At 37.1% G+C, this 144,179-nt stretch overlaps 1 protein-coding gene across 1 annotated transcript; it reads left to right on the top strand.

Annotated features, from left to right (window-relative positions):
- The first annotated feature begins 51,385 nt into the window (after window positions 1-51,385).
- LOC147604143 (uncharacterized) lies at window positions 51,386-132,826 on the top strand. Its single transcript, XM_086795297.1, has 3 exons — window positions 51,386-51,796; window positions 51,893-53,344; window positions 132,531-132,826. The coding sequence occupies exons 1-3, from the start codon at window positions 51,424-51,426 to the stop codon at window positions 132,824-132,826; spliced, it is 2,121 nt and encodes a 706-aa protein (XP_086651423.1). The 5' UTR covers window positions 51,386-51,423.
- Window positions 132,827-144,179: the final 11,353 nt, after the last annotated feature.

The raw sequence follows: 144,179 nt of genomic DNA, 5'->3' as shown, positions 1-144,179 counted from the left end.
TCAAGCCAACCAAGTACTTTCTAGGAAAAATATATATATGTTAAGCAAGTTGATACCCATACTTTAGAAGCTCAATCATCTAATTTTTTACCATACAATATCCAAAGAAAACTATATAAAGTCAAAGTAGTCTTAACACTTTTATGCTAAAAGATTCAAGTCTTCCTTTATATCAATAGATTGTTTGATTTCTTTATGATTGTTTTGCACAAGTATATGCATGCACACACAGGCAAGAAAATACATATACCAAACAAAACAATCGTGTACCAACCATACAATAACATGCCTTCAACAATCCAAACTTTTTTGGAGCAATGAAATCCCTATAAAAAATTATGCACTCAAAACAACAGTGACATAGTGCATGTGGGTACAAAAACGTCCACCAATCACATAGTGCATCCCTTGGGCTCGGGAGTGGTCAGGTGGATGAGTTCATGCCTGATTTATGCATTTTATGCATAACAATTATCTAGAGAGATCTTAGGATTTTAACAGTGGTATCAGAGCAATCTCTAGTTAATTGTTGTTATTTTTTCTTTCTTATTCTACTTTTTGGCATTTTTTAAAGTAAATTTTAATATTTACTAAATAAAAATATTATTTTATTGATTTTTGTTTATTATTTGCACGTGGATTGTTCAATATGGCGATTGGAATGCATGTTACTACTATTCAATGGACAAATCAACATTGCGGGGGACTCTTCCGTGAGTTTAATGCTATTTTTTCCTATTTTTTGTGGTTTAAAATAAGCATTAGTGGAAATTTTTACAAAACTACCACATATTTTACTATGGATATTTTTGGTAGAATGGATTCCCTAAATTTCTAGAATTTTTAAGAATGTTTTCCTAATTTTTTAGTAGAAAGTTGACATGGAAAAGTGGTAATATCATCTTCTCTCAAGTAGTGAATGACCTAAGTACATGCCTCAGACTTAACCCCACATACTCCCTTTTCCAAAGCATGAAGAAAAGTGCACCTTGATTCTTGCTGTGAACAGTCTGTTGATGTAAACATTTGATAAGAGGAGGGTTGACTGAATCCCTGAATGGATGAAGAACCACCAAAGAAGAATCGCTTGCTACACCTTCTACGTGAATGATGGGAAGGGAAAGAAGAGAAAAGAAGGTGGGATGAGGAGACTCTACAGTAATTTAGGATGGTTTGGACGAGGGAAATTGCATCCACAAATTTGAGTAAGGAAAAGGTGCTAATAAGAAAAAAAGAAGAAGTAACATGGAAGGAAATTGAACTGGTTGAGGAACCCTAGACACTGATGAGGGGAGTGGGTGAATACAAAAGGAGATCAAAAAGTTAAAGGCTGCATAAGAGCCTTATTCCAGGAAGGTCAAAACATGTTTGAGGGGGGGACGACTGCTAGCTAGTCAGGCTATTGAAATAGTATATCCAAGGAAAGCTACCACAAAGGAAGCCAAATGGTTGAACATGCCCAAGACTATTTCAGAATGCAATGAAGTTGAAACTGACTTGAAAGAAGAAGTAATGACCTAGCACCTAGGATGCAGCCAAGCTATCTGCATTTCCCTCTGTAAAAATCAAGATGCTAATTGGAACTTGGTTGAGAGGAAATCCCCGATTGTGAACTGATCCTACTCCATGGTCTATCAATAGACCCACTAGATGAGGACTCTCCTGGTCCACTCAAAGACTGTGATTGCTGACCTGCATTCTGTGCAACCACACTTCCACTCACATCAGCCCCAACAGCTTCTTTTTCAGCAGCATACCAGCTGCTCATCTCATAAAAAACAACATCCCTGCTTACCCTCAACTCACGTGTAGCAGGGTTATAACACCTGTATCCCTTTTGCTCAAGGGAATATCCAATAAACACACATTTTTCAGCTTTTGGATCCAGCTTAGTTCTCAGCTCATCTGGCACATGCACATATGCAATGCATCCAAAGACTCTCAGATGAGACAAATCTGGTTTTCTGCCAGTAAACCTCTCCTCTAGAGTTACATCATGTATGGCTGCAATTGGAGTCCTGTTCATGATGTATACTGCTGTAGAAACAGCCTCAGCCCAATAGCAATGCGGCATATTCTTCTCTTCCATCAATGCTTGCGCAATCTCAGCAATGTGCCTGTTTTTCTGCTCAGCAACTCCATTTTGCTGCAGAGTGTATCTGCATGTGAACTGTCTCCGAATACCATTCTTCTTCAAAAATTCAGAGAACTCATTGGAGAAGTACTCTCCCCCTCCATCTGACCTTAGGCACTTTACATATTTCCCTGTTTGCTTTTCAACCAAAACTCTGAAATTCTGAAAGTGAGTGAACACCTCACTCTTCTCCTTCATGAAATATAGCCACACTTTCCTTGTGTGGTCATCAATGAAAGTCACATAATACCTGCAGCCTCCCATAGATATGGTCTTCGTAGGACCCCATACATCTAAATGCACAACATCTAGTGCATTTTTGCTCACATATCTGTTACGTGGAAACACATGCTTTGTTTGCTTCCCAAATTGGCATGCTTCACATATTTTCTGCATACCTTCCACTTTAAATTTTGGCAGCCCTGTCACAATTCCTTTTGTCTACATAGACTTCAATCTCTGCACATTTACATGTCCAATCCTTTTATGCCAAATGTCTGTGTCTGCAACAATTCCTGAACCATTTGCAAACATCGCAGCACTCATTTCAGGCATGTCTACATTCAACGTAAACCTTCTGCCCACTCTGTTGCCTTTTGCAACCAACCTGCACTTATCTTTGAAATCTTCAACATAACACCCATCAGGGTTAAACCAAACCTGCAAACCCTGCTCAATCATCTGGCCAACTGAAACCAGATTCTTTGTTATGTTCGGTACATGAAGTACATCTGCAAGGTACTTCACTTTGCCATCCTGCATAGACAATGGCACATCTCCACAACGTGGGCAATTGGATGAGCAGTGTCATCCCCTGTTTCCACAAAACCTGGTCTTTCCGGGTTTTTCATCTCCTTGAACCACTCCCCATGACTCGTCATGTGGTTTGAAGCGCCTGAATCCACATACCATACATTATCTTTTTGTGCTGCATCAACATTTTCAGACATGGCATTCACAACATGCTGCATAACAAACAACCTTTCATTATCCTCATTATTTCTGCTTGAGGATGCATAGTTGTTTTGCTGCACTTTCCCATTTTGGATGTCAGCTTGCTTCTTATAACATTCTGACAGCACATGTCGAGGCTTACCACAATAATAGCATTCACGTACGTCATTATATTGCCTTTGCCAATTTCCACGGCCTCTTTGACTCCCCCTGCCTCTGAATTTGCCTCTTCCACCTGCGTGTTGTTGTTGTTGTTGATTCTGGGACTGTTGTTGTTGCTGTGCTGCTGTTGGCCATAATTCTGATTACCTGTTCGGCCACCTCCTTGACCGTGTCCACGGCCTCCTCTACCTCGTCCTCTTCCTGAACTCGTGTAGAAGGCCTGTTGCTCTGAACTGTTTTTGCTTTGTGAAGACTGTTGGTCTTCACCCAAGTTCTTCTCTTCGATAATCAGCATAGACACCAAATCTGTAAAGTTGGGAATGTTTTCCCGAGTCTGAATAGACGTCTTGAACGCCTTGTATTGTGGCCCGAGACCACGTAGACAGACTTCCACCTTGTCATCATCATCTATTGACACACCAATAGATGCAAGGGATTCCACAATACCCTTTTTCTTCAACGCATAGTCATTCACAGACATGCTCTTTTTCTCCACAGTATGAAGTTCATTCTTCAACTGTATCTTACTTGCCTTGGTATTTGTTTCATAGAGCTTTACCAAGGTGTCCCACGCCTCCTTGGGGGACTTGGCATCCTGAATGTGCCCAATCATGGTGTCCTGTATACTAATGGATAGCCAATACATAACCTTCCTGGCTCCTTGGTTCCAGTCTTTAAACTCTTTCACATCTGCAGCAGTCGGATTTATATCCGCTATCTCCGGTGCCTCTTCATGCTCACCTTCTATGTAGTCCCAATAGCCTTTTCCCATCAGGAAATTCGTCAACCTGAACCTCCAAGCATGGAAGTTATTCTTATCAAGCTTCTCAGCCACCACAATCTGAGTTATCTCATCATTTGACATCTTGCCAAACACACAACTTTACCAGAAACTGTACTCTGGTTTTTTTGCACAAACTACTGTATTTTCTGCACAGCGGTACTGTAGTACTCTCAAATGTCACAACCAGTGACTTCAATGCGCATACATACACCCAATGGCAACTGTAGACCTCTTTGCAGCACCCACAGTGTCTGCACAGTCAATCTGTCTTCCTGCAGTTCTTAAAACAGAGTTCTGAAGAGAATCGATGACTTACTCGCAGTGCTCGAAATCACCTGCTTTCTAAAAAACGGAGGTCTAGACGCGCCCGAAATGCGTTTTCGGCCCGAAAATTGTAGTCCGGTATAGTTGCCCTATAGCTTTACTCCCGCGAAGAAAGCTCCGCAATCAGAGACCGTTTGCCGGTACCTCCCGTAGAGCTCCCGACAAGGGTGTAGTCACCAACACAATAGGGAAGAGTAGTTGAAGCTCTTACCCTCGTATCGCTTCCTGTGGTTCTCTTGCTTGCAGCTCAGCCCTTAGCACGAACCAGGCTCTGATACCATGAAAAGATGTAGGGGGGAAGAGAGCTTGAGCTCTTGCAAGCACACACACACACTCACAAAACCCTAATAGAGAACACACAAGGTGAGAGGCTGAAAATCTTCTTCTTCTCTACTCAACACTCAACACACCATATACAAGATAAGAGTACACAATAATATGAAAGGTACTCAACCAAATACATACATGGGTTCTCTATAGTGTGAACCCGACTAAATGAGCTGGCGCTATAACTATGCCAGTCTCTAGAATGGCTGTCACACAGCCTGTCATCCCACTGGCCGCATATCACCCAAGATCTCACCAACCATGCCAGTGGTGTAAGTGTGGGGCCTATCCCCCAGGCGGGTCATCAGTGGCCACCGCCTCACTAGATGAGCTCGATATCTCAACAATTTTCACTCTAGGATTCTCTTTCTAGCCACTAAAACTCTCGAAACATCATAGGGGCCCCAAAAATATTTTTTATTACAATTCAAAATAATTATCTCAAAATAACTTTCAATCACATTTAATGTACTTTCATTGCGTTTCTGAAGTTCCCTCTAAATTCCATATCAACAGTCATTAAAAGACAATCTCGTTTAATACACTTTCATTGCATTTCTGTCCCATAAATTCTAAATCAACAGTCATTAAAAGACAAGGAAAACTTACGTTTTTTTTATTTTTTTACTTTTAAATGCATAAAAAATAAAAAGTTTAATTTAAATTTAAATTTTCAGATAGGCTAGCAATTTAAATTTTATATTTTATAGCAAACCCACCTAAAAACCGTTTTCTTCATTGATTACTATCACATCTCCTCTCTGTCTGACTCAACAACTAAACGATTCTCTCTCTCTCTCTCTCTCCCCTAAGCCCTTCTCTCATTGCAGTAGGTCTCTCTTTCAAGATTCTCTTTGGGATCCAAGCTATCTACCATCTTCCACCATTATGCTTACTATGGCACTCACAGAAATAACAAACACCTCAAATTCATCACCAGTGAGGAAGGTAGACTTGCATATTCGCATCTTGAATGAATATGCACCTATCAAAAAAGAACGTCTAAACGCACAGGAGAAGCAAGAAAGAAGATAGTAGGGTCATTGTAATGTGGATCTTTGGGTTGATGGGTATTTATATCCTAATGATCCTTCAAATTAAGTATATGTGATGCATGGAAGGTTCAATTTCTAAACTCACAAATTCATAGCTTGTAAGTCACTTTGAGTAGTGTGCAACAAGCTCTCGAAATTGCAAAGAATAATATTTTATAGCTACAGAGAGAGGGCAAAGAGAAGGAGGACCACATCCTAGAGTTATACGATACAATCTCACGTATGAAGAGCACACCCAGGGAGCCAGAGTGTGAAAGAGGATAATGAACAACATTCAGACACTTGCAATTGGTGGTGGTGCTCTCAAGCAAAGAATTCATGCAGCAAGGTTTGTTTTCTATTCATCTTTTTGGTTATAAGTTATTCTTATTAAAGTGTATGTATTGTTTGATTTTTTTTATTAACTGTTAATTCATTATATAGTATTGCTGCTACTATAAGTAATCTTTATTAGTTCATTACAGGACCTTTCTTTATTAATTGTTAATTCATTATATAGTATTGCTGCTACTATAAGTAATCTTTATTAGTTCATTAGAGGACCTTTCTTAAAGATGAGTGTGGTGATAATGGTCCTCAAGATATTGGAGATATGTTACGTGTAGCTGTGTGAGAAAATATGACATTCTTTCCATAGTTTGAGATCCATGCTTCAAGAAGGTACGACAAATTCTTGAAAATGAAATAATGAAAGATATAACTAACATTTTAGGCATTGAGGAAGTTCAGAATGAATGTGATGAAGTGGGCATAAGCACAAAAGGATACCAGGCTCTCCATCAATTACTGTAAGATACACTTCACAAACAAGGCATCACACAAAATATTTTTCCTGCCCCCCAAGAAGATTAAGATTAGCAAAGAGGACATGCAATGAAGAGTACCACTACGTCAATGATGTGCTAACCATTAGAGCTTGGGGGAAAAAGCGAGGCAACAATGGTAATATTGTGGTTCCTTACAACAAGTTTAACAATATATTTGTTGATCTACAACGTCTTCAGAAAGTTATGATCTTATTCTATGGATTACCTAATAATTGTAAGTAACTTTTATATAATTTTAGAAAAGTCCTATCAGTATCGAAAGTAGAAAACGGTACTAAAAGTGATGTGATACGATGTGATGTGGATCTGAATGAATGTAAATGAATGTGATGGGATGTTAATGGATGCTATGTGATTAGATGAGAAGTGAACGTGATAAGAGGTGAATGTGATGTGATAAGATGTGAATGTGATGTGAGGAGATATGCGTGGTGATGAGATGTGATGTGATGTAAATGGATGTGGATGTGAATGTGATGAGAAACACCATTAAGCTTTTATAAAGGGGGAGGCTTCTATTTATAGAAAAAAGTAAGCCTCTAACCAAGCAAACTGATTCTAGAATTTTCCAGATCAGTTTGGTTAATTTTTGACCATTTTTGGGTCAGTTTAGCTTGCTTTTTGGATCTAGTTGAAACACAAGAGAGGAGAGATGAAAATATCTCATTAGTTTTGAGTTTAAAACTCCTCCACACATGTGAAATAGGCGCCTCCTTCATGAGGGGAGATCCCCACACTGAGGTGTCAAAATTGCATCATTTCCTCTAAATATCTAACCAATAAACCTTGTACTCAGTCAACTCTTTATCTTGTGTGAGCATTTACTCATTTTTGGGGGTTTTTCTTTTATTCTTCAATGTATCTCCTCCCTACATTTGGATTAATCTTATTGGTAAAATTTTTGAAAATCTGGACTCTTAGGCTAAGGTCCTTTATACCTATTTTCAATTAATTCCAATTACACATTGGAAAGTTCTTTTTGAATTTCTGTTTCAGGGGAAACCATTTTAGACACTAGGAAGATTTTTATATCCAAAAATATCTCAATTTTGAATTACCTCCCTCTAGACATTTTCTCTCTCCAAGCCAAAATAGGGTAAAACATGATCTTTCTTTTATTTCAGAGAGGGGAATAATTATAAGATCAAAAGGGGAGGTTCTTATACCTGTACACCTCAAAAGCTGGAGGGAGGAATCTTACTCTGTGTGTGTGTGCATGTGTGTGTGTGTACATGCACACACACAAACACACACACGCACACGCACACGCACACACACACACGCACACACACACACACACACACAGACACACATGCACACGCACACACACACACACACATGTGTGTGTGTGTGTGTGTATGCATGTGTGTGTGTGTGTGATACAAAAGAGTACTAAAATTCATCATACTTTCTTTCAAGTTTTCTTCTTTGCTAGAACATTTAGCACACAAAATAAACTTTCCCTCTCATCATCTTCATCATTCTTCTTCTCTATCCACTTATCCTTTTTAGCATACATGGCTATCTTTCACACACACACACGCACACGCACACACACACATGCACACGCACACCTATATCACTATAAGTTTGTGTGTCTGGGTGGGTGTATGTGTGTGTGTGTGTGTGTGTGTGTGGGTGGGTGGGTGTGTTTGTGTGTGTGTGTGTAAAAGATAGCCATTTGAAGCTATAATAATATTCTAAAGCAACTCATGCACCCCTATGTGCACCAAATGGCTATCAAGAGGAAAGTGTTTTATTTGTAACATTTACTTCCTTTTTACTCTTCCCTTACATTCCAAAACTTAAGTTTTAAAAGTGATTTATTTCATTCAAAGTTCACATTTGTTTGGATGCATGCATGTATACATGTGTGTGTGTGTGTGTGTGTGTGTTGAAATGGAAAAAGATATATGAAACTTGGGCTACCCTACGACTCTTGGCCCACAACTGAGATTTGAACCCTAGACCCCTAGCCTAAGGAGCTCATGACCTATCCATGTGCATGTGAGGGATTTATTGATGCAGCTGTGGTGGCCATGCTTATTATATTTTCATTTGAAGCTATTAAAGCAACTTATGCACCCCTATGTGCACCAAATGGCTATCAAGAGGAAAGTGTTTTATTTGTAACATTTACTTCCTTTTTACTCTTCCCTTACATTCCAAAACTTAAGTTTTAAAAGTGATTTATTTAATTCAAAGTTCACATTTGTTTGGATGCATGCATGTATACATGTGTGTGTGTGTGTGTGTGTGTGTATGTGTGTGTGTTGAAATGGAAAAAGATATATGAAACTTGAGCTACCCTATGACTCTTGGCCCACAGCTGGGATTTGAACCCTAGACCCCTAGCCTAAGGAGCTCATGACCTATCCATGTGCATGTGAGGGATTTATTGATGCAGCTGTGGTGGCCATGCTTATTATATTTTTTAACTTGGCCCCATTCCCTCAGCTGGAGTTTACTTAGTGTGCCCGAGTTTAATGCTGCCAATATCAAATACTTGCGTTCTTCTAGCGATGTGTGTTCGTGTTCCGCACCATCAATTCCACATCTCTCACATCATAAATGCAATGTGGGGTATAGACATGAGGTACAGGGACTTTATGACAAGCTTCCAAATGTTCTTAAATGAAAGAATAGAACTTTTACATCTTGAAATTTAGTTTTTATTTATTTTATACACATTTTCTAGAGAGAGAAATTAGAAATTCGTGAATTTCTTACAAGGCCCTACAAATGACCTCCAAAATGTCCTAATGTAATTCTGATTACCTGTTTGGCCACCACCTTGGCCACGTCCATGAACCCTACCTCGTCCTCTACCTGCACTTGTATAGAAGGCCTGTTGCTTTGAACTATTTTGTTTTGTGAAGACTATTGATCTTCACCCAAGTTCTTCTCTTCAATGATCAACATTGACACCAAATCTGTGAATTTTGGAGTGTTCTCCTGAGTCTGAATAGACATCTTAAATGCCTTGTATTATGGCCTGAGACCACATAGACACACTTCCACCTTATCAAAATCATCATCATCAACAAAAACACCAATTGATGCAAGGGATTCCACAATACCCTTGATCTTCAAGGCATAATCATTCACAGACATATTCCTCTTCTCCACAATATGAAGCTCATTCTTCAACTGAATCTTTTGTGCCTTGGTGTGAGTTTCATACAGCATTACCAAGGTGTTCCATGCCTCCTTAGGTGACTTGGCATCCTATATATGCCCAATCATGGTGTCCTATATACTAATAGAAATCCAATACATGAGTTTCCTTGCTCCTTGATTCCAATCCTTGAACTCTTTTACATCTGCATAGTTGGATTAATCTCCAATATCTCCGGTGCCTCCTAATGTTCACCTTCAATGTAGCCCAATAACCTTTTCCCATAAGGAAATTTGTCAATCTAGACCTCCAAGCATGGAAGTTGTTCTTGTCAAGATTCTCTACAGCAATCTAGTTTATTCCATCATTTGATATCTTTTCTACAACATAAATTTACCAAAAACAGCACTCTTGTTTGACCTGCACAAATTGTTGTATTCTCTGTAGCGGTACTATACTGCACCCAAACTATCACAACCAGTGACCTCAATTTGCATACATACACCCAATGGCAACTTTGAGACCTCTTTGCAGTACACATAGTGTCTTCACAACTAATCGCCGTCCCTGCAGTTCCAAAAATAGAGTTTTGTAGAGAATCAAAACTTACTCGCCGTGCCCATGAACACCTGTGAATTGAAAAATAGAGGTCCAGACACGCCCGAAACGCGTTTTCGACCCAAAAAATATTTTCCAATAGACAACATAGTTGCTTTGTGCTCTACTCCCGCAAAGAAAGCTCCTCAAATGGAGTTTGTTTGTCGGTGCCTCTCCTCAAAAGCTCCCGACAAGGGTGTAGTAGCCAACACAAAGGGGGAAGTAGATGAGGCTCTTACCCTCTGAAAGATCCATGCCCCCTCCGCGCAACGAATTCGGGGGTGCTAGCAGTCCAAACCTGAAAAAACTTCCTATGCCCAAAAAGCACAAGCGATTCCTCCATGATATTTTTATTCTAAGGTAGTCAAGAGCCTTAGCTAAACAAATTGATCCGACCGAACCCGTAAGTCACATGGTCAGATCAAGGAAAAGACTTGCACTTGGATCATAGAGACCAACGCTTTTTTCCTCATCGAGAGACACAACCGTTGATTCTTTTCCATAGAACAAGGACTATCTGGGATTTACTTCATCGATCGTACCATATTAGAATTGAGTTTCATTTTAGGGATCCATCAATCCCATGGGTTAGCCAACCGCCCAACCATTGTAGTGATCGGATCCATTTAGGAATTTGGCTAGGTTTTGTCCTGGGTACTAGGGAAAAAGAGTTCCCAGGCCCCCTAGCCGGCGCTTCATGCAAACTTTAAGATAGTCACACCACTTACACACCCAATATGAAATTGCCTTTTTCTATAGATTCAGCTGTCTTTAAAACAATCTTTTAATGAAACCATAGTATCACTGATCATAGTCCTCCAAAATATCCGGTTGAATTCTAATTTCCAATCATTCCTTCATCGGTGTACCTATGGCATCATTGGCAAAACTAGAACGCTCACCACCTGTCCACTCAGGGGCCTTTTCAATAGTTCATAGCTCATAGTACCTACAAATATATTCACTTATAAAAATCTAGATAGATTCTCCGTTGAAGATGAGCAAGATCAACCAACAGATGCCATGGACTGATCCGTTGAGGACCAGCAAGGTCAATCAACCAGATCTATTCCCGAGTTCAAAAAACAACTCTAACATCTTATTCCATTTTCTTCCTTGATGCACGGGTGGGTATCTTTGGCGACCCAGAGCCCGAGCACTGTATGGTCAGCACCCTCTAGGATCCTTCACAGGTCACCTAGTGCTTCACTCATAGGCCGCTTCCTTGGTCCCTCATCCACCGTATGGAAGGTCACCATTTAAATCAAACCGAGGATGGTCAAGACCTCGGCCGACCTTGCTATGCGAGATGTCCTCCATTGACTCTCTGTCAGCTGTTACAACTTTATCACTTAGGTCTCCACGACCTCATTCACAAGATGGTCAAAATGCTTCCCCAGCATTCTTGACATAAAACAGTCATTTAAAAACAGGTCATAAATAAAGTTTCTAAACGAACTCTCATCTTTTCACATCGTTCCACATTATTTTTCGTTATTCCACATTCTTCTAAATCAGTTCACTTGCTCAATCCACATCCAATCATATGTAGTATTGCTATCGTCCTTCATCCATTCTCATCCAATCACATCATATTACGTCTCATCATATCTATCCACATCTATCCTCATCACATCTCATCCATTCTCATCTACCCATATCCACATCACATCATATTACATCCATTCACATCTCATCTCATCCATTCACATCTACCCCAATCCACATCACATCACATCCCATCCATTCACATCACATCACATCCATTCACATCACATCTCATCCATTCACATCTATCCCGATTCACATCACATCTCATCCATTCACATCTATCCCGATTCACATCACATCTCATCCACTCACATCACATCACATCACATCACATCCATTTCACATCACATCACATCCCGTTCACATCACATCACATCACATCCATTCACATCAATGTCGATTCACATCACATCATCTCACATCCATTTCACATTACATCACATTCATTCACATTATCTATGCCAATTCACATCACATCCATTCACATCTATTTACATCATATCACATTCACATCCACTTCACATCCCCATTCACATCTATGCCGATTCACATCACATCAATTCACATCTATTTACATCACGTCACATTCACATCCACTTCACATCACATCACATCCATTCACATCTATGCCGATTCACATCACATCACATCACATCCATTCACATCTATTTACATTACATCACATCCTTTCACATAACCTCACATCTCATTCTCATCTCATCATTCACATCCACATTCATTTACATCAAACTCTTACATATACACATCCACATCCATTTACTTTACATCTCATCCTTTCACATAACCTCACATCTCATTCTCATCTCATCATTCACATCCACATCCATTTACTTCACATGTCATCCACATGCATTTACTTTACATCTCATCCTTTCACATAACCTCACATCTCATTCTCATCTCATCATTCACATCATCCACATCCATTTACTTCACATCTCATCCACATGCATTTGCATTACATCTCATCCTTTCACATAACCTTACATCTCATTCTCATCTCATCATTCACATCCACATCCATTTACTTCACATCTCATCCACATTCATTTACATCACACCACATCCTATCACATCCCCTTCACATCTTATCACATCCTATCACATCCCATTCACATCTTATCACATCCATTTACATCCTATCACATCTCATTCCCATATAGTAGCTTTTCCTACTTCGATACCAATAATGGGACTTTTTCTAAATTTCTGCCAATTTCTTGGCCTAGATAAAGGTTCTTTTTCTCAACGGCTATTTTCATATTCTTTCTCGATTTCTCAAATGAATTATATTCAATATTCTTCTTTTGAATAAAAGAATTCATGGGATTTACAAAAATCAATTCTACCCATATTTCTCAATAATGCTCAAAATTCCACTTTTGATAAATATTCATAAATTGAATTATACTAAAAATTTCTCAATTTTCCATTTAATGTCTTGGATCTCAAATATCATGGGAATTCCTCTTTTTACATTTAATTGATTGAATTCTAAATGTCATGGAAATTCCTCTTTTATCATCAAATGAATTTATCTAAAATTTCGCTTTTCTTTAATAAAAATATCCATTAAATTCCAATTGTCATGGGAATTCCTCTTTTATCATTTAAAAATTTTCATGCATAAAATAAATTTATCTAAAATAAAATATCCATTAATTCCAATATGCTGAGAATTTTACTTTTCCCATTTAAATGATTGAATTCCAAATGTCATGGGAATTTCTCTTTTATCATTTAAATAAAATTATAATAATTTTCTCGTTTCTTAATTATTTAATTATGCATAAACCTTAAAGATTAATTTTCCATTGAATGTGATGAAAATCATTCTTTTGGCCTAGGATATTTAATACTAGATTATGGTAGGAAGTTCTCTTTTCACGTTATGCATAAGAATGAATTATGTATCAAATTCTTAAAAATTTTGCCATAGCTCCGCTGCTATTACTAATAATTTTTAATATTTTTGAAAAGAATAAACTTAGTAATACAATTATGATAGTGTAACTATCTTCTAAACTTAAATCCAATTTATGGATTTAAATCATGAGATTATCATAATTTTAGAAGCATAAAAGTATGAAAAGCCACTTTCTTAACCTCTAGCTTCACAAGCCTAGAGTTTGATTAGTGCCAGGACACCTAAGGAGGATCCTGGAGGGTTCTGACCAGGCAATGCACGGGCTTGCGGTGCCGAGGACATCCATGCATATGTCGTGGAAGATATATATGTATGATGACGAGAAACTTATTGTAACTGGATCTCGTTGTTGACATGCTGGTCTCAATAATGGAGAGTCTAGAGTGATATTGTTTTGTAAGAAACAAGGATTGAATGGAAATTTTGAGTTGTGACATCTGTACGTAGTAATTGTTTGTCAATGGATTGTTTTATAAATTAAAGTTTAAAGAGGAGTGTGTGAGTAACTGTTTTCTAAAGCATAAGTTAAGAAAGGCTTTCAATTATGGGTGGGTGCGTACTTGTCTGGTTCTACTATTCCAGTGGTTGGGCGGTGGCTAACCCATGGGCCGGATGATGCTGGAATCAATAGAGTTTTAATAATAAAATTGATTAATAGGATTACGCTTAGAACTCGAGCAGTTAATTAAAAGCCTGAAGACTTCTCAAATGAATAGATCAATGGCTGGGCCTAATTCAATTAGGAAAAAAGCATTGATTCCTTCAAGTTATATCTGTTATAGTTTCCCTTCTATCTGGTTTATTCAGATGAAGGTTAGATCAATCTTGATTTTGTTAGAAAAATTTCGTTAAGAAATTCAAAATGGTGGAGTCGTCCCGCTTTCTGGGCATGGGAAATTTTCCCGGTTTCGGTTTTCGGAATGACCACCAGCTTAGTCTCATGCCCGGACATTCGAGGGCGAGGCCCCGAGTGGGAAACCCTGCCCCTCGCAAGAGGAAGCTACTTCCGCTGTGCTACCATCCGGAAATCCGTCGGTGTGCAGAGGGGGCAGTGGGATCTCACAATTGGTATCAGAGCGCTGTTATAATCTACGTAATAACAACAAAAATTACTTAAGAATTTTAAAGTAAATCTAGGAAATAATGTTTTCACTTGTTTATATTATGTTGAATGAACTTCAAAAATGGAAAACTCATAAATTGAATTGGAAATTTATAGATGGATACCCTGAATCTATCTAGCATTCTTGAACTCTCCTAGAGTCAGGATATGATAGCCTTTGCATTCGACCACCTCATCGGCTCTGCTACGACCCGAGTAAGCAGAGTGAGACTCGCACGTCATTTTGAGAGTCTTTACTTTCCTGATCCTCTTGAGCGACGTCGGTATATGTGGTTCTGTGGAGGACGATGTATTAATGTCAGTACCAGTCAGCGTAAGAGGCTCTGACAAAATATTTCCTTGGCCATGATTTTGATAAGGCTAGGGCTTGTTCAGCATGTTCAACTCTTTGATCATTCACAACTTAATGCCGATTTTTTAGGCTTCTTAGCCCCTTTATCCCTAGAGATAGAATTACAGCACCTCTTTGTGTAATAATGAATCGTGTGTACCATGGCATGTCTCCTTCGTAGTTTCGCTTCTTTATGCAAATACGATTGAGGCAGTGATTTTTGAGAGCCATGATGCTCTATGTATATATCGAAAACTTTTGATAATAAATGGTGTTTTGCAAAAAAATTCCAAATTGTTTTCATGATTGTGAATATGGTTAATCTTGTTTCATGTAGTATGATGAAATAATTATCTGTTTAAATAATAAATTGTAAAAATCAAATAATCATAAATCTGTTGTCAAAGTTAAGTTGACGAAAATCTCGTTTTGTCAGAGTCATGAGGCACGCGGCCCATGCAAGGCAACCGGATCCTCTAACCGATGATGAAGAGTTAGATCCGGATGTTCGAAAAGCCCTGCACAGATCCTAACCTCGTCCCTTCAAGGGTGAAGGAGAACAGTTAGGTGAAGTAGTGGAAAAGTGGATTGAAGCAATGGAAGAATACTTTGATGTAAGTGGCTACAATGAGAGAAGCAAGATGGCTCTCGCCCGCCAGGTTAAAGATTGTGGAAATGGCCAGGGTCGCTTGTTGGAGGAATCACTGCGAGACTAACCATCTCGATCGTAATACCCAGACCTGGACCGATCTTAAAGCTTACCTCAGAAAGAGGTTTTGTCCTCCGAGCTTCCTTGAAACTAAAATGAATGAATTCTTGGAATTAAAGCAGGATAGCTAGACAATTGAAGAGTACCATCAAGCTTTTGCCCTTCTCCTCAAATATTCCCCTCAGTTGGATGAAGAGCAACTGATGGCCAGGTTCATTCGAGGAATGAACGAGCCATTGGACACCTTAGTGAAGAATGCCAAACCTGTCTCAATGGCCGAAGCAGTAAGAATGGCAAAGGACTTTGCTAAAGCCTTTGTTGTTAAGGTCTCGCCAAAGCCTGCACCCTCAAATTTTAAAAGATTCCAAACCCCGGGAAGTACTTCAAACTTTCCTCCCCCAAAGAGGCAGCAAAGCCCAATTCAGAATCAAGATACGGGAAGATTGAGAAGTGAAGGAAGACCCTTCCCCCAGAACACTTTCTCAGGAGCCCCGCCTATTTCAAGGATTCAGAGGGATGAGCTCAGAAGTGAGAACCGGTGTTTTCGATGCCAGGGTTTTGGTCACCAGCTGAAAGACTGCCCGACTCCTGCCATGTCAAGGGGACAGGGAAGCCAAGGACCCCTTCCTATCAGTCAAATCAAGGTCCATCTCATCCAAATCAGGGAAATCCCAAAAGAACTCCAACTCAGCCGTCTACCTCTGTCCAGAGTAGCCTCAGAACTCCTTCCCAGAACTGGGGCAACAAAAGAGAAAGAGTTCAGCCTCAGACGCAACAGCCAGAGCAGTCACAATTGCAGAAGTAGTGGAAGAGGAAAGAGGATAGATTTATGCTGCAATTGAAAACCAAGTGCCAAACTGTCAATTCTCTATCATTCATACTCTAGCTGAGTACCAGGGTAAGCCTTTTAAGCTTTTGATTGATTCAGGCAGTACTCATTCTTTCATTTCCCCTAGATGCTTGCGTACGCTAGTCTTAGATCAGAAATCAGGGAAACCTATGCAAGTTGAATTGGCAAGTGGGAAGATTCTTTTTACTCACCTTGAGACAGCTCGTATTCAGTTCAATCTAGATGGGAATTTAACTGACTGTCAGTTCAGAGTTATACCTTTGGGAGTTTTCGAGGGGATCCTTGGAAAAAGGTATCCTTGGAATGGATTGGCTCCACAAAAATCAAGCTGACATTCATTGTCACAATGGAACCATTTCCTTCTGTGACCTTCACGGAGACAAAGCTCAAGGAACCAGAATTTTAGGATCCCCTAGTTTGCAGTTAGTAAAAGCTCCTAAGTTACTAAAAAGACTTAGAAAGAAGCAGCACATTTATCTTGTCAAAATGAATCCGGTAGACTCAAAGTTAAAAGCTAAAGAACCTGAATGGTTAAGTGAATATGATGATTTATTCCCAGCAGAATTAATAGAGATGCCCCCGATTCAGGAAGTAGATAATGTCATAGAATTCACCCCCCAGTAGCCTTGCTCACGTAAAAATACCAACTCCTGAAGCCATCGAACTCAAGAAACAACTTAGACAACTGTTGGAACAAGGGTTTGTAAGACCCAGTGTTTCACCTTGGGGTGCGCCAGTTCTCTTTCAGAAAAAGAAAGATGGAATGCTAAGACTCTGTGTGGACTACAGAGGTCTCAATCAGTTGACAGTTAAGAATAAGTATCCTATCCCCAGAATTGATGAGCTTCTAGATAGGCTAAGTGGAGCCCAGATCTTCACAAAGATAGATCTCAAATTAGGGTATTATCAGATCAGGATTAATGAGCAAGATATCCCGAAGACAGCCATCAATACTCGATATGGGCATTATGAATTCACTGTCATGCCGTTTGGATTGACAAATGCCCCAACTACATTCAATCGCTTAATGCAGGACATTCTCAGAGAATACTTGGATGATTTCGTTCTTGTTTTCTTTGATGATATTCTGATCTACTCAAAGAATGCAGCTGACCATGAAGCTCATGTCAGAAAAGTTCTTGAGATTTTAAGGAAGCACCAACTCTTTTGCAAAAAAGAGCAAATGCACTTTCTCTACTGACCATGTTGAAAACTTGGGCTTTCTGGTATCCAAAGATGGAATTTCTCCAGACTCCGCAAAAGTCCAAGCAGTCATAGATTGGCCTGAACCAAAGACAGTGAAAGAAGTCAAAGGATTCTTGGGATTGACTGGTTGGTATAGAATTTTTATACCAAAGTATGCTCTCATAGCTTCCCCCCTGACTAATCTTCTCAAGAAGAATATCCCGTTTCAATGGTTTGCCAGGTGCTAGAGTGCTTTTGATAAGCTGAAGACCGCCTTGGTAACCAATCCCGTTCTGAAGCTGCCCGATGCCAGTGGTTTTGCCCTAGGAGGTGCACTCATGCAGGAAGGTCGTGGAGTGGCCTATGAATCTCGAAAACTCAAAACGCATGAGAGGAATCATGCTGTCCACGACCTAGAACTACATTCAGTAGTATATGCCCTGAAGTTGTGGAGACATTACCTACTGGGTCAAAGATTCACTTTGATGACAGATCATCTGAGCTTAAAGTGGATCTTCACTTAGAAGGATCTCAACATGTGCCAGAGAAGGTGGATGCAGACCCTGTGGGAATTTGATTTTGAAATCAAGTACCACCCAGGCAAAGAAAATGCTGTAGCAGATGCCCTCAGCAGAAAAGTCTCCTTGCTTGCAATTACTGTAGTGTCAAATTCTTTGATTATTGAAGCAAGAGAGAAGATCATGCAGGATAGATTCTTTGGCCCTATTGCTACCCTACTTATGCAGGAAAGGAAAACTCCACAGGAGTTGAACCGAGTTTAAGGGTACAACCTCGATGATGGAATTATGTATTATAATCGCAAGCTATGCATTCCCAATGATGAGGGAACTAAGGGTCAAATTCTGAATGAAGCCCATGACAGCCTTATTGCAGGACATCCAGGTTTCATCAAAACCTACATGTCTGTGAAGAAAAGCTTCTTTTGGCCTGGTCTAAAAAAGGATGTGCTTAATCATGTACGTCAATGTCCGACCTATCAGAAAGTCAAGGCTGAGAGAGTAAAAATGCCTGGGAAATTACATCCATTAGACATCCCCCAGATGAAGTGGGAATGCATCAGTATGGATTTTATTACTGGATTACCTTCAGTGCAATCAGGTTACAACTCCATCTTCGTGGTAGTTGATAGACTAACCAAAGTTGCCCATCTGATTCCAGTAAAAGAAACCCACACTGAAGTGGATGTGGCCAGAGTGTTCCTCAAGGAAATCTTCAGATTGCATGGCCTACCCAGAAGAATAGTAAGTGATCGAGATCCCAAAGTCACGTCAAGATTCTGGACTGCATTTTTTGAAGCAGTAGAAACTTTCTTGGATCTCAGCACAGCTTACCACACTGAGACCGATGGTCAAACAGAAAGGGTGAACCAAGTAATTGAAGATATACTTCAGTCATGCTGTGTGGTAGGGAACCCAAGAATAAGTGGCTAAGCTATCTGCACCTAGTCGAGCTCGCCTACAATGCTTCTTATTATAGATGTATTGGGATGAGCCCTTTCAAAGCTTTGTATGGACAAGATTGCTTAACTCCATTAACTTGGTCTGACCCATTGATTAGGGTTGAGATGTCCAGACAGATTCTTGATGACATGGAGCAGCAGATGCAGTCAATTCGCAAAGATATAAAAGCTCACTGTATAGACAGAACGGAATTAAGATATACTCATTGTATTCATCAAAAGGAAATCAAAACTGAAAACTTGCATAGAAACCCTGTTTTCTTAAAGGACTGTCTTATGCCAGAATGCTGGAGGGAGCATTTGGTATATGTGTGTTCTAAGGGAAGTTTGGTTGCAACAATTAGCGGGGAGTGTTCAAAGGATGGCTCACACGGCAAAGCGCTTGCCCAGGTCGGTATGGTTAAAATGGTGCGCTTCCGGTACAATGGACGAGGGCCGACGAAGCGGTCCGTGAGTGAAGTGCCAGGACACCTAAGGAGGATCCTGGAGGGTTCTGACCAGGCGATGCAAGGGTTCGTGGTGCCAAGGACATCCATGCGTATGTCGTGGAAGATATATATATATGATGACGAGAAACTTATTGTAATCTGTTACTAGATCTTGTTGTTGACCTGCTGGTCTCAATGGAGAGTCTAGAGTGATACTGTTTTGTGAGAAACAAGGATTTAATGGAAATTTTGAGTTGTGACATCTGTACCCACCAGTAATTGTTTGTCAATGGATTGTTTTATAAATTAAAGTTTAAAGAGGAGTGTGTGAGTAACTGTTTTCTAAAGCATAAGTTAAGAAAGGCTTTCAATTATGGGTGGGTGAGTACTTGTCTGGTTCTACTATTCCAGTGGTTGGGCGGTGGCTAACCCACCCATGGGCCGGATGGGGTTAGGTTGGAATCAATAGAGTTTTAATAATAAAATTGACTAATAGGATTATGCTTAGAACTTGAGTAGTTAATTAAAAGCCTGAAGACTTCTCAAATGAATAAATCAACGGCTAAGCCTAATTCAATTAAGAAAAAAGCGTTGATTCCTTCAAGTTAGGTATGTTATAGTTTCCCTTCTATCTGGTTTATTCAGATGAAGATTAGATCAATCTTGTCTTCGTTAGAAAAAAATTCATTAAGAAATTCAAAATGGTGGAATCGTCCTCGCTTTCCGGGCATGGGAAATTTTTCGAGTTTCAGTTTTCAGAATGACCACTGTAAGATCCCTGTTCCCACCGAGTAACAGATTCGGGATACTAGCAGCGGAAATAGCACTTCTCGCCGCGGGACAGGGGTCCCACATTCGGGGCCTAGCCCACGGATATCCGGATAAGAGACTAATCCGTCGGTTGTTCCAAAACCGAAACCGGAAAAACTTTCTTTACCGGAAAGCACGGGCGATTCCACCAGGATAACTTTTTACTCTAACGTAGTCAAGATCATTTCTGATCGAGCTGATCTAATTACATCTATAAGATACTTGGTCAGGTCAAGGAAGAAACTTGCACTTGGATCATTGGGATCAACGCTTTTTTTCCCATTTAAGAGGCACAGCCGTTGATTCCTATCCATAGAACAGTTACTGTCCGGGATTTATTTTATCTATCGTAAAAACAAAAGTTTGAGTCTCGATTTACGGATCCATCAGCCCAGCGTAACCCCTTCCAGTCCCATGGGTTAGCCAACCGCCCAACCACTGTAGTGATGGGATCCAATTAAGAATTTGGTTAGGTTTTGTCCCGGGTACCAAGGAAAAGAGTTCCAAGGCCCCCTAGCCGGATGTTCATGCAAAAATAAAACTAGTCACACCACTCACACACCCAATATGAAATTGCCTTTTCACAGATTCAACCAGTTTAAAACAATCCTTTAATAAAAACCATAGTATCATTGATCACCATCTTCCAATTTATCCAATTGATTCTTAACTTCCCATCATTCCTTCATCAGAGTATCTATGGCATCATTGGCAACTAGAACGCTCAGGAGCCGTTTCGATAGTTCCTAGCCCATAATACTCGGCAATATAATCACTTATCAAGATGGACTCTCGTTGAAGATCAGCAAGATCAACCAACAGATCCATATAAAGAGCCATGGACTCATCCATTGAAGACCAGCAAGGTCAATCAACCAGATCCATGCCCGATTTCAGAAAACAACTCCTACTCTTGTTCCAATATCTTCCTCGACGCACGCGTGGGTATCCTAGGCAACCCAGAGCCCGAGCACCGTATGGTCAGCACCCTCTAGGATCCTTCGCAGGTGACCTAGCGCTTCACGCATAGGCCGCTTCCTTGGCCCCTCATCCACCGTACCGGAAGCTCACCATTTTAATCGCACCGAGGCTTGTCAAGACCTCGGCCGACCTTGCTACGCCAGACGTCCTTCATTGACTCCCCGTCAGCAGTTGCAACTTTATCATCATCACAACTTTAATCACAAGACGGCCAAAATGCTCCCCCCAGCATTCTTGACATAAAACAATCATTTACAAACAGCATTTACAAACAGCATTTACAAACAGTTTACAATACAATTTCTATTTTAACTTTCATTTTTTCAAATTATCCCTCATCAATCTACATTACTTATTCCATATTCCATTTATATGTATACTCATCCCATCACATCATTTCCATCTCATCACTTCAGATTCCCTCACATCACAATCGTATATTCACATCCATACATCCACAACTATATGTGTACATTCACATCTACATGCATACATCTACATCCCTATGCATACATCCACATCCACATTCACATTCACCTCCATACATCTACATCTACATGCATACATCCACCTCCACATTCACATCCACATCTATACATCTACATCTACATGCATACATCCACATCTACATCTATACATGCATACATCCACCTCTACATCCACATCTACATCTATACACCTACATCTACATGTACATCTACATCTACATGCATACATCCACCTCTACATCCACATCTACATCTATACACCTACATCTACATGCATACATCCACCTCTCTATTCACATCTACATCTATACATCTACATCTACATGTATACATCCACATCTCCATTCTCACCTACATCTATACATCTACATCTACATGCATCCACCCACCTCCACATCCACATTTACATCTATACATCTACATCTACATGCATACATCCACCTCCACATTCACACTCACATCCATACCTCTACATCTACATGCAAACATCCATATCTCCATGCATAATAATATTCTTTTAATTAATCTAGGATGATAGTTCCTAGAATATGGTAGGAAGTCCTCTTTTTAGGCTTTGAATGAATTTATTTTATGCGTAATTTCTATAAAAATTTTGCCATAGCTCCGCTACTATGACTGATAAATCTCAAATTTTTCTAAGGGATAAGGCTCATTATTAAAGAAATAATTAGAATGGTCTCTAATTGGATCATCAATCCATAATGGTCTCTAATTGGATCATTAAGAAAATAATTAGAATGGTCTCTAATTGGATCATCAATCCATAATGGTCTCTAATTGGATCATTAAGAAAATAATTAGAATGGTCTCTAATTGGATCATCAATCCATAATGGTCTCTAATTGGATCATTAAGAAAATAATTAGAATGGTCTCTAATTGGATCATCAATCCATAATGGATTGAATCATCAATATACATAAACTAAAAGCATAGAAAGAAGCCATTAATTTGGTCTCAAGCATAGCTTAACCTTGGATTAAGGAAAAGCCTAATGAAAAGCTTCATTTGGATTGAAAAGGGTCATGTGTATGACCATTTCTTAAGTGAGAGAGAGAGAAAACCATTAGAATTAAATATAAATAGAATTTTATATAATTCTTTACTATCATTACTTAATTAACTTCAATAGCATTTCAAAAACCATACCAATTAAGCTTCTCAAGCTTGAGAGGGGTTGAGAAGAGAGAATCATTGAGAAATTATAGAAAAGATCAAAATTCACTATACTTATCTTATAATTTGCTTGATTCTTTGATCACAGTAGAGGCCCCCAACCAATCAATTGGTTTAGTATGTTGATGGAGCCACCAATGGGGATTGAAGAAAGAGAGAAGTGCAAAAACTAATGAATTATTAAAGAATTCATAGTTCTTGGCTTAGGTGGAGTAGAGTAACAATGCATAAGACACTCTCTTTTTCAACAAGGGAAGGCTTCTATTTATAGGAAAAATTGAGCTCCTAACCAAACAAACTGATTCTAGAATTTTCCAAGTCAGTTTGGTTGAATTGGGACTAGATTTGGACCTAGTTTGGTTACTTTTTGATTCAGTTTGGTTCCATTTTGATTTGGTTTGGTTCAAGAGAGATGAGAGATAAAAATATCACATTATTTTTGAGTTTAAAACTCATTCAAGCATGTGAAATATGCACCTCCTTTAAAGAATTCCCCTTCCTTACATATGTGTCAAAATTTTATTGCTCATAGTTTTTTACTAATAAACCTTGTACATTTTCAACTCTTCATCTTATGTGAAATATGCACCTTCTTTAAAGAACTCCTCTTCCTTACATATGTGTCATAGTTTTTTTACTAATAAACCTTGTACATTTTCAACTCTTCATCTTATGTGAAATATGCACCTCCTTTAAAGAACTCCCCTTCCTTACATATGTGTTTATTTACTAATAAACCTTGTACATTTTCAACTCTTCATCTTATGTGAGCATTTACTCATTTTTGGATACCTAAAATATCTCATATTTTTAATATTGCTCATAGTTTTTTACTAATAAACCTTGTACATTTTCAACTCTTCAACTTATGTGAAATATGCACCTCCTTTAAAGAACTCCTCTTCCTTACATATGTGTCATAGTTTTTGTTTTTTACTAATAAACCTTGTACATTTTCAACTCTTCATCTTATGTGAGCATTTACTCATTTTTGGGTATCTTCTTTTTCAAATTGGATTTATCTCCTCCCTACACATGGATTGATGCTATTGGTCCATAGGAACCTTAATTGGACCATAATCTAAAAATTTCTGAAAATCTAGACCCTTAGACTAAGGTTCTTTATACCTATTTCCAATTAATTCCAATTGCACATTGGAAAATTCTTTTTGAATTTCTGTTTCAGGGGAACTTATTTTAATAAGATGAGTTATTTTTCTATCCAAAAATATTCATAATCTGAATATTCTCTCTCTAGAATAATTTTCTCTCTCTAGGCTAAAACAGTTAGAAGCAAGGTCTTTATATTTCTGAAGAGGGATTGATTACAGGGGAAGATACTAGACATCAAAAAGGGGGTTGGGGGAGGAATCTTACATTCTACCCCACTTAAAAAACGCGAGATGTCCTCATCTCGCAACTTGGGATAATTTCGCAAGATGCACGAATATGAGACTTAGAGAAAAATTTTAATCAAGATTAACCACCAAGAAAAGTTTTAAAGAGAGCAAGATTCAAAATAAGAACAAGATTTAAACTTTATTCATTCTCGAAACTTATACAGTAAAGATAGAAGAACTCTTTACACTTCCATAAGCCCGTCCATCATATGGTCACAAAAGCAGCATTCACAAGCTGCACAAGTATAGGGTAACTCATCTATGGGGATGATTCTGCTGGTTATTGCCGCACCTATCTCAGTGGTATGAGGTGATCTAACAAAAGGACCTCTGAGAGGCAAGCCAAAAACGGGATAAAGGCATATCTTCTCATGAGGAAGAAAACACGCCAGTAAGAAGACCCGCTCAGAAAACCCAAGATGCCTTGATCTCATGACGCAGTAGTATCGGGGACCCAAACCTAAGGCTTCAATAACCATGGCCAAGCGGACATTGTTACGAAAGTGCTGCTGACCCCAGGGTGTTACCCTAGTTATGTCTTGATAGGTCCGCCATTTGGTCTGCGCTACAGAAGTTCCTAGGTGAGGAAAAAGTGAGCGCTCATACTGTTCTATAAAGTCTTTCTTCACAGACTCTCTTGCGTCTTGAAGGTGAGAAATAATCAGGGATAAAGCTAATTCCTGTTGCCAAGCCATGAAGGAGATTAAGAAAGAAAGGAGATTGATGGGAGTAAGATTACTGTGAGCGACAAGTAAAAGTTATGACTTATATAAAGGAAGGAGCTAGCGTAACCTAGAAGCCAACGGTAACTTGCCACTGAAGTTTTACCGTCTTTCCATGATTTGAGTTTGACACATTTTTCTATAGAAGGCATTAAGAATTTTGAGATGAGGAGATAAAAGAAGCTTGTAGGCTAAGTCACCTACTTTCATTGAATTCAGATATAAGGGTCACAATATCTGGGGGATAACTTCTTATACTCCCCAAGAGATAAAGAACTTCTTTTGGGCCGTACTCGAATGAAAACCAAAACCTTGGTATCCAAAACACCGATTCTCACTTCTGAACTCATTGTTCTAAATCCTTAAAACAGGTGGGACACCTGAGAAGTATTCTAGGAAAAGGGTCTTCCTTTTTTTAAACAGAATCATTCTTTTATTTTAGAGAGGGAATAATTATAAGATCAAAAAGGGAGATTCTTACTCCTGTATACCTCGAAGGCTGGGGAGGAATCTTACATTCTACCCCACTTAAAAAGTGCGAGATGTCCTCATCTCGCAAGGTAGAGGACAGCTCTTTTTCTTAAGATCCAATTTTATTCTGGGATTCCTTATATTTTGGTCAACCCAACAGAACACTGGGATAAATATCCCTTATATAGAACTCATTATTAAATAACAATTCATTCAGGTCATATCATTCATATCTTTAACATGATAATGGTCCATTAGACCGAAAAGTTTCCTTCGGAACATTCCTCCACGGAAATTTTAGTCAAGCAAGTTCTCCATTTGACATCCCTTAACTTGATCTACCGGTCAAGTATTAACAGTAGCAATCTGACAGCACAACCCACTAATCTCATAGTGATTTGCTGAATTCGTTATCATCATTCTAGTTATGAATATCATCACAGGGACTCGTCCCATTCCCCCTCATTGTGGTTTCATTATATTTCAACTAATTTTTAAAAATCAACATTTTTCAATCAGCATTTTCAATCAGAATCCAAATCAATTCATCAATTCTCAAACAGAATTAAAAATCATATCAATCACATTCGAAATCATCATCTGGATAGCATTAACGCTTATAATTTCAAGTCTTAGATTTACTCGTATATACTGTCAGTAAAGAGCTGCAGTATACTCTCGGTATATACGGGTAGTCACGGCCCTTGGAATTATAAGGTAAATACTATCATGTCTAGGCCTCAAGCAAGTCAGGGATTCTATATAATTGCGGTACTTCCATCTGAAGACCCAATTACCAAAATTACGAATTTCAGTTTGAATCACAATTATAACCTTTTTGTGTTTCTTGATAATTTTTTGACATATCTGTCTTCTCAATTGATCTTTATTAACCAAATGCTCTGATACCAACTGTAAGATCCCTGTTCCCACCGAGTAACAGATTCGGGATACTAGCAGCGGAAATAGCACTTCTCGCCGCGGGACAGGGGTCCCACATTCGGGGCCTAGCCCACGGATATCCAGATAAGAGACTAATCCGTCGGTTGTTCCAAAACCGAAACCGGAAAAACTTTCTTTACCGGAAAGCACAGGCGATTCCACCAGGATAACTTTTTACTCTAACGTAGTCAAGATCATTTCTGATCGAGCTGATCTAATTACATCTATAAGATACTTGGTCAGGTCAAGGAAGAAACTTGCACTTGGATCATTGGGATCAACGCTTTTTTCCCCATTTAAGAGGCACAGCCGTTGATTCCTATCCATAGAACAGTTACTGTCCGGGATTTATTTTATCTATCGTAAAAACAAAAGTTTGAGTCTCGATTTACGGATCCATCAGCCCAGCCTAACCCCTTCCAGTCCCATGGGTTAGCCAACCGCCCAACCACTGTAGTGATGGGATCCAATTAAGAATTTGGTTAGGTTTTGTCCCGGGTACCAAGGAAAAGAGTTCCAAGGCCCCCTAGCCGGATGTTCATGCAAAAATAAAACTAGTCACACCACTCACACACCCAATATGAAATTGCCTTTTCACAGATTCAACCAGTTTAAAACAATCCTTTAATAAAAACCATAGTATCATTGATCACCATCTTCCAATTTATCCAATTGATTCTTAACTTCCCATCATTCCTTCATCAGAGTATCTATGGCATCATTGGCAACTAGAACGCTCAGGAGCCGTTTCGATAGTTCCTAGCCCATAATACTCGGCAATATAATCACTTATCTTGCAAGATGGAATCTCGTTGAAGATCAGCAAGATCAACCAACAGATCCATATAAAGAGCCATGGACTCATCCATTGAAGACCAGCAAGGTCAATCAACGAGATCCATGCCCGATTTCAGAAAACAACTCCTACTCTTGTTCCAATATCTTCCTCGACGCACGCGTGGGTATCCTAGGCAACCCAGAGCCCGAGCACCGTATGGTCAGCACCCTCTAGGATCCTTCGCAGGTGACCTAGCGCTTCATGCATAGGCCGCTTCCTTGGCCCCTCATCCACCGTACCGGAAGCTCACCATTTTAATCGCACCGAGGCTGGTCAAGACCTCGGCCGACCTTGCTACGCGAGACGTCCTTCATTGACTCCCCGTCAGCAGTTGCAACTTTATCATCATCACAACTTTAATCACAAGACGGTCAAAATGCTCCCCCCAGCATTCTTGACATAAAACAATCATTTACAAACAGCATTTACAAACAGTTTACAATACAATTTCTATTTTAACTTTCATTTTTCCACATTATCCCTCATCAATCTACATTACTTATTCCATATTCCATTTATATGTATACTCATCCCATCACATCATTTCCATCTCATCACTTCAGATTCCCTCACATCACAATCGTATATTCACATCCATACATCCACAACTATATGTGTACATTCACATCTACATGCATACATCTACATCCCTATGCATACATCCACATCCACATTCACATTCACCTCCATACGTCTACATCTACATGCATACATCCACCTCCACATTCACATCCACATCTATACATCTACATCTACATGCATACATCCACCTCTACATCCACATCTACATCTATACACCTACATCTACATGCATACATCCACCTCTCTATTCACATCGACATCTATACATCTACATCTACATGTATACATCCACATCTCCATTCTCACCTACATCTATACATCTACATCTACATGCATCCACCCACCTCCACATCCACATCTACATCTATACATGTACATCTACATGCATACATCCACCTCCACATTCACACTCACATCCATACCTCTACATCTACATGCAAACATCCATATCTCCATGCATAATAATATTCTTTTAATTAATCTAGGATGATAGTTCCTAGAATATGGTAGGAAGTCCTCTTTTTAGGCTTTGAATGAATTTATTTTATGCGTAATTTCTATAAAAATTTTGCCATAGCTCCGCTACTATGACTGATAAATCTCAAATTTTTCTAAGGGATAAGGCTCATTATTAAAGAAATAATTAGAATGGTCTCTAATTGGATCATCAATCCATAATGGTCTCTAATTGGATCATTAAGAAAATAATTAGAATGGTCTCTAATTGGATCATCAATCCATAATGGTCTCTAATTGGATCATTAAGAAAATAATTAGAATGGTCTCTAATTGGATCATCAATCCATAATGGTCTCTAATTGGATCATTAAGAAAATAATTAGAATGGTCTCTAATTGGATCATCAATCCATAATGGATTGAATCATCAATATACATAAACTAAAAGCATAGAAAGAAGCCATTAATTTGGTCTCAAGCATAGCTTAACCTTGGATTAAGGAAAAGCCTAATGAAAAGCTTCATTTGGATTGAAAAGGGTCATGTGTATGACCATTTCTTAAGTGAGAGAGAGAGAAAACCATTAGAATTAAATATAAATAGAATTTTATATAATTCTTTACTATCATTACTTAATTAACTTCAATAGCATTTCAAAAACCATACCAATTAAGCTTCTCAAGCTTGAGAGGGGTTGAGAAGAGAGAATCATTGAGAAATTATAGAAAAGATCAAAATTCACTATACTTATCTTATAATTTGCTTGATTCTTTGATCACAGTAGAGGCCCCCAACCAATCAATTGGTTTAGTATGTTGATGGAGCCACCAATGGGGATTGAAGAAAGAGAGAAGTGCAAAAACTAATGAATTATTAAAGAATTCATAGTTCTTGGCTTAGGTGGAGTAGAGTAACAATGCATAAGACACTCTCTTTTTCAACAAGGGAAGGCTTCTATTTATAGGAAAAATTGAGCTCCTAACCAAACAAACTGATTCTAGAATTTTCCAAGTCAGTTTGGTTGAATTGGGACTAGATTTGGACCTAGTTTGGTTACTTTTTGATTCGGTTTGGTTCCATTTTGATTTGGTTTGGTTCAAGAGAGATGAGAGATAAAAATATCACATTATTTTTGAGTTTAAAACTCATTCAAGCATGTGAAATATGCACCTCCTTTAAAGAATTCCCCTTCCTTACATATGTGTCAAAATTTTATTGCTCATAGTTTTTTACTAATAAACCTTGTACATTTTCAACTCTTCATCTTATGTGAAATATGCACCTCCTTTAAAGAACTCCTCTTCCTTACATATGTGTCATAGTTTTTTTACTAATAAACCTTGTACATTTTCAACTCTTCATCTTATGTGAAATATGCACCTCCTTTAAAGAACTCCCCTTCCTTACATATGTGTTTATTTACTAATAAACCTTGTACATTTTCAACTCTTCATCTTATGTGAGCATTTACTCATTTTTGGATACCTAAAATATCTCATATTTTTAATATTGCTCATAGTTTTTTACTAATAAACCTTGTACATTTTCAACTCTTCATCTTATGTGAAATATGCACCTCCTTTAAAGAACTCCTCTTCCTTACATATGTGTCATAGTTTTTGTTTTTTACTAATAAACCTTGTACATTTTCAACTCTTCATCTTATGTGAGCATTTACTCATTTTTGGGTATCTTCTTTTTCAAATTGGATTTATCTCCTCCCTACACATGGATTGATGCTATTGGTCCATAGGAACCTTAATTGGACCATAATCTAAAAATTTCTGAAAATCTAGACCCTTAGACTAAGGTTCTTTATACCTATTTCCAATTAATTCCAATTGCACATTGGAAAATTCTTTTTGAATTTCTGTTTCAGGGAAACTTATTTTAATAAGATGAGTTATTTTTCTATCCAAAAATATTCATAATCTGAATATTCTCTCTCTAGAATAATTTTCTCTCTCTAGGCTAAAACAGTTAGAAGCAAGGTCTTTATATTTCTGAAGAGGGATTGATTACAGGGGAAGATACTAGACATCAAAAAGGGGGTTGGGGGAGGAATCTTACATTCTACCCCACTTAAAAAACGCGAGATGTCCTCATCTCGCAACTTGGGATAATTTCGCAAGATGCACGAATATGAGACTTAGAGAAAAATTTTAATCAAGATTAACCACCAAGAAAAGTTTTAAAGAGAGCAAGATTCAAAATAAGAACAAGATTTAAACTTTATTCATTCTCGAAACTTATACAGTAAAGATAGAAGAACTCTTTACACTTCCATAAGCCCGTCCATCATATGGTCACAAAAGCAGCATTCACAAGCTGCACAAGTATAGGGTAACTCATCTATGGGGATGATTCTGCTGGTTATTGCCGCACCTATCTCAGTGGTATGAGGTGATCTAACAAAAGGACCTCTGAGAGGCAAGCCAAAAACGGGATAAAGGCATATCTTCTCATGAGGAAGAAAACACGCCAGTAAGAAGACCCGCTCAGAAAACCCAAGATGCCTTGATCTCATGACGCAGTAGTATCGGGGACCCAAACCTAAGGCTTCAATAACCATGGCCAAGCGGACATTGTTACGAAAGTGCTGCTGACCCCAGGGTGTTACCCTAGTTATGTCTTGATAGGTCCGCCATTTGGTCTGCGCTACAGAAGTTCCTAGGTGAGAAAAAAGTGAGCGCTCATACTGTTCTATAAAGTCTTTCTTCACAGACTCTCTTGCGTCTTGAAGGTGAGAAATAATCAGGGATAAAACTAATTCCTGTTGCCAAGCCATGAAGGAGATTAAGAAAGAAAGGAGATTGATGGGAGTAAGATTACTGTGAGCGACAAGTAAAAGTTATGACTTATATAAAGGAAGGAGCTAGCGTAACCTAGAAGCCAACGGTAACTTGCCACTGAAGTTTTACCGTCTTTCCATGATTTGAGTTTGACACATTTTTCTATAGAAGGCATTAAGAATTTTGAGATGAGGAGATAAAAGAAGCTTGTAGGCTAAGTCACCTACTTTCATTGAATTCAGATATAAGGGTCACAATATCTGGGGGATAACTTCTTATACTCCCCAAGAGATAAAGAACTTCTTTTGGGCCGTACTCGAATGAAAACCAAAACCTTGGTATCCAAAACACCGATTCTCACTTCTGAACTCATTGTTCTAAATCCTTAAAACAGGTGGGACACCTGAGAAGTATTCTAGGAAAAGGGTCTTCCTTTTTTTAAACAGAATCATTCTTTTATTTTAGAGAGGGAATAATTATAAGATCAAAAAGGGAGATTCTTACTCCTGTATACCTCGAAGGCTGGGGAGGAATCTTACATTCTACCCCACTTAAAAAGTGCGAGATGTCCTCATCTCGCAAGGTAGAGGACAGCTCTTTTTCTTAAGATCCAATTTTATTCTGGGATTCCTTATATTTTGGTCAACCCAACAGAACACTGGGATAAATATCCCTTATATAGAACTCATCATTAAATAACAATTCATTCAGGTCATATCATTCATATCTTTAACATGATAATGGTCCATTAGACCGAAAAGTTTCCTTCGGAACATTCCTCCACGGAAATTTTAGTCAAGCAAGTTCTCAATTTGACATCCCTTAACTTGATCTACCGGTCAAGTATTAACAGTAGCAATTTGACAGCACAACCCACTAATCTCATAGTGATTTGCTGAATTCGTTATCATCATTCTAGTTATGAATATCATCACAGGGACTCGTCCCATTCCCCCTCATTGTGGTTTCATTATATTTCAACTAATTTTTAAAAATCAACATTTTTCAATCAGCATTTTCAATCAGAATCCAAATCAATTCATCAATTCTCAAACAGAATTAAAAATCATATCAATCACATTCGAAATCATCATCTGGATATCATTAACGCTTATAATTTCAAGTCTTAGATTTACTCGTATATACTGTCAGTAAAGAGCTGCAGTATACTCTCGGTATATACGGGTAGTCACGGCCCTTGGAATTATAAGGTAAATACTATCATGTCTAGGCCTCAAGCAAGTCAGGGATTCTATATAATTGCGGTACTTCCATCTGAAGACCCAATTACCAAAATTACGAATTTCAGTTTGAATCACAATTATAACCTTTTTGTGTTTCTTGATAATTTTTTGACATATTTGTCTTCTCAATTGATCTTTATTAACCAAATGCTCTGATACCAACTGTAAGATCCCTGTTCCCACCGAGTAACAGATTCGGGATACTAGCAGCGGAAATAGCACTTCTCGCCGCGGGACAGGGGTCCCACATTCGGGGCCTAGCCCACGAATATCCGGATAAGAGAGTAATCCGTCGGTTGTTCCAAAACCGAAACCGGAAAAACTTTCTTTACCGGAAAGCACGGGCGATTCCACCAGGATAACTTTTTACTCTAACGTAGTCAAGATCATTTCTGATGGAGCTGATCTAATTACATCTATAAGATACTTGGTCAGGTCAAGGAAGAAACTTGCACTTGGATCATTGGGATCAACGCTTTTTTCCCCATTTAAGAGGCACAGCCGTTGATTCCTATCCATAGAACAGTTACTGTCCGGGATTTATTTTATCTATCGTAAAAACAAAAGTTTGAGTCTCGATTTACGGATCCATCAGCCCAGCCTAACCCCTTCCAGTCCCATGGGTTAGCCAACCGCCCAACCACTGTAGTGATGGGATCCAATTAAGAATTTGGTTAGGTTTTGTCCCGGGTACCAAGGAAAAGAGTTCCAAGGCCCCCTAGCCGGATGTTCATGCAAAAATAAAACTAGTCACACCACTCACACACCCAATATGAAATTGCCTTTTCACAGATTCAACCAGTTTAAAACAATCCTTTAATAAAAACCATAGTATCATTGATCACCATCTTCCAATTTATCCAATTGATTCTTAACTTCCCATCATTCCTTCATCAGAGTATCTATGGCATCATTGGCAACTACAACACTCAGGAGCCGTTTCGATAGTTCCTAGCCCATAATACTCGGCAATATAATCACTTATCAAGAGGGACTCTCGTTGAAGATCAGCAAGATCAACCAACAGATCCATATAAAGAGCCATGGACTCATCCATTGAAGACCAGCAAGGTCAATCAACCAGATCCATGCCCGATTTCAGAAAACAACTCCTACTCTTGTTCCAATATCTTCCTCGACGCACGCGTGGGTATCCTAGGCAACCCAGAGCCCGAGCACCGTATGGTCAGCACCCTCTAGGATCCTTCGCAGGTGACCTAGCGCTTCATGCATAGGCCGCTTCCTTGGCCCCTCATCCACCGTACCGGAAGCTCACCATTTTAATCGCACCGAGGCTGGTCAAGACCTCGGCCGACCTTGCTACGCGAGACGTCCTTCATTGACTCCCCGTCAGCAGTTGCAACTTTATCATCATCACAACTTTAATCACAAGACGGTCAAAATGCTCCCCCCAGCATTCTTGACATAAAACAATCATTTACAAACAGCATTTACAAACAGTTTACAATACAATTTCTATTTTAACTTTCATTTTTCCACATTATCCCTCATCAATCTACATTACTTATTCCATATTCCATTTATATGTATACTCATCCCATCACATCATTTCCATCTCATCACTTCAGATTCCCTCACATCACAATCGTATATTCACATCCATACATCCACAACTATATGTGTACATTCACATCTACATGCATACATCTATATCCCTATGCATACATCCACATCCACATTCACATTCACCTCCATACATCTACATCTACATGCATACATCCACCTCCACATTCACATCCACATCTATACATCTACATCTACATGCATACATCCACCTCTACATCCACATCTACATCTATACACCTACATCTACATGCATACATCCACCTCTCTATTCACATCTTCATCTATACATCTACATCTACATGTATACATCCACATCTCCATTCTCACCTACATCTATACATCTACATCTACATGCATCCACCCACCTCCACATCCACATCTACATCTATACATCTACATCTACATGCATACATCCACCTCCACATTCACACTCACATCCATACCTCTGCATCTACATGCAAACATCCATATCTCCATGCATAATAATATTCTTTTAATTAATCTAGGATGATAGTTCCTAGAATATGGTAGGAAGTCCTCTTTTTAGGCTTTGAATGAATTTATTTTATGCGTAATTTCTATAAAAATTTTGCCATAGCTCCGCTACTATGACTGATAAATCTCAAATTTTTCTAAGGGATAAGGCTCATTATTAAAGAAATAATTAGAATGGTCTCTAATTGGATCATCAATCCATAATGGTCTCTAATTGGATCATTAAGAAAATAATTAGAATGGTCTCTAATTGGATCATCAATCCATAATGGTCTCTAATTGGATCATTAAGAAAATAATTAGAATGGTCTCTAATTGGATCATCAATCCATAATGGTCTCTAATTGGATCATTAAGAAAATAATTAGAATGGTCTCTAATTGGATCATCAATCCATAATGGATTGAATCATCAATATACATAAACTAAAAGCATAGAAAGAAGCCATTAATTTGGTCTCAAGCATAGCTTAACCTTGGATTAAGGAAAAGCCTAATGAAAAGCTTCATTTGGATTGAAAAGGGTCATGTGTATGACCATTTCTTAAGTGAGAGAGAGAGAAAACCATTAGAATTAAATATAAATAGAATTTTATATAATTCTTTACTATCATTACTTAATTAACTTCAATAGCATTTCAAAAACCATACCAATTAAGCTTCTCAAGCTTGAGAGGGGTTGAGAAGAGAGAATCATTGAGAAATTATAGAAAAGATCAAAATTCACTATACTTATCTTATAATTTGCTTGATTCTTTGATCACAGTAGAGGCCCCCAACCAATCAATTGGTTTAGTATGTTGATGGAGCCACCAATGGGGATTGAAGAAAGAGAGAAGTGTCAAAAACTAATGAATTATTAAAGAATTCATAGTTCTTGGCTTAGGTGGAGTAGAGTAACAATGCATAAGACACTCTCTTTTTCAACAAGGGAAGGCTTCTATTTATAGGAAAAATTGAGCTCCTAACCAAACAAACTGATTCTAGAATTTTCCAAGTCAGTTTGGTTGAATTGGGACTAGATTTGGACCTAGTTTGGTTACTTTTTGATTCGGTTTGGTTCCATTTTGATTTGGTTTGGTTCAAGAGAGATGAGAGATAAAAATATCACATTATTTTTGAGTTTAAAACTCATTCAAGCATGTGAAATATGCACCTTCTTTAAAGAATTCCCCTTCCTTACATATGTGTCAAAATTTTATTGCTCATAGTTTTTTACTAATAAACCTTGTACATTTTCAACTCTTCATCTTATGTGAAATATGCACCTCCTTTAAAGAACTCCTCTTCCTTACATATATGTCATAGTTTTTTTACTAATAAACCTTGTACATTTTCAACTCTTCATCTTATGTGAAATATGCACCTCCTTTAAAGATTTCCCCTTCCTTACATATGTGTTTATTTACTAATAAACCTTGTACATTTTCAACTCTTCATCTTATGTGAGCATTTACTCATTTTTGGATACCTAAAATATCTCATATTTTTAATATTGCTTATAGTTTTTTACTAATAAACCTTGTACATTTTCAACTCTTCATCTTATGTGAAATATGCACCTCCTTTAAAGAACTCCTCTTCCTTACATATGTGTCATAGTTTTTGTTTTTTACTAATAAACCTTGTACATTTTCAACTCTTCATCTTATGTGAGCATTTACTCATTTTTGGGTATCTTCTTTTTCAAATTGGATTTATCTCCTCCCTACACATGGATTGATGCTATTGGTCCATAGGAACCTTAATTGGACCATAATCTAAAAATTTCTAAAAATCTAGACCCTTAGACTAAGGTTCTTTATACCTATTTCCAATTAATTCCAATTGCACATTGGAAAATTCTTTTTGAATTTCTGTTTTAGGGAAACTTATTTTAATAAGATGAGTTATTTTTCTATCCAAAAATATTCATAATCTGAATATTCTCTCTCTAGAATAATTTTCTCTCTCTAGGCTAAAACAGTTAGAAGCAAGGTCTTTATATTTCTGAAGAGGGATTGATTACAGGGGAAGATACTAGACATCAAAAAGGGGGTTGGGGGAGGAATCTTACATTCTACCCCACTTAAAAAACGCGAGATGTCCTCATCTCGCAACTTGGGATAATTTTGCAAGATGCACGAATATGAGACTTAGAGAAAAATTTTAATCAAGATTAACCACCAAGAAAAGTTTTAAAGAGAGCAAGATTCAAAATAAGAACAAGATTTAAACTTTATTCATTCTCGAAACTTATACAGTAAAGATAGAAGAACTCTTTACACTTCCATAAGCCCGTCCATCATATGGTCACAAAAGCAACATTCACAAGCTGCACAAGTATAGGGTAACTCATCTATGGGGATGATTCTGCTGGTTATTGCCGCACCTATCTCAGTGGTATAAGGTGATCTAACAAAAGGACCTCTGAGAGGCAAGCCAAAAACGGGATAAAGGCATATCTTCTCATGAGGAAGAAAACACGCCAGTAAGAAGACCCGCTCAGAAAACCCAAGATGCCTTGATCTCATGACGCAGTAGTATCGGGGACCCAAACCTAAGGCTTCAATAACCATGGCCAAGCGGACATTGTTACGAAAGTGCTGCTGACCCCAGGGTGTTACCCTAGTTATGTCTTGATAGGTCCGCCATTTGGTCTGCGCTACAGAAGTTCCTAGGTGAGGAAAAAGTGAGCGCTCATACTGTTCTATAAAGTCTTTCTTCACAGACTCTCTTGCGTCTTGAAGGTGAGAAATCATCAGGGATAAAACTAATTCCTGTTGCCAAGCCATGAAGGAGATTAAGAAAGAAAGGAGATTGATGGGAGTAAGACTACTGTGAGCGACAAGTAAAAGTTATGACTTATATAAAGGAAGGAGCTAGCGTAACCTAGAAGCCAACGGTAACTTGCCACTGAAGTTTTACCGTCTTTCCATGATTTGAGTTTGACACATTTTTCTATAGAAGGCATTAAGAATTTTGAGATGAGATAAAAGAAGCTTGTAGGCTAAGTCACCTACTTTCATTGAATTCAGATATAAGGGTCACAATATCTGGGGGATAACTTCTTATACTCCCCAAGAGATAAAGAACTTCTTTTGGGCCGTACTCAAATGAAAACCAAAACCTTGGTATCCAAAACACCGATTCTCACTTCTGAACTCATTGTTCTAAATCCTTAAAACAGGTGGGACACCTGAGAAGTATTCTAGGAAAAGGGTCTTCCTTTTTTTAAACAGAATCATTCTTTTATTTTAGAGAGGGGATAATTATAAGATCAAAAAGGGAGATTCTTACTCCTGTATACCTCGAAGGCTGGGGAGGAATCTTACATTCTACCCCACTTAAAAAGTGCGAGATGTCCTCATCTCGCAAGGTAGAGGACAGCTCTTTTTCTTAAGATCCAATTTTATTCTAGGATTCCTTATATTTTGGTCAACCCAACAGAACACTGGGATAAATATCCCTTATATAGAACTCATCATTAAATAACAATTCATTCAGGTCATATCATTCATATCTCTAACATGATAATGGTCCATTAGACCGAAAAGTTTCCTTCGGAACATTCCTCCACGGAAATTTTAGTCAAGCAAGTTCTCAATTTGACATCCCTTAACTTGATCTACCGGTCAAGTATTAACAGTAGCAATCTGACAGCACAACCCACTAATCTCATAGTGATTTGCTGAATTCGTTATCATCATTCTAGTTATGAATATCATCACAGGGACTCGTCCCATTCCCCCTCATTGTGGTTTCATTATATTTCAACTAATTTTTAAAAATCAACATTTTTCAATCAGCATTTTCAATCAGAATCCAAATCAATTCATCAATTCTCAAACATAATTAAAAATCATATCAATCACATTCGAAATCATCATCTGGATAGCATTAACGCTTATAATTTCAAGTCTTAGATTTACTCGTATATACTGTCAGTAAAGAGCTGCAGTATACTCTCGGTATATACGGGTAGTCACGGCCCTTGGAATTATAAGGTAAATACTATCATGTCTAGGCCTCAAGCAAGTCAGGGATTCTATATAATTGCGGTACTTCCATCTGAAGACCCAATTACCAAAATTACGAATTTCAGTTTGAATCACAATTATAACCTTTTTGTGTTTCTTGATAATTTTTTGACATATTTGTCTTCTCAATTGATCTTTATTAACCAAATGCTCTGATACCAACTAAAAGATCCCTGTTCCCACCGAGTAACAGATTCGGGATACTAGCAGTGGAAATAGCACTTCTCGTCGCGGGACAGGGGTCCCACATTCGGGGCCTAGCCCACGGATATCCGGATAAGAGACTAATCCGTCGGTTGTTCCAAAACCGAAACCGGAAAAACTTTCTTTACCGGAAAGCACGGGCGATTCCACCAGGATAACTTTTTACTCTAACATAGTCAAGATCATTTCTGATTGAGCTGATCTAATTACATCTATAAGATACTTGGTCAGGTCAAGGAAGAAACTTGCACTTGGATCATTGGGATCAACGCTTTTTTCCCCATTTAAGAGGCACAGCCGTTGATTCCTATCCATAGAACAGTTACTGTCCGGGATTTATTTTATCTATCGTAAAAATAAAAGTTTGAGTCTCGATTTACGGATCCATCAGCCCAGCCTAACCCCTTCCAGTCCCATGGGTTAGCCAACCGCCCAACCACTGTAGTGATGGGATCCAATTAAGAATTTGGTTAGGTTTTGTCCCGGGTACCAAGGAAAAGAGTTCCAAGGCCCCCTAGCCGGATGTTCATGCAAAAATAAAACTAGTCACACCACTCACACACCCAATATGAAATTGCCTTTTCACAGATTCAACCAGTTTAAAACAATCCTTTAATAAAAACCATAGTATCATTGATCACCATCTTCCAATTTATCCAATTGATTCTTAACTTCCCATCATTCCTTCATCAGAGTATCTATGGCATCATTGGCAACTACAACACTCAGGAGCCGTTTCGATAGTTCCTAGCCCATAATACTCGGCAATATAATCACTTATCAAGATGGACTCTCGTTGAAGATCAGCAAGATCAACCAACAGATCCATATAAAGAGCCATGGACTCATCCATTGAAGACCAGCAAGGTCAATCAACCAGATCCATGCCCGATTTCAGAAAACAACTCCTACTCTTGTTTCAATATCTTCCTCGACGCACGCGTGGGTATCCTAGGCAACCCAGAGCCCGAGCACCGTATGGTCAGCACCCTCTAGGATCCTTCGCAGGTGACCTAGCGCTTCATGCATAGGCCGCTTCCTTGGCCCCTCATCCACCGTACCGGAAGCTCACCATTTTAATCGCACCGAGGCTGGTCAAGACCTCGGCCGACCTTGCTACGCGAGACGTCCTTCATTGACTCCCCGTTAGCAGTTGCAACTTTATCATCATCACAACTTTAATCACAAGACGGTCAAAATGCTCCCCCCAGCATTCTTGACATAAAACAATCATTTACAAACAGCATTTACAAACAGTTTACAATACAATTTCTATTTTAACTTTCATTTTTCCACATTATCCCTCATCAATCTACATTACTTATTCCATATTCCATTTATATGTATACTCATCCCATCACATCATTTCCATCTCATCACTTCAGATTCCCTCACATCACAATCGTATATTCACATCCATACATCCACAACTATATGTGTACATTCACATCTACATGCATACATCTACATCCCTATGCATACATCCACATCCACATTCACATTCACCTCCATACGTCTACATCTACATGCATACATCCACCTCCACATTCACATCCACATCTATACATCTACATCTACATGCATACATCCACCTCTACATCCACATCTACATCTATACACCTACATCTACATGCATACATCCACCTCTCTATTCACATCGACATCTATACATCTACATCTACATGTATACATCCACATCTCCATTCTCACCTACATCTATACATCTACATCTACATGCATCCACCCACCTCCACATCCACATCTACATCTATACATGTACATCTACATGCATACATCCACCTCCACATTCACACTCACATCCATACCTCTACATCTACATGCAAACATCCATATCTCCATGCATAATAATATTCTTTTAATTAATCTAGGATGATAGTTCCTAGAATATGGTAGGAAGTCCTCTTTTTAGGCTTTGAATGAATTTATTTTATGCGTAATTTCTATAAAAATTTTGCCATAGCTCCGCTACTATGACTGATAAATCTCAAATTTTTCTAAGGGATAAGGCTCATTATTAAAGAAATAATTAGAATGGTCTCTAATTGGATCATCAATCCATAATGGTCTCTAATTGGATCATTAAGAAAATAATTAGAATGGTCTCTAATTGGATCATCAATCCATAAGGGTCTCTAATTGGATCATTAAGAAAATAATTAGAATGGTCTCTAATTGGATCATCAATCCATAATGGTCTCTAATTAGATCATTAAGAAAATAATTAGAATGGTCTCTAATTGGATCATCAATCCATAATGGATTGAATCATCAATATACATAAACTAAAAGCATAGAAAGAAGCCATTAATTTGGTCTCAAGCATAGCTTAACCTTGGATTAAGGAAAAGCCTAATGAAAAGCTTCATTTGGATTGAAAAGGGTCATGTGTATGACCATTTCTTAAGTGAGAGAGAGAGAAAACCATTAGAATTAAATATAAATAGAATTTTATATAATTCTTTACTATCATTACTTAATTAACTTCAATAGCATTTCAAAAACCATACCAATTAAGCTTCTCAAGCTTGAGAGGGATTGAGAAGAGAGAATCATTGAGAAATTATAGAAAAGATCAAAATTCACTATACTTATCTTATAATTTGCTTGATTCTTTGATCACAGTAGAGGCCCCCAACCAATCAATTGGTTTAGTATGTTGATGGAGCCACCAATGGGGATTGAAGAAAGAGAGAAGTGTCAAAAACTAATGAATTATTAAAGAATTCATAGTTCTTGGCTTAGGTGGAGTAGAGTAACAATGCATAAGACACTCTCTTTTTCAACAAGGGAAGGCTTCTATTTATAGGAAAAATTGAGCTCCTAACCAAACAAACTGATTCTAGAATTTTCCAAGTCAGTTTGGTTGAATTGGGACTAGATTTGGACCTAGTTTGGTTATTTTTTGATTCGGTTTGGTTCCATTTTGATTTGGTTTGGTTCAAGAGAGATGAGAGATAAAAATATCACATTATTTTTGAGTTTAAAACTCATTCAAGCATGTGAAATATGCACCTCCTTTAAAGAATTCCCCTTCCTTACATATGTGTCAAAATTTTATTGCTCATAGTTTTTTACTAATAAACCTTGTACATTTTCAACTCTTCATCTTATGTGAAATATGCACCTCCTTTAAAGAACTCCTCTTCCTTACATATGTGTCATAGTTTTTTTACTAATAAACCTTGTACATTTTCAACTCTTCATCTTATGTGAAATATGCACCTCCTTTAAAGAACTCCCCTTCCTTACATATGTGTTTATTTACTAATAAACCTTGTACATTTTCAACTCTTCATCTTATGTGAGCATTTACTCATTTTTGGATACCTAAAATATCTCATATTTTTAATATTGCTCATAGTTTTTTACTAATAAACCTTGTACATTTTTAACTCTTCATCTTATGTGAAATATGCACCTCCTTTAAAGAACTCCTCTTCCTTACATATGTGTCATAGTTTTTGTTTTTTACTAATAAACCTTGTACATTTTCAACTCTTCATCTTATGTGAGCATTTACTCATTTTTGGGTATCTTCTTTTTCAAATTGGATTTATCTCCTCCCTACACATGGATTGATGCTATTGGTCCATAGGAACCTTAATTGGACCATAATCTAAAAATTTCTGAAATTCTAGACCCTTAGACTAAGGTTCTTTATACCTATTTCCAATTAATTCCAATTGCACATTGGAAAATTCTTTTTGAATTTCTGTTTCAGGGGAACTTATTTTAATAAGATGAGTTATTTTTCTATCCAAAAATATTCATAATCTGAATATTCTCTCTCTAGAATAATTTTCTCTCTCTAGGCTAAAACAGTTAGAAGCAAGGTCTTTATATTTCTGAAGAGGGATTGATTACAGGGGAAGATACTAGACATCAAAAAGGGGGTTGGGGGAGGAATCTTACATTCTACCCCACTTAAAAAACGCGAGATGTCCTCATCTCGCAACTTGGGATAATTTCGCAAGATGCACGAATATGATACTTAGAGAAAAATTTTAATCAAGATTAACCACCAAGAAAAGTTTTAAAGAGAGCAAGATTCAAAATAAGAACAAGATTTAAAATTTATTCATTCTCGAAACTTATACAGTAAAGATAGAAGAACTCTTTACACTTCCATAAGCCCGTCCATCATATGGTCACAAAAGCAGCATTCACAAGCTGCACAAGTATAGGGTAACTCATCTATGGGGATGATTCTGCTGGTTATTGCCGCACCTATCTCAGTGGTATGAGGTGATCTAGCAAAAGGACCTCTGAGAGGCAAGCCAAAAACGGGATAAAGGCATATCTTCTCATGAGGAAGAAAACACGCCAGTAAGAAGACCCGCTCAGAAAACCCAAGATGCCTTGATCTCATGACGCAGTAGTATCGGGGACCCAAACCTAAGGCTTCAATAACCATGGCCAAGTGGACATTGTTACGAAAGTGCTGCTGACCCCTGGGTGTTACCCTAGTTATGTCTTGATAGGTCCGCCATTTGGTCTGCGCTACAGAAGTTCCTAGGTGAGGAAAAAGTGAGCGCTCATACTGTTCTATAAAGTCTTTCTTCACAGACTCTCTTGTGCCTTGAAGGTGAGAAATCATCAGGGATAAAACTAATTCCTGTTGCCAAGCCATGAAGGAGATTAAGAAAGAAAGGAGATTGATGGGAGTAAGATTACTGTGAGCGACAAGTAAAAGTTATGACTTATATAAAGGAAGAACACCCAGCCATTTGAAAATACAACCGATCGTGAGTTGTAGTTTTGAGAGACCAAAAAAATCCTTTAAAAACAATCCAAATCTAGCACCAAAAGAATCTTTGACGTGCCCAATAAAGTAGAACTTTAAAAAGAGACTTTTTTGCTTAACTTAAAACATACTTGCAAGTGATTCATTCGCTAAATTAAAAATTTGCCAAATTTTTCACTATTTGATGTCTAAGTACAAGCCTATCCCTACAAAATCTTAGAATATTTCAAACAAAAAAACATGACACAAAAGTTGCAATAGAGACTCACAACAAAGAGCTTCACTTTGAATACAAAATTATTGCTATCGTTACTAGAAAGCAAAATATAACTACTTTTATCGCACAACTTCAATGTCATGATTAAATTAATCTTCATTGATTAAAAAAACAAGTCTTATTATGAGACAATTCCTATAAATGCTTCAATAGAGACAACATTTGACTAATTTTTTGAACCAATCTCAAAACGCAAGCTCCTCAAAAAGATTTGTAATGCTAGTTTTGAATACAAACAAATGTTGTTCAAAACACTCTCAAAACCTAGAAATCCTTGAAGACCCCCAATGAGGATTTAAATACCAAAAATTGTTTGAAACTACAAGTGTCTAAATCTATTCTAGCATAGGAAATTCCTCCTCTTCATGACTAACTTCTTCATCAGTTTGCTCGCGTCCTACAATGAGTGGTGTTGACTCCGTAAGAGGAATATCAATATCCACAGTATGTGGATCTTCATAAGGCTCAAGATCTGCAAATTGCATTTCATCATCAGGTCCAAAGGGAGGCTGAGGTTCTCCAGATGCATCCACCACTCTTGGGTTTGCTGCCATGTTTTTCATTCCAACCTCTTGAAACTCATCCGGCAATTCTTTCATTGCAGTGACTCGTTGTTGAATAAAACGAACTTGAACTGGATCTAGCTCAATAGCAACAACATTCCTTCCTTTTTTAAGAGCACTAATAGTGGTTGTTCCTAAGAAAAAAAGAATCAACATGGTAAAGCTCACTTAAATGAGCAATATAAAATATGTAATAAGTTAAGGTTGCATGATTACCTGTCCCCGCAAAAAGATCCATGATCCACTCTCCTTTTAAAGATAGAAGCTCAATTAAATCCATCATCAAAAGTTGTGGTTTTTGATAAGGATTCATGATCTCATTTGAATCACCAGAAAGATCCCTGAGCTTTCGACACACGCCTGGTCTATCAAAAATATTTGTTCGGTTAGGTTTCGAAGCAAAATTAAAATTTCCTTTACTGTTCGGACCCGCAGGAGACCAGAAACCAATGGTAGCAAACTCGGCAGCAAAAGAAAGTCTGTCAAGCTTATAGCCTTTGATGTTAGGCTTTGTCCTACAAAAGAAAAAGTTAGCCTTTGATGTTAGGCTTTGTCCTACAAAAGAAAAAGTTAGGCTTTAACTTAAGCTTTTGTAACTTGCAAAAGAATGCTTGAAATTTAACATACCATATGCATAGCTGATGGACCATTTGATTGTCAACGAATGCTTTCTCTGCAGCAGAGATTTGATCATGAGCATGAAAAATTACCAGTGCCCATGATTCAGCCGTTGTGACCTTTTTGAAAGCGTCGATGACTCTTTTATATGCACTTACACCATACTTTACTTCATCGTGTATTGAGTGTGGTGCCTTAAATCCATACGGAGCATCAGCAATGGCTAAAGTAAAATGTTGTGCAGTCACAAACGATTCCATGTTCTCTACTTTGCCTTCATGAACAAAATATTGAACTGGTTCTGCAGACACATCATCAGAAATGAAAATATTTGCCTCTTGAATGGTCTCCAAAGTTTGTGCCTCTTCTAATCTCTTCCGCTCTGCCCTTGCGCGACTCAAATGTTGCTCAAACTCTTGAGGAATGCTCTTTATGGGAGCACGAGGTGCTCGAGACTTGTTAAAATGAAAATAAGTAAACATTAAATATATTCTAGAATACACATACAAAAATCAAAATCAATTTTTTAAAATATTTGATCTAAATTTTTACAAAACCTTCAAAAACACTTAAATAAAAAAAAATCTATTCAAATATGTAGTTTACTTACTGCATTTTTGAAAAGATAAATGAAACGCTCTAAGGAGCTTGGCTGACTAGTGATGGGATGAAACATTTGAACCTCGTTCCAATCCTTGCAATTAAGTTTTTCAATCATGATTCTTTGCATGTACAAGAAAGTCTTTTGCCTGTTTCAAAAAAACACAAAATAAAAAAACAACTTTACATGAAATAAAATAAGTAGATTTAAAAAGAAGAATTAGCAACGTACTGTTCTAATTCCTTTGCCATTTCATCGAGTGTCAAAGAACCTCCTTTCACTCGTGCCAAGATGGGTATGATAATATTTTTCTCGCGTATTCCTTGCATTGCTTGCCAATTCGTGATACGCATTTCTTCAGGAATTGGCTTCAAAGTGTCCTCATTCCCTGTTCCTTTGCCCTTTTGACTTCCAGGTGGGAGCTTTACTTTTTGCCCTTTGATTTTACCTTCCTCCCAAAGCTTGAAAATGTCTTCTTGTAGATCCCATATCTCTCCATCACGAAAGGCTAACTGAAAGAAATTGTCATGACCTCGAACATTTGTTTTTCCAGAGCGTCCAGCTTTGCTTGACTTCTTTGTGACAAGACCAACTTGCTCACAAAGCTTGATTTTGAAAGCTTCATCAACTTTATGACCTTGCTGAATATGATTGATCCACTCGTTGTGAAAAAATCTTATCTTTTGTAAGAAAGACATGGATAGTCGCATCTCGGAATCAATGTTGTGATCAAGGGCAAGTAGCTTTGCATCATCATCACCTAACCCAGCATAGACCCATGCTAGGACTGTCTTATAGCTCTCTACATGAGGATACTCAGCACATAACTCTTTTTTAGCAATGAGAGAGTGAGTTCCCCCCAAGACAAAGTATTTGTATTGATTGATTTTTGATCTCTCAAAACTCTCTTTCTTAACACAAGAAGACTTATCCACAAGAACAAGAAGGGGTAAAACATTTGTTGTTGGTTTCTCCTTCATCATTACTTTAAGATTACTCACATGTCCAGGGACAATGGTTCGAACTTCTAGTGGTCTCTTATTTGAAACAGGATCTAATGGAGGACGTTCTATATTAGACACTAGTAAAATTAAGGGTCTCTCATCAACCATATGAAACTTTTTGGCTTTATTTCTTATGGTATTAAGACCAGAAGATTCTGAAGGATCAGACTTTGGAGCTCCAGGTCCAGAAAGCAAAGTATCACTCGCATCTTGAGACTTTGACCCAGAAGTCTCTTCAAGAACTTCAACATCTTCTTCTGAGTCATCTATGTCTGTACCTTCATTCTCTTCATAATCAGAATCATCAGTGGAGTGGTTGGAATTGTACAAATTATCATGATGCTCTTGAAATGCTTCAGAAAAAGACTACAAAAAAAGAAAAAGAAAAAGTCATTCTAAGTAGAAGAGGATTTTAAGACTTGATAGAGTGAACTTAAAAGTAAGAACCAAAGAGTAACTTATGTAAAAGTAAGAACACTTTAACCATTTCTTTGTATACTAGAATACATGGTAAACTCATTAAACCAGACATAAAAAGTAAGCCAAACTTCCTTCTTGCTAAAATTCATTCAAACTAAACAAAACAAACTTCTTGTATACTAGAATGCATTCTAGCATATGCTAGAGCAGACAAACTTCTTGTATACTAGAATACATACAAACTAGACTTGACTATTCCTCTAAGTGTTTCAAGATATGAGCTAGAAAGACAAGAATTAAATAGACTAAAAAACAAAGAATAGTTCTCAATGTATTCTAGAATACACAAAGATAAGAAGTTTTTTGAACTACGTGTATACTAGAATACATACAAACTAGACTAGACAAACTTCATGTTTATTAGAATACATGCAAACTAGAGTTGACTTGACCTCTACGTATTTCAATATATAAGTTTGAAAGACATGACTCAAACAAACTTAAAAAAGAATAACAGTTCTCTACATATTCTAGAATACACAAAGATAAGAAATTTTTTTAACACTAATGAAAAAAAGGTCGAGAGAAAGATATCCATACCCGTTTGCGAGTAATCATTGCATCTCTAAACTCTTGCTGGGTAGAAACAGGATTCATCTCTTCAAGCCGAAAATTAGCAGAGAAAACTCTAACTGCAAGAAACTTTCCTTTGTTGTTGTCTACCAGATGATGAATGATCCCACGAGATATACTTTCTTTGACTTCAACAATGCGACCATAAGTTAAATACTTTGTATTTTCAGAGTCTCCTTTTTCTTCCGCAATAGAAAGGAAAGGTGTGTTTGGCTCAACGATTGTCTTGTGCTTACCTACCATGCCAAATTGAATTGTCCAAGCAAATCCTTCTCGTGCTTTACCTCTTGCACTACTCCAAAGAGTTGTAGCTTCCATGCTTGAGGACTTTTTCTGCTGATGTTGAGTTAAAGGTGTGGTTCCTTGAGATGATGGAGGAAGTCCATGAGTAGCTAAAACCATTCTGCTTGATGGTGGTTGATCTTGTAACTCTGGAAACTGGTGAGCTGCTAAAAGTTGTCTTCTTGGCTCACTTGGACGTCTATCAGGGTTTGGAAGAGTCACAGTTACTCGAGGTGCTTGAAAGTGAGGACTAACTGGAGCAGGTTGAGATCGAGAAGGTGTCAAGACTCCTGAACGTCCTGAGCCACCCACAGGGACAGATGCAGTTGCTTGATTACTTTTCTTTTGCTTCTTAGAAGTTCGAGCATCACGTATTGGTGAGGCCATCTTAAACCTAAACAAGACAATAAAAAATCATTATCTCATTGCTAAGATAAAAAAATAGAGATAAAATCATATTTTTCAAAAATATGATTTGTTAAATGAAACAACATTTAAGATTAGTAAATGTGTATGTAGGGCAAACAAACGAGAAAGACAAAAAGTGAAAGAGAACAAATAGACATAGAGAGAAAGAGAGAGAGAGAGAGAGTGTGTGTTAACCTCCATGCAAGAACGGACCTAGATGTGTAAGCAAACATGAGATAGGAATGTAAGAGAGAGAGCTCCTCAGCACACTAGAGAAAAAGAGGGAGAGAGAGATGTATTCTAGAATACAACAGGTTGTTTCCTCCAAAGATGTGTTTTGTAATTGAATTTCAATAAATGACTTTCTAGAGCTGTGTATTCCAGAATACAACTCACAAGAAGCTTCTAACCACAATACACAGATATAAAAGAGAGGAGAAAGCACTAAGAGATGAATAGATCAAACCCAAAACAATTAGGATCCTTTGTATCATCAAAGTACTTACAGAACCTCTTTCTTGAACACAATTTGAGAAAAATTTACCCCCAAAATCTATCTTCTGCTACGTTGCTCTGATGAAGATTCTGACCACTCCGTTGGCTTCAAAAGGGGGGTAAAACCCCAGGACACCTGATTGAAATACTTGCAGGTCGCTCCTCCTCCGTTTTTTATATTAAAACTACAGTTTGCTGTTTTTTTGCCGCGCGCGCGCGATGCGAACTCAAGAGCTTTTGCTTTATCCCAAAATCTATCTTCTGCTACGTTGCTCTGATGGAGATTCTGACCGTTCCGTTGGCTTCAAAAGGGGGGTAAAACCCCAGGACACCTGGTTGAAATACTCCCGGGCTGCTCCTCCTCTGTTTTTTATGTGAAAACTACAGTTTGCTGTTTTTTAGTCGCGCGCGCGACGCGAACTCGAGAGCTTTTGCTTTCTTTGCATGTCTTCTAAAATTAGATAAAAAGCAAATCTTTTTTGCATGAAGGTCTATTCTAATGGTTTACATTGAGTTTGGTTTACAGTAGAACACAGCTTGCCGAAGCCGTGTATTCTGGAATACAACTCAAGTGAAGAGAGAAGTTGTATTCCAGAATACAACTTGATGAAGATGTGTATTCTGGAATACAACTCAAGTGTAAAAAAAAGTTGTATTCCAGAAAACAGCTTATTGAAGCTCTGTATTCTAGAATACAACTCAAGTGTAGAGAGAAGTTGTATTCCAGTGAACAACTTGCTGAAGCTGTGTATTCTGGAATACAACTCAAGTGCAGAAAGAAGTTGCATTCTAGAATACAGCTTGTTGAAACTGTGTATTCTGGAATACAGTCTCAAGTACAGAGAAGTTGTATTCTAGAATACAACTTGTTGAAATTGTGTATTCTGGAATACAATCTCAAGTACAGAGAAAAAATATATTTTTGAATACAGCTTGTAAAAGCTTCATATTCTGGAATACAACTCAAGTGTTGAGAGAAGCTGTATTCCAAAATACAACTTGTACAAGCAATGGATTCTGGAATACAATCTCAAAGTGCATAAGTGTTAAATTTTTAAAAATGTGACTTCAAGCTTTGTATTCTAGAATACAAACTACTTAATACACAAGAAACATGGCAACTTATCGATTTTTGTGTTGTATTCCAGAATACAACACAAGAATTAGCTTTTTAAAAAATGAAGTCATTATAATTTTTAAAAATTATTGATTAAATCTTTATTTTATAAAATATTATTTTTTCAACCTCTTTTTTTCTTAATTTACGTATGAAATCTTCGTTTTGGTATTTTTGTGTATTTAAAAGACAAACAATTCTTTCAAAAAAATACCTTTTTAAAAAAAGTCTATTTTTGAAATCACTTACCTCCTTAGATAATATTTTTGTTTTTCTTCTTAGCCATAATTTCCTCGTAGCAAACTTTGAACCAAATGACAATGAAAGAAAAATTCAAAATTGTAACAAATAACAAAGTAATCAAGAAAATGCATACCTTACAGAATTAAACTCAAGAAAAATGCTCCAAATTTAAAAAAATGCTCTTGTGGCTCTCTTAGCGGCAGACCCTTGGAATGTGTCTCTAAAAAGGACTTCCTCTCATCTTTTAAGTCCCATATTTTAAAATAATTAATAAATTTTAATATTTATATTAATATTATTATTTTTGAATCTAAGCATTAAAAGTAAGTTATTTGGATTTGAGATTACACTCCACTTTGTAGCTTAGACCATTGTTTTTTAGAGAAACTTAGAGGTGTGAAGTTCCTAGTCATGGCAGGGCAACAAAAGTCTCTCTCAAGCTCATTTTGCTCTTTTCAAGTGCCTGTATCCGTACTCACTCCTAAAAGTCTGAGCCAATCTATCAGTGATGATGATGTTACAAGCCCACTATTTGCTAATTTATCAAATTCTGATACCGATGTTCCAGTTTCTCCATCATTAGTTTAGCCTATTCATGTGGAGACAACCACTCCCTTGAGAAGAAAAGACAAGTTTTTGCATCGCAATGCATTGAGAGAGGCATGTAGGGTGTATTGTTGTAAAAAAAACTGCTTGAGGACACTTGGATTCAGAAAAATTAAGCAGGAACGTGAAAACTTCTTTGCTTTAAAACGTGCTCAACAAAATACAGCATTACATGGTTTTTTATTAAGGTCTGGAGAGAAGATAAAATATACAGTTTTTGGCACGATTGTGTGTCGAAAGTGTTTTTTTCAAGTGTTTTGTTTAAGCAATCAGCGGATGCAAAAGATCTTAAAGCAGTTGCAACGGGTGGAAGAAGATTCACGGTACTCATTTAGTACACGTGAGACTCCTCAGCTGTGTTTTCTCAAGAGCTGGATGGAACGATTTGTCACTTACAATGGTGAGCGCATGCCAAATTCAAAATTCACCCATTTGCCTGATAATTTTACAAAGGGAGAAGTTTACAACCTCTACGTGGAAACGTTGAAAGGAAGAAACATGTCATCTCTTTCATTTACTTCATTTCTTAGAGTTTGGAAACAATATTTTGCTGATGTGAAAATTCCCAAGAAAACTAGAATGGGGATTTGTCAAATTTGTGCAGAGCTCAAAGCCAAAAGAGATGTTGCAAAGACATTTGAAGAAAAAGGTATGTTTGATTTGTGTTTTTTGTACGTTTTAATTTATGAATGAGAATTCCAAGTGGTATAATTTAAACTAGCTTTACATTGTTTTGAGTTTTCAGGTCCTATTCTACAAGCACTTAAAGCTCATCGAGAACAACAAAGTACAGAGCGTCAAAAGCTAGCAAAGCATCGAAAGAAGTGCCTTGAGCAGAAAGAAATGTATTTGGGATTAGTCATAGATGGAATGGATCAAAAGAAGACATTGATACCCCATTTTATGCGTGCTCCAAAGAATTTGAAGGAAGAGAATTTCATACAACTACACGTTGTTGGAGCCCTCATCTTTAATGGCATCATGACGTCAAAAGTTTTTATAAACTTTCCAAATTTACACAACGACCCTAACTTGACCATCACCATAATTCAGAAAATAGTAAGTGAATGGCAAGGAGAATTACCTAGCACACTTTATGTGCAGCTAGATAATACGGCAAGGGAAAACAAAAATCAAATAGTGCTTGCTTATTTGAGTATGTTGGTGCAGCAGAAAGTTTTCAAAAAGGTCAAACTTGGATTTTTGTTGGTGGGTCACACTCATGATCAAATTGATCAGATGTTTAGTAGGTTTTCAGTCAAACTTGCTAGGAAAAGTGCATTTGACCTTCCAGAGGTGTGCATAATTCTTAAAGAAGCTTATGATCCTACGCCAGAAATTCATGTTTTGAAAGGCACCTATGATTTTAGAGAGTTTGCAACAGGTGGAGATTTTGCAAGCCCTGCATTCGCTCAGCTTAATGACCATAGTTTCCAACATCAATTCAAAATAAAAGAAAAAGAAGCTGAAACACGTTTGTGGTGTAAGAAGTACTCTAACTCAGAGGCATGGCATCCTCAGGATGGTTTGAAGTTTTTACTCAGTGTCCCAGAACGACAAATTCTTCAGGCAGCAAAAATGCTTTTGGCATCAAGCATTGAAGCAGCAAAAGCTCAAAAAGAAAAGCGACCCATCAATTATCAGCAATGTTTGATAGAAATTAAAGAGACCATACAATCAGCACATGTGTATTTTCCAGCTTGCTCACTTGGATGGTGGAATACATTTTTTCATGAGCAAGAAATCTTGATTGAGGAAGTTCAAAGCAATTCAAGATCACTGATAAATCTGGAGCCCTTTCTTTGGAGAGTACAAGAACTTGAAGACCGTGATGATAATATTCAAATGCCAAATCAACAAACAGAATTGCCTGAAGAATTGCAAACATTGGTGCATGGGGAGACTCGCGAAGCGTATGTTGGTGCTAGAAGGACTAGTCAACGACGACTGCAAGAGAAGGAAATGTGGGAAGGAAATATTGAGGAGCTCACTGTAGGTGCAATGATTGCAGTGTTAGCAACAGATGATGAAAGCGGATGTCCTTTTTGGTTGGCAAAGGTACTTAAAGTCCTTGAGGAAAATGGAAAAGTAAGCTCAATTGAGGTCCACTGGTACAAGGTCAATGGAGATGATGCATTATCAGGAAAATATTATCCAGAGATGATTCGAGTAAATAAAAAGGGAAAGAAAGCAAATCGTAGTCAACGTCGCGTGGATAGCCTAAGCATGGAGGATGTGGAAGTTCTTGTTTATGGTTTTACCTTGAAAAAGTCGGGTCATCTACGAGAACAAACCAAAAAAATTCTTCTGGAGAAAGTCAAAGATTTAACACGAGAGGCATAAGACCTCTCATTGTAACCAATTTTGTGGACATTATTATTTTATTACAAATTGAGTATTTTTTTCTCAAAAAATGTGTGATTTTATGAGCAGCTCTATCATCTTTCAAAGTATTGAAGTGTAAAACTTGCACTTTTTAACAGTTTTTTTTTAGCTTTTTAGGAGCTCATACTCTTTTTAGTTTAAAAAATAGTGTTTTTTGAGATATTTTAGCATTTTCAAAAATGGGTTGTATTTTTGATGGTTTAGTTGTACTTTCAAATGGCTGGATGCTGAAGGAGCTAGCGTAACCTAGAAGCCAACGGTAACTTGCCACTGAAGTTTTACCGTCTTTCCATGATTTGAGTTTGACACATTTTTCTATAGAAGGCATTAAGAATTTTGAGATGAGGAGATAAAAGAAGCTTGTAGGCTAAGTCACCTACTTTCATTGAATTCAGATATAAGGGTCACAATATCTGGGGGATAACTTCTTATACTCCCCAAGAGATAAAGAACTTCTTTTGGGCCGTACTCGAATGAAAACCAAAACCTTGGTATCCAAAACACCGATTCTCACTTCTGAACTCATTGTTCTAAATCCTTAAAACAGGTGGGACACCTGAGAAGTATTCTAGGAAAAGGGTCTTCCTTTTTTTAAACAGAATCATTCTTTTATTTTAGAGAGGGAATAATTATAAGATCAAAAAGGGAGATTCTTACTCCTGTATACCTCGAAGGCTGGGGAGGAATCTTACATTCTACCCCACTTAAAAAGTGCGAGATGTCCTCATCTCGCAAGGTAGAGGACAGCTCTTTTTCTTAAGATCCAATTTTATTCTGGGATTCCTTATATTTTGGTCAACCCAACAGAACACTGGGATAAATATCCCTTATATAGAACTCATCATTAAATAACAATTCATTCAGGTCATATCATTCATATCTTTAACATGATAATGGTCCATTAGACCGAAAAGTTTCCTTCGGAACATTCCTCCACGGAAATTTTAGTCAAGCAAGTTCTCAATTTGACATCCCTTAACTTGATCTACCGGTCAAGTATTAACAGTAGCAATCTGACAGCACAACCCACTAATCTCATAGTGATTTGCTGAATTCGTTATCATCATTCTAGTTATGAATATCATCACAGGGACTCGTCCCATTCCCCCTCATTGTGGTTTCATTATATTTCAACTAATTTTTAAAAATCAACATTTTTCAATCAGCATTTTCAATTAGAATCCAAATCAATTCATCAATTCTCAAACAGAATTAAAAATCATATCAATCACATTCGAAATCATCATCTGGATAGCATTAACGCTTATAATTTCAAGTCTTAGATTTACTCGTATATACTGTCAGTAAAGAGCTGCAGTATACTCTCGGTATATACGGGTAGTCACGGCCCTTGGAATTATAAGGTAAATACTATCATGTCTAGGCCTCAAGCAAGTCAGGGATTCTATATAATTGCGGTACTTCCATCTAAAGACCCAATTACCAAAATTACGAATTTCAGTTTGAATCACAATTATAACCTTTTTGTGTTTCTTGATAATTTTTTGACATATTTGTCTTCTCAATTGATCTTTATTAACCAAATGCTCTGATACCAACTGTAAGATCCCTGTTCCCACCGAGTAACAGATTCGGGATACTAGCAACGGAAATAGCACTTCTTGCCGCGGGACAGGGGTCCCACATTCGGGGCCTAGCCCACGGATATCCGGATAAGAGACTAATCCGTCGGTTGTTCCAAAACCGAAACCGGAAAAACTTTCTTTACCGGAAAGCACGGGCGATTCCACCAGGATAACTTTTTACTCTAACGTAGTCAAGATCATTTCTGAGCGAGCTGATCTAATTACATCTATAAGATACTTGGTCAGGTCAAGGAAGAAACTTGCACTTGGATCATTGGGATCAACGCTTTTTTCCCCATTTAAGAGGCACAGCCGTTGATTCCTATCCATAGAACAGTTACTGTCCGGGATTTATTTTATCTATCGTAAAAACAAAAGTTTGAGTCTCGATTTACGGATCCATCAGCCCAGCCTAACCCCTTCCAGTCCCATGGGTTAGCCAACCGCCCAACCACTGTAGTGATGGGATCCAATTAAGAATTTGGTTAGGTTTTGTCCCGGGTACCAAGGAAAAGAGTTCCAAGGCCTCCTAGCCGGATGTTCATGCAAAAATAAAACTAGTCACACCACTCACACACCCAATATGAAATTGCCTTTTCACAGATTCAACCAGTTTAAAACAATCCTTTAATAAAAACCATAGTATCATTGATCACCATCTTCCAATTTATCCAATTGATTCTTAACTTCCCATCATTCCTTCATCAGAGTATCTATGGCATCATTGGCAACTAGAACGCTCAGGAGCCGTTTCGATAGTTCCTAGCCCATAATACTCGGCAATATAATCACTTATCAAGATGGACTCTCGTTGAAGATCAGCAAGATCAACCAACAGATCCATATAAAGAGCCATGGACTCATCCATTGAAGACCAGCAAGGTCAATCAACCAGATCCATGCCCGATTTCAGAAAACAACTCCTACTCTTGTTCCAATATCTTCCTCGACGCACGCGTGGGTATCCTAGGCAACCCAGAGCTCGAGCACCGTATGGTCAGCACCCTCTAGGATCCTTCGCAGGTGACCTAGCGCTTCACGCATAGGCCGCTTCCTTGGCCCCTCATCCATCGTACCGGAAGCTCACCATTTTAATCGCACCGAGGCTGGTCAAGACCTCGGCCGACCTTGCTACGTGAGACGTCCTTCATTGACTCCCCGTCAGCAGTTGCAACTTTATCATCATCACAACTTTAATCACAAGACGGTCAAAATGCTCCCCCCAGCATTCTTGACATAAAACAATCATTTAAAAACAGCATTTACAAACAGTTTACAATACAATTTCTATTTTAACTTTCATTTTTCCACATTATCCCTCATCAATCTACATTACTTATTCCATATTCCATTTATATGTATACTCATCCCATCACATCATTTCCATCTCATCACTTCAGATTCCCTCACATCACAATCGTATATTCACATCCATACATCCACAACTATATGTGTACATTCACATCTACATGCATACATCTACATCCCTATGCATACATCCACATCCACATTCACATTCACCTCCATACATCTACATCTACATGCATACATCCACCTCCACATTCACATCCACATCTATACATCTACATCTACATGCATACATCCACCTCTACATCCACCTCTACATCCACATCTACATCTATACACCTACATCTACATGCATACATCCACCTCTCTATTCACATCTACATCTATACATCTACATCTACATGTATACATCCACATCTCCATTCTCACCTACATCTATACATCTACATCTACATGCATCCACCCACCTCCACATCCACATCTACATCTATACATCTACATCTACATGCATACATCCACCTCCACATTCACACTCACATCCATACCTCTACATCTACATGCAAACATCCATATTTCCATGCATAATAATATTCTTTTAATTAATCTAGGATGATAGTTCCTAGAATATGGTAGGAAGTCCTCTTTTTAGGCTTTGAATGAATTTATTTTATGCGTAATTTCTATAAAAATTTTGCCATAGCTCCGCTACTATGACTGATAAATCTCAAATTTTTCTAAGGGATAAGGCTCATTATTAAAGAAATAATTAGAATGGTCTCTAATTGGATCATCAATCCATAATGGTCTCTAATTGGATCATTAAGAAAATAATTAGAATGGTCTCTAATTGGATCATCAATCCATAATGGTCTCTAATTAGATCATTAAGAAAATAATTAGAATGGTCTCTAATTGGATCATCAATCCATAATGGTCTCTAATTGGATCATTAAGAAAATAATTAGAATGGTCTCTAATTGGATCATCAATCCATAATGGATTGAATCATCAATATACATAAACTAAAAGCATAGAAAGAAGCCATTAATTTGGTCTCAAGCATAGCTTAACCTTGGATTAAGGAAAAGCCTTATGAAAAGCTTCATTTGGATTGAAAAGGGTCATGTGTATGACCATTTCTTAAGTGAGAGAGAGAGAAAACCATTAGAATTAAATATAAATAGAATTTTATATAATTCTTTACTATCATTACTTAATTAACTTCAATAGCATTTCAAAAACCATACCAATTAAGCTTCTCAAGCTTGAGAGGGGTTGAGAAGAGAGAATCATTGAGAAATTATAGAAAAGATCAAAATTCACTATACTTATCTTATAATTTGCTTGATTCTTTGATCACAGTAGAGGCCCCCAACCAATCAATTGGTTTAGTATGTTGATGGAGCCACCAATGGGGATTGAAGAAAGAGAGAAGTGTCAAAAACTAATGAATTATTAAAGAATTCATAGTTCTTGGCTTAGGTGGAGTAGAGTAACAATGCATAAGACACTCTCTTTTTCAACAAGGGAAGGCTTCTATTTATAGGAAAAATTGAGCTCCTAACCAAACAAACTGATTCTAGAATTTTCCAAGTCAGTTTGGTTGAATTGGGACTAGATTTGGACCTAGTTTGGTTACTTTTTGATTCGGTTTGGTTCCATTTTGATTTGGTTTGGTTCAAGAGAGATGAGAGATAAAAATATCACATTATTTTTGAGTTTAAAACTCATTCAAGCATGTGAAATATGCACCTCCTTTAAAGAATTCCCCTTCCTTACATATGTGTCAAAATTTTATTGCTCATAGTTTTTTACTAATAAACCTTGTACATTTTCAACTCTTCATCTTATGTGAAATATGCACCTCCTTTAAAGAACTCCTCTTCCTTACATATGTGTCATAGTTTTTTTACTAATAAACCTTGTACATTTTCAACTCTTCATCTTATGTGAAATATGCACCTCCTTTAAAGAACTCCCCTTCCTTACATATGTGTTTATTTACTAATAAACCTTGTACATTTTCAACTCTTCATCTTATGTGAGCATTTACTCATTTTTGGATACCTAAAATATCTCATATTTTTAATATTGCTCATAGTTTTTTACTAATAAACCTTGTACATTTTCAACTCTTCATCTTATGTGAAATATGCACCTCCTTTAAAGAACTCCTCTTCCTTACATATGTGTCATAGTTTTTTTTTTTTACTAATAAACCTTGTACATTTTCAACTCTTCATCTTATGTGAGCATTTACTCATTTTTGGGTATCTTCTTTTTCAAATTGGATTTATCTCCTCCCTACACATGGATTGATGCTATTGGTCCATAGGAACCTTAATTGGACCATAATCTAAAAATTTCTGAAAATCTAGACCCTTAGACTAAGGTTCTTTATACCTATTTCCAATTAATTCCAATTGCACATTGGAAAATTCTTTTTGAATTTCTGTTTCAGGGAAACTTATTTTAATAAGATGAGTTATTTTTCTATCCAAAAATATTCATAATCTGAATATTCTCTCTCTAGAATAATTTTCTCTCTCTAGGCTAAAACAGTTAGAAGCAAGGTCTTTATATTTCTGAAGAGGGATTGATTACAGGGGAAGATACTAGACATCAAAAAGGGGGTTGGGGGAGGAATCTTACAACCAACTTAGTCTCGTGCCACCCGGACATTCGAGGGCGAGGCCCCCGAGTGGGAAATAGTGCCCCCCGCGCAAGAGGAAGCTACTTCCGCTGTGCTACCATTAGGGAATCGGTACGCAGAGGGGGCAATGGGATCTCACAAATTGGGTTCTAGAATTTTCCAAGTTCAGTTTGGCTGAACTTAGACAAGATTGGACCTAGTTTGGTTCCATTTTAATTTGATTTGGTCCAGGAGAGAGAAGAGATAAAAATATCACAATTTTATTGAATTAAAAACTCCACCACATGTGTGAAATAGGTGCCTCCTTGAAGTCTCCCCCCTCCTTACCAAGGTGTCAAAAATGTATCATTATACCAAAATATCTCATTTTTTTAGTAATATCTCATAGTTTTTAACTAATAAGCCTTGTACTCAGTCAACTCTTCATCTTATGTGGGCATTTACTCATTTTTGGGTATTTTATTTTATTCATTGGATTTATCTCCTCCCCACACTTGGATTAATTCCATTGGCCCATAGGAACCTTAATTGGACCATAATCCAAAAATTTCTGAAAATCTAGACCCTTAGGCTAAGGTCCTTTATACATATTTTCAATTAATTCCAAATGCACATTGGAAAGTTTTTTTGAATTTCGGTTTCAGGGGAAACCATTTTAGACACTAGGAGGATTTTTATATCCAAAAATATCTCAATTTTGGATTATCTCTCTCTAGACATTTTCTCTCTCCACCAGGCCAAAACAGGGTAAAACAAGATCTTTCTTCTATTTCAGAGAAGGGAATAATTACAAGAACAGAAGGGGAGGTTCTTACACCTGTACACCTCAAAAGTTGGAGGGAGGAATCTCACACCCTCGTTCCGCTTCCTGTGCTTTTTGTTCTTGCCGCTCAGCCCTTATCATGGACCAGGCTTTAATACCATGAAAATATTCAAGGGAGAAGAGAGCTTGTGCTCTTGCAAACACACTCACACACACACTCACACACAACCCTAGAAGACAAAACACAAGGTGAGAGGTTGAAAATTCTTCTTCTTCTTCACACAACAAAATAGGTTTACAAAGAAGATAAAGTGACTAACACACATAATAGAGTATATACAAGCCGTTCATAATGTGAACACGCTAAGTGGAGTGGTTAGATGTGGACTAGTTGGTGTAGTCCAGCTATAGAATATCTTACAAAGATGTCGGTGCTAGCTACCGAACCCGCTAGTGATATAAATGTCAAATGGTCATGCAGGTGTCTCGTGAGGGTAAGCTCATGCTGATCTTGACATCTCAACACTAATCTGGTGTTATCTTGCGTTTGTATTTTTCTATTGGCACGCTTCTCAAGGTCCTGTGTACTTTCCCATTTCAATGGCATCAGAGCCTAGTGTATGCTCCGTCAGAAAGGTGTGCCCATGACCCGGGGGCCAACAAGTCTCGTGTGTGAATGTGCACTGAGCAGCATAGGCACAAAGACTGAGGATCCACTTCACGTGAACATCATGCCAAGAGCCATGGGCACACACATCTCGATAAGAGACATAGATCAGGTGGCACCAGAACAACAACAAATGCCCCACCGTCCCTAGGCACCTGACGACGACGGGGAACAATGCAATAAAGCTGGATGCATAGACATCGGTGCATTGGCCCATGGCAACAAACCGACACTGGTCTAGATAGCAACACGTGCCCGCCAAGACGTCGACAAACGACGGCACACCACCAGGCCCAACTGTTTAAACCCTAAGATCTCTCTAGATAATTTTTATGCATAAACATGCATAGATCAGGCATAAACTCATCCACCCGATCACCCCCAAGCCCAAGGGATGCACACATGAACTATAATGAAGTACATCATACCTTTACCTTGATGTCCATACCATCAAGAGGTGTAAATCCAATCTATCAGCATATAGCTATAGAGTGAAATGGTAGGTGAGTAGTTATGATCCTCTACACAAGAGACCATAGCCTCAGCCCCCCTTGAGTGTGCCCCATGCCCTTATTATATAGGAGGGCCCTCAAGTGACTCTTGACTCTCCATTTCGCATGTGTGACCCTTGGATGCCTGACCCGAACCTTAACCGTTAAGGTAGTCCTAAACCATGCTCCACTAGAGCTTGTTCCCATGCTCCCATGCTCCCATGCTCACAAGCCTAATGTGGGTTAGCCTCCTGGTATATGCACACATAATGTGCATATAACATACTTCCCCTCTCTCAAAACATTGCACTCTTGTAATGAAAAGAAGGAGAACTGCACTGAATAATATCAACCGACTCCCAAGTCAAATCCTCTATTTCCCTATCTTTCCACCTAATTTTAACCTCAAGTTTTCTTTCCCTGAATTCAAGTACCTTATCAGGTTCATGTGGAACATAGGATAAATCTCCGACTTCAACGAGTTCTTGAGGAGTAACTGTGTTATCCTCACCTCCCAGTTTCCCTTTCAATCTATCGATATGAAAGACTGGATGAACTCTAACAATTGGAGGTAGTTTTAGTTCATACGCAAACTTGCCAATCCGATGTAAAAATCGAAATAGACCACAATATCTAGGAGATAAATTTGAGCATTTTCCTTTTGACAAATTTTGAAAATCTTTAGGAACTTTTAAATAAACCAACGCTCCTGGTTCAAAAGACCAAGTTAAGCATCCTCTATCATCAGCATAGAACCGTGCCCTATCCTGAGCACTCTTGATAGAATCCCGAGCTTCGGTCAGCATTTTTTGCATATTACGCAAGAAAACCCTCGATGCATAAATCTCGATGTCCTTAAGACCGACATCAATAGGTGCCTTGGGTTGATACCCATACACAAGCATGAATGGACTAAAACCAATAGCCGTATGTTTAAAACTGTTATAGGCAAATTCCATCATCGGAAGATATTTTTCCCAATTTGATGCTTTTCCAGAGACATGCACAAAACATATCCTCTAAAATCTGATCATTAGGACCTCAATGGAGTCTTCTTGGGCCCTTTTATTTGGCAGTTTAAGGGAGTCAAACCTTTTCTCTTAAGAAGAAACGTTTTCTAATTAGAAGCTTCAAAACGGCTACTTTATTCGAATTTGAATTTTGGGGAGAAAATGGAATTTAAAATCTAGCGATAAAACCATATCATGTAACATATCTATGGAAAGCTCTTGATGCGTAGATCACGGATCTATAATCTCTGCTCAAATCGGAGCTTGTATGTAGAAGTTATGGAGGTCCAAAAATTGTAAAATTGCCCCCCCCCCCCCCCCCCCCCCCCCCCTTTTGGGGGGAAAAGTGCACCCTTTGACCACTCTTACACCTCTCTTACAAACCCAACATTTCAGTCCACATGGCAACCCCCCATTTGGCTATTCCTTAATCACCTTGATTAGGCTTGGGCAAATTAAAGGGCCCAAGAAGACCCCATTCACTTCCTAATGTTCATACGCTCTGTTTGCCCATCAGACTGCGGATGATCACAAGAATTCATACTCAAAGTAATTTCCTCGTTGTAAACCATTCTGAATAAAGTAGGAAAACATGGCATTATAACATCAAGAACCAAGGATTCATCAGCGCCCTGACGTACCCACATCTGCACATGGAATTATCGGTGTCTCGAGTTACCCATATCAACATAGAGAGTCATCAACGTCTCTATGAGTCACATATGTCCATCCGTAAACCATTAGGTTGATTGTATAAATCACCTAAAGTACGAAAGTAGAGAAAGAAATGCCAACAAAGGAAAAATCCAAATATCCTTAATCCGAACACAATAAGATAAACTCGTTGAACTCTAAAGAAAGAGATTTCAATAAGTGAAAATGCCGACGAGATTACACTCATCAGTACTCATCATTTCTGACGAGATTACACTCATCAGTACATGCACGCTATAGATAAAAGAAGTTTATCTAGAGAATGCCCACACTATAACTTCTAGTGAATTTCGAAAATGAGATTGTCTTTCAATGTTGAGGTCAACATGCTAAGCAAAGCAACAATCTTGAGCCCAAATTATCCCATAAGATATTATATGTGAGGGCTCGCTAGCGTCCCATACCACCATGATACCACCCATACATACCTTATTAATTTGAAACTCCCTAGTATGCCATCTAGGAAATATGAATAAAATCCTATATAAAAGGAATAAGATGGCCTTATCCCAAACTTTCACATACTAAAACCTATCTCTATATTCCTGAGACCACATCAAGGAATAACTCTTTTTTAGTACATCATTAGAAAAGAATTTTGAATTATTGGCGCCTTTCTAATGATAATTACCCAATAAACTCAATAAAGTTAGGATAGAAAAATAACAATTCACCTAGATATATGAGCAACTAGGTATCCGAGTTGGAATATGTACAAGAGTACAAGCAATATACTCCAAAATTATGTGCAAAAAACGAAGGCAAATGCTACCTTCAAAGCACATAATATTATCCAAAAGATCAAAAGATCCTTATAAAACCGTGGATAAAAGCATAGAAGCTCCTCGAATCCATAAAAACCATAGTTGATCATAAAAATCAATGCATACCATCTAATGGACATTAATCATGCCAAAAGAAGCATTAAAATTGGTGGCCAACTCATCAATTCAGAGTATATGAACGTGGTGTCGTTCAAGCAAAACTCCAAAGCAAGCAAGTGAAAGCAAGCAAGTGAAACTGTAGCACTCAATAAGAAAACCCTAGACACAAGTGATCTAGGCAAAACATGATGAGTCCAAATAAAAGTTGGAAAACATCCAATAAAATCCACCAAAACAAACAGATCAACTAACCCATGATAGAATTTGTCTTAGGCTTAAGAAATTAAGCAAAAAAATTAAGCACAAACCACACTTAAACAAGTGCAAAATAAATTATCATGGAAAAGTGTCAAAGGTGAAACACACTTTGAATGCAAATTATAGCCATCAAAAGAAATTAAGAAACGTGTCCAAAAAATGGCTAAACAATGGTAAAAAATCATGAAAATATCGTTTAGAATTAATCCAAACAAAAATAACTACTAATACGAGGTACAATCCTATTAATAATATGCGAATAACCCCCATCTATCTAATGTCAACACGAGAAAACGTCTGTCAACATTAAATAACCCTCGAAAATATTAAATTCTCAAGAAAAAGAATTATCATGATTTTTTCCTAATTTTACCGAATTTTATAGGGCCTCAAAATACGATAATTTTGAATTCCACCAAACCTATCTTATGGCATTCCAAACCTATATTTTTCCAAAAAAAATTTAGCAAATAATTTTGCCACATTACCATTGATATTTTAAAAACACCAATTTTTAGGATTTCTAAAAATAATTTCTAGAATATTCTTTATTTTTCCTGAGAATCACATCGTTCTCACGAAATTTCCAATTCCGCTCGACAATTCTCAAATCCAATGAAAATTCACAATTTAAATGGATTTTTTAATTTCCTGGGTCAAAAAATATATTTTGAAGGCATTTGTATGGTCATAGGCGTCTAAATGGACACACCACATGCCAAACACCAACCCCACATTTTCCAAAAATTCAAAATAACCTTTGTCTAATTTTCCACTAATTTTCAAGAATTTTTTAAAATTTTTAATTTACCCCGAATGCATTTAGAATACGAACGGTCAAAAAAATTTGGAATCCCGATGGTTTTCCCGGAATATGGAAAGCCAATAGTTTCAGGAAAATGAAAAGACAAAAAAATCGAAATGTGAAAGGTCAAAAGTTTTCGGAATCCGAAAGTTCAAAAGATTCTCCAGAATTCGGAAAGCCAAAAGGTTTCGGGAAAGCGGAAAGCCAAGAGATTCCAAAAAAAAATTTCAGTGAATTTTTTTTTCAGATAACATCTCTTTTTTTCCTTTTTTTCAAAGCATTGAGAAGATTTTTTTTTAAAAAAACTCTTTTTTTTATATATTTTAAAAGGTTTTTAAAAAAAGCTTTTATAAGCTTAGCTTTTAAGCTTTTAAAAAAATGTATTAGGGGGGGGGGATTTTTGCCCACAGGCTGTGCTGCAGCCTCCTCCCCCCCACATGTGTGCCAAATTGAGAGGGAGAGGGCACCATAAGTGGGGGATAAGGGAGACCATGGGGTGCACTACCCCATATAGGAGGACGAAGAAGTCCAAAACCCACTATGTGGGATATAACAAATGATGTGTCAGTGAGAGGGTGTCAAATTTCAACGCCAATAAGAGGTTGGTTTGGGCATTTCTCGCTTTTCTGTAAGGGCAACAAAGGCATAAGCACAAGGAGTAGATGGAATCCACCATCTCCATTGTTATGTGAGTGAACTTTCTTGAGAATTTAATTATATTTATTCAATAAAAATTATAGTTAGAGATTATTAGAATATAGGCATTGTAACCATTAGTCTTGGGCACAATATTGGATGGTTGAAATTAAGGTCGTGTGTAAAGGCACCCCAAAGGGGTGGAGGGGGCCACCCCTTTGGGGTGCCTTTACACACGACCTTAATTTCAACCATCCAATATTGTGCCCAAAACTAATGGTTACAATGCCTATTAGGAGGAGGCCACCCCTTTGGGGTGCCTTTACACACGACCTTAATTTCAACCATCCAATATTGTGCCCAAGACTAATGGTTACAATGCCTATATTATCCAATATTGTGCCCAAGACTAATGGTTACAATGCCTATACTCTAATAGAGATGAGAGTATATGAATATCTCTAAACAATTAGAGAAATATAAAGAAAATAAATTTATGACTAGAATAGCATATTTATTATAAAGATCCCTAAAAAGTAGGTCGATTTTTGCATACGGTTGAATTCAGCGAAATGGCCTGTGCTAAGTTGTAGACCCATATCTATTCCCATAATTTTAAGTACCAACTCAACTATATTCTGACGAAAAACCAGAGAGCTACAATGGCTGTAAGTTGCAGGCCTGTACTTGTATATAGGGAGCCAAGACAGGGTGAGACATGCAAACGTCTACAGGGAGTATTAGCTCTCTTGTTGTTTTCATTATATGGTTTAATTATTTCATGAGAGAGAGAGAGAGAGAGAGAGAGAGAGAGATTAAACATGGTTTATAAGAATTGCAGGTTCCTTGGATGAAACTCTCTTTTCTTCATATCTTCTCTTTTCTCCTATGATGAGAAGATGTATGATTGTATCAAATTACTTCATACCTTAATAAATCATTGAAATACTCATATGTGAGACCGTGGGTCTTACATATGGGGGGGGCAGATTGGACCCAATGCTTTTGTCTTGTGTTCATAAATATTTTTTCGTTTAATTTTTTTCGTTTAATGGGTTGATGTATTAACTTGTAGTTAACTTATTTAAAGTAATTTGTAAAATTTGTTGAAATATTGTACTTAGAGAAAAGGTCTTATAATAGTGGTATCAGAGCTACATGCCAAGTACAAGATCTTTTCATATGCTTAGGGAAAGAAAATCAAAGATGTGGGTTATGGACTAACCTATTAATAATTGGACTATAGTGATTTTGCTCTTTTGCAGAACATCATTGTAATCGAATCTATGTAAGGTGCTACCTTCCTAGTCTTAACTCAATCTTATGATTGCTAAGTTTCATATTTATTCTTCAAGTTTATTTCAACTTCAAATAGGAATTAATCTTTTCATCATCATCTCCTTTCCACTTGGGGCCTCGCCCCACGAATGTCCAGACAAGAGACTAATTCGACGGTTCTTCCAAAACCGAACCCGAAAAAAATTCCCTTGCCCGCGATTCCTCCAAGAAAATCTTCTGACGTAGTAGTGAAGGGCCTTATCTATCCTTTGTATTCCGACCAAACCCATGGGTCACATGGTTGAATCAAGGAGGTGATTGCACTTGGTTCATAGAAATCATCGCGTTTTTCCCCTTAAGCGAGGCACAACCGCTGTTGATTCTTTCCCATACAACAAGAATCTTCCTGGAACTTACTTTAACTACCGTAACTTAATCTTAACTGAACTTTGTTGTAGGAATCCACCAATCTAGCCTATGGGTTAGCCAACCACCCATAGCCAGCCACCCAACCACTGTATTGGTGGGATTCCTTTTTATAAAAATTTGGTTGTGTTTTATCTTGGGTACCAGGGAAAAGAGTTCCTAGGCCCCCTAGCTGGCACTCCTTAAGCACCCAATATGAAATTGCCTTTTCTCAGATTCAACTACCTTCAAACAAAATTGGAATGAAACCATAGTGTTTCCATCATAATCCTCAAAATTCCAGCTCCATTGTTTTACCAATCAAATTGTCATCCGAACTCTCCGGTTGTTGAAGACGAGCTAGTCAACAAAGGAGATCCAATTTCAAGTTTCCAGTTCACTTAGATAATTTCTCGCCAATCCATGAATATCTTCCTTGACATATGCATGGGTGTCCTAGTAGCCCCGCGAGCCCGTGCATCGCGTGGTCAGAACCCTCTAGGATCCTCCTTAGGTGTTCTAGTACTTCACTCAGGGAAGGATCGCTTCATCAACCCTCGTCCATCGTATTGGGAGCAAACCGTTTTCAACCATACCAAGGCTGGTCAAGACCTTGGCAGGCTTTGTCGGGAGACGTTCTTCAATGACTCCCCGCGAGCTATTGCAACATAACTCTCCTTAGATTAAACCATAAGCCAAATGCTTCCTCCAGCATTCTGGCGTAAGATAGTCTTTAAAAAAAAAAAACAAAGTTTCTATGCAAGTAAGAATTTTCCATTGAGTTTGGTTTCACGAGATTCCCTTATTTTCAACCCAAGCTTTCTCAATGAAAATCACGAATCTCATATCTCAATGATCCACCCAATCAATTTTCAACAAATTTCTAACTTATTTCTCGACGGTTTTGAGTCTTAGGGAAAACTTCTCTAGATCAGCCGGCTATTCTTTGTATTGAAGAATTGGGATTGGTCACAAGACTTGGTTTGATTTCTAATTCAAGAGATGGGCAGGCATCTTACTTACACCTTTCTCATGCGGTCATGGTCTAACCCTAAATTACTCGGATTTAATCCTAGATTTATTTCCTAAAGATTTTTCTGCTATTTATCTGATAAAATAATTGTGATTTCCAATTCTAAGGGTAAAAATCCAAAATTAAGAAAATTCATTCTTTCTTGGACGTAATAGAATTATGAACGATTCTATTTGTGAATAATGGAATTTCATAAGGATGATTCTTTTTCCAACTGATAAAATATGCTTACATCATTTTATTGTTATAGAAATATTCTAAAATATTCCTTTCTCCATTTTGAACCTCGGCATCAACATGCCCTAAATTATCTATGTAAAATATGATGAAACCTTCTCTTTTGACACCAAAATTAATTTATGCATTTTTCTAATTAAAGGTACAATAAAAGTTTCTCTTTTTGATAAATAATTAAAAATATCCATGTATATACATACCATGAATATACTTATTTTGAAATATGACAATTATTCCTCTTTTGATATTTAAAATGTTTGTACATAGAATATCGTGAAAATTCCTCTTTTTGATAAATAATTAAAAATACCCATGGATATACATACCATGAATATACTTATTTTAAAATATGACGATTATTCCTCTTTTGATATTTAAATTTTTATGCATGCACATATAAAAATAATTATAACAAAAATTCCTCTTTTCTCCATTTAAACATTTATGCATAAATACTATAAAAGTATTTTCAAAAATGTAACAAAATCCTTCTTTTAGCATTAAAATGCTTATGCATAGAATATGATGAGAATTTCTCTTTTTGCATCTAAATTTTAAATTCATTTTTTTAAATTTTTGCCATAACTTCGCTGCATTTTTTGAGAATTCTCAAAAATTCTACTTCTAAATATTTATACATAATTATGAAATATGGTGAGACTTCCTCTTTTTAAACTAAAAATTTATTATGCATATATAAGCATAATTACATTTAAACCTCTTGTTTATTCTTTAAAAAAAACCATTTATCATTCCTATATGAAAATACTTACAAAAATGTTAGCATAACTCTCTTTCAACTCAAAATGAATTAATATGAATTTTTTTAATCATAAACAAGCTTGAATGAGTTAATCCTCATTTTAATTAGAATAAAAGTGCTTAATCTCTATCTCTAGCTTGTTAAGCATAGAGTTTTGGTTAAGAAAATGAGATTAATACTAAAATCCATGGATTCAACCATAAAGATGAGTAATCTTTCTAAAAGAGAGATTTACTAATTAAAAATATTATATTTAAGCATAAACAACTAGCATTAAACCATTTAAACATTATGAATCATTAAAAGCCTGGTTTTAAGAAAAAACCATTGATTAAAATGCTTCCCAAGCATTAAAAATATTATATTTAAGCATAAACAACTAGCATTAAACCATTTAAACATTATGAATCATTAAAAGCCTGGTTTTAAGAAAAAACCATTGATTAAAATGCTTCCCAAGCATTAGAGAGGTTGGGAAGAAGAATACCATTGAGAAAGACAGAAAAACACCATTGATTTAGGCTTGCCCTTGGGTTTTGGCTTGATTCTTTAGACATAAGTTAAGCCCACAAGAGAAAGCTTGGCCACCAAGATGTAGAGGGCAATCTCCAAGAGAGGATGAAGATTAATGAAGCTCCAAAGCTTCCCAAGAAGATGAAAAATAGAGGGATAATAAAATTATACTAATTTGAAGATTATATTGGAATGTAAATACAAAAAGATAATAATACAAAGGAATGAGGGTCTATTTAAAGGTGAGGGATGCCACCAACCAAGTCCAACTGGGATCTAGAGGTTTCCAGCTTTAGTTTGATCCATTTTGGACAAGTTTTGGATCAGTTTAGCTCACTTTTTTGATCTAGTTTGAAGGAGGAGAGATAAAATATCTATTTTTTTGAGTTAAAAATGTGGAGTAATGATGTGAAATATGCACCTCCTTCATGAGCCCCCTCCCTCCTTATTGAGGTATCGAAAATTCATTTTTTACTAAACCTCATTTTTTTAAACTAATAAACCCAATACTTATTCAACTCTTCATCTTATGTGAGAATTTACTCATTTTTGGGGGATTTTATTTTGTTCTTTGCATTTTTCTTATTGAAACACTTGGATTAATCCTATTGGCCCTTTTGAACACTCTTTGGATCTTAATAATTTTTTTTTGAAAATGTGGACCCTTAGGCTAAGGTTTCTAATACACATTCAATTAATTTCTAATGCACATTGGAAAATTCTTTTTGAATTTCTATTTTAGAGGAATTCATATTAAATAAAAGGGATGACTTTATATCTAAAAATATCTCAAAATTGTATTACCTCTCTCTAGAATATTTTCTATCTCTAGACCAAAACAAAGGAAAACAATGTTTTCTTACATTTTGAAATAGGGGATGATTACAGGGGACTTAGAGGAGAGCTTATACATCTTTCAGGGGCTGAAGAGGAACCTTATATCCTCTCCCACTTGAAAAATGCGAGATGTCCTCATCTCGCAAAGTGGGGGGTAGTCCTCAATTCTTCGTCTTTCTCCTCCCAAGTGGCGTCCTCTAAAGGATAGAACTTCCACTTGACTAGAAACTCTCTAAGGACTTTGTTTCTGAGAGCCTTCTCCCAAATATCAAGGATTTCTTTGGGTTGGAGTTCCATCTGGCCTTGAGTTTGAGAAGTCAAATGTTCATCATCCAGCACATGACTCAGGTTGGGTACATACTTTTTAAGTAAGCTGACATGGAATACATTATGTACTTTGAGATGGGGAGGCAGAAGAAGTTCATAAGCTTGATCTCCTACTTTCTTAGTAACGACGTATGGCCCACAGTATCTTAGAGATAGCTTTTTGTACTTCCCTAGAGATAAAGAACTTCTCTTGGGTCATACACGAATGAAGACCATATCTGATTCTTCAAACACTCTCTCCATTCTTTTCTTGTTTGCATACTACTTTTGTCTATCCTAGGCAGCCTTAATATCTTTTTGCGGATTGCCTGCATTTGCTGCTCCATATCATCAAGCATTTGTTTGGACATGCTCCACCTTTAAACGCAAGAGATTCTATACCAGCCAATGTCTTTTTGTGTTCACAAGCACCATTTGGTGTTGCTTTGAGTCGTTTGATAAGTTCCTCTAGCCTTTGAATCTTTGCATCCTTCTCCACATTCTCTGGGGAGGATCTCTTTCATTTTATCTGATGATGTTTTAAGTCCTTCTTCTTGACATTGTAAAAGGCTGAATTGTGATGCTTGCAATTGATATTAGAGAATATGGGTTTGCCAAGCTCCACTTGTAATCAATCTTCTGCAGTATCCTAACAAGCCAAGCTCCACTTGTAGTCAATCTTCTGCAGTATCCTAACAAGCCAAGCTCTCCTTCACCAACAAATTGCATAAAAGATGATAAATCGCGGAAAGGAGGGTTTGATCTTAATGGAGGGTCAATTGGATAGAGACGCCCATCAACCCAAAGATCTACATTTTTCTCCTTAGCTATCCTATGAGCTTGGACAGATTCTGCATCAGTAGGATGGGTTTTTTTAGAGCTTGTGTAAATCAGCCTTTCGTTTTCTAGCTTCACAAGGGGCTACACACACAGCTTGCAAAGGCTCCATAGCTAAGCAGAGGAAGAAGCTAAAGTAGAGAGATCCTCAGAGGGGGAGAGAGAGAGAGAGAGAGAGAGAGAGATTGTTAAAACTTTGCTGTTGGAGGTTTGTTGTTGTTGGAGGTTTAACACAAATCCATTTTTCTAAGTAGAAAATGATATTTTTGATATACAAATATACTAACATGGAGTTTTTCATCAATAAATTACATTAATGAGAAAAATTAAAAAATAATAATTTTTAGGGTCTCCACAATTTCGGGATCTCATGGATGTAGTGGTTCCTGACAGTTAGTTATGTTTATGGGGTTGTGGGGACCTGATAGTTAGTTATGGATGTACTGGCTCCTGATAGGCTTTTGACGTGACCCTTGAATTACAAGATTTTTGGAGAAAAAATTTTATTTTCATCATACATATTGGTTGGGTGGTATTTTTTCCACCTCAAAATGTAAAAAAATAAAAAAAAATAAAACTCTTCACTTTTTGGGGCCCACCTAAATGTTGAAAGAACGGTAGAGGAGGAGGAGCCACACACACAGGAGCAAACCCTAATGTATATTCCAAATCCTAACCATAGAGGGAAGCCATGTCCACTCTCACACAAAGCATAATGCACTAATCCATAATCTACACAATACACAATAAGTTGTGTCCACACTCTTCTAACCCTAGCTAATGTCCACACACTATGACCAGCTGGACACGCGGTCATTTATGTCTCACACATGTTCCTACCTAATCTGCCAGCACATAGCATAGCTGGCTCACACTCACATCGAGCTTGAATCTCAACAGCCCCTCTCAAGCTCATGATGTACTGCCGATGAAGATGTAGATGAGCTTGGGATATCAACACTCTCAACACTCCCCCTCAAGCTCATCCCATGTACTCCCAACATAGTCCGGAAGTACTCAAACTTCTCCCTGCTAAGTGGCTTCGTGAAGATATCAGCCACCTGCTCATCAGTCTTCACATAGTGAAGATCAACTGTACCATCCAGCACCTTTTCTCTGACAAAGTGATAATGGACCTCTATGTGTTTGGTCCTCGCATGAAACACTGGATTCTTTGCCAACTGTATACTGCTCATGTTGTCACAATGTATGACAACTTTGCCATCAAGAGGCTCACATAAATCTGCCAAGAGACTCTTTAACCATATAGCCTCACAAGTAGCAATGGCTGCACCTCTGTACTCAGCCTCTGTATTGGATAAAGCAACTGTAGGTTGCTTTTTGCTACTCCAACTCACCACAGCACTGCCAAGTGTAAAAGCATATCCACTAGTAGACCTCCTGTCATATGCGCTACCTGCCCAATCAGCATCTGTGTAGCCATGTATGTCCAAGCTTTTACCACTCTCATAAAATAGACCATAATGTGCTGTGGTCTTCACATATCTCATGATGCGTCTCACTGCATCCAAATGTGGTTTCCTGGGGCTCTGCATAAACTGGCTAACCAGCCCCACTGCATAATTCAAATCCGGGCGTGTGATAGTCATATATATGAGACTACCAACCATCTTCCTGTACATGGAAGGATCATCCAATTCTTCGCCGTAATCAGCCCGCAACTTCACATTTTGCTCCAATGGTGTACTCATAGGTTTACACCCTGTCATGCCATACTTTGCCAACATATCCAATGCATATTGGCGCTGTACTAACCAAGTACCTGCATGATCTTTCACCACTTCAATGCCAAGGAAGTATCTCAACTCACCAAGATCTTTCATGTCAAATTGCCCACTCAAAGCTTTCTTGACATGCATCACATCTGCACTATGATCACCTGTAATAATCAAGTCATCCACATAGATGACTAGTAACACAATCCCATGCTGTGTCTTCTTCACATACAGTGAAGAGTCTGCTGTAGAAGTCTGAAAACCAAGTGAGATAAGATATCTGCTCATCTTATCACTCCAAGCACGAGGTGCTTGCTTCAGACCATACAATGCCTTTTTCAACCTGCATACGTGAGTGGGATATCTAGGGTGTACATACCCTTCTGGCTGTGCCATGTATACTTCCTCTTGTAGATCTCCATTCAAAAATGCATTCTTAACATCCATCTGATGCATTTCCCAGCCATTAGCTGCAGCCATAGCAATGACTGCTCTCACTGTGCCCATCTTAGCCACTGGGCTAAACGTCTCATCATAATCCAATCCATGGGTCTGTGCATATCCCTTTGCTACCAATCTTGCTTTATGTCTTTCAATAGAACCATCAGATTTGCACTTCACTTTGTAGACCCATTTACATCCAATAACATTCTTGTCCTTTGGTAGTGCAACCAAGTCCCATGTATCATTATGGACCAATGCATCCATCTCTATGTCCATTGCTTTCTCCCATACATGCTCTCCAATAGCCTCTGTGTAGCATGTAGGTTCCACATGCTTTACCATAGATGTCATGTATGCATAGTGCATAGCAAAATCTCTGTATGTCAACCTGTCAACAGGGTATCTGACCCTCTGGGATCTCCGCAATGCATGCGGGTCACTCTGTACACCTGTGACTCTAGCATGTGGTGGCACATATCTGTCCTGCCTCGCACCAGGTGTGCGTAAAACAGGTATGCCAAGCTCCTCATCCAAACTTTCAGAACTGGATGACTCATATCCTGTGATTCCAATTCCTTCGACTTTCTTTTTGCCTTTATCCATAGCACTACTCCCAGTGCTTACACTCTCATGCCTCAAACGTCCTGACCATGGACGTACACTGCTGCTCTCAGCTTCTGCTGCTGCTGGCCTAGACATAGTAGTTGAACTAGAACTTGCTTGTGATGGCAAGTTCACAGGCACATCTGCTTCCAGTGACTCAATAACACCTTCATCTTTTGCCTTATACCAACTAGCAAGCTCATCAAACACCACATCACGTGAGATGACCACTTGTCTAGTTTGTGGATTATAACACTTGTAGGCCTTTCGATCCTGTGCATATCCCACAAATATACATTTCTCTGCCTTAGGATCCAACTTCCTTCTTCTTCCATCAGGCACATGCACATAGGCTATGCATCCAAAAACTTTAAGATGTCCAATGTCTGGCCTGTAACCTGTGAGCCGCATCTCTGGCGTGCTTCCATGAATGGCTGCTGTAGGTGTTTTGTTCAATATGTATACTGCAGTAGCACATGCTTCTGCCCAATAGTAATCTGGCATGCTCTTTTCATTAAGCATTGCCCTTGCCACTTCACATATAACTCTATTCTTTCTCTCAGCCACACCATTCTGCTGAGGTGTATACCTGCATGTCAATTGTCTCCTTATCCCATGCTTCCTCAAGAAATGTTCAAAAGCTTTTGAGGTATATTCACCACCTCCATCTGTCCTCAGACATTTAATCCAACAGCCATACTGCTTTTCTGCAAAAGCTTTGAAATCCATGAATTTTTCCAATACTTCACTCTTCTCCCTGAGAAAGTATATCCATGTCATCCTGCTAAAGTCATCAATGAATGTAACATAGTATAAGCTGCCTTTGATAGATGGGTTTTGTGCAGGACCCCATACATCACTGTGCACGATCTCAAGTGGCCTGTTACTCATATTTCCTTCTCTAGGAAATCTCAATCTTGCCTGCTTCCCAAACTGACAGGCTTCACAAACATGCATATGTCCATCATATTTGAACCTAGGCAAACCATTGACAATGCCTCTTGTTTGCATGTTCTTTAATCTCTGTATATTTACATGGCCAATCCTCTTGTGCCACATATCAATATCTTGTACCACATTCCTGCTCTTTGAGAACATGGCTGATTTTAGCTCAGGAATTCCAGCATCCAGCTTAAACAGTCTTCCTTCTTTCTTGCCTTTAGCAATCACTCTACATCCATGTTTGAAGTCTTCAACGAAGCATCCATGCTCATTGAATCTAACCTGTAATCCCTGTTCTACCATTTGACCAACTGAGGCCAAGCTTTTAGTGATCGAAGGCACATACAGCACATCTGACATAGACTTTGTCTGACCATTATGCATGACCAATGGTACACTTCCAACATGTGTAATGACATGCTGGGTATCATCACCTGTTTCCACATAGCCTTTCACATCCATGGGCTTCATATGCTCAAACCATTCTCCATGGCATGTCATATGATTTGATGCTCCTGAGTCCATGTACCATGTATCATCATTCTCAGCATTTGTCATCATAGAACCCACAACATGCTTCATGGCAAACAAATGATTTGCAGTTCCATCATTGCTACTTGATGCATAGTTGCCACCATGTTGTGCATAGTTTCCACCATAATGACCACCACGTTGTGCTCTTCCCCCTCTCAAATCATTCTGTTTGCGAAAGCAATCTCTCGCCATATGACCATATTTGCCACAATAATGGCATTCCACATCTTGCATAGAATTTTGTTGGCCTTGCCAACGTCCTCTTCCACGGGGGGTACCTCTACCTCTTTGTGGTGCATATCCACGACCACCTCGAGCACCATAAGAAGGCTAAAAATTCTGTTGTGGAGGCCTATCCTGCCATCCACGACCATTACCACCACGTCCACGTGATGCGAATCTCCCCCTGCCTCTAAAACCTCTCTGCGAGTAGAAAGCCTGATTTCTGCCATCATCATGGCTAGAAGATGCATCCAAAAATGAATCACTGAGCTTGATTTCCTCAACCAATAAGAGTGAAACCAACTCATCGAAGTCGGGTAGACCTGTACTCCTCACGGAGATAGATGTATCAAAGGATTTGTATTCCTTGCCAAGACCACGCAAGGTAATATCCACCAAATCATCATCAGGCATGGGGGCATTTATTGTGGCCAATGCATCTGCAAACTTCTTGATTTCTTGCACATAATCATGTATGCTCCTTTTATTCCTTTTCACATTGTGTATCTGCTGTCGCAATTGAGACTTGCGAGCACTCGTATCTGTATCAAACATTTTGACCAAAGTATCCCATGCATCTTTGGGATTCTCAGCATCCTGAATGTGTATGAGCATAGCATCAGATATACATATAGACAAATAATGCAGCACTTTGAATGCTCTCTCTGACCACTGCTTATGAGCAATAAGCTGCTGCTGTGTAGGTTGCCGAGGTAGCTCAGGCTCTGGCTCAGCACCTGTAATGAGATTCCAAAAACCTTTCCCTTTCAAGAAACTCTTTATCCTGTACTTCCATGCCTGGAAGTTCTTCCTATCCAGCTTTTCACCAACAATCTGAACTGGATTATCCGACATGTTGCTCAATGCGTACACCTTCCGCACACGTCAAATCTGTAAATGAGCCTTCCTCAGCTCAACCACACTCCAATTAATGTTCCAGATACTCCAAGATAGCCAACAAACTCCAAATTTGATGTATAAAATCAACCTGTAAGCATCCAAGACGAACTGTCTCACTCAGTGCGGGATACCCTGTATTGACACGCCTTCCAAGGCTCCAGATCGCAATGTAATGGTGCAATCAAGTCTAGGCAACTTGCATTAACACCTAATGAACCTCAATGTTGAGTATCAACTCCATCTGACATGTGTAATTATCAATTTTTGAAAACCCCTTTCTCTGTTTTTGGAAAAACCAGAAAAACCAGAAAAACCAGTAATGATTTTGCTCTAATTTCTTCAATATTTCACCAAATTGAGCAACCAAGAATTCATTGGCTTAGCAATAGTGTCCATCAACTCCATGTAAGAGGAATTTGTCCAATTGTAAAACACCAAGGATTAATTGCTCGATTAAAATGCTCTGTTTCTCTGCAACCAGTGGACAGCCTGTTTTAATCAGCTCATTCCCAGCTCAATTAGGCATCATTGACCAAACAAATCACATAGCCCTCTTCTCCAAGATGTAAAGCATCCAATTGCTAAGAGAGTTGTGGAAGATATCAAACAACCGAGTGATAATCGACCTCCTCGTGGTGAAAAACCAGAAAAACTGCTCTGTTTCTCTGTTGTGAGCTGCACCGCCTGCATTCAGGGGATTTGGGAAGTGTTTAAGTGTTAATTTATGAGTGCTACAAGTGCCCAAGACACCTAGGTATGTGTGCAACCCACCAATGGTTGGATTTGAGCCAAAATCACACTCCAAATGCTTCAAATTTGGGCTTCTTTTTCACTGTTTTGTGAGAGGTCAAAAACCAGAGTTTTCCACTCAATTAAATACATCCAAATTGCTCCAAAATTTGTTCAAGGCTTGCACATGGTTTGCTAATACATCCCTCTTTGACAAATGCATATGTCTTTTGCCAGAATCACTTGTATTTTCACCATACATCAATGTTCCCCAAGCTTTAATGGAAAGCTTCAAAAAACCAGAATTTTGCCTTGCTTTGATTTGCTCTAAAATGCTTTGCTTTTGCCTGTTTCACCTGCAATCCGCTCAAGGATGTTTAGAAGACCTTACCCGGTAGGCCAAGCTCTCAGATCTGATAAGATTCGGTGTGCTCCAAGCTTCACAGCTCCAATGGCAGCTTCACAGCTTCTTTTCACAGCTTCTTCTTCTCCCTCTTCACTCACTCACTCATAAACCCTAATAAACAGCACAAGGCTCTGATACCATGTTGAAAGAACGGTAGAGGAGGAGGAGCCACACACACAGGAGCAAACCCTAATGTATATTCCAAATCCTAACCATAGAGGGAAGCCATGTCCACTCTCACACAAAGCATAATGCACTAATCCATAATCTACACAATACACAATAAGTTGTGTCCACACTCTTCTAACCCTAGCTAATGTCCACACACTATGACCAGCTGGACACGCGGTCATTTATGTCTCACACATGTTCCTACCTAATCTGCCAGCACATAGCATAGCTGGCTCACACTCACATCGAGCTTGAATCTCAACACTAAATACGAGAATGTTTTGCTGATGTGGAAGGGAGATATGGTGGGAGTTAATGAGAAAGGAGATTTCAAACTGATAATAAAGATTCAATTTGTAGAGAGTGAAGATAAAAAAATTCATACATATTGGCTGGGTGGTGTTTTTTTCATCTCAAAATGTAAAAAAATTAAAAATTAAAAATTTTCACTTTTTGGGGTCCACCTAAATACGAGAATGTTTTGCTGATGTGGAAGGGAGATATGGTGGGAGTTAATGAGAAAGGAGATTTCAAATTGACCAAGAAAGATTCAATTTGTAGAGAGTGCAGATAAAAAATTCAAAAAGTATGAGAAAAGTCAAAAAGTAAGAGAGAGAGTATGAGAATATTCCCTTTAAAAAGTGAAACTAGAGGGGTATGGGTGATGTGGCAAGGCAAAAAATAGGGTTCATCATAGCCTTTGTCTCTCTTAAGCCCAGCTTTTTAAGCTCTCATCCCTTAAAATTAGAAATCCTTAGGAGGCCCTTTTTGGGTCCAAAAATTTCCTAATGAGAAGAGCTTCTTCTGGCCAGGACTCAAAAGGGATGTACTCAATCATAAACATCAGTGCTTAACATGTCAAAGAGTCAAGGAGAAAGGGTTAAGATGTTAGGAAAGCTACATCCCTTAGACATTCCACAAATGAAGTGGGACTGTATCAGTATGGATTTTGTTACTAGATTACCGTCAGTGCAATCAAGTTACAACTCCATTTTTGTGGTAGTTGAAAGATTAACCAAGGTTTCCCATTTGATTCTAGTAAAAGAAATCTACTTTGCAGTGGACGTTACCAGAGTCTTCCTCAAGGAGATTTTCAGGCTGCATGGCTTACCCAGAAGAAGAATAGTGTGAGCAACAGAGACTCCAAGTTCACATCAAGGTTCTGGACTGCATTCTTCGAAGCAGTGGGAACTTCCTTATATCTCAAAACAGCTTATCATCCTGAGACAGATGGCCAGACTAAAAGAGTAAACCAAGTAATTGAAGATATTCTCCAGTCATGAACTTTCATTATGCACTTAGTGATTTAAACAAAATAGTCATGATTTGTGTTCTGCCAGGAATTTTTTGCAAGAGGTGTGTGGTTCTAATGAAGAGGGATGGAAGGATTTGGTCAAAGCCATTCTAAATACCAAGGATATTGTGAGATCCCCCTCCGAGGGCACTGGCGAGACGAAAGTAGCGTTAGCCTCTCGCGCGGGGCAGGGATCCACACTCGGGGCCTCGCCCGTGGATGTCCGGACAAGAGACTAGCCTGACGGTTCCTCCGAAACCGAGCTCGGGAAAACTTCCCTCGCCCGGAAGGCATGGACAATTCAGCCATGGGAAAATCTGCTAAACGGGGGAATTAATCTAACGAGTCAAAGTCTTAACTGGTTAAACTGATCCAACTGAACTTGAAGTCACATGATCAGATCAAAGAAGAGACTTGCACTTGGTCCATAGAATCACCGCTTTTTTCCTCCTTTAACGAGGCATAGCCGCCGTTGATTCCCTCCCACCACAGAACAAGGGTCTTCTCAGGACCTAACTAACGTAACTAGTTGCATCTTAATTGTTTCGCACAGGAATTCTCCAGTTGTCTAAGTGATTTTGACTATCAAATATTGAGTTTAAAGAAATAAGATTTGTTTTCTTGGACGTATGTCGTAGATCTCTAGTAAGAACGATTAACTTATTTAAAGTACTTATTTCTGAACTTCTTAAGTCTTAGGATCTCAAAACAAATGAGTTTTCAATTTATGTATTCATTTCAAACATAATCTTAGCAAGTGAAAACATTATCTCCCAGATTTACTTTAAAATTTTAGGCAATTTTTGCTGTTGTTTCATAAGTTTACAACAGTGCTGTGATACCAGTTGTGGGACCCCTCTGCCCCCTCTGCGCACTGGATTCTTGGTAGTTAGCAGCGGAAGTAGCTTCCTCTTAAGCAGGGTTGGGTTTCCCACTCGGGGCCTTGCCCTCGAATGTCTGGGCACGAGACTAATCTGGTGGTCATTCCGAAACCGAAACTGGAAAAATTTCCCTTGCCCTGAAAACGGGGAGGATTCCACCTTTTTGATTTTCTTAGCGAATTTTTTTAATGGGGTCAAGAGAACTAAACTATCCTTCACCTGATTAAACCAGATAGAAGAAAAACTATTATAGACTTAACTTGAAGAAATCAACGCTTTTTTCCTAACTGAAATCAGGCACAACCGTTGATTTATTCATTTGAGAAAGTCTTTAGGTTTTTATTTAGCTACTCGAGTTCGAAGCGTATTCCTATTATTTTAATTTCATTATTAAAACTCCGCTGATTCCAGCCTAACCCCATCCGGCCCATGGGTTAGCTACCACCCAACCACCACTTTTGGAATCGGTAGAACCAGACAATTACTCACCCACCCATAATTCAATGCCTTTCTTAATTTTTGCTTTCGAATACAAATACGCACACACTCCTCTTTAAGACTTTAACTTATAAAACAATCCATTGACAAACAGTTATGAATACAGATGTCATAACTCAAAATCTCCATCCAGTCCCTTGTTTCTAAAAAAAACAGTATCACTCTTCTGGACTCTCCGTTGAGACCAGCTAGTCAACAACAAACGAGATCTAGTAACAGATTAATTTATGCATACAAATCATTTATGATGAAAATCACTCTTTTAATATAGAAGAATTTCTTTTATGCATCTATTTATGCATAAAAATCTTTTATGATGAAAATCACACTTTTATAATCAAAATAACAATTTCAATATACTTCCATCTATGCATGGAATTTAATTCTAAAGAAAGTAACACTTTTTTTTAATAAAATATTTTTAGTATGCATTTTCTTATACCTAGGATGAAAATTAACACTTTAAGAATACATATACGATGGGAATTACTCTTTTTGAATAAAAAAATTTAAAACTTATTTTTCACAATTTTAAAAAATTTTGCCATAACCTCCTTTGTATGGCTGACCATTTTTCAAATTTTAATTCTCTAAAATTAATTGGAAGTTCACCAAGAGTATTTAAATCATTCTAATGTCAACATTTTCTACTTATCAAAGAGAAACATGATGAAAAACTTGATTTTATCCATTAATCATTCATCTAGGATAAAGACTGGTTGGATTTACTAAAGAAGAGAGGGGAATCCCTTTTTTGAATGAGGCATAACATTATAATCATTTGAGAGAAGACAAAAATTATAAAAACCATAAAATGAAATAGAAAAGAGAAGAATCTCCAACTTACAAGGAGAATTTGAGAGCTTTCCTTTGGCTTGAAGGTTTGAGGGATCTACTCTTGTTAGAAACAAGAGTGGCCACCACCAATCTTTAGAAGAGGGAAGGTCAAAAACTAATGAATTATGAGTAAATTCACAGTTTTTGGCTTGGGAGAAGCACGGTAACAGTGCAAAAAACACTATTAAGCTTCAACAAAGGAGGAGGCTTCTTTTTATAGCAAAAAGTGAGCCTCTAACCAAGCAAACTGATTCTAGAATTTTCCAGATCAGTTTGGTCAATTTTTTAGGTCTGTTTAACTCACTTTTTGGATCTAGTTGAAACAGGAGAGAGAAGAGATAAAAATATCTCGTTATTTGGGAGTTTAAAACTCTCCCCCACATGTGAAATAGGCGCCTCCTTCATGAGGGGAATTCCCCTATACTGAGGTGTCAAAAATGCATCATTTCTTCTAAATATCTCATTTCTTCTAAATATCTCTCTTTTTTAACTAATAACCTTGTCCTTAGTCAACCCTTCCTCTTATGTGAGTATTTACTCATTTTTGGGAGGATTTTCTTTATTTCTTCCATTTATCTCCTCCACACATTTGGATGAATCTTATTGGCCCATAGGAACCTTAACTTAAAATTTCAAAAAAATTGACCCTCAAGATAAGGCCTCTTGAACAGATTATACTTGATTTCTAATGCACCTTCTTCTGAAAATCTTTTTGAACTTCTGTTTCGAGGGAACTTATTTTAATAAGAAGAAGTATTTTTCCATCCAAAAATATTTAAAAAATGAATTATCACTCTCTAGAAGATTTTCTCTCTCTAGGCCAAAACTGGTAGAAATAAGATCTTTTATATTTCTGAAGAGGGATTTGACTACAGGGGTGATACTGGACATCCTGAGAGGCTGGGGAGGAGTCTTACATTCTACCCCACTTAAAAAACGCGAGATGTCCTCATCTCGTAGGTGGAGTATGATCTCTTTCATATTCTTCTTCTTCTTAAATCACTTCCAGCGTTACTGCCTTGGAAGTGGACGGTCGATTTGGGAACAACTCTCTTTGACTTCCTCTATTCTGAGGTGGAGGTCTTGCATTACCTTGGATTGAAATTTCAGGTTGGATAGAGGGTCTACCTCTGGGATTTCCTTGATTTTGGCGAATAGAACCCTGATTACTCTGGACGGAAGGGGCTGGAGTCTGGAATCTTGATCCCTGATTTTCCTACCCTGAAAACCTTGATTCAAAATGAGTTGGGTAATCTATGCTGCGATGTCCAAACCCTTGACAGTTATAGCATTTCATTCTTTTGTTCAAGGGTGGAACTTCTGAAGTTGAAATCTAGGGGATTGAGTTTCGAGAAAAGGACATTTCTTCCATTCTGGAACTTCCCATATCTTGGGTTTGACCCTGATATCTCTTAGGTGGAGGAAGGTTGGAATCACCTTTTGGGATTAAAAACCTTTTGAAAGGTGATGGTGCTGGCTTTGGCAGGACTTTGACATCAAAGGCCTTGGCGAAATCCTTCGCCATCCGAACTGCTTCGGCCATGGAAACTGGCTTGGCATTCTTCACCAAGATATTCAAAGGTTTGTTTAGTCCCCGAATGAACCTGGCCATCAGCTGTTCTTCATCCAACGGAGGTGCGTATTTGAGGAAGAGGGCGAATGCTTGGTAATATGCTTCAATAGTTCTACTCCCCTAGGTTAACTCTAAGAATTCATTCATCTTTGCTTCTAAAAAGTTGGGAGGACAGAACCTTGTCCTTAGGTAAATTTTGAGATCAGTCCAGCTTTGGGTATTTCGGTCGAGATGGTTTGTCTTGCAGTGGTTTCTCCATGTCACTCTAGCTGTCTCCACTATCTTCAGCCTTCTTGCAAGAGCCATTTTGCTCTTCTCATTGAACCCGGTGACATCGAAGTATTCTTCCATTGATTCGATCCTCTTCTCATTGAACCCGGTGACATCGAAGTATTCTTCCATTGATTCGATCCACTTCTCCACAGCCTCTTCTCCACAGCCTCGCCCAAGTTTTGCCCTTCACCCTTGAAAGGTCCAGGCTACGAACTATGAAGAGTTTTAGGAACATCCAGGTCGAAGCTCTTCTTCATCGAGTTGGGGGTTAACATTTCTACCACGGCAACCTCAATCCATGTTCCTATCAATACGAAAATTCTTGTTAAGTCTCATTATTTATGATTCAATCCGATTTTTGATTTAACTGATTCCGGGGTTCTCTAAATAGGTCGGCTCCCCACAGAATCAAGGGATAAAGATACTCATATAGAATGCATTATCAGTTAACAATTCATTCAGAATATCTCATTCATATCTTTAACACAATAATGGTCCATCAGACTAATTTTTTCCATCTGAACAGTCCATGGGGATTTCAAATTTTTAGATTTTTAATTTATCATCCCTTTACTTGATCCACTAGACAAAAGTTAACAGTAGCAATCTGCCAGCACAATCCACTAATCTCATAGTGATTGGCTGAAGTCATTAACATCATTCCAGTTAAGAACATCATCACAGGGACTCGTCCCATTCATCCTCATTGCGGTTTTACTCAGCTTATTACACTTCAACCAAATTTCAGGGATCATCCTTTTTCAATCAGAATCCAAATCAACTCATCAGTTCTCAACCAAAATTTAAAAATCATATCAACCACATTTGAATTCATCATCTGGATAGCATTAATGCTTATAATTTCATGTCTTAGATTTACTCGTATATACTGCCAGTAAAGAGCTACAGTTATATCCTCGGTATATACGGGTATTCATGGTTCTTGGAACTATAAGGTAAATACCATCATGTCTAGGCCTCAAGCAAGTCAGGGATTCCATACAATTGCGGTACTTCCATCTGAAGACCCAATTACCAATTTACGAATTTCAGTTTGAATATCCAATTTTATGAATTTTATCACACAATTACAACCTTAGTGCTTCTTGAAATTTTTTTGACATATTTGGCTTCTCGGTTGATCCTCATTAGCCAAATAGCTCTGATACCAACTGTAAGATCCCTGACCCCACTGCGTAACGAATTTTGGGGTGCTAGCAGCGGAAGTAGCACTTCTTGCGTGGGGCAGGGTCCCACACTCGAGGCCTCGCCCATAGATATCCGGACAAGAGACTAATCCATCGGTTTTTCCAAAACTGAACCAGGAAAAACTTCCTTTGCCCGAAAAGCACGGGCAATTCCACCAGGATAACTTTTCCCTAACGTAGTCAAAAGCCTTAACTAACTGAACTGATTTGACCGAACTCGTAAGTTCCATAGTCAAATCAAGGGACAGATTACACTTGCATCATAGAGACCAACGCTTTTTTCCTCATCGAGAGGCACAGCCGTTGATTCTTTTTCCATAAAACAATTTTTGTCTGGGATCTACTTCATCTATGGAACTAAATAGAAATTGAGTCTCGATTTACGGATCCATCAGTCCAGCCTATCCAGTCCCATTAGTTAGCCAACCGCCCAACCACTGTAGTGATGGGATCCAATTAGGAATTTGGTTAGGTTTTGTCCCGGGTACTAGGGAAAAGAATTCCCAAGCCCCCTAGCCGGATGTTCATGCAAACATGAAACTAGTCACACCACTTACACACCCAATATGAAATTGCCTTTTTCTCAGCATCAGCTATCTTTAAAACAATCCTTTAATGAAACCATTGTGTCACTGATCACAATCCTCAAAATCTCTGGTTGAATCCTTATTTCCAATCATTCCTTCATCGGTGTACTTATGGCATCATTGGCAACTAGAATGCTCACCACCTGTTCACATAGGGGCCTTTTCGATAGTTCCTAGCTCATAGTAACCGACAATATATTCACATATAAAAATCAAGATGGAATCCTTGTTGAAGATCAGTAAGATCAACCAATAGATCCATATAAGAGAGCTATGGACTCATCAGTTGAGGACCAGCAAGGTCAATCAACCAGATCCATACTCGGTTTCACAAAACAACTCTTACTCCTTGTTCCAATATCTTCCACCACGACGCACGTGTGGGTATCTTCGGCGACCTAGAGCCCAACATCGTATGGTCAGCACCCTCTAGGATCCTTCGTAGGTCACCTGACGCTTTACTCATAGGCCACTTCCTTGGTCCCTCATCCACTGTACCAGAAGCTCACCATTTAAATCAAACCAAGGCTAATCAAGACCTCGGCCGTGAAAAGATGCAAGGGGGAAGAGAGATTGAGCTCTTGCAAGCACACACACACACTCACAAAACCCTAATAGAGAACACACAAGGTGAGAGGCTGAAAGTCTTCTTCTTCTTCACTCAACACTCAACACTCAACACACCATATACAAGATAAGAGTACACATAATATGACAAGGTACTCAACCAATACATACATGGGTTCTCTATAGTGTGAACCCGACTAAATGAGCTGGCGCCATAACTATGCCAATCTCTAGAATGGCTGTCACACAGCCTGTCATCCCACTGGCCGCATATCACCCAAGATCTCACCAACCATGCCAGTGGTGTAAGTATGGGGCCTATCCCCCAGGCGGGTCATCAGTGTCCACCGCCTCACTAGACGAGCTCGATATCTCAACACTCCCCCTCGAGCTCAACTCCATCTCATGTACACCAAGCAAAGCCCTGAATCTGCGGAGCTTCTCTATACCCAATGCTTTGGTGAAGATGTCAGCTACCTGATCCTCTGTACTGACATAAACAAGGTCAAGGTCTCCTGCTAAGACCTTCTCTCTGACGAAATGGTAGTGGACCTCTATATGCTTCGTGCGAGTATGAAATACTGGGTTCCTGGCCAACTGTATACTGCTAATGTTGTCACAGAAAATGACAACTTGTCTATCCACTGATAGACCCAAATCTGCAAGTAGCTTTCTCAACCAAGCTACCTCACATGCTGCCATAGTAGCTCCTCTGTACTCGGCCTCTGTATTGGATAGAGAAACCGTAGGCTGCTTCTTGCTGCTCCAAGTCACAGCAGCACTCCTCCCCAAAGAAAACATGAAGCCACTGGTAGATCTTCTATCTGAGATACTACCAGCCCAATCAGCATCTGTGTACCCATGTACACATATCTCTGTCCCAGTCTCATAGAATAGCCCACAATGCAAAGTAGACCTCACATACCTCAGTATGCGTCTCAATGCATCCAAATGCAGTTTCCGTGGAACCTGCATAAACTGACTCACCAACCCAACAGCATAGCTCAAATCTGGTCTGGTGATCGTCATGTAGATCAAGCTTCCTACTATGCGCCTATACATAGTAGGATCCTCCAAGATCTCTCCTGAATCTGCACTCAACTTGCCATTCTGATCCAATGGCATGGAAATAGGCTTACAGCCTGTCATACCATACTTGGACAACATGTCCAAGCCATACTGTCTCTACAGAAATCCAATACCATGTGGTGACCTAATCACCTCAATGCCCAAGAAATATCTGAGCTCCCCCAGATCCTTCATCTCAAACTTCTGTCTAAGCAAGATCTTTACATCAAAGATCTCTGCATCATGGTCCCCCGTAATGATCAAGTCATGTACATAGATGACAACAAGCACAACCCCTCTATCACCATGTCTCACATACAGCGAGAAATCTGCATTGGCTACATGAAAGCCAATAGTGACAAGATATTCAGAAATCTTGTCAAACCATGCTCTTGGTGCTTGTTTTAAGCAATACATCTTCAACCTACAAACATGCTCGGGGTGACCCACATCCTCATAACCAAGTGGCTGCAACATATACACCTCTTCTTGCAAAACCCTATGCAAGAATGCATTCTTTACATCCATTTGATGTAAAGACCATTGCTTTGACGCAACCACTGCTATCACAACTCTCACTGTTGCCATCTTGGCAACTGGGCTGAAAGTTTTCTCATAATCAATGCCATATGTCTGCGCATATCCCTTGGCTACCAATCTAGCCTTGTACCTGTTTATGCTTCCATCAGTGTTATGTTTTACTTTGTACATCCAATGGCTTTCTTACCTTCAGGCAATTGCACTAAGTCCCAAGTTTCATTTCCATATAGTGCATTCATCCCCTCATCCATAGCGTTCTCCCAACACACATTCTAACAGCCTCATCAATGCATGTGGGCTCAACAACCTACACAACCTTTGCCATATATGCATAGTGATGTGCCAGATAACCATCATAGGTAAATCTCTGCACAGGATTTTTCACTCTCCCAGATCTTCGCAGCTTTTCATTCATGGCTTCCATAGCCTTCTTTACACCAGGTGTTCGCATAGCTGGGATCCCAAGCTCCTCATCAAGGCTCATATCTGAGCCACTAGACTCTCCATCAACATAAGAATGCCCTGCAGAAATGTCAGGCATACCAAGGGGCTAAACCACTTTCTCTTTTCCTTTACATGATGTACTAATCACATTTGCAGGACTGGTATTATGATGCAGCCTACCACTCCATGGTCTATCAACAACAGACCCACTAGATGAGGACTCTCCTGGTCCACTCAAAGACTGTGATTGCTGACCTGCATTCTGTGTAACCACACTTCCACTCACATCAGCCCCAACAGCTTCTTTTTCAGCAGTATACCAGCTGCTCATCTCATCAAAGACAACATCCCTGCTTACCCTCAACTCACGTGTAGCAGGATTATAAAACCTGTATCCCTTTTGCTCAAGGGAATATCCAATAAACACACATTTTTCAGCTTTCGGATCCAGCTTAGTTCTCAGCTCATCTGGCACATGCACATATGCAATGCATCCAAAGACTTTCAGATGAAACAAATCTGGTTTTTTGCCAGTGAACCTCTCCTCTGGAGTTACATCATGTATGGCTGCAGTTGGAGTCTTGTTCATGATGTATACTGCTGTAGAAATAGCCTCAGCCCAATAGCTATGCGGCATATTCTTCTCTTCCATCAATGCTCGCGCAATCTCAGCAATGTGCCTGTTTTTCCGCTCAGCAACTCCATTTTGCTGCGGAGTGTATCTACATGTAAACTGTCTCCGAATACCATTCTTCTTCAAAAATTCAGAGAACTCATTGGAGAAGTACTCTCCCCCTCCATCTGACCTTAGGCACTTTACATATTTCCCTATTTGCTTTTCAACCAAAACTGTGAAATTCTGAAAGTGAGTGAACACCTCATTGTTCTCCTTCATGAAATATACCCACACTTTCCTTGTGTGGTCATCAATAAACGTCACATAAAACCTGCAGCCTCCTATAGATATGGTCTTCGTAGGACCCCATACATCTGAATGCATAATATCTAGTGCATTTTTGCTCACATATCTGTTACGTGGAAACACATGCTTTGTTTGCGTCCCAAATTGGCATGCTTCACATATTTTCTGCATACCTTCCACTTTAAATTTTGGCGGCCCTGTCACAATTCCTTTTGTCTGCATAGACTTCAATCTCTGCACATTCACATGTCCAATCCTTTTATGCCAAATGTTTGTGTCTGTAACAATTCCTGAACCATTTGCAAACATCGCAGCACTCATCTCAGGCATGTCTACATTCAACGTAAACATTCTGCCCACTCTGTTGCCTTTTGCAACCAACTTGCACTTGTCTTTAAAATCTACACCCATCAGGGTTAAACCGAACCTGCAAACCCTGCTCAATCATCTGGCCAACTAAAACCAGATTCTTTGTTATGTTCGGAACGTGAAGTACATCTGCAAGGTACTTCACTTTGCCATCCTGCATAGACAATTGCACATCTCCAACATGGGCAATTGGATGAGCAGTGTCATCCCCTGTTTCCACAAAACCTGATCTTTCCGGGTTTTTCATCTCCTTGAACCACTCCCCATGACTTGTCATGTGGTTCGAAGCACCTGAATCCACATACCACACATCATCTTTTTGTGCTGCTTCAACATTTTCAGACATGGCATTCACGACATGCTGCATAACAAACAACCTTTCATTATCCTCATTATTTCTGCTTGAGGATGCATAGTTGTTTTGCTACACTTTTCCATTTTGCATGTCAGCCTGCTTCTTATAACATTCTGCCTGCACATGTCCAGGCTTACCATAATAATAGCATTCACGTGCATCATTATACTGCCTTTGCCAATTTTCACGGCCTCTTTTACTCCCCCTGCCTCTGAATTTGCCTCTTCCACCTGCGTGTTGTTGTTGTTGTTGTTGTGTGTTCTGGGACTGTTGTTGCTGCTGCTGCTGTCCATAATTCTGATTACATGTTTGGCCACCTCCTTGACCGCGTCCACGGCCTCCTCTACCTCCTCCTCTTCTTGAACTTGTGTAGAAGACCTGTTGCTCTGAACTGTTTTTGTTTTGTGAAAACTGTTGGTCTTCACCGAAGCTCTTCTCTTCTATAATCAGCATATACACCAAATCTGTAAAGTTGGGAATGTTTTTCTGAGTCTGAATAGATGTCTTGAACGCCTTGTATTGTGGCCCGAGACCACGTAGACAGACTTCCACCTTGTCATCATCATCTACTGACACACCAAGATGCAAGGGGATTCCACAATACCCTTTATCTTCAGCGCATAGTCATTCACAGACATGCTCTTTTTCTCCACAGTGTGAAGTTCATTCTTCAACTGTATCTTACGTGCCTTGGTATTTGTTTCATAGAGCTTTACCAAGGTGTCCCACGCCTCCTTGGGGGACTTGGCATCCTGAATGTGCCCAATCATGGTGTCCTGTATACTAATGAAGAGCCAAAACATAACTTTCCTGGCTCCCTGGTTCCAGTCTTTAAACTCTTTCACATCTGCAGCAGTCGGATTTATGTCCGGTATCTCCGGTGCCTCTTCATGCTCACCTTCTATGTAGTCCCAATAGCCCTTTCCTATCAGGAAATTCGTCAACCTGAACCTCCAAGTATGGAAGTTATTCTTATCTAGCTTCTCAGCCACAATCTGGGTTATGCCATCATTTGACATCTTTCCAGATACACAAATTTACCAGAAACAGCACTCTGGTTTTTCCTACACAAACTGCTGTATTTTCTACAGCGGTACTGTAATACTCTCAAATGTCACCACAAGTAACCTCAATGTGCATACATACACCCAATGGCAACTGTTGACCTCTTTGCAGCACCCACAGTGTCTGCACAGTCAATCTGTCTTCCTGCAGTTCTTAAAACAGAGTTCTGCAGAGAATCAATGACTTACCCGCAGTGCTCGAAATCGCTTGTTTTATGAAAACCGGAGGTCGGACGCGCCCGCATTGCGTTTTCGTCCCAAAAAATGTTGTCTGATAGGACAATATAGTTGCCCTATAGCTTTACTCCCGCGAAGAAAGCTCCTCAATCAGAGATCGTTTGCCGGTGCCTCCCGTAGAGCTCCCGACAAGGGTGTAGTCACCAACACAAATAGGGAAGAGTAGTTGAAGCTCTTACCCTCGTACCGCTTCCTGCGGTTCTCTTGCTTGCAGCTCAGTCCTTAGCACGAACCAGGCTCTGATACCATGAAAAGATGCAGGGGGGAAGAGAGCTTGAGCTCTTGCAAGCACACACACACACACTCACAAAACCCTAATAGAGAACACACAAGGTGAGAGGCTGAAAGTCTTCTTCTTCTTCACTCAACACTCAACACACCATATACAAGATAAGAGTACACATAATATGAAAAGGTACTCAACCAATACATACACAGGTTCTCTATAGTGTGAACCCGACTAAATTAGCTGGCGCTATAACTATGCCAGTCTCTAGAATGGCTGTCACACAGCCTGTCATCCCATTTGCCGCATATCACCCAAGATCTCACCAACCATGCCAGTGGTGTAAGTGTGGGGCCTATCCCCCAGGCGGGTCATCAGTGTCCACCGCCTCACTAGACGAGCTCGATATCTCAACAGGCCGACCTTGCTACGTGAGACGTCCTCCATTGAGTCTCCATCACAGTTGCAACTTTATCAGTTAGGTCTCCACGACCTTAATCACAAGACGGTCAAAATGCTTCCCCAGCATTCTTGACATAACACAGTCATTTACAAACAGGTCACAAATACAGTTTCTACTTTGAACTCTCGTCTTTCCACATTATCCCTCATCAGTCCACATTACTTATTCCACATTCCATTCATATGTGTACTCATTCTCATCCAATCACATCATTTTCCATCTCATCACCTCAGATTCATTCACATCACATATCATATATTCACATCCCAATTCACACATGTCATCACATCTCATCCATGCACTCATATCGACGACGACACATCATTTCACATACACATTCGCATTCATTATTCTACATACACATCCACATTCGTACATCCACATCATACATCCAATTCCACATCCACATCCATACATCCACATCCACATTCATACATCCATATCCACATCCACATCCATACATCCATTTCCACATCCACATCCACATTCCATATCTACATCTATACATCCACATCCATACCCACATCCATACATCCACATTCACATCCATACATCCACATTCACATCCACATCCATACATCCATTTTCACATCCACATCCATATACAAACATCCACATCCGCATCTACATTCATACATCCACATCCACATCCACATCCACATTCACATCCATACATCCATATCCACATTCCACATTTATACATCCATATCCACTTTCACATTCATACATCCACATCCACATCTACATTCATACATCCACATCCACATTCACATCCATACATCCATATCCACATTCCACATCTACATCCATACATCCACATCCACATCCACATTCACATCCATACATCCATATCCACATTCCACGTCTACATCCATACATCCACATCCATACCCACATCCATTTACATCTATCTGATTCCTATCACATCTTATCACATCTATTTATAGAATGTAGGTGAATTCTAATTTTTTGATATAAAGATTCTTTACGCATCTAATTAGGCATAAAGATAACTTTAGTAGGAATAACACTTTTATAAAAATCCTTTTATGCATCTATTTAGGCATAAGTTCAATTTTAAGGAAAATAACACTTTCGAATTAAAAATAAACCTTTTATGCATTTTACTATGCATAAATTCCATTTTAATGAGAATAACACTTTCAAAATAAAAATAAATCTTTTATGCATTTTACTATGCATAAATTTAATTTCAATGAAAATAATACTTTCAAAATAAAAATAAATCTTTTATGCATCTTTCTATGCATAAAATCAATATTGATAAGAATAACTCTTTTGAATTAAAAACAAAATTCCTTATGTATCTTTCTATGCATAAAATCAAAATTGATGAGAATAACTCTTTTGAATTTAAAAAAAGTCTTTATGCATCTATTTATGCATAAAATCAAAATTGATGAGAATAACTCTGTTGAATTAAAAATAAAATTCTTTATGCATCTATTTATGCATTAAATCAAAATTGATGAGAATAACACTTTTGGATTAAAATAAATTCTTTATGCATCTTTCCATGCATAAATCCAATTTAGTGGGAATTACACTTTTAGAATAAAAGAATTTCTCTTATGCATCTAATTTATGCATAAAATCCATTTATGATGAAAATCACACTTTTAATATAAAAATTATCTTTTATGCATACAAATCATTTATGATGAAAATCACTCTTTTAATATAAAAGAATTTCTTTTATGCATCTATTTATGCATAAAAAATTATTTATGATGAAAATCACACTTTTAATATAAAAAACTATCTTTTATGCATATGTTTATGCATACAAATCATTTATGATAAAAATCACTCTTTTAATATAAAAGAATTTCTTTTATGCATCTATTTATGCATAAAAATCATTTATGATAAAAATCACACTTTTAATATAAAAAAATACCTTTTATGCATACAAATCATTTATGATGAAAATCACTCTTTTAATATAAAAGAATTTCTTTTATGCATAAAAATCATTTATGAAGAAAATCACACTTTTAATATAAAAAAATATCTTTTATGCATACAAATCATTTATGATGAAAATCACTCTTTTAATATAAAAGAATTATTTTTATGCATAAAAATCATTTATGAATAAAATCACACTTTTAGTAGAAAAAAATATCTTTTATGCATACAAATCATTTATGATGAAAATTACTCTTTTAATATAAAAGAATTTCTTTTATGCATCTATTTATGCATAAAAATTATTTATGATAAAAATCACACTTTTATAATCAAGATAACAATTTCAATATACTTCCATCTATGCATGGAATTTAACTCTAAAGAAAGTAACACTTTTTTTAAATAAAATATTTTTAGTATGCATTTTCTTATACCTAGGATGAAAATTAACACTTTAAGAATACATATACGATGGGAATTACTCTTTTTGAATTAAAAAAGGTAAAACTTATTTTTTATAATTTTAGAAAATTTCACCATAACCTCCTTTGTATGGTTGAGCATTTTTTAATTTTTAATTCTCTAAAATTAATTGGAAGTTCACCAAGAGCATTTAAATCATTCTAATGTAAACATTTTCTACTTATCAAAGCGAAACATTATGAAAAACTTGATTTTATCCATTAATCATTCATCTAGGATAAAGAATGGTTGGATTTACTAAATAAGAGAGGGGGATGCCTTTTTTGAATGAGGCATAACATCATAATCATTTTAGAGAAGTTTAAAATCATAAAAACCATAAAATGAAATAGAAAAGAGAAGAATCTCCAACTTACAAGGAGAATTTGAGAGCTTTTCTTTGGCTTGATGGTTTGAGGGATCTACTCTTATTTGAAACAAGAGTGGCCACCAATCTTTAGAAGAGGGAAGGTCAAAAACTAATGAATTATGAGTAAATTCATAGTTTTTGGCTCTTGGGAGAAGCAGGTGAATAGTGCAAAAAACACTATTAAGCTTCAACAAAGGGGGAGGCTTCTATTTATAGGAATTGAATGTTATGATCTGAGTGAATTGTTATTTAATGATGAGTTTTATATAAGGGATCTTTATCCCAGGATTCTGTTTGGGTTCACTAGAATATAAGGAACCCATAAACTAGAATTCTCCTCTAGTTTTGCGAGATGAGGACATCTCGTGTTTTTTAAGTGGGGTAGAATGTAAGATTCCTCCCCAGCCTCTCAAGATGTCAAGTATCTTCCCTTGTAGTCAAATCCCTCTTCAGAAATATAAAAGATCTTGTTTCTACCAGTTTTGGCCTAGAGAGAGAAAATCTTTTAGAGAGAGGTTATTCACATTTTGAATATTTTTGGATAGAAAAATTTCTCATCTTATTAATATAAGTTCCCTTGAAACAGAAGTTCAAAAAGATTTCCAGAAGGTGCATTATAAATCAAGTATAATCTGTTCAAGAGACCTTATCCTAGGAGTCCAGATTTTTGAAAAATTTTAAATTAAGGTTTTGAGGGACCAATGAGATTCATCCAAATGTGTGGAGAAGATAAATGGAAGAATAAAATAAAAATACCAAAAAATGAGTAAATGCTCACATAAGATGAAGAGTTGACTATGTACAAGGTTTATTAGTAAAAAACTATGAGTATTACTTAAAAAATGAGATATTTTGGGTATAATGATTCCATTTTGACACGTGTAAGGAAGGGGAGTCCCTTCAAGGAGGTGCCTACTTCACATGCTTGAATGAGTTTTAAACTAAAAAATAATGTGATATTTATATCTCTCCTCTCTCTTGGATCAAACCGAACCGAATCAAAACTAAATCAAACCAAATCAAAATAATGTGATATTTTTATCTCTCATCTCTCTTGGATCAAACCGAATCAAAACCGAATAAAAAAGGAACCAAACTAGGTCCAAATCTAGTCCAAATTCAACCAAACTGAATCTAGAAAATTTTAGAAATCAGTTGGTCTTGGTTAGAGCCTCCCTCTCCTATAAATAGAACGTGAGACTGTAAAAAAATAGGAGAATTTTACTATACTAGAATTATGCTGAAATAATAATAATTTTTACTATTCTCTAAAATTCTCTCCAAATTGAAGAAATTGGAGCTTCCCTCCTTCTTCAACCTCCATTGGTGGCTCCATCAACACACCAAACCAATTGATTGGTTGGGGGTCTCTACCGTGATCAAAGAATCAAGCAATTTGTAAGGTAAAGTGTGAATTTTGATCTTTTTCCATAATTTCTCAATGTTTCTCTCTTCTCAACCCCTCTCAAGCTTGAGAAGCTTAATTGGAATGGCTTTTTAATGCTATTGAAGTTAATTGATGAATGATAGTAAGGAAATATAAATTTCCATTTATGCTTAATTTTAATGATTTTTATGATTTTTATCTTCTCTAAAATGAAAATGATGTTATGCCTCATTGAAAAAAGGCATTCCCCTCTCTTCTTTAGTAAATCCAACCATCCTTTATCTTAGATGAATGATTAATGGATAAAATCAAGTTTTTCATAATGTTTCTCTTAAATAAGTAGAATTTACTTACATTAGAATGAATTAAATACTCTTGGTGAAATTCTAGTTGATTTTAGAAAGTTAAAAATTGAAAAATGGTCAGCCATACAAAGGAGGTTATGGCAAAATTTTTTAAAATTGTGTAAAAATAAGTTTTACTTTTTTATTCTAGAAGTGTAATTCCTATTAAATTGGATTTATGCATGAATAGATGCATAAAGAATTTAAATTAATCCAACAACTCTTATTTTCATCAATTTTTATTTTATGCATAGAAAGATGCATAAAGAATTTTATTTTTATATTAAAAGTGTGATTTTTATCATAAATTATTTTATGCATAAATTAGATGCATAAAAGAAATTCTTTTATATTAAAAGAGTGATTTTTATCATAAATGATTTGTATGCATAAACATATGCATAAAAGATATTTTTTATATATTAAAAGTGTGATTTTTATCATAAATGATTTTATGCATAAATTAGATGTATAAAAGAAATTCTTTTATATTAAAAGAGTGATTTTCATCATAAATTATTTGTATGCATAAACATATGCATAAAAGATATTTTTTATATTAAAAGTGTGATTTTTATCATAAATGATTTTATGCATAAATTAGATGCATAAAAGAAATTCTTTTATTCTAAAAGTGTAATTCCTACTAAATTGGATTTATGCATGGAAAGATGCATAAAGAATTTATTTTAATCCAAAAGTGTTATTCTCATCAATTTTAATTTTATGCATAGAAAGATGCATAAAGAAATCTATTTTTAATTCAAAAGAGTTATTTTCATCAATTTTGATTTTATGCATAAATAGATGCATAAAGAATTTTACTTTTAATCCAAAAGAGTTATTCTTATCAAATTTGATTTTATGCATAGAAAGATGCATAAAAGATTTATTTTTATTTCGAAAGTATTATTTGCATTGAAATTGAATTTATACATAGATAGATGCATAAAAGATTTATTTTTATTTTGTAAGTGTTATTCTCATTAAAATGGAATTTATGCATAGTAAAATGCATAAAAGGTTTATTTTTAATTTGAAAGTGTTATTTTTCTTAAAATTAAATTTATGCATAAAAAGATTTTTATAAAAGTGTTATTCCAGCTAGAGTTGTCTTTATGCTGCCTGAGAAGATGTGTATGATATGTGATAGGATGTGATAAGATGTGTATGAGATGTGATAAGATGTGATAATGTGATAAGATGTATATGAGAAGTGCTAAGATGTGATAAGATGTGTATGAGAAGTGATAGGATGTGATAAGATGCGTATGAAAAGTGATAGGATGTGATAAGATGCGTATGAGAAGTGATAGGATGTGATAAGATGCGTATGGGAAGTGATAGGATGTGATAAGATGTGTATGAGAGGTGATAGGATGTCATAAGAGGTGTATGAGATGTGATAGGATGTCATAAGATGCGTATGGGATAAGTTAGGATGTGATAAGAGGTGTATGGGATGAGGTAAGAAGTGTATCTGATGGGATAAGATGTATATGGCTTGTGATAGGGTGAGAATGGATGTGATGTAAAAGAATAGATGTGAAGGCATATGTGGATATATGAATGGGAATGTAGAAATAGATGTGTGGATATGGATGTATGAATGCGGATGTGGATGTATAGATGTATGAATGTGGATATGGATGTATGAATATGGATGTGTATGTATGAAAATGGATGTATGGATGTGGATGTATAAATGTGGATGTGGATGTATGAATATGAATGTGGATATGGATGTATGAATGCAGATGTGGATGTATGGATGTATGAATGTGGATGTGGATGTGGATGTATGGATGCAGATGTGGATGTGGATGTATGAATGTGGATGTGGATGTGGATGTGGATGTATGAATATGAATGTGGATATGGATGTATGAATATGGATGTGTATGTATGGAAGTGGATGTATGAATGCAGATGTGGATGTATGGATGTATGGATGTGGATGTGGATGTGGATGTGGATGTATGAATATGAATGTGGATATGGATGTATGAATATGGATGTGTATATGTGGATATGGATGTATGAATGCAGATGTGGATGTATGGATGAATGGATGTGGAATGTGGAATGTGGATGTATGAATGTGGATGTGGATGTATGAATATGAATGTGGATATGGATGTATGAATATGGATGTGTATGTATGGAAGTGGATGTATGAATGTGGATGTGGATGTGGATGTGGATGTATGGATGTATGAATGTGGATGTGGAAGTATGAATGTGGATGAGAAAATGAATGTATGGATGTGGATGTGGATGTGGAAGTATGAATGTGGATGTGGATGTGGATGTATGAATGTGGATGTGAAAATGGATATATGGATGTAGATGTGAATGTGGATGTACGAATGTGGATGTGTATGTGGAATAATGAATACGAATATGTATGTGAATGGATATGAAGTCGATATGAACGAATGAGATGTAATGAGAAATGGATGTGATGAGACGTAATGTAAATTAAGAAAGATAGGAATGGATGTTATGTGAAGTGAATGAATCTGATGTGATGAGATGGAAAATGATGTATCCGATCAAGAATGGATATACATATGATTGGATTTGGGTTAAGTAATATGGATTGATGTGGAACAATCTAGAAAGATGTGAGTTCATTATAGAAACTGTATTTGTGAACTATTTGTAAATGACTGTTTTATGTCAAGAATGCTGGGAAAGCATTTTGATTGGCTTGAGAATGTGGTCGTGGAGACCTACCTGATAAATTGCAACAACTGACAGAGAGTCAACAGAGAACGTCTCGCGTAGCAAGGTCGGCTAAGGTCTTGATCAACCTCGGTTCGATTTAAATGGTGAGCTTCCGGTACGGTGGATGAGGGACCAAGGAAGCGGCCTATGAGTGAAGCGCCAGGTGACCTGCGAAGGATCCTAGAGGGTGCTGACCATACGGTGCTCGGGCTCTGGGTCGTCGAAGATACCCACACGTGCGTCGTGGAAGATATTGGAACAAAGAGTAAGAGTTGTTTTTTGAAACCGAGTATGGATATGGTTGATTGACCTTGCTGGTCCTCAAGTGATGAGTCCTTGGCTCTCTTATATGGATCTGTTGGTTGATCTTGCTGATCTTCAACGAGGATTCCATCTTGATTTTTATAAGTGATTATCTGTCGGGTACTATGAGCTAGGAACTATAGAAAAGGCCCTTGAGTGAACACGTGGTGAGCGTTCTGGTTGCCAATGATGCCATAGATACTCCGATGAAGGAATGATTGGAAATTAAGATTCAACCAGATACTTGGAAGTTTACGATCAATAACACTATGATTTCATTAAATGCCTGAATTAAATACATTTGAATCTAGGAAAAAGGCAATTTCATATTGGGTGTGTAAGTGGTGTGACTGGAGTTAAATTTGCTTGAAAATCCAGCTAGGGGGCCTGGGAACTCTTTTCCCTGGTACCCGGGACAAAAGCTAACCGAATTCCTAATTGGATCCCATCACTACAGTGGTTGGGCGGTTAGCTAACCCATGGGACTGGATGGGGTTAGGCTGGACTGATGGATCCGTAAATTGAGATTTATGCATACAAATCATTTATGATGAAAATCACTCTTTTAATATAAAAGAATTTCTTTTATGCATAAAATCATTTATGATGAAAATCACTCTTTTGAATTAAAAATAAAATTCTTTATGCATCTTTCTATGCATAAAATAAAATTTGATGAAAATAACACTTTTTGGACTAATTTAAATTCTTTATGCATCTATCCATGCATAAATCCAATTTAATAGGGATTACACTTTTAGAATAAAAAAGTAAAACTTATTTTTACACAATTTTAGAAAATTTTGCCCTCTAGTGTCTACACACTAATGCTATCCACCAGGTGAAGCTTACCGCCGGCAAGCTCACCATGTCCATCTCATGTAATCCGGGTCTCTCTCTCTCTCAAGTAATCATACTTCTCTTTACCAAGTGGTTTGGTAAATATATCTTCAACCTAACTCTTCAGTCTTCATATATGTCAAATCTATCTAACTATCCAACACTTTCTCCCTACTGAAATGAGGACCTCAATGTGTTTGTTCCTCACATGATAAACCAGATTAATAGCCAACTGAGTACTGCTCATGCTGCTATGAGTGAAGCACTAGGTGACCTGCGAAGGATCCTAGCGAGTGCTCACCATACCGTGCTTGGGCTCTAGGTCACCGAAGATACCCACGTGTGCGTCGAGGAAGATATTGGAACAAGGAGTAAGAGTTGTTTTTTGAATTCGGGCCTGGACCTCCTTTGTATGGCTGACCATTTTTCAATTTTTAACTTTCTAAAATCAACTAGAATTTCACCAAGAGTATTTAATTCATTCTAATGTAAGCAATTTCTACTTATTTAAGAGAAACATTATGAAAAACTTGATTTTATCCATTAATCATTCATCTACGATAAAGAATGGTTGGATTTACTAAAGAAGAGAGGGGAATGCCTTTTTTCAATGAGGCATAACATCATTTTCATTTTAGAGAAGACAAAAATCATAAAAACCATTAAAATTAAGCATAAATGGGAATTTATGCATAAATAGATGCGTAAAGAAATCTTATATCAAAAATAAGAATTCTCTTGTAATAGATATGAGGATCAGATAGATGAAAATGAACGAAGAATGGATGGAGATGTATGTATGTGAAAGAATGGATGTACATATATGTATGTGAAAGAATGGATGTAGATGTATGTATGTGAAAGAATGGATGTAGATGTATGTATGTATGTATGTGAAAGAATGGATGTACATATATGTATGTGAAAGAATGGTTGTAGATATATGTATGTGAAAGAATGGATATAGATGTATGTATGTGAAGGATGTATGTGAAAGGAAATATATATGTGGATGTGGATGTATAGATGTGGATGAGGAAGTGGATGTATGCATGTGGAAGTGGATGTATGGATGTGGATACGGATGTGTATGTATAAATGTAGATGTGGATGTGGATGTATGAATGTAGATGTGGATGTATGGATGTGGATATGGATGTGTATGTATGAATGTAGATGTGGATGTGGAAGTATGAATGTAGATGTGGATGTATGGATGTGGATATGGATGTGTATGTATGAATATAGATGTGGATGTGGATGTATGAATGTAGATGTGGGTGTATGGATGTGGATATGGATGTGTATGTATGAATGTAGATGTGGATGTGGAAATGGATGTATGGATGTGGATATGGATGTGTATGTATGAATGTAGATGTGGATGTGGATGTATGAATGTGGATGTGAAAACGGACGTATAGATGTGGATGTGAATGTGGATGTATGAATGTGGATGTGGATGTATGAATGTGGATGTAAAAATGGATGTATGGATGTGGATGTGAATGTGGATGTATGAATGTGGACGTGGATGTATGAATATGGATGTGGAAATGGATGTATGGATGTGGATGTGGATGTGGATGTGGATGTATGAATGTGAATGTGGATGTATGAATGTGGATGTGGATGTGAAAATAGATGTATGGATGTAAATGTGGATGTGGATGTATGGATGTGGATGAGAATGTGGATGTATGCATGTGGATATGGATATGTATGTATGAATGCGGATGTGGAAGTGGATGTATGGATGTGGAAGTACGAATGTGGATGTGTATGTGGAATAATGAATGCGAATGTGTATGTGAAATGATGTGACGTCGATATGAGTGAATGGATGAGATGTGATGGCATGTGAATTGGGATGTGAATAAATAATATGTGATGTGAATGAATCTGATGTGATGAGATAGAAAATGATATGATTGGATAAGAATGATGTGATTGGATAAGAATGAGTACACATATAAATGGAATATGGAATAAGTAATGTGGATTGATGAGGGATAATGTGGAAAGACGAGAGTTCATTATAGAAATTGTATTTGTAAACTGTTTGTAAATGACTGTTTTATGTCAAGAATGTTGGGGAAGCATTTTGACCATCTTGTGATTAAGGTCGTGGAGACCTAACTGATAAAGTTGCAACTGCTGTGACGGAGAGTCAATGGAGGACGTCTCGCATAGCAAGGTCGGCCAAGGTCTTGACCAGCCTCAGTTCGATTTAAATGGTGAGCTTCCGGTACGGTAGATGAGGGACCAAGGAAGCGGCCTATGAGTGAAGCACTAGGTGACCTGCGAAGGATCCTAGAGGGTGCTGACCATGCGGTGCTCGGGCTTTGGGTCACCGAAGATACCCACACGTGCGTCATGGAAGATATTGGAACAAGGAGTAAGAGTTGTTTTCTGAAACCGAGTATGGATCTGGTTGATTGACCTTGCTGGTCCTCAACTGATGAGTCCATAGCTCTCTTATATGGATCTGTTGGTTGATCTTGCTGATCTTTAACGAGGATTCCATCTTGATTTTTATATGTGAATATATTGCCGGTTACTATGAGCTAGGAACTATCGAAAAAGGCCCCTGAGTGAACAGGATTCAACCAGAGATTTTGAGGATTGTGATCAGTGACACAATGGTTTCATTAAAGGATTGTTTTAAATATAACTGATGCTGAGAAAAAGGCAATTTTATATTGGGTGTGTAAGTGGTGTGACTAGTTTTATGTTTGCATGAACATCCAGCTAGGGGGCCTGGGAACTCTTTTCCCTGGTACCCGGGACAAAACCTAACCAAATTCCTAATTGGATCCCATCACTACAGTGGTTGGGTGGTTGGCTAACCCATGGGACTGGATGGGGTTAGACTGGACTGATGGATCCGTAAAATGAGACTCAATTTCTATTGTAGTACGCTAGATGAAAAAAATGTAATTGTTCTATGGAAAAAGGAATCAACGGCTGTGCCTCTCGATGGGGAAAAAAGCGTTGATCTTTATGATCCAAGTGCAAGTTTCTTCCTTGATCTGACCAAGTGACTTTCGATTCGGTTGGATCAGTTTGGTCAGTAATGACCCTGACTACGTTAGAGTAAAATTTTATCCTGCAGGATTCCCCTCTGCTTTCCGGGCAAGGGAAATCTTTCTATGCATAAAATCAATATTGATAAGAATAACTCTTTTGAATTAAAAATAAATTTCTTTATGCATCTTTCTATGCATAAAATCAAAATTGATGAGAATAACTCTTTTGAATTAAAAATAAAATTCTTTATGCATCTATTTATGCATAAAATCAAAATTGATGAGAATAACTCTTTTGAATTAAAAATAAAATTATTTGTGCATCTATTTATGCATAAAATCAAAATTGATGAGAATAACACTTTTGGATTAAAATAAATTCTTTATGCATCTTTCCATGCATAAATCCAATTTAGTAGGAATTATACTTTTAGAATAAAAGAATTTCTCTTATGCATCTAATTTATGCATAAAATCCATTTATGATGAAAATCACACTTTTAATATAAAAAATTATCTTTTATGCATATGTTTATGCATACAAATCATTTATGATGAAAATCACTCTTTTAATATAAAAGAATTTCTTTTATGCATCTATTTATGCATAAAAATCATTTATGATGAAAATCACACTTTTAATATAAAAAAATATCTTTTATGCATATGTTTATGCATAAAAATCATTTATGTGATGAAAATCACTCTTTTAATATAAAAGAATTTCTTTTATGCATCTATTTATACATAAAAATCATTTATTATTAAAATCACACTTTTAATATTAAAAAATATCTTTTATGCATATGTTTATGCATACAAATCATTTATGATGAAAATCACTCTTTTAATATAAAAGAATTTCTTTTATGCATCTATTTATGCATAAAAATCATTTATGAAGAAAATCACACTTTTAATATTTAAAAAAAATTATGCATACAAATCATTTATGATGAAAATCACTCTTTTAATATAAAGTAATTTCTTTTATGTATCTATTTATGCATAAAAATCATTTATGAAGAAAATCACACTTTTAATATAAAAAAATATCTTTTATGCATACAAATCATTTATGATGAAAATCACTCTTTTAATATCAAATAATTTCTTTTATGCATCTATTTATGCATAAAAATCATTTATGATGAAAACCACACTTTTATAATCAAAATAACAATTTCAATATACTTCCATCTATGCATGGAATTTAATTCTAAAGAAAGTAACACTTTTTTTAATAAAATACTTTTAGTATGCATTTTCTTATACCTAGGATGAAAATTAACACTTTAAGAATACATATATGATGGGAATTACTCTTTTTGAATTAAAAAAAATTAAAACTTATTTTTCACAATTTAAAAATTTTTTGCCATAACCTCCTTTGTATGGCTGACCATTTTTCAATTTTTAATTCTCTAAAATTAATCGGAAGTTCACCAAGAGTATTTAAATCATTCTAATGTAAACATTTTCTACTTATCAAAGCGAAACATTATGAATAACTTGATTTTATCCATTAATCATTCATCTAGGATAAAGAATGGTTGGATTTACTAAAGAAGAGAGGGGAATGCCATAACATCATAATCATTTTAGAGAAGACAAAAATCATAAAAATCATAAAATGAAATAGAAAAGAGAAGAATCTCCAACTTACAAGGAGAATTTGAGAGCTTTCCTTTGGCTTGATGGTTTGAGGGATCTACTCTTGTTTGAGACAAGAGTGGCCACCAATCTTTAGAAGAGGGAAGGTCAAAAACTAATGAATTATGAGTAAATTCACAGTTTTTGGCTCTTGGGAGAAGCAGGGTAACAGTGCAAAAAACACTATTAAGCTTCAACAAAAGGGGAGGCTTCTATTTATAGGAAAAAGTGAGCCTCTAAACCAAGCAAACTGATTCTAGAATTCCAGATCAGTTTGGTCAATTTTTGACCATTTTTAGGTCAGTTTAACTCACTTTTTTGGATCTAGTTGAAACAGGAGAGAGGAGATATAAAAATATCTCATTATTTGGGAGTTTAAAACTCTCCCTCATATGTGAAATAGGCGCCTCCTTCATAAGGGGAATTCGCCCATACTGAGGTGTCAAAAATGCATCATTTCTTCTAAATATCTCTCTTTTTTAACTAATAACCTTGTCCTTAGTCAACTCTTCATCTTATGTGAGTATTTACTCATTTTTGGGGAGATTTTCTTTATTTCTTCCATTTATCTCCTCCACACATTTGGATGAATCTTATTGGCCCATAGGAACCTTAATTTAAAATTTCAAAAAAAATCTTGACCCTCAAGATAAGGCCTCTTGAACAGATTATACTTGATTTCTAATGCACCTTCTGAAAATCTTTTTGAACTTCTGTTTCGGGGGAACTTATTTTAATAAGAAGAGATATTTTTTTATCCAAAAATATTTAAAAAATGAATTACCACTCTCTAGAAGATTTTCTCTCTCTAGGCCAAAACTGGTAGAAACAAGATCTTTTATATTTGTGAAGAGGGATTTGACTACAGGGGAAGATACTAGACATTCTGAGAGGCTGGGGAGGAATCTTACATTCTACCCCACTTAAAAAACGTGAGATGTCCTCATCTCTTCGCAGGTGGAGTATGATCTCTTTCATCTTCTTCTTCTTCTTCAATCACTTCCAGCGTTACTGCCTTGGAAGTGGACGGTCGATTTGGGAACAACTCTCTTTGACTTCCTCTATTCTGAGGTGGAGGTCTTGCATTACCTTGGATTGAAACTGCAGGTTGGATAGAGGGTCTACCTCTGGGATTTCCTTGATTTTGGCGAATAGAACCCTGATTACTCTGGACGGAAGGGGCTGGAGTCTGGAATCTTGATCCCTAATTTTCCTGCCCTGAAAACCTTGATTCAAAAGGAGTTGGGCAATCCATGCTGCGATGTCCAAACCCTTGACAGTTATAGCATTTCACACTCTTGTTCAAGGGTGGAACTTCTGAAGTTGAAATCCAGCGGATTGAGTTACGGGAAAAGGACATTTCTTCCATTCTGGAACTTCCCATATCTTGGGTTTGTCCCTGATATCTCTTAGACGGAGGAAGGTTGGAATCACCTTCTGGGAATAAAAACCTTTTGAAAGGTGATGGTGCTGGCTTTGGTGAGACTTTGACATCAAAGGCCTTGGCAAAATCCATCGCCATCTGAACTGCTTCGGCCATGGAAATTGGCTTGGCATTCTTCACTAGGATATTCAAAGGTTCGTTCAATCCCCGAATGAACCTGGCCATCAGCTGTTCTTCATCCAGCGGAGGCGCGTATTTGAGGAGGAGGGCGAATGCTTGGTGATATGCTTCAATAGTTCTACTCCCTTGGGTTAACTCTAAGAATTTGTCCTTAGGTAAATTTTGAGATCAGTCCAGGTTTGGGTATTTTGGTCGAGACGGTTTGTCTTGCAGTAGTTTCTCCATGCCACTCTAGCTGTCTCCACTATCTTCAGCCTTGCAAGAGCCATTTTGCTCTTCTCATTGTACCCGATGACATCGAAGTATTCGATCCACTTCTCCACAGCCTCGCCCAAGTTTTTCCCTTCACCTTTGAAAGGTCGAGGTTGGCAAACTATGAAGAGTTTTACGAACATCCAGGTCGAGCTCTTCTTCATCGAGTTGAGGGTTAACATTTCTACCACGGCGACCTCGATCCATGTTCCTATCAATATGAAAATTCTTGTTAAGTCTCATTATTTATGATTCGATCCGATTTTTGATTCAACTGATTCCGGGGTTCTCTAAATAGGTCGGCTCCCCACAGAATCAAGGGATAAAGATACTCATATAGAATGCATTATCAGTTAACAATTCATTCAGAATATCTCATTCATATCTTTAACACAATAATGGTCCATCAGACTAATTTTTTCCATCTGAACAGTCCATAGGGATTTAAATTTTTCAGATTTTTAATTTATCATCCCTTAACTTGATCCACTGGACAAAAGTTAACAATAGCAATCTGCCAGCACAATCCACTAATTTCATAGTGATTGGCTGAAGTCATTAACATCATTCCAGTTAAGAACATCATCACAGGGACTCGTCCCATTCATCCTCGTTGCGGTTTTGCTTAGCTTATTACATTTCAACCAAATTTCAAGGATCATCATTTTTCAATCAGAATCCAAATCAACTCATCACTTCTCAACCAGAATTTAAAAATCATATCAACCACATTCGAATTCATCATCTGGATAGCATTAATGCTTATAATTTCAAGTCTTGGATTTACTTGTATATACTGCTAGTAAAAAGAGCTGCAATTATACCCTCGGTATATATGGGTAGTCATGGTTCTTGTAACTATAAGGTAAATACCATCATGTCTAGGCCTCAAGCAAGTCAGGGATTCCATACAATTGCGGTACTTCCATCTTAAGACCCAATTACCAATTTACGAATTTCAGTTTGAATATCAAATTGTATGAATTTTATCACACAATTACAACCTTTTAGTGCTTCTTGAAAATTTTTTGACCTATTTGGCTTCTCGGTTGATCCTCATTAGCCAAATAGCACTGATACCAACTGTAAGATCCCTGACCCCACTGCACAATGAATTCTGGGGTGCTAGCAGTGAAAGTAGCACTTCTTGTGCGGGGCAGGGTCCCTCACTCGAGGCCTCGCCCATGAATATCCGGACAAGAGACTAATCCATCGATTTTTCCAAAACTGAACCCAGAAAAACTTCCTTTGCCTGGAAAGCACGGGCGATTCCACCAAGATAACTTTTCCCTAACGTAGTCAAAGCCTTAACTAACTGAACTGATCTGACCGAACTCGTAAGTTCCATAGTCAGATCAAGGGACAGATTGCACTTGGATCATAGAGACCAACGCTTTTTTCCTTATCGAGAGGCACAGCCGTTGATTCTTTTTCCATAGAACAATTTTTGTCCGGGATTTACTTCATCTATCGAACTAAATAGAAATTGAGTCTCGATTTACGGATCCATCAGTCTAGCCTAACCCCATCTACTCCCATGGGTTAGCCAACCGCCCAACCACTGTAGTGATGGGATCCAATTAGGAATTTGGTTAGGTTTTGTCCCGGGTACTAGGGAAAAGAGTTCCCAGGCCCCGTAGCCGGATGTTCATGCAAACATAAAACTAGTCACACCACTTACACACCCAATATGAAATTGCCTTTCTCTCAGCCTCAGCTATCTTTAATCGGTGTACTTATGGCATCATTGGCAACTAGAACGCTCACCACCTGTTCACACAGGGGCCTTTTTGATAGTTCCTAGCTCATAGTAACCGGCAATATATTCACATATAAAAATCAAGATGGAATCCTCATTGAAGATCAGCAAGATCAACCAACAGATCCATATAAGAGAGCTATGGACTCATCAGTTGAGGACCAGCAAGGTCAATCAACTAGATCCATACTCGGTTTCAGAAAACAACTCTTACTCCTTGTTCCAATATCTTCCACGACGCACATGTAGGTATCTTCGGTGACCCAGAGCCCGAGCACCGTATGGTCTCAGCACCCTCTAGGATCCTTCGCAGGTCACCTAGCGCTTCACTCATAGGCCGCTTCCTTGGTCCCTCATCCACCGTACAACCGGAAGCTCACCATTTAAATCGAACCGAGGCTGGTCAAGACCTCGACCTTGCTACGCGAGACGTCCTCCATTGACTATAAGAATCCTCCCCAGCCTCTCAAGATGTCCAGCATCTTCCCCTGTAATCAAATCCCTCTTCAGAAATATAAAAGATCTTGTTTCTACCAGTTTTGGCCTAGAGAGAGAAATTATTCTAGAGAGAGAATATTTAGATTTTAAATATTTTTGAATGGAAAAAATTCTCATCTTACTAAAATAAGTTTCCCTGAAACAGAAGTTCAAAAAGATTTTCAGAAGGTGCATTAGAAATTAAGTATAATCTGTTCATCTTAAGAGGCATTATCTTGGGAGTGAAGATTTTTTCAAAATTTTAAATTAAGGTTCCTATGGACCAATAAGATTCATCCAAATGTAGGGAGGAGATAAATAGAAGAATAAAATAAAAATCTCCCAAAAATGAGTAAATACTGACATAAGATGAAGAGTTGACTAAGGACAAGGTTAATAGTTAAAAAAAGAGAGATATTTAGGTGAAATGATGCATTTTTGACACCTCTGTATGGGGGAATTCCCCTCATGAAGGAGGTGCCTATTTCACATGCTTGAATGAGTTTTAAACTCCCAAATAATGGGATATTTTTATCTCTCTTCTCTTCTATTTCAACTAGATCCAAAAAGTGAGCAAAACTGACCTAAAAATGGTCAAAAATTGACCAAACTGATCTGGAAAATTCTAAAATCAGTTGGCTTGGTTAGAAGCTCACTTTTTCCTATAAATAGAAGCCCTCCCCTTTGTTGAGAATCAATAGTGTTTTTGCACTGTTACCCTGCCTCTCCCAAGTGCCAAAGACTGTGAATTTTACTCATAATTCACTAGTTTTTGACCTTCCCTCTTCCAAAAGATTGGTGTGGCCACTCTTGTCTCAAACAAGAGTTGAACCCTCAAACCATCAAGCCAAAGGAAAGCTCCCAAATTATCTATATAAGTTGGAGATTCTTCTCTTTTCCATTCCTTTTATGGTTTTTATGGTTTTTTTAATGATTTTTGTCTTCTCTAGATTACAAATGATGTTATGCCTCATTATACAAGGCATTCCCCTCTCTTCTCTAGTAAATCCAACCATTCTTTACCTTAGGAGAATGATTAATGAATAAAATCAAGTTTTTTATAATGTTTCTCTTAAATAAGTAGAAAAATGTTACTTTAGAATGATTTAAATACTCTTGATACTTTTCTAATTAAATTTAGAGTCTTAAGATTGAAAAATGGTCAGCCATACAAAGGAGGTTATGGCGAAATTTTTCAAAAAAATGGAAATAAGTTGCATTTTGATTATTTGTATAAAAGAAATTTAGTTTTATTATAAAAGTATTACTTTCATTATAATTGATTTTTATGCATAAAAGTATGCATAAAAGATTATTTTTTATTATAAAAGTGTTACTTCTATCATATTTGATTTTCATGCATAGAAGTATGCATAAAAGATTTTTTTTATTATAAAAGTGTTACTTTTATCATATTTGATTTTTATGCATAAAAGATTATTTTTTTATTATAAAAGTGTTACTTTTATCATATTTGATTTTGATTTTTATGCATAAAAGTATGCATAAAAGATTATTTTTTATTATAAAAGTGTTACTTCTATCATATTTGATTTTCATGCATAGAAGTATGCATAAAAGATTATTTTTTATTATAAAAGTGTTACTTTTATCATATTTGATTTTCATGCAAAAAAGTATGCATAAAAGATTAATTTTTTATTATAAAAGTGTTACTTCTATCATATTTGATTTTCATGCATAGAATTATGCATAAAAGATTAATTTTTATTATAAAAGTATTACTTTTATCATATTTGATTTTTATGCATAGAAGTATGCATAAAAGATATTTTTTTATATTAAAAGTGTTACTTTCATCATAAATGGTTTTTATGCATAAACATATGCATAAAAGATATTTTTTATATTAAAAGTGTGATTTTTATCATAAATGGTTTTTATGCATAAATGGGTGCATAAAAGATATTTTTTATATTAAAAGTGTGATTTTCATCATAAATGGTTTTTATGCATAAATGGGTGCATAAAAGATATTTTTTTAAAAGAGTGATTTTCAAAATAAATGTTTTTTCTTGATGATAAAAGTGTGACTTTCATCAGAATCGGATTGTATGCATAATTAGATGCATATAGAATCTTTATAAAAATTAAATAAGGGTTCTCCTTAATCCTCTATTTAATTTTCATAAAAATTAAAAAAATGAATAAGTAGATAATCTGTGAGAAGAAATGCTACCGTAATGAAAAAAATTCAATAAAACTATCGAAGTCAGAGATCGAGATAAATGACTATCTTATTCCTCATAAGAAATTCATGTTTTAGAAATCTGTAAGCAAATATTCATCGAACGAAATTTAGAAAAAGAGAAATTGAAATAGTACCTTTCGAGAAAGATAGTTTAGGAAGAACCTTTCCAGACCCAAACTCTGATTTTGATTATTGACCAAGACCTAATTCCTTCGTCAATGACGATGTGCTCAGTTGAGGAAAAATGCACTCAAAACACCCACCGAATCTGAAACTAAGTTAAGACTTTTGATTTTGATCTGAGGATCAAGTTGACCAAATTCGAGGAGTTCTGTTTGGAATTCAGACCTGGATCTAGAAGTATTGAGATACGGATTTAAGATTATTCATGGCTTTCAAACAAAAATCAAAACTGAAAACTTGCATAGAAACCCTGTTTTCTTAAAGGACTGTCTTATGCCAGAATGCTGGAGGGAGCATTTGGCATATATGTTTATCTAAGGGAAGTTTGGTTGCAACAGCTGGCGGGGAGTGTTCGAGGGACAGCTCACGCGGCAAAGCCTACCGAGGTCTTGACCAGCCTCGGTATGGTTAAAATGCCGGTATGATGGGCGAGGGCCGACGAAGCGGTCCCTAAGTGAAGTGCCAGGACACCTAAGGAGGATCCTGGAGGGTTCTGACTAGGCGATGCACGGGCTCGCGGTGCCGAGGACACCCATGCGTATGTCGAGGAAGATATTGTATGATAGACTAATGTTATTGTAATCTATCACTGGATCTTGTTGTTGACTCGCTGGTCTTAACGGAGAGTCCAGAGTGATACTGTTTTGTGAGAAAAAAAGATTCAATGGAAATTTTGAAGTAGGACATGTGTAACCAGTAAATTGTTTGTCAATGGATTGTTTCTTTTTTATTAAAGTTTTAAAGAGGAGTGTGTGCGTATCTGTTTTCTAAAGCTAAAGTTAAGAAAGGCATTTCAATTATGGGTGGGTGAGTACTTGTTTGGTTCCACCGATTCCAGTGGTAGGGTGGTAGCTAACCCATGGGCCGGATGGGGTTAGGCTGGAATCAGTGGAGTTTTAATAATCAAACTGAAAAATCTTAGGATTACGCTAGGATTTGAGTAGATAGTTAATTCCCTACAAATTTCTCAATTGAGTGGACAACAGCTGTGCCTGATCTTGATTAGGAAAAAAGCATTGAAATCACTCAGAATGATCAAATTATATCAGTGATAGTTTCCTTTTATCTAATTTATTCAGGTGAAGGATAGTTTAGAATTGATCTCGTAGAAAAATTCGTTAAGAAAAATCAAAAAGGTGGAATCGTCCCCGCTTTCCGGGCATGGGAAATTTTTCCGGTTTCGGTTTTCGGAGTGACCACCAGCCTAGTCTCGTGCCCGGACATTCGTGGGCGAGGCCCCGAGTGAGAGACCCTGCCCCGCGCATGAGGGGGCTGCTTTCGCTACTATCAGTTACCGGGAGTCCACCCAGTGCGCGGAGGGGACAGTGAGATCTCACAGTTGGTATCAGAGCGAAGTTGAAAGCTAATAAGGATAAACAAATTCTTATCAGAAATTGATAATAAAAACTCAGAAAAAGCATTTTTCATAATGTATTTTCATTCTGTAAGCTTCTTTAATGAAGAATTTTTAATCAAAGAAATTGTTTTTATAGATGGAAATTCCCTATTTATCTGGTATTCCCGACCTCACCCAGTCTCAAGATATGACTGCGTTCGCCTTCGAGCATCTCATTTCTTCCGCTTCAACTCGAACAAGCCGAGCAAGACTCGCACGCCATTTCGAGGATTTATATTTTCCTAACCCAGTGGAGAGACTATAGCATAAGTGGGTTGCAGGGTAGTATGTCCACGCCTCTTGCGACCATCGTGCAATGCTGTGGCAGAACCTCTCATTGGCTATGATTCTATTAAAGCTAAAAATGGTGCGTGGCATCATTCTATATCATTCGACGCCTCGGAATTTTAGACTTTCATGCCAAGTCTACAGACTCCTTAGTTGTTTCATTCCTAAGGAGAAAATAATAGCTCCCTTGTCAGTAAGTGAATGTTTGTATCAGGGCATGTCTATGGCCTAGTACCGTCGTCTTATGTGTCTCCTGAGGAGATTTTAAATTCTGGAGCTCCTCTATGTACATATTGCAACTTTTATATAAATAAAGAAATGTTTTTCGGAGAAAAATTCCCTGTTGTATAAGTGATTGTTTATGGACGATCTGATAAAGAAAAATCTGTTATCGGACATATGTCATAGATCTCCAATAAGATCATTGCCTTGTTTAAGAATTTGTTTTTCCAAACCTCTTAAATCTTAGGATCTCATGGATGATATCAAAATAAAAATTTAATAATAAATAAGTTTTTGACAGAATCATGAGACGAGGAAACCGTGGTCGTCAGCCAGACCCTATCTCTGAAGATGACGAGCTTGACCCTGATGTTTGCAAGGCTCTTCATAGGACTTAGCCAGGACCCTTCAAAGGAGAAGGGGAGAACCTGGGCGAGGCTGTGGAGAAATGGGTGGAAGCCATGGAAGAGTATTTTGACATCACAGGCTACAATGAGCGGAGCAAAATGGCTCTTGCCTGGCTGAAAATAGTGGAAACAGCCAGGGTAGCATGGAGGAACCATTGTGACACCAACCATTTGGACAGAAACACTCAGTCCTGGAACGACCTAAAAACCTATCTAAGAAAGAGATTTTGTCCCCCTGGATTTTTGGAAACCAAAATGAACGAATTTTTAGAGCTAAAGAGCAGGAGAGCAAAACCATCGAGGAATATCACCAAGCCTTTGCTCTTCTAGTCAAATATTCACCACCTCTTGATGAAGAGCAACTCATGGCCAGGTTCATTCGAGGAATGAACGAACCCTTGGACACACTGGTTAAAAATGCCAAGCCAGTGTCCATGGCTGAAGCAGTAAGAATGGCAAAGGATTTTGCCAAAGCCTTTGTAGTAAAGGTCCCGCCAAAGCCTGCACCCTCTAACTTTAAAAGATTCCAAGCCTAGGGAAGTACTTCCAACTTTCCACCCCCAAAGAGGCAACAAGGCCCAAATCAGAATCAGGATGCAGGAAGATTCCGAAGTGAAGGAAGACCCTTCCCCCAGAATACTTTCTCAGGAGCCCCACCTCTTTCAAGAAATCAGAGGGATGAGCTTAGAACTGAAAACCGATGTTTTGGATGCCAGGGTTTTGGTCACCAGTTAAAAGACTGCCCGACTCCTGCCATGTCAAGGGGACAGGGAAGTCAAGGACCTCGAGTTCAGAGACCAACCCCTTCATACCAGTCTAATCAGGGTCTTATCCTGGGGGTGAGTATTTTTTCAAAATTTTAAATTAAGATTCCTATGGACCAATAAGATTCATCCAAATGTAGGGAGGAGATAAATAGAAGAATTAAAAAAAATCCCCCAAAAATGAGTAAATACTCACATAAGATGAAGAGTTGACTAAGGACAAGGTTAATAGTTAAAAAAGAGAGATATTTAGGTGAAATGATACATTTTTGACACCTCTGTATGGGAGAATTCCCCTCATGAAGGAGGCACCTATTTCACATGCTTGAATGAGTTTTAAACTCCCAAATAATGGGATATTTTTATCTCTCATCTCTCCTGTTTCAACTAGATCCAAAAAGTGAGCAAAACTGACCTAAAAATGGTCAAACATTGACCAAACTGATCTGGAAAATTCTAGAATCAATTGGCTTGGTTAGAAGCTCACTTTTTCCTATAAATAGAAGCCCTCTCCTTTGTTGAAAATCAATAGTGTTTTTGCACTGTTACCCTACCTCTCCCAAGTGCCAAAGACTGTGAATTTTACTCATAATTCACTAGTTTTTGACCTTCCCTCTTCCAAAAGATTGGTGTGGCCACTCTTGTCTCAAACAAGAGTTGAACCCTCAAACCATCAAGCCAAAGGAAAGCTCCCAAATTATCTATGTAAGTTGGAGATTCTTCTCTTTTCCATTCCCTTTATGGTTTTTATGGTTTTTTTAATGATTTTTGTCTTCTCTAGATTACAAATGATGTTATGCCTCATTTATAAAAGGCATTCCCCTCTCTTCTCTAGTAAATCCAACCATTCTTTACCTTAGGAGAATGATTAATGAATAAAATCAAGTTTTTTATAATGTTTCTCTTAAATAAGTAGAAAAATGTTACTTTAGAATGATTTAAATACTATTTAGAGTCTTAAGATTGAAAAATGGTCAGCCATACAAAGGAGGTTATGGCGAAATTTTTAAAAAAATTAGAAATAAGTATTATCTTTCATTATTCTAAAAGAGTAATCCTTATGATTTCTATATTCTAAAGGGTCATTTTCATGCATAGAAGATGCATTTTGATTATTTGTATAAAAGAAATTTAGTTTTATTATAAAAGTATTACTTTCATTATAATTGATTTTTATGCATAAAAGATTATTTTTTATTATAAAAGTGTTACTTCTATCATATTTGATTTTCATGCATAGAAGTATGCATAAAAGATTATTTTTTTATTATAAAAGTGTTACTTTTATCATATTTGATTTTTATGCATAAAAGTATGCATAAAAGATTATTTTTTATTATAAAAGTGTTACTTCTATCATATTTGATTTTCATGCATAGAAGTATGCATAAAAGATTATTTTTTATTATAAAAGTGTTACTTCTATCATATTTGATTTTCATGCATAGAAGTATGCATAAAAGATTAATTTTTATTATAAAAGTGTTACTTCTATCATATTTGATTTTCATGCATAGAAGTATGCATAAAAGAGTAATTTTTATTATAAAAGTGTTACTTTTATCATATTTGATTTTTATGCATAGAAGTATGCATAAAAGATATTTTTTATATTAAAAGTGTTACTTTCATCATAACTGGTTTTTATGCATAAAAGATTTTTTTTATTAAAAGTGTGATTTTCATCATAAATGGTTTTTATGCATAAATGGGTGCATAAAAGATATTTTTTATATTAAAAGTGTGATTTTCATCATAAATGGTTTTTATGCATAAATGGGTGCATAAAAGATATTTTTTTAAAAGAGTGATTTTCACCATAAATGATTTTTCTTGATGATAAAAGTGTGACTTTCATCAAAATCGGATTGTATGCATAATTAGATGCATATAGAATCTTTATAAAAATTAAATAAGGGTTCTCCTTAATCCTCTATTTAATTTTCACAAAAATTGGAAAAATAAATAAGTAGATAATCTGTGAGAAGAAATGCTACCGTAATGAAAAAAATTCAATAAAACTATCGAAGTCAGAGATCGAGATAAATGACTATCTTATTCCTCATAAGAAATTCATGTTTTAGAAATCTGTAAGCAAATATTCGTCGAACGAAATTTAGAAAAAGAGAAATTGAAATAGTATCTTTCGAGAAAGATAGTTTAGGAAGAACCTTTCCAGACCCAAACTCTGATTTTGACTATTGACCAAGACCTAATTCCTTCGTCAATGACAATGTGCTCAGTTCAGGAAAAATGCACTCAAAACACCCACCGAATCTGAAACTAAGTTAAGACTTTTGATTTTGATCTGAGGATCACATTAGGAAATTTTTGAGCTCATTTTGGGGCCCTGTAAGGAAGTTTGACCGGAATATTTCCTCCAAAAAGGGGCACTGGATAAAATTTTTGCAAACGAACTCCAAATTTGTCGGACCTCACATATTTAGATTCTACTCTTCAAAAGCTATCCATTGATATATAGCACGATAGAGTTCGGAGAAGGGACAAGATAGATACCTAGAAGATTTCTTTTTGCCTAGGGAAGATTCACGTAACGTGAATCTTTCCTAGGCAAAAAGGAATCTTCTAGGTATCTATCTTGTCCCTTTTTGCCTAGGAATCCCTAGGCAAAAAGGAATCTTCTAGGTATCTATCTTGTCCCTTCTCCGAACCTTATCGTGTTATATATCAATGGATAGCTTTTGAAGAGTAGAATCTAAATATGTGAGGTCCGATAAATTTGGAGTTCGTTTGCAAAAATTTTATCCAGTGCCCCTTTTTGGAGGGAATATTTCGGTCAAACTTCCTTACAGGGCCCCAAAATGAGCTCAAAAATTTCCTAATGAGTTGACCGAATTCGAGGAATTCTGTTTGGAATTCGTACCTGGATCTAGAAGTATTGAGATACGGATTTAAGATTATTCATGGTTTTCAAACAAAAATCAAAACTGAAAACTTGCATAGAAACCCTGTTTTCTTAAAGGACTGTCTTACGCCAGAATGCTGGAGGGAGCATTTGGCATATATGTTTATCTAAGGGAAGTTCGGTTGCAACAGCTGCTGGCGGGGAGTGTTCAAGGGACAACTCACGTGGCAAAGCCTACTGAGGTCTTGACCATCCTCGATATGGTTAAAATGGTGCGCTTTCGGTACGATAGGCGAGGGCCGACGAAGCGAACCCTGAGTGAAGTGCCAGGACACCTAAGGAGGATCCTAGAGGGTTCTGACCAGGCGATGCACGGGCTCGCGGTGCCGAGGACACCCATGCGTATATCGAGGAAGATATTGTATGACAGACCAATGTTATTGTAATCTATCACTGGATCTTGTTGTTGACTCGCTGGTACGGAGAGTCCAGAGTGATACTGTTTTGTGAGAAACAAAGATTCAATGGAAATTTTGAAGTAGGACATGTGTAACTAGTAAATTGTTTGTCAATGGATTGTTTCTTTTTTATTAAAGTTTTAAAGAGGAGTGTGTGCGTATCTGTTTTCTAAAGCTAAAGTTAAGAAAGGCATTTCAATTATGGGTGGGTGAGTACTTGTTTGGTTTCACCAATTCCAGTGGTAGGGTGGTGGCTAACCCATGGGCCGGATGGGGTTAGGCTGGAATCAGTGGAGTTTTAATAATCAAACTGAAAAATCTTAGGATTACGCTAGGATTCGAGTAGATAGTTAATTCCCTGACAAATTTCTCAATTGAGTGGATTAACGATGGCTGTGCTTGATCTTGATTAGGAAAAAAGCGTTGAAATCACTCAGAATGATCAAATTATATTAGTGATAGTTTCCTTCTATCTAATTTATACAGGTGAAGGATAGTTTAGAATTGATCTCGTAGAAAAATTCGTTAAGAAAAATAAAAAAGGTGGAATCGTCCCCGCTTTCCGGGCATGGGAAATTTTCCCGGTTTCGGTTTTCGGAGTGACCACCAGCCTAGTCTCATGCCCGGACATTCATGGGCAAGGCCTCGAGTGAGAGACCCTGCTCCACGCATGAGGGGGCTGCTTCCGCTGCTGTCAGTTACCGAGAGTGGAGGAGACAGTGGGATCTCACATTGACTCTCCGTTCAGCAGTTGCAACTTTATCAATTAGGTCTCCATGACCTTAATCACAACACGGTCAAAATGCTTCCCCAGCATTCTTGACATAAAACAGTCATTTACAAACAGGTCACAAATACAGTTTCTATATTGAACTCTCGTCTTTCCACATTATCCCTCATCAGTCCATATTACTTATTCCACATTCCATTCATATGTGTACTCATTCTCATCCAATCACATCATTTTCCATCTCATCACCTCAGATTCATTCACATCACCTATCATATATTCACATCCCAATTCACATGTCATCACATCTCATCCATTCACTCATATCGACGACGACACATCATTTCACATACACATTCGCATTCATTATTCTACATACACATCCACATTCGTACATCCACATCATACATCCAATTCCACATCCGCATTCATACATACACATCCATATCCACATCCATACATCTATATCCACATTCATACATCCATATCCACATCCATACATCCATATCCACATCCATACATCTATATCCACATTCCACATCTATATCCATATATCCACATCCATACCCACATCCATTTACATCTATGTGATTCCTATCACATCTTATCACATCTATTTATAGAATGTAGGTGAATTCTAATTTTTTGATATAAAGATTCTTTATGCATCTAATTAGGCATAAAGATAACTTTAGTAGAAATAACACTTTTATAAAAATCCTTTTATGCATCTATTTAGGCATAAGTTCAATTTTAAGGAAAATAACACTTTCGAATTAAAAATAAATCTTTTATGCATTTTACTATGCATGAATTCCATTTTAATGAGAATAACACTTTCAAAATAAAAATAAATCTTTTATGCATTTTACTATGCATAAATTTAATTTCAATGAAAACAATACTTTCGAAATAAAAATAAATCTTTTATGCATCTTTTTATGCATAAAATCAATATTGATCAGAATAACTCTTTTGAATAAAAAATAAAATTCTTTATGCATCTTTCTATGCATAAAATCAAAATTGATGAGAATAACTCTTTTGAATTAAAAATAAAATTCTTTATGCATCTATTTATGCATAAAATCAAAATTGATGAGAATAACTCTTTTGAATTAAAAATAAAATTCTTTATGCATCTATTTATGCATAAAATCAAAATTGATGAGAATAACACTTTTGGATTAAAATAAATTCTTTATGCATCTTTCCATGCATAAATCCAATTTAGTAGGAATTACACTTTTAGAATAAAAGAATTTCTCTTATGCATCTAATTTATGCATAAAATCCATTTATGATGAAAATCACACTTTTAATATAAAAAAATATCTTTTATGCATACAAATCATTTATGATTAAAATCACTCTTTTAAAATAAAAGAATTTCTTTTATGTATCTATTTATGCATAAAAATCATTTATGATGAAAATCACACTTTTAATATTAAAAAAATATCTTTTATGCATATGTTTATGTATACAAATCATTTATGATGAAAATCACTCTTTTAATATAAAAGAATTTCTTTTATGCATCTATTTATGCATAAAAATCATTTATGATAAAAATCACACTTTTAATATAAAAAATATATATTTTATGCATAAAAATCATTTATGATGAAAATCACTCTTTTAATATAAAAGAATTTCTTTTATGCATCTATTTATGCATAAAAATCATTTATGAAGAAAATTACACTTTTAATATAAAAAATATCTTTTATGCATATGTTTATGCATACAAATCATTTATGATGAAAATCACTCTTTTAATATAAAAGAATTTCTTTTATGCATCTATTTATGCATAAAAATCATTTATGATGAAAATCACACTTTTATAATCAAAATAACAATTTCAATATACTTCCATCTATGCATGGAATTTAATTCTAAAGAAAGTAACACTTTTTTTTAATAAAATATTTTTAGTATGCATTTTCTTATACATAGGATGAAAATTAACACTTTAAGAATACATATACGATGGAAATTACTCTTTTTGAATTAAAAATTTAAAACTTATTTTTCACAATTTTAGAAAATTTTGCCATAACCTCCTTTGTATGGCTAACCATTTTTTAATTTTTAATTCTCTAAAATTAATTGGAAGTTCACCAAGAGTATTTAAATCATTCTAATGTAAACATTTTCTACTTATCAAAGCGAAACATTATGAAAAACTTGATTTTATCCATTAATCATTCATCTAGGATAAAGAATGGTTGGATTTACTAAAGAAGAGAGGGGAATGTCTTTTTTCAATGGGGCATAACATCATAATCATTTTAGAGAAGATAAAAATCATAAAAACCATAAAATGAAATAGAAAAGAGAAGAATCTCCAACTTACAAGGAGAATTTGAGAGCTTTCCTTTGGCTTGATGGTTTGAGGGATCTACTCTTGTTTGAAACAAGAGTGGCCACCAATCTTTAGAAGAGGGAAGATAAAAAACTAATGAATTATGAGTAAATTCACAGTTTTTGGCTCTTGGGAGAAGCAGGGTAACAGTGCAAAAAACACTATTAAGCTTCAACAAAGGGGGAGGCTTCTATTTATAGGAAAAAGTGAGCCTCTAACTAAGCAAACTGATTCTAGAATTTTCCAGATCAGTTTGGTCAATTTTTGACCATTTTTAGGTCAGTGTAACTCACTTTTTGGATCTAGTTGAAACAGGAGAGAGGAGAGATAAAAATATATCATTATTTGGGAGTTTAAAACTCTCCCCCACATGTGAGATAGGCGCCTCCTTCATGAGGGGAATATCTCTCTTTTTTAACTAATAACCTTGTCCTTAGTCAACTCTTCATCTCATGTGAGTATTTACTCATTTTTGGGGGGATTTTCTTTATTTCTTCCATTTATCTCCTCCACACATTTGGATGAATCTTATTGGCCCATAGGAACCTTAATTTAAAATTTTGAAAAAATCTTGACTCCCTCAGGATAAGGCCTCTTGAACAGATTATACTTGATTTCTAATGCACCTTCTGAAAATCTTTTTAAACTTCTGTTTCGGGGGAACTTATTTTAATAAGAAGATATATTTTTCCATCCAAAAATATTTAAAAACTGAATTATCACTCTCTAGAATATTTTCTCTCTCTAGGCCAAAAGTGGTAGAAACAAGATCTTGTATATTACTGAAGAGGGATTTGACTACAGGGGAAGATACTGGACATCCTGAGAGGCTGGGGAGGAATCTTACACACATGACCCTTTTGTACTTCTTGAAAAAATAATTTAAAACTCATAGAATATATCATAAATTAAAATAAAGACTTGAATTAAATTGAAATCAAATAACATAGCATAACACAAAGAAAGGGAAATAAAATAACATCACCATCAAGCCAGATTGGGTGCAATCTCCCCCCCATGCTGTGTATCTCCACTTCCATGACATGAGTATTTAGAGAATTTTATTCATAAAATAGCCCAAGGAGCTAAGAACAGATGTGCGTACAAATTGGGCTTACTTTTTCCACTTTGGGGTATTGCTTAACATATTTTTAACCATATCATAATCCCTAAGGTTTGTGCATAAAAAAACCTTGCCCAAATATAATTGCTATTGGGCCTTGTTACATAAAATAACTTTGTGCACATTTGCACATATATTAATCTTGTGCTCACTTACACATTCCATTAAGCTGAATCCTGCACAAATTAAATTAAACATATTTTTGTATGATTATTAATGCATCAAAAATATGATAAAATATATATACCTATAATAGTCCTCCTGTTTGAGGGAGCCACTGTTCTCAGTTGTGTAAGAAAGCCACCGTCCTTAGTTGTGTAAGAAAAATGTCACAAGAACAAGATTATTGATGTCATAATCTGCAAGGTAAACTCAGAGGTCCGAACATGGCTCGGAGGCACGAAGGCATGGCTTAGAGGTTCTCATGGACATGGAATACCAATAAGAAAAACTCATCGACACCTAAATTGGTGATCGTTACACTAATTATCAAATAAAAAATAACATGTACAAAAAGTCATGATTCATAAAAGAAAATGATCATCATCTTCACACCACCTCTCAATCCACCAACCATACGACACCTCAATTGGTACCCTCGCACATCTCATGCAGTGCGACACCTCAATCGATACCCTCGCACTTCTCGTTGCTATACTCAGATGCTATCCACGTTAGTTAACACATCAATTAATCCCAACGTCATCTTAAGATATAGACAACCCATAAATATTCAAACAATACCCACATGTTTTCCAGGCGTAAGTACCTTGGGAATCACCCCTCCATATGGACCAACTGAAACAAACAGTGGAGGTGCGCAAGCATGCCATATATGGGGGTCCCCGATATATAGTTGCATAAACGCATGAGAGGATGGCTTCATGATTGGTGTGGAAGACTAGATCTACACATAATGCATATGCAATGAACCAATCAAATGAATGCATGTAATACGAGTCTAAGTGTCCCATACCACTCAGGCGCGTTGTACATACACACATAGGATGGTAGAAGATAGAATACATAAATGTGTTTGGAGTAAGTATATTAAACCAATTTGATGTCCCATACCACCATATTAATTTCATACATCTCTTCCTTCAGAATAGAAGTTTGAGGTGGAGTGGCCAGTTCTCTCAGAAACTTAAATCCCGACACAAATTTGCTCTATCTAGAAATTTTATTTAAGTTACTGGACTTGAACTAATCTTAATGTAGAATCTATGGTTTATTAATTATAGGTTGGAAAAATATTATAGAAATAGTTATGAAAAAGTTGTATAAAATGAAATGAATATGTACATATACAAACCTCCATCGTTGTGGTGTGATTGAAATAATCTATCAAAAACAATATTAACACTTGAAAGAGATATGAATTGTTGTTACTTCTATGGATAGGATGTATATATATAACGTTATTAAATAGAATCTTATGAGAAACTTATCATCAAAAAAATAAAAGTTAAATTGGTTATGGATATAAGGATAGGAAAATACTAACCTGGAGTTGGAAAGGTTGTTTGAGGGGATGTGAGATTATAAATGAATAATGGATAAAATTGATAAAACACGAATGGCTAGTAATGATTTTAACCATCTTGATTAAGTGAACAAGTCTAGATAATGAAAGATTAATTTACATCTGTAGTTGAAATAGACTTAAATAATAAACATGAAACTGAAGCGTAAAAGAGTCGTACCTTTTATATATATATATATATATATATATATATATATATATATATATATATATATATATGTATGTATGTATGTATGTATATATATATCCGATTGCAATGATGTTCTACATTGTGAAAGATGAGAAACAATGCGAACGGATTGAAATATAACTATTCTTTCAAACGTAACTAGGGTTATATTAAATTATGACTTTATAAGAAATAGAACTTAGAGTAGTATTAATTGAAATCCTATGCATAATTATTTAAGCATGATTATAATTGTAAGAATAGGGATGAGAAACTTACTTGGAAGGTGTTCGAATCACTGTGTGGAAGATAAAGCATACATATTCACTAAGTTATGAAGGATAGCAACTTACTTCCAAGTGTCAGATAGCTTTGTTGGGAGTGGTGGAATTAATCTCAAAGGAAAATATTATTTCTCATGCTACATGGTACCAAACAATTTTAAAGAAGTTCTAGGATTCATATATCTTGAATTAATTATTACTAATTTTAAGAAAAATGCAATTAATGAATGGGTACAAGTTGAATATGTACTCATATGATGTTGGGAAAGCACATCTACATGGTAAAGTGTTAGATAAACAAATGTAGATATGACTGATGCAATTAATAATCACAGATAAGAAAACTTACATCAAGGTGTGATGAGTTGAGAATAAAACAGTAAAAGTGGTGTTCAAATATCATAAAAATATGAAACCTCTTGAAGTTTCGCACATTGTTATAGATATCTTGAAAATATTGTAATCTCTGTATCACAAAAATAATTAGACTGGAACAAAGAATTTAGGGTCTCTTCTAAGCCTTGAAGAAAGGCCTTGGAGAAACTTTGCATTTTGTGAAAGAATTAATAATAATAATAATACTATAATCATGGGATATTTAAGTTAAATAAAAGATAAGAAATAAAAACATTTGAAAGCCCTTAAATTTAATTTAAAGGGATCATAATATAAAACTTAAAGGCTTTAAAACTATGATTATACATACATATATATTTCAAACAATGAAAAGAGGAGATAGAAGCTTAATAGAAAGCTTTTAGCAAAGCCTTAATGAAACTTTATCAAAGCTTTAAGATTGTAAAAGTTTTAAGCTTACAATATAGATAAAGCCAATGCAATTTAATAATGTAAATAAATAAATGAAGACAAAAAGCTTAGCTCTCGAATTGTTGAATTCATTGTCCAATGGTTGGCTTAGATACTCTCCTCCAAGAATTTTCCGAAAGCCAATACTTCTTGGATGTCGAAAATTTTATTGTATGAGGCTTCCGATTTTCGAAAAAGAAAAGAGAGCCTTTCTGATTTTTTTTTCAAATCTTAAAAAAAATCTAAATGTGTTGAATTTAACCCTTGAAGAGAGTCCCTTCTTCTTTCTTGAGATTCTTAGAAAACCTTTAAGTATAATCTTTGTAAGCTTATTTAAGCTTTTATAAGCTTTATACCATTTAAGTATAATCTTTGTAAGCTTATTTAAGATTTTATAAGCTTTATAACATTTAAGTATAATCTTTGTAAGCTTATTTAAGCTTTTATAAGCTTTTCTTTAGCAAAGCTTATTAACACTAGTTTGGTACCAAAACAGGACACTTGAGTGTCCTTTTTTGGGGGTTGCGAAAAAAAATCAAACTCCTAATGTAGGCTTTAAAAACCAAAATGCTTCATTGGGCATTTAGAACATAACCCTATGCTTATGTAAAAAATGCTAAACATATAAAATGCCTTTTTATTTGGAAATACATAAGCAACAAAGTAGCATATGTCTTGAAAATGAACATTTTTCAGGATTTTTCAGGATTTTTCCAAATATGTAAGCATCATTCTCTCAAAAAAAAAATCCAATGATATCAATAGCATTTTTCCCAAGATATTTTGATAGCATACATCAGTCCAAGGGGATAGAAGTTCACCAAAAAAATCATTTTCCTTTCCTAGAATTTTTTCCAAAAAAGTTGTATAAAATCAGCAAAAGTAACGCGTATTATCAAAACTCAATCACGCCACTAAAAAAAATTGTAGCCCTATCAATGAGAATGTTGATTATTGGTTTTCATGCTTGTGATGAGATAAATAAGCCATAATTTGATGTGTATGACACCAACTTAGCCTCCACTTAAGTAGGTTCTTATCGCCTAGTTCTAAAAAAACTGTAAAAAACAAAAATACAAAATTTGATCATCTTTTTTCAAAAACTAATCATAACTATGCTTGCACAAGTAGTCTACACCTATAGTTACAACAAATAATGCACTTACACAGCTTTCCCCTTTGATGAAAATCAAAATTAGGCTCATAATTAGACATTTTACGTATTAAAAACAGGTTGCGCAAAAGGCCATGTATGAGAAGAGGCCCAAAAAGTGGCTCTAAAGTTTTGGAAAATTCAAAACAAAGTAGTATTTACCCTATATAACATGGGTGCACCTCAAGTTTTACATTATTAGCTTGCATATGGAAGGAGAAAAATTCATGCTCCACCTGTATAAAAAACATCATTTCAATATTAGCGAGTCAAAAATTTATCCAATAATTATCGTTTGATGATTCCAAGATTTAGTTTACATCATGGGCTTTCCATCAAGCCAAGTTTCATGATCAAACTATGTCCCTTCTAAAAGTTATGTACAAATTACTACTATTTTGAAAACAGCAAAAATCATGCGTTTTATCAGCATGTGTCTAAGAAAATTAAAATATTGCCTTGCAAAAGCTAAGAAAAGTGCAATTTAAAAAATCTCAAATTTTTTTTAGGTCTTGAGGAACATCTGTGGATGTTAAGCATTTCAAAACTCTTAATAGATTGCCCACAAAAATTCAAGAAAAATGCTAACTTTCAGGACACTTTAGTGTCCAATTACAGAACTAGTGTTAAGCGTTTTTTAAAATTTATTTTAAATCAAGGCTTTTTATCACAATCGAAATTCAACCCATGTGGCTAGCGTAATAAGAAACATAAGGTTCTTTATATATATATATATATATATAGTTGATTAGTTAGTTAGTCATCAGTATTAAGCTTTTGAAAAAAATCCCAACAGCATTACACACTTCATATATATATATATATATATATATATATATATATATGACTTTAATCTCCTCTTTAAAGTAAAAAATAAAAAATAAAAAAATGGTTAAAGTTTTAATATCTTTAAAGCTTTGTAACAAAAGCTTTGAATCACCCACGGGCACACTGGGAAGAAATGAGAGGGAAAAATAGTCATGCCAAGGGAATGGTGGAGGGAGATTTTAAAAAAAAATGAAGAAGTATATATATATATATATTAGCATTAATTTTTTTAACTAATGCTTTAAAAAAAAAACATTTCCACGACTGGAAATCAGCGTTCAATGCTTCAACGTCCCCAAGCGCTTGAATCAGCAACGCCCTCTTGAGATCTCTCTCTCTCTCTCTCTCTCTCTCTCTCTACTACTACTACTACCGCCTGTTGGCTGCCGCCGCCCGTTGGAGTGAGAAGGGGAGAGTATTTTTTTTTTCAGTTTGCGCTTTATGTCCCTTATGCGTTAGATGTTATAAAACTTGATTAAAATTTTGATTAAAAATTAAGTTTTATTTTTGTTTACTGGCTGCGCCATGCTGTGGGAGGCTAATTTAACAAGATTTGCTATAAGCTTTGAATTTCGGGGATTAAACGACCCCAAAAATATATATATATATATGTATATATATATATATATTTGCTATATCCAGTGCTATCGGTGGCTTACTTGGATTTTCTTCTTCCTTTTGTTGATGCACTAAATGTTGTCAAGCACTAGTAACTTGGTCAAGGATACTTATGTAAGAAACTTTATTAAGCACACAATTAAGAAAACAAACCAAAATTTTAGCTTTGCACAATCATGCCTCTCCAGGGGTCGAAGATGGGACCCCCTCCCCTCTCCTCCGAGCCTGCCGCCCCTACCTTATCATATTTATATTACCAAAAGGATTATGTTCTTGTACAAGATGTCGGTGCTGCTCAAATGAATCCTCAACCTATGCATATAAAGTTTTCCAAGCTTCCAATGCATGCATTCATTCAAGGGTTCTTTTCACATGGTCTCTCAAATGAAGCCATAGGTGCATAAACCAAAAAAATGAATGCTCCAATAGCATCCACAACCAGGTCATCTTTCATGAGCAAATCAATGAGCACAATCAGCTCCACTTGGGCTCCAACTAGCCCATAATATCTTGTTTTCACATGAACAAGCATGCACCTCACATCCTTGCCAAATTGCAAGGTACCAAGGGATTCACATATCCCAAAATAGCAACCCTTTTTCAAAATGTCATGAGGTAAAACTCACAAAATCGACCTCTCTCTAAATGCAATATTAATGATAATGAGTGTGCTAAACTTTTTTCTCATAATAAACTGAAAATAATGCTTAATCAAATAACCTCATGAACATGAAAAACTATACATAGATATTCACCACCCAAGCTTTGATACCATGTTAACAATCCTAATATGGGATTGATCATGGTGATAGACACAAGATTAAGCATAAGATTAAGGTGGGTTATACCACACTAAAAACTCCATGACTAGAGAGAGAGAGATTGTAAACTCAACAAAAGTTCTCTATTGTATATCACTAATGAACCATATTACAATGATATAGGCCTTCTAGCCTTATCCCACTTTACATATCATCATCCATGTGGCATTCCCTTTTCCACTCTTTTGGCCACCAACACTCACACACCATACAATATCACATGTGGCATTCTTATCTTACCACAATATCTTGCACATACACACAACACCGCGACTACATCTCTCAACAGCAGAGAAGTAACGGCCGTGGCACTGTTAGATTCAAAGATTTTTTTAGATCTTTCAGAGAATTTCAAGGAATTTAAGGCTGCAGGTTTGACAGCCCCCCACTATATTCCTTGATAAATTTAGTTGTATGGTTGCATGCAATTGAATGCTCTTTATGCCCATTTAATGTAATTATTCCTTGATTGAATTTAGTTGTATGGTTGAATGCAATTGAATGCTCTTTATGCCCATTTAATGTAATTATTCTAGTATAATGCAAACTTCCACATTTAGGGCTGAAGATCTTCCCAGATTTGGCCAATAAGAAGGAAACGGGCGTGGTAGATGTGCCACTGCCGTGGCCTGTGAAGGGAATGACCGTTTGCTTCTCAGAACTGCTTGCAGAATGTGATTTTTGACTGGGTTTTCCCTTAGATTCTTGCTAATTTAGGTATCTTCCCACTAATTTTTTGGATTTTTGATTTAGTAGAGAGCTAGAGCTAGTCTCAAGCTATCTATTGATGCCTGCAATGCTTAATGAAAACTAACCAATTAAGATTAATTTGTTGATTAAACTAAGATGATAAAAAAAGGAAAAGAGATAAAATATTTGCATGGATGTCAAGGGCAATGTTTGAGCATTTACATGCTTCTTCCGCGCTCGATGAAGATCTCAATGCTCCTATGCTCGATCAACCTTCAAAAATCACCATCAACAAACAAAAACAAGCACAAAATCAAGAAACCAATTGGTGGATTTGCACTCCAACCGGGCCAAAAAAGGAGTCTAGCAAATAAACAAAGTGGAGGACCCTAAGCTAAATGTATTCCCCGGCAGCGGCGCCAAAGATGTTAAACCTAACATACTACCTTGCATGCAACAAGAAAGAGAGAGAGAGAGAGAAAGCAAAGAGAAGAGAGATACACGAAAGGGTTGAGTCCGAAGAGTTGTACTTAGCCAACCTTAATGAGGGTTAACTCCTCGATGTGAAGCTGCAGGGGCTCATTCCACCTCTACTTGTGTCTCCCAAGTAGAGATTCAATGGCTAGGTAGAGAGCAAGAAGGAGGGAGCTATGGAAAGCTCAACCTTCACCGCATGCATACAAGAGGGACTTGGTAGAGAGCAAAGAGAGGGGAGAGAAGGAGAGAGGTTAGAGCATAACCACTCCTAAGAGCACACACCAACAATCAAGCATGCAAGTAAGCAAACACTGGCAAGCATACATCCACAAGCTTAAATGAGAGAGAGAGAGAGAGAGAGAGAGAGAGAGAGAGAGAGAGAGAGAAGAGGCAAAACACAAATGAGACTAATGGGATTGTCCCTTTTCATATTTCATAAATGTCTTATATATAAGAGCTCATAGTTACAATGGACGGCCGCCCATTTACAATTGGGGTCCCAAAATTAATGTTCCTAGCTCTATGTACAAGTTCTTTCTATGACCGGCATTACACAAGCCGTAAGTCTCTTTTACATTAAGCGCTTAGCACAGTTACAAAAGATGAGTACAATAAGCGTAGCCACGCTTGCAAAAGTAATGTTAACCAGAGTGGTTAACAATGCCCAAGGGTTAGGACTAGGGTTGGGTATGCCCATGGACATTAATAAGTGTAGTGTGAAAAGGTGGCCAATTATAAAAGTGAATATGGGCCCTAATCTTATGAACCTTGATAATAATCTCTTTTATCTTTATTAATCTTTACTTAATCCATGTTTCTCTAGGTTAATCTAGTTCAATGGCTAGTTACTTTCTTTCATTGGTGTCAAAGCTTAGTTTTGATCCATCTTCATTTGGTTTCAAGAAAGTTGGAGAAATTCTTGGATTTCTTGATTTTCTTGATTTTTTTAATCTTGTTTTTTCATGGAAATCTTGAATCATGCATGAAGGACTTTAAGCTAATCACTTTGAGGTTAGTGGACATGAAGATAATGGTAATTGATCTTGATTTTGATTTTGATCTCGATCTTTAATCCATTCTCTTGTATAATTTTCATGATTTTCTTTTAACAAATCCATGGTTTCAAATTTCTTTTCATGTTAGAGTGATGGAATGAGCCAAGCTTCGCTTGCTTTTTTTTTTTGGTCAAAGATTTGATGAATCTTGGTGAATTTTGAGATTGTGGATCAAATTTGAGGTGGGGATTAATTTTTTTTTTTGGCCGGTTCTGTCGCATATGTTTTCTAGGGTTTGAAGCCATTGTGAAGGCCTTGTGAGCCTTGTTGTGCATTGAATAGTGAGGAATCACGATGCCTGCAGCAACAAGGAAAGGAGTAGTCGATGGGCGCCTGGGCAAGAAAAGGAGTAGTCACGGCTATCCTGTTGTCGGCGAGTTGAATCTCCTTCTTGCCAAGTTGTTTTCCTTACTCCATTTTCCTCAAATGAGATTCATCAAAGACATGCATTAAGTCTCATTAATGCATACATTGGTATTGTGTTGTACACTAATCTTCATTAATCTTCAAGATTACATTACAGCTTTTGGAAGTCACATTACTTGTTAATTGGTGCATGCTACTATGCTTGTTCTACATCAATTACACAGGCATTAAGATTAGGGGTTTTTTCATGAAGGTTCAAATTCTTCATTCTCTTAATCATGGATTAACTTCTTTAATGAGCCATTAATCTAAATGATCTTAGAAATTGTGTTTACATACTGTCTTTGGAAGTGGATGCATTTCTTGAGATATTTCAAGCATTGAATCATGATTTGGGTGATCATCATGGCCATTAATCTGTATCCTCAATAGCCATTAATGTTCCATTAAGACAAGATTTTGAATCATTTGATCTCATGCATTCATTCTTGCATATTTGGGGCATGTCTTTAAAAGTTGGGGTTTACCTTCATCCCTTTCATCAACTGTAGCCCCAATCAAGCTTAATGAGCATAAATGCATGACTTTCTGTCATTCATTTGGTCAAAGACACAAGTTATTCATCATATTGAGCATGCATTTGATCTTGAGTTGCACAATTGGTTTTGAGGGATCGGCCATATCATTTGGGGATTATACAAGGAAATGTTTAAAGTTGTATATTGGAATACATCCTTTTGAAGCTCACCTTTACAAGTCTTGCTTATCGGAATTAAAATCTTGTATTGATATGCATTGTGTTGTCATGCAATTATTAGTGCCTATGTTATAAGTGGACTCTCACATACGTGATTGCAAGCTCATAGTTGTATGCAAATCTGAATTTTAAAAAGGCTTATAGAATCTAGTATGTTGAGAGGGTACCTTGACAATAAGGAGAAAAGGCCAAGAAGAGTGCGTCTTGAACTTTTTGTGCCTTGAGTGCCATGGAAAAGTGGTGCAAAAAGGGATTAGCTATTTGGTGGGAAAGACATGGCCCAAACCCTTGAAGAACTTGGATGGGATATCAGCAAGCTTTGATGCATTTCATCAACCTCCAAGTGTTGTCAATTGATGTATTTTGATGTGGCAAAGTTTTGATAAACAATGGGCATAGCATTGTAATTGAAATTCACTTGAGTTTACATTGAGATTTTGTTACAAATACAAAGGAGATGCCATAAATTTTTTTGCAAAAAGCACATATGCATGGCACTTGGGGTTGGTTTTGGATGCTCAAGGATGTAATTGATGTGGTGCATGCTTTTGAATGGGTCTGAGGCATTGCCAATGCAAAGGGAAGGAGTGGATAGCAAATGGAGATAATTTTGATAATTTTTTGCTGCGATGTTAAACCCTAATTCGGTCCAAAAGGGTTGGGGATTTTTTCAAGTGGTTTACATAGCTTTATTCTCCTCTCCAAGGGCTACATTCGGAGCCCTCGAGTGCTTCATTTCCGACACCGTTTGCATCTCCAATCAGAAAGTCTCACCGCCGCAAGGCAAAGGTGGTACCTAATCAAAACAGCAAATTAAATTTGATATTTGAGCATGTGGCTGCGTTGTACATGCCATTAGCTTCCCGAAAAACTAAAGATCTCTTGATTTTGGCAACGTTGACTTGGTCAAACATCAATAGTTGACTAATCGAAGGGATAAAAATAGAGGAATGATTTTAGTCAAACTTGGTCAAAGTGTTGGCATGGATGTGTAGCGCTTGCTTTAAGCATTCTATCAAGCTAAAGATATTCAAAATTGGATTCTTTTTTATCAAGATTTGGTCACTTTTGTATTAATGTTGACTTTTCAAAAAAAGTAAAAACAAAGAATAGTATAGGGTTGACCAAGCCAAAGGCAACTACATAAGTGGATAGATCATTCGATCACCTCTCTCTATAGAGTCTAAGAACATGTAATTTGGAGTTTGAGAACCCATCCAACCAGAAATCCGAGGTATAATTCTTAGAAAGCCATGGGTGACTGACGAAGAGGATGTTAGTTACTGTGGAGAGGAAGATGGCTATAGCACTGACAATGGCTATAGAATCAACATCAACAATGGTGATAGCTTGGACACCAACAATGGGATTTACACCAATGAAGAAGAAGGGTACATTGAGAATTATACGTTCAATGAGGGGAGTCATAGCCTCGAAGATCCCACATACATAGGGGGTGACTCGAAAGAGGTGGTCTACGCTTATGATTCTCAAGGATATTGGGATGGTGTGGAGTCATAGCCTCGAATATCCCACATACATAGGGGGTGACTCGAAAGAGGTGGTCTTCCATCCATGTGTGTTTTTACATGTATACCTAAGGTTTCGAGGATGAAAACTCTTGGGTGGGGATGGTTTGTAACAAAGTGAAAGGGAATTTAGTCAGTTTGGGCCCAAGGCCAAGGGATGAAAGGGATGCAAAAGGGCCCAAGGGTTAGGACTAGGGTTGGGCATGCCCATGGACATTAATAAATGTAGTGTAAAAAGGTGATCTATTATATAAGTGAATATGGGCCCTAATCTCTTATGAACCTTGATAATTATTTTCCTAATGGAAATTACCCTTTCTTTTCCTAACCATAGGCTAATCTCTTTCATCTTTGTTAATATTTGCTTAATCCATGTTTTCCTAGGCTAATCTCTTTCATCTTTGTTAATATTTGCTTAATCCATGTTTTCCTAGGCTAATCTAGTTCAATGGTGGCTAGTTACTTTCTTTTAGCAAGTTTTGGACCAATGTCTTCTTACAGAAGACTGGGAGTATGGCGCAATGATAGAAACCCTTGTGGATTTGGGCACAGCTCAAATCTATGATGTTAGTTGGGAAGAGATTGTTCAATCAATATTTGGGGACACAACGGAGGAGGAATGCTTGCAGGCATCTACGATTGCATATATAGGAGCATCAAACATGGAAGGATCCAAAGACCTATAATGTAAGTTAGGACATCCAAAGAAAGAGCACCCATAATGAGAGAAATGGTAACACCCCTTGTGAGCCCGCCGGTGGATCCTACTTTTGTAGTATCACCCAGCTATACCATTGATCCACCTACATCTTCTATCCCACAAGGCCATGTAGGGACTCAAGAGCACACTAGCACGAGCTTCATATTCTTAGATCCTAGAGTTGTCCCTACCCAAGACACTGCTAGCATACTACCTTATCAAGTGGTAACTAACTCATCATTATTACCTCTAAGCCACAAGCCCACCACCATGGTAGAAGCCGCCCCCACTTTCCATTGAGTCCTCCCTGCATGCCTGGAACATCTACTATGGCCATTTTGAGGGGATCATCAACTTCACATCCACCATTCGCCACACATCTCATTCTAGGACATGTATGACACATCTATTTTCTAGAGTGAGTGTGCTACCTAACTCCTAATGTGAGATTGAATTCACTTAATGCCCACATGATTGCACCACCCATTGGGGTGGCACCAGTAGGACACATGCCTTATGTTGCGCATCCAGATCCACTTAGACTAATGTATCCTTATGCAGTGCTATGTGTTGCAATCGCACCTGGTTGTTGCACCTGTCATGCCAGCACCATCTCCGCCCATAGATTGAGTTGCTTTTACACAAGCCCTGGGAAGAGCAGTAGCTAAGAGAGAATAGTAGATGTTATGATAGATGGGGGTCAACATGGAAAGGATGCCAAAATAGCCAAACTAACTCATAGATTCACTAGAGATGGTGATCGTAGGAGACATCTAGAGGTATTTGATCAAGTGTGTGAGGCCCTAGATGAGGTTGCCACCAAGACCAATGCCTTTAGTCTAGCATTAGACGGTAAGACTGGGGATTGGTACATAACTCTCAGGATTTAGGAATGCTTGAACTTCACCGATCTTAGGAGATTGTTCTTGAAGAAATTTGTGCATAAAGGAGTCTTATGGGGTGTAGCTTCATCGCTACACAAAGTAGAGAGAAGAAGAAGAGTCGGTATGAGATTTCATTCACCTGCTCAAGCATTTGAACTCTCATTGCCTTCCGCATGAACACTATTTGAATAATTAATTGCTTGATAGATTCATTCATGGGCTTAAACATGAAGCAATCTATAATGGCTTAGTCATTAGAGGGATCAATACATGGGATGAAGTCATAATAAACGGTATCCAATTAGAAGATGATCTAGTGGGGTTCAAGGGAGCCAAAGCATCGGATTCTAAATCTGTTGCTTTTGGAGTCATGGGACATAGAACTTCTACTTTCAAACCCATTGCTAAAGGTAGCACTTTAGCGGAGATTAATTTCACAGACTTCATGAAAGCACTCCAAGAGGGGATGAAGGCAAATAAAGCTCTTGAAAATGAACATATGTACCTAAGGAGAAAGCTTTAATGGTGGCTCAATTTTTTGATAAGGGCATTCTACCAATGAGTGTCCAGTCCTAAGAAAAGGGCAGGCTATAATGGGAATTGCACTTTAGACATCAACAACTCTATTGTCAAGAGAATGCCTCTCCAATCCTATCATTGTCAGGGACCACACTGAGTCTCTGAGTGTCCCATCAGAATCACCCAAGCTGCATCTTTTTGTATGCCACGTGCAACTTGTAATTGTTGTGGCATAGATCATTGGATCAAAGACTAGCCCACCAATGAAAGTTGTAGTTGTAAATTAGTAGAATAGTCCTACCATCACACCTCTCAACATCAGAATCACCCAAGCTGCTATCGTTATCAGAATTGTTGTGGCATAGATCATTGGATCAAAGACTACCCCACCAATGAAAGTTATAGTTGTAAATTAGTAGAATAGTCCTACCATCACACCTGTCAACATCATTGGAGTGGGTGGTCAAACTCAAAGATCAATTTTGAGAAACCCTAACCCACCTATGAATGCATAATGAGACTCACAGCTCAAAACACTCCTGTTGTGGGTGGAAAATAAAATAAAAAACTAGGCTGCTTCAATAGAAGGATCCAAAAAGAAGAGGGTCCATAAAGGAAAGAAATTCATAAAAGATGGCAAAGTTGAGAAAACAAAATAGGTGAACTTGGGAACACTTGAGGAACCAATCTACATGAATGATATTGTGATGAGGATTCACACACACACTAGTTCTAAGCAAACCAAAGACACTCAAACAAAAACCAAGGAGACCAAAAAGAAAAGGATGCAAGCCATCAAGAAACTAAACAAAGAGAAACTTGGTTCATACGCTAACCCTGTAAAAGAATTTGAACAACTTCATGAGCTCAGAGATATGGTCACACATACTCAAGAGTTAGAACCAAGGCCAAAATAATAAACATATCTGACACTATTCATCCAAACAACTTAAAGCCTCTCTCACCTGTAACCCACAAACCATTGGATATACCTAGTGTCATCCTTGAGAGGTCAATGAGAACTCCCTTGCCCTAAGCATGGATTCTGTACTCTTTAGGAGAATGTTTGAGTATGAGAACCCTGAACCCATTCAAGAGGTGGAGATTCCAATCCCACCATCACCCTCATATGGTAGAGAGGTGACAGGTACTCCATTAAACATCCCTAAGTTGATGGATTTCATGGCTTCAAAAAATGAGACCACAATCAGAGCACATTTGTGTGGAGACCCTGAAATCTTTGCTGCATTGAAATCTCTTCTTAATAGGAAACTTAATGTTGGCCTACCACCCTTTACAGACATGCATAAACAACATCCTTCCTATGAGACTATACTAGAGTGGGACAACACCAAGTCCGTGGTTAAAATACCATTGAACAAACTGGGACAATACTTTGAGAGTGATGAGACTAATGTAACCCTCTCTACCATCATTGCCAAGGGAATCACATTAAGGGGGGTCCTAGATGGTGGTGTGCGAGTGAGTTTAATCATCAAGAAGTTTTGGGAAAAGATGGGTAAACCTCATCTTGAAGTGTCTAACATTGTTTTCAAGATGGGTAAACCTCATCTTGAAGTGTCTAACATTGTTTTCAAGATGGCAGATATAGAACAATTGCCAAACCTATTGAGATATTATGCGATCTCACAATCAAGGTGTTGAAACATCAAGTGAAGCGTACCTTCATCCATATGATGGATTTCTCTAAAAAACCTGGCTCTTGTGAGAAGATCCTAGGAAGACCGTTTATGTGTGAAGCTCAAATGGTCCATGATTGGGTAAGGAACCAAGCCTACTTGCAGTTCGATGATTCAATCCTTAGAGTTGACCTTGTGAGACTGTTGGCAATCACAGGTCCAACCATGGAGCTATGGAGGATGGAATTTCTCCATGGTTGAGGAGGAAGAAGAAGAGAGAAAAGAGATAGCAAGTTGGGCACAACACAAGGTGATTGTATTATGAGTGAAAATGAGATATGAGATATGAATGAACCACCAAGAACAATACCCCTTTATAGGCATTAAACCCTATCTTTTGGCCCTAACTAAGAGGTTGTTCACACCTAGAGTGTTCACAGTAAGTTGGCTATAAACCTAATGACTGGATGCCCATATCCCCAATGTCACATGATATTTTTGTGTATTTCTAGCACCCTCCCTCAACAAAATATCCATGGCTACTATGACACCAATGCTAGTGCTAGTTACTGCTGCTTACAAAGTTGTTTATGATGACCATTGTGAGACCCCTCTGCCCCCTCCGCGCACCGGATTCCCGGTTGGTAGTAGCAGCAGAAGTAGCTTCCTCTTGCATGGGGCAGGGTTTCCCACTCGGGGCCTCGCCCTCGAATGTCCGGGCACGAGACTAATCTGGTGGTTATTCCGAAACGAAAACTGGGAAAATTTTCCTTGCCCGAAAAATGGGAATGATTCCACTTTTTTTATTTTCTTAACGAATTTTCTAACGGGGTCAAGAGGCTAAACTATCCTTCATCTGATTAAACCAGATAGAAGAAGGAAAACTATTACAGACTTAACTTGAAGAAGTCAACGCTTTTTTCCTAATCGTAATTAGGCACAGCCGTTGATCTAATCATTTGAGAAGTCTTTAGGTTATTATTTAACTACTCTAGTTCTAAGAGTATTCCTATTATTGAATTTCATTATTAAAACTCCACTGATTCCAGCCTAACCCCATTTGGCCATGGGTTAGCCACCAACCAACCAACCCCACTGGAATCGGTAGAACCAGACAATTACTCACCCACCCATAATTGAATGCCTTTCTTAACTTTTGCTTTCGAATATAGATATGCACACACTCCTCTTTAAAACTTTAACTTATAAAACAATCCATTGACCAACAATTATTGGTTACAGATGTCATAACTCAAAATTTCCATCTAGTCCTCCCTTGTTTCTTAAAAAAAATAGTATCACTCTCTGGACTCTCCGTTGAGGCAACGAGATCTAGTAATAGATTACAATAATCATTTGTCCATCATACAATCTTCCATGACATACGCATGGGTGTCCTAGGCAGCGCGAGCCCGTGCATCACCTAGTTTAGAATCCTCCAAGATCCTCTATACTGGCACTTCACTCTGGGACCGCTTTGTCGGCCTCGTCCATCGTACTAGAAGCACACCATTTTAACTGTACCGAGGCTGGTCAAGACCTAGGCAGGCTCTGTCGCGTGAGCTGTCCTTTGAACACTCCCCGCCAGCTGTTGCAATCGAACTTCCCTTAGAAAAACATATACCAAATGCTCCCTCTAGCATTCTGGCGTAAGACAGTTCTTTAAGAAAACAAGGTTTCTATGCAAGTTTTCAGTTTGATTTTCATTTGAATACAAGGAGTATTTCTTGAATCAGTATCCCCAAAACTTCTTGATCGTAATTTTGAATTTCATAATAGAATTCCTCGAATTCTGTGACCTTGATCCACGGATTAATTCAAAGGGTCTCAAACATAGTTTCAGATTTGGCGAGAGATTTGAGTGTATTTTCCTGAACTGATCGCATCTTCTTTCCTGAAAACTGACGAAAGAGTTTGGTCTTGGTCATAGTCTGATTCAAGGTTCGAGTTTGATAAGATTTTTCTTGAACTATCTTTCTCAAAAAGGGGTGATATTTCAGTTACTATTTTACTGAATTTCTTTCTTTGAATATTCACTTAACTGATTTCTAAATTAGTTACGAATTTCAATGAGAAATAAATTAATTATTTATTTGAATATTTTGATCTCGATAGATTTCTTGAATTTTCTTTTTACAATCCGTAAGATTATAAAACGATAGAAATTCTCTCTTAGAGTATTTACTTATTCATTTATCAAATACTCATAGAAATTAAACATAGAATTAAAGAGAATTCTAATTTTGATATTAAAATTCTTTATGCATCTATTTATGCATGAAAATCAACTTCAATGGGAATAACACTTTTAAAATAAAAAGAATTTCTTTATGCATCTATTTATGCATAAAATCAATTTTAATAAGAATAACACTTTTGTAATAAAAATTCCCATTATGCGTCTTTCTATGCATAGAAATTAAATTCAATGAAAATAACACTTTTATAATTAAAAAATTTCCATTATGCATCTTTCTATGCATAGAAATTAAATTCAATGAAAATAACACTCTTATAAAAAAAATTCCATTATGCATCTTTCTATGCATAGAAATTAAATTCAATGAAAATAACACTCTTATAATAAAAAAATTTCCATTATGCATCTTTCTATGCATAGAAATTAAATTCAATGAAAATAACACTCTTATAATAAAAAAATTTCCATTATGCATCTTTCTATGCATAGAAATTAAATTCAATGAAAATAACACTTTTATAATAAAAATTTTCCATTATGCATCTTTCTATGCATAGAAATTAATTTCAATAATTAATATCAGTGATATCCATGCATATTCATAGGTGAATATGTACATGGAGTAAATTAGAATATTTCTTTTAGAATGCACAAATGGTGGGAATTATTCTTTTGGAATAACATAAAAATAAACTTTCTTTTCCATAAAATTTGGGAAAATTTTACCATAACCTCCTTTGTATGGCTGACCATTTCTCATTTTTATCATTCTAATTTCAACTTAAATTAACCCAATCTAGATGTAAAGAACTCTAATCTACATAATTTTCAATTTCCAAGAGAGTAGACAATAAGAAAAGTTTAATTAATCTTTTTGTTAAACATTCTAGGTTAAAGAAAAGATGAATTTTAGAGAAGAGAAGGGGGTGGCCTTTTCATCAAGGCATAGCATCAGAATTTACTTTAATCAACTATAAAAAACAAGAAAATCAGAAAACCATAGATTTGAAATTAAAAAGTAGAAACTTTAGCTTACATGGAGTTTGTAAGCTTTCCTTTGGCTTGAGGGATTGAGGGTTCTACTCTTGTTTGGATCAAGAGTGGCCACCAATTACTTTGGAGAGGATTATGTCAAAAACAATTGAATTATCAAGAGAATTCAATGTAAATGGCTCTGGGTAGGAGTAGAGTAACACTACATAAACACTATTAAGATTTTACAAAGGAAGAGGCTTCTATTTATAGGAAAAAGTGAGCCTCAAACCAATCAAATTGATTCTAGAATTTTCCAGATCAGTTTGGTCAATTTTTGACCATTTTTGGGTCAGTTCAGCTTACTTTTTGGAACCAGACTTGAAATAGGAGTGAGGAAAGATGAAATATCTCATTTAATAGATTTAAAATTAGGGAGTAATGATGAGAAAAAAGGTGCCTCCTTCATGAGGGGGAATCCCCACTCTGAGGTGTCAAAAATTTAGTTTTTTAATGTTTCCTTTGGTCCTTAGTCCACCACTCTTCATCTTATGTGAGCATTTACTCATTTTTGGGGGGGTTTTCTTTATTTCTTCAATTTATCTCCTTCCTACATTTGGATTAATCTTATTGGTTCCTCAAAACCTTAATCCAAAATTTTCAAAAAAATCTGGACCCTTAGGCTAAGGTTTTTTGAGCATATTATAATTTATTTCTAATGCACCTTAGGAATTTTTTAAACTTCTGTTTCGGGGGAATTTATTTTAATAAGAAAGGATATTTTTCCATCCAGAGATATCTAAAAATTGAATTATCTCTCACTAGAATATTTTCTCTCTCTAGGCCAAAATAGGTAGAAACAAGATCTTTTATTATTCTGAAAAGGGGATTGATTATAGGGGAAGAAACTGGACATCTTGAGGGCCTGGGGAGGAATCTTACATCCTCTCCCACTTGAAAAGCGAGATGTCCTCATCTTGCAAATTGGGGGTAATCCTGCATCAGGTCGGCTTCTTTCTCCCAGGTGGCATCTTCAAAAGGATAGAACTTCCATTTGACTAATAATTCTCTTAGAATTCCGTTCCTGAGAACCTTCTCTCGAACATCAAGTATTTCTTTAGGTTGGAGTTCCATCGGCCCTTGGATTGAAGAAGTTAAGAGTTCATCTCATTAAGCACATGATTCGGGCTCGGTACATATTTCTTAAGTAGGTTGACATGAAATACATTATATACTTTGAGATGAGGAGGCAAAAGAAGTTCATAGGTAGAGTTCATCTCATTAAGCACATGATTCGGGCTCGGTACATACTTCTTAAGTAGGTTGACATGAAATACATTATATACTTTGAGATGAGGAGGCAAAAGAAGTTCATAGGCTAAGTCAACTACTTTCTTTGTAATTAGATATGGCCCACAGTATCTGTGGGATAACTTCTTGTACTTTCCAAGAGATAGAGAACTTCCTTTGGGGCGTACTCAAATGAAGACCATATCTGCTTCTTTGAATTTTTTGTCTGATCTCTTCTTATCTGCATACTGCTTCTGTCTATCCTGGGCAGCTTTTATATCTTTGCGGATTGACTGCATCTGCTACTCCATGTCGTCAAGCATCTGTCTGGACATCTTGACCCTTATCAATGGGTCGGACCAAGTTAATGGTGTTAGGCAGTCTTGTCCATACAGAGCTTTGAAAGGGCTCATCCCGATACTTTAGTGATAAGAGGCATTATAGGCGAACTCGACTAGGTGCAGATAGCTTAGCCACTTCTTGGGTTTCCTGCCACCACAGCATGACCGAAGTATATCTTTGATTACTTGGTTCACCCTTTCTGTTTGACCATCGGTCTCGAGGTTGTAAGCTGTGCTGAGATCCAAGAAAGTTCCTACTGCTTCGAAAAATGCAGTCCAGAATCTTGACGTCAACTTGGGATCTCGATCACTTACTATTCTCCTGGTGGGTAGGCCATGCAATCTGAAGATTTCCTTGAGGAACACTCTGGCCACATCCACTACAGTGTATTGGAATCAGATAGGCAACTTTGGTTAGTCTGTCAACTACCACGAAGATGGAGTTGTAACCTGATTGCATTGAAGGTAGTCCAGTAATAAAATTCATACTGATACATTCCCACTTCATTTGGGGGATGTCTAATGGATGTAACTTCCCAGGCATTTTTACTCTCTCGGCTTTGACTTTTTGACATATCAGGCATTGACGTACATGGTTAAGTACATCCTTTTTTAGTCTAGGCCAAAAGAAGCTTTTCTTTATAGACATGTAGGTCTTGATGAAACCTGGATGTCCTCCTATAAGGCTATCATGGGCTTCATTCAAACCCTTAGTTCCCTCATCATTGGGAATGCATAGCCTGCTATTGTAATATATAATTCCTTCATCCAGGTTGTACTCTTGAACTCAGTTCAACTCTTGAGGAGTTTTGCTTTCCTACATAAGTAGGGTAGCAATAGGGCCAAAGAATCTATCCTGCATGATCTTCTCTCTTGCTTTATTAATCAATGGATTTGACACCACTGTGATTGCAAGCAAGGATGCTTTTCTGCTGAGGCACCTGCTACCACATTTTCTTTGCTAGGGCGGTACTTGATTTCAAAATCAAATTCTTGCAAGGTTTGCATCCACCTTCTTTGGTCATGTTGAGATCCTTTTGAGTGAAGATCCACTTTAAGCTCTGATGATATGTCATCAAAGTGAATCTTTGACCCAGTAGGTAATGTCTCCACAACTTCAAGGCATATACTACTGCTGAAAGTAGCTCCAGGTCATGGACAGCATAATTTCTCTCATGTGTTCTGAGTTTTCGCGATTCATAGGCCACTGCATGACCTTCCTGCATGAGCGCACCTCCTAGGGCAAAACCATTGTGGCATCAGTTATTACTACCTCAAAGGGTAAAGAGAAATCTGGCAACTTCAGAACGAGATTGGTTACCAAGGCAGTCTTCAGCTTATCAAAAGTGCTCTGACACCTAGCAGACCATTGAAACGGGATATTCTTCTTGTGAGAAGATTAGTCAGGGGGGAAGCTATGAGAGCATACTTAGGTATAAAAATTCTATACCAACCAGTTAATCCCAAGAATCCTCTGACTTCTTTCACTGTCTTTGGTTCAGGCCAATCTATGACTGCTTGGACTTTTACGAAATCTGGAGAAATTCTATCTTTGGATACCAGGAAGCCCAAGTATTCAACATGGTCAGCAGAGAAAGTGCATTTGCTCTTTTTGCAAAGAGTTGGTGCTTCCTTAGAATCTCAAGAACTTTTCAAACTTGAGCTTCATGGTCAGCTGCATTCTTTGAGTAAATCAGAATATCATCAAAGAAAACAAGAACAAAATCATCCAAGTATTCTCTGAGAATGTCGTGCATTAGGCGATTGAATGTAGCTGGGGCATTTGTCAATCCAAACGGTAAATTCATAGTGTCCATATCAAGTATTGATGGCTGTCTTCGGGATATCTTGCTCATTAATCTTGATTTGGTAATACCCTGATTTGAGATCTATCTTTGTGAAGATCTGGGCTCCACTTAGCCTGTCCAGAAGCTCATCAATTCTGGGGATAGGATACTTATTCTTAACTGTCAGCTGATTTGAGATCACTGTAATCCACACAGAGTCTTAGCGTTCCATCCTTCTTTTTCTGAAAGAGAACTGGCGCTCCCCAAGGTGAAACACTGGGTCTTACAAACCCTTGTTCTAACAGCTACCTAAGCTGTTCCTTGAGTTCAATGGCTTCAAGGACTGGCATTTTGTACGTGCGTTGGGCTACGGCTGAGCTCCGAGGGTCAATTCTATCACATGATCTACTTCCCGAATCAGAGGCATCTCAGTTAGCTCTGCTGGGAAAAAATCATCATACTCACTTAACCATTCTGGTTCTTTAGCCTTTAACTTTGTGTCTACTGGATTCATTTTGACAGCATAAATGAGCTTCTTCTTTCTAAGTCCTTTCGAAACCTAGAAGCTTTTACTAATTGCAGATCTGGGGATCTGGGAACTCCAGTTCCTTGAACTTTGTTCCCATGAAGGTCATGGAAGGAAATGGTTCCATTGTGACAGTGAATGTCAGCTTGATTTTTGTGGGGCCAATCCATTCCAAGGATTCCGTCAAAAACTCCCAAAGATAAGACTCTGAACTTGCAGTCAGTTACATTCCCATCTAGATTAAACTGAATACGATCTGTTTCATGGTGGTGAGTGAAAAGAATTTTTCCACTGGCCAATTCAACTTGCATAGGTTTCCCTGATTTCTTTTCTAAGACTAGCTTACGCAAGCATCCTGGGGAAATAAATGAATGAGTACTGCCTGAATTAATCAAAAGCTTAAATGACTTACCCTTATACTCCGCTGGAGTGTATGGATGATAGAGAATTGACGCTTTGGCCCTTGGTTTTCAATTGCAGCATAAA

This window comes from Cibotium barometz, chromosome 62 (genome assembly GCF_041138505.1).
Source record: "Cibotium barometz isolate CiBa-2024 chromosome 62, ASM4113850v1, whole genome shotgun sequence".
In the NCBI taxonomy this organism is placed as follows: domain Eukaryota; kingdom Viridiplantae; phylum Streptophyta; class Polypodiopsida; order Cyatheales; family Cibotiaceae; genus Cibotium; species Cibotium barometz.
The sequence above is the reverse complement of the archived record's forward strand: the minus strand, read 5'-3'. Positions and strand labels throughout refer to the sequence as shown.

Bases quoted from the DNA above. Each gene is read 5' to 3' on its own strand.
- LOC147604143 (XM_086795297.1), top strand. From the start codon at position 51,424: ATGCAAAAGATCTTAAAGCAGTTGCAACGGGTGGAAGAAGATTCACGG. The intron at 51,797-51,892 runs GTATGTTTGATT...TTGAGTTTTCAG, and splicing joins AAAGACATTTGAAGAAAAAG to GTCCTATTCTACAAGCACTT. The intron at 53,345-132,530 runs GTAGTCAACGTC...CCATCCAACCAG, and splicing joins AAAGGGAAAGAAAGCAAATC to AAATCCGAGGTATAATTCTT.